Source organism: Peromyscus maniculatus, chromosome 4 (genome assembly GCF_049852395.1).
Source record: "Peromyscus maniculatus bairdii isolate BWxNUB_F1_BW_parent chromosome 4, HU_Pman_BW_mat_3.1, whole genome shotgun sequence".
Taxonomy (NCBI): Eukaryota; Metazoa; Chordata; class Mammalia; order Rodentia; family Cricetidae; genus Peromyscus; species Peromyscus maniculatus.
In genome coordinates this window covers 13956818-14100371 of record NC_134855.1, presented here as the reverse complement: position 1 = coordinate 14100371, position 143554 = coordinate 13956818, and the positions used below count along the sequence as shown (strand labels likewise).

Sequence of the window (143554 nt, the reverse complement as noted above, 5' to 3'; positions counted from 1 at the left end):
TATCAAATTGTAGTTCTTGTCTAATTTTAAGAAACAAGGGGTTGAAGGGTGGAACATCACTAACCCGGGGGCTGCATCTTGGGTTCTGAGATGTGTGTTCAGGCTGCATTGCCTATGGGAACCTGGGGGAGACTTGGGGCTGGGCAAGTGTGGGCTCAGGACTCTGTCTGCCCCAGCTCTCAGGTGTCGGTTCATGAAGGCTAGAGTGACTGAAAGGAACCTGACAGAGCCGAGGAGACCTATGGTAGTGTTCCCTCATAAGAGTGTCGTATCTGGAACAAGGCATTTGGAGATCAGGACCACCATCAAGTGAGTATCCCCCATGTGTCTTTTCAGCTTTCTACCCCCTCCTCTATCCATGTTTGGATACTGATGACAGAAAATCTCCTTCCTCTGAGGGGCCACAGTCTCATCACCCTAAAACTTGGAGGAGTTGATTTAGGATTTCAGGGGACATTGTGCTAAGGCTGATGAACCAGGTGACCTCAGTAGAGCTCAGGCATGTTTCTGAAAGAGGCTGTCTGTTGGTTTTCTGTTTTCCAGGTCTGAGAGTCAGTGCATTAAGGTGGAGTTCATATGCATAGAACAGAGGTGCCTGGTCAACTGGACTGTGAGTCCCTGTCTCAGTTTCTTCTCTTAATGCTGATAAAAACACCCCAGTGAACACTGCTTAAGGGGGAAAGGGTTTGCTCTGGCTCACAGTTCAAGGTACAGTCCACAATGGTGGGGCTTTCCTGGCAGCTGGAGCATGAGGCAGCCGCTCATATTGCACACATAGTCAGGAGAGCAATGAGTGCATTCATGCTGGTGCTCAGATGGCTTCGCCATTTTACAGTCTGGATCTTCTGCCCACAGAATGTTCCTGCTCACAGTTAAGATGACTCTTCCACAATCAATGAACATAATCCTAACAACCACTGTCATGACCAGTGGAACATCTCCCAGGTGATCCTAGATTGTATCAAGTTATTAGTCAACATGGTATCCCTGGCTGCATGTGATTATCTCTTGCCAGGTAAGCTCCTGGGGTTGCAGCCTCCCTGCCTCCACTTACTTTTCAGGAGGGACTACCCAGTTAATTCCCAGGTGACTTTAGAGATCACAGGCTAGTCCACAGAAGAGACCATGCTTCCCTTTAGATAATACTGTCCATTAGCTAATAGGGAGACTGAAGCTTAGATATAGGAAGCAGGGCAGTGTAGCTGCTAGTGGACCAGTCATGCACAGCCTCCATCTTCCCTGACACCTGTGGTCCTGGCTCCATAGCTATGGATGACACCTTTCCAGGAGGAACTTCTGTCTCATGATGGGACCACAGCAAGGTCTGGAGCCATCCGGCTGGGTGCTCATGGGTTATGGCTGAAACTTACTAGACTGTTCCTTAGTGTTGTCTGAATGTTGTCTTTGAAAAAGACACTACACACCCATTTCTCTTTATTTTGCAGTTTTGGGTCAAATATTCTGTTACATCTATGAGCTACCAGTGAAGGACCACTACATCTTATATGCTGAAAACCTTTCATTTGAGAAAAAATTCCAAATGGGGCTCCTCATAGGTGAGGGATTCCAGAGCCCCCACCTCCTGCCCATGCTCTCTATTACCATTAGCTATTTGAATGTGCAGCAGCTACACCCTGGTACTCTGGGTGTCTAGCAACTCTGCAAAAGGTGCTGTGTGGTCAGTGTGCATGCTCTGAAGTGGGTAGTGATGGTCTGTGCAGAACTTCCAGGGACATGAGCAGCTGTGGCCTCAAATACTGACCAATAGGACAGGAGTTCCAGCCAGTGACTTACACATGGCACTTTTAGGGGGTTTCAGGTTTCATAGCAGGCAGGTTTCATTGAAGGGTTGTGTCCTAATAGAGACCTCTTATGGGCTCTTGTGGAATATTAATTTAAGATGTGTTACGTTTTGGTCATGCTGTGGAATATTTGGTTAATGATGCAAAGATGTGTTGCATTCTTTTATGTTGCATTTGTTTCAACTCTGTAAAGTTGTGTTACTTTGCCTGACTAAAACATCTGATTGGTCTAGTAAAAAGCAGAACCATCAATAGCAAGGCAGGAGAAAGAAATAGGTGGGGCTGCCAGGCAGAGAGAACAAAGAGGAGGAGGAGGAGAAAGAAAAGGAAAGGAGCCATAAAGGAGGAGGAGAGGGTGATGCCAGGGGCCACCACCCAGGTACACAACTAGCTATAAAGTAAGAAGGAAAGAAAGGTGTACAGAACACAGAAAGATACACAGCCCAGAGGCAGAAGGTAGGCAGGATAAGTTAAGAAAAACTGGCTAGAAACAAGCCAAGCCAAGGCCAGGCATTCATAAGAAAGAATAAATCTTCCTGTATTTATTTGGGAGCTGGGTGGCAGGCCCATCAAAGAGATAATAATAATAATAATAATAATAATAATAATAATAATAATAATAATAATAAACAACCAACTACAATGGGCAATGCCCCCTACAGATAGGAGGCAGACTAGGACCTTGAAACACAAGGTCCTTCCTGGTTAGAATGTGGCATTATTTGTCTGCTTAGGGTGTCACCTATATGTTCAGTCATACAGTGGCCCTATGTGTCAGTGATACCCACTTCCTGTACACAAGCTAAAAAACCCTGAGATTATATTCCTAAAGCTACCCACCTGGTCTATTCCCTTATTTGGCCATTTTCTCCTCCTGAGGCTGAGTACTAAGGTCCAGCTATCAAAGTATTGAAGTCAAGATATCAAAAGCCCAGGGCTGGAGAGATGGCTCAGAGGTTAAGAGCACTGCTTGTTCTTCCAAAGGTCCTGAGTTCAATTCCTAGCAACCACATGGTAGCTCACAACCATCTGTAATGAGATCTGATGCTCTCTTCTGGCTTGCAGGGATATGTGCAGACAGAACACTGTATACATAATAAATAAATCTTTAAAAAAAAGAAATCAAAAGCCCCTTTTGGCTCACCTAATTAACATATCCCACCTCCACGGACCCTCTGAAATCTCCTCCCCTCTTGCTCCCATCTGCTCCAGGGTGAAGGCCCTAGAGCTGGGCAGTGTTTTTTTCTTTGTGTCACTGGCTCCTGACAGAGCTGTGCAGTCACACCCCATCTGCTTATCTGTCCTCTGCTCACAGGAAAATGTCCAAAAGAAAGTTGGAGGCCCTGGAAGGATTTAAGAAATTCACACAGCACAAAGGACTTCTCCAAGAAAACATCGTTGTGTCTGTGCAGAGGGTGAGAAAATGCTCTGCTCTGCCCCTTGCTGGGTCCCCTCTGTGTCACCCATGATTCTGCAACTGCTGTGTAACCACGTGCCCTTCACCAGCACGGCCCTTCTTGTCACCTTAATCACAGGGCCATCCAAGCTGCAGGTGTAATCTGGGCCTTCACCCTGGACACCTTCTTTAGTTGATGTTTTTCTTGCTGTCACAGAACGCTGTGTTCTCAAACGTGTCAGTGGTAAGTGACACTCGGAAGAAACCCTGAGAGAACCCAGATTCCTCAGTTCCAGGGTTAAAGTTTCTATCTGTTCTTGGCCTTGCTCCCATCCTCTCATTCAGGAGGGGCCTTCCTTAGCCAGGAAGCAGTGGCCACTCCAGGAGTCGTCCTCAAGCATAATTCCCAAGAAATCTGTCCTTTCTTTTCCCAGACCCATACTGTGGTCTCCACTTGGTCTAATTAGAGATTTATAAGGTCAAAGGGTCAGGATTGTTCAGGAGACCATGTATTCTCAGGGGGACCTCCCGGAGGCTTGATGGAAGGAAGGCCTCTGATAGGCACCCACCTCCCAGGTTGCTACTCTCTGCTATTCCCGTGGTAAAGGGAGGAGTCACTTGTGTTCCTCTCTCTGTCACAGCCCACCAGGACCACAGCTGCTGAGCCATCTTCGACACTAGCACATGGCAGTGACCTCTCTGGACTCCTCTCCCCCTGGACCGGAGCTGCCTTCCCCACTGGAGGCCCCACTCCTTCCTTGACTGTGACTCCCAGTGACCCGTTCTCCTGCTGGAGCGGTCAACCCCATCCCTGCCCATCTGAATCCAATAACGAGGTTAGCGTTTACGTCTGGGTTCAGCTTTTATGTGTCAGGCCTTCTCAGTTCACACGATTGAGGAGATATTGGAATTAACAGATACCAGACACCAAGTAGCCTGGCACCCAGCAGTCCTGTAGAGCTATGTGATATCTTGGAAGTTCAAGTGATGTACAGCCAATGCCAAGTAGCTTCAAAAGATGTCTGACATGGGGCAGGAGAATTTGGGTAGTCGCTAGAGGGGGTAGGACTGGGTGATGCCATCAGGGTTGCAAATGTCTGAAGGTCTCTACAGAGATCTTGCTGCACTGGGGAATTTCATGGGATGCTAGCTTTGAATTACCTAGGAGCAGCGGCAGCAGTGGAGGGAGGAAGATTGCAGGACCCTTCTTCATCACCCTCAAGCAAGGCAGACCTGGATGCAGATCTCTGAGTATTTTTACTCATCTTGGCTTTCTGTGATTGGTCAGTATTCAAGGTCTGTGTTGATATTGCCTCAGGGATCACAGTGATGGAGGGCTGGGCCAGTACTTTGAATGATGATGATAAACTCAGAAACTGCCAATCTCAGTGGGACATGGATTCCTGGAGGATGAGTGTGCAGTTTGCCAATTGCTCTCAAATGAGCATCAGCAGTAACCCTCCAGCCCAACTCCTACCCTTACCTGTTTCTTCTCCTTGCCCCTCTCTGCCTGGACCTGGTCATCTGGAAAGGGAGTTGACCCCTCAGTGATGTGGGATGTCCTTCTGTATACTGTGAATATGTGTTGCTTTTATTGGTTGATGAATAAAGCTGATTTGGCCTATGGCAGGGCAGAATATAGGTAGGTGGGAAAGCCAAACTGAATACATACCTACCAATAGTATGTGAGGGTTCCATTTCCCCAAGTTACTTCTTTTCTTAATGATTGACATTATGGACTAGGCCAAGGTGGGATCTCAGTGTGTATTTCCTTGATTGTGAACAATGATGGATACTGTCATATGTTATTACCCAATTATACTTCAGCTTTGAGGACTGTTTCAGTCCCTGAATTATTTATTAGACGGTTTGGATGTTTGTATTTAGTTTTTTGAGCTCTTTATGTATTCTAGATATTAATTCTCTTCCAGAGGTTATCCCGTTCTGTAAGCCAGTTTTCACCCATGCTGTTGCTTGCTTTGGAAAAACTTTTCAATTCTATCCAATCTCATTAAACAATTCTTGGCTGTATTTCTTGATCGATTATGCTCTTTTCCAGATCTCCACTCTATGTCCATCTTTTGAAGAGTCTGTGTTTTAGTTTCGCTATAGATTCCAGATAGCGTCATGTCCTACATTAAGATCTTCGACTCCTTTTGCATGGATTTTTGGCAGGGTGAGGTAAAGACCCAGCTCTATTCTTGGACCTGACCTTCAGGTCTCCATCAGCATCTGTTGAAGAGACTTTTTTTCATCGCATATATAATTGTCAAGAATCAGGTGGTCACAAGATGTAGCTCCATTCCTAAGCCCTCTATGGTCTATGTTTCTATTTGCTGCCAGCAACACAATGCTTTGGTTACTGTATTGTAACTTGGAATCTAGGATGATGACACCTCTGACATAGTTCCTTTTACTCAGGATTGCTTTGGCTATTTGGAGTCTTTTGTGCTTCCATATAAATTTTAGCAATATTTTGTCTTTCTGCGAGGAATGGTATTGGCATTTGATGTGGATTGTGTTGATTCTGTAGACTGTATCTTTTTAAAAATAAATTTATTTATTTATTTTACATCCTGGCCACAGTTTCCCCTCCCTCCTTTCCTCGTATCCCTTCCCCTCCATGTCCCCTCTGTTCCCACCCTGCCCCAATGCACTCCTCCTCTGAGTCTGTTTAGGAAAGGGCAGGTCTCCCATGAATATCAACAAAACATGGCATATCAAGTTGCAGTAAGACTAAGCACCTCCCCATGTATTAATGCTGGGCAAGATGACCCAGTATGAGGAGTCGGGTCTCAAAAGCCAGTAAAAGAGTTGGAGACAGCCCCTGTAGCCTGGGCTCATAGGGGCTCACAGAGACTGAACCAACAGCCAGGGCGCCTGCATGAGGCTGACCTAGGCACTCTGCATATATGACAATTGTGTAGCTTGGTCTTCTTGTGGGATTCGTAACAATGTAGACTGTATTTTATAATGTAGAAACTTCCACAGTATTAATTCTGCACATCTGGGAGCATGGGAGGTGTTTCTGTCTTCTAGTGTCTTCTTCAATTTATTATTTTCAACTGAAAAATTTTGATTTTAAAGTTCTTTCACTTTTTTGGTAGGTTAATTGCAAGACATTAAATTCATTATTTTAAAAACTGTTTAGAGTGGGATTTTTCCCTGATTATGTTATTCATGTGTTCACTACTGTGCATAGTGATACAGTATATAGAAAAGTTACATGTTTTTATCTTGATTTTTTAACCTGACACTTTTTGTGAAAGTGTTAATTAGTTCCTAGAGTTTCCCATGTCTATTATGTAGAGAGTCATATCATCAGCAAATACTGATTTTTTTGACTTCTCCCTTTCCTATTTGTACCCTTTAATCTCTTTTTCCTGTCATATTGACTAGCTAAGATTTAAGCTGCTTATTGAGTTGAGAGTCAAGAATGTGGACACCCTTGTCTCTGCTGGCGTTAGTGATAATGTGTTTCTCCATGCAGGACAATGTTGGCTGTAGTTTAGAACAGAGCGTTCATTATGTGGATTTGCTCCTTCTGTTACTGCTTTCTTCTGGGCAGGTATCATGAAGGGGTGACTGACTTTGTCAGAGTGCTCTTCTGAGTCAGACCTGATCATGACATTTTTGTTACTGTCATTTATTTGCTGTATTGCATTCTTTATTTGCATATGTTGACATCCATGTGTCCCAGGAGTGAAGTCAACTTGATCATAGCAATGATCTTTCTGGTGTGTTGTTAAGTTATTATTGTTATATATTATTAAGTTATATAATAAATAAAATGTTATTTTGACAAGTACTTTATTGAGAATTGCCTCCATGTTTATTGGGAAGATTTGCCTATACCTTTTTTGTGCGTGTGTTTCTAGTATTAGCATCAGAGTACTGCTAGCCTTGTGAGAGTTCTGGTAGCACTCCTTCTCTTCTGTCTTACCGAGTAACTTGAAGGTCACTGGTGCCTGTTCTTACTTAAGAGCTGGTACCATTTTGCAGGGAATCCATGTTGGTCTGAACTTCAATTATTGGGGAGGCTTTTATTACTGCTCCCATCTCATGCTCAATACAGAACTCTTTGAGTTGTTTTTCTCTTGTTGAACTTTGTTAAGCCATGGTTGTTTATAAAGTATCTATTTCATTTATATATCTCAACTTATTTGAATATAAGTTTTAAAGCATGCCTTAATGATCCCTTGAATTTCATTTGGTGTCTGATGAAACATCTTCCTTTTATCTCTAATATATTAGTTTGTGCTTTTCTTTTAATTGGTTTAGCTAATTTCTTCTATCTTTTTCATTTTTTTGAAGTCTCACATTTTGGTTGACTGTCTTGTTCTTTCCTTTACCATCTCCTTAGTTTCTGCTCTAATCTTTATTTTCTTTTTTTTACCCACATATTACTTGAAAACTTCATATGTGATAATATTGGACTTAAGTCCAATAGCCGCTCCTCTCCCTTCCAATGGCCCCTAGAATTATACACCACATCTTCCAAACTTCATGATCATGTCACAGTTTCTCCTCCTTCTCCTCCCACCCTGTCCTTCCCCTGCCCTTCCTCCTTCTCCTTCCACCCCTTCCTTCCCCTGTCCTTCCTCCTTCTCCTCCCACACCTGCCCTTCTTCCTTCTCCTCCCACCCCTTCCTTCCCCTACCCTTCTTCCTTCTCCTCCCACCCTGTCCTTCCCCTGCTCTTCCTCCTTCTCCTCCTTTCCCTTCAGAGATCTAGAGTGCAGACAGTGCTGTGCATGTGTACATGGGTGGAAGGCCATTCAGTTCAGCATGGGAAACCAACCATGGGCAGACTCCTGAAGAAAACTGACCACGAGTCAGCAGCCACCCCCTGACAAAACTCCTTTGATTTTCCAGCCCACAGCTCTAAAGCCTTGCTAATTTCTAAAGGGCTAACACACACACACACTCAGGGTTCTCAAGTAACGACCTCATTTTTAGTACCAATTTCTTGTATTAATCCTCTTCTTATCACTTGGCAAAATGCACAATGGAAACAACACAATGGAGGAAGGATTTATTCTGGCTTGTGATTCAGGAGCTACCATGCATCATGGTAGTGGGGAGCATGGTGCCTGAATCAGCTAAACCATGGCAGTGCAGGAGGAGCTCATGGCTTGTTTGCATCTAAAGTATCAAGAACTGCTTAAGACCCAGAGGTGGATTCTACCAGCATCTCACGTCTTCTCACGAGACTTTAGGGCCAAAGGTTCACATGTTTCCCAGAAAAGTACCTCCATCTAGTGCTGAGGTGTTCAGATACAAGAGTCTGTGGGAAACACCCAGGTAACACACATAGAGACATAAGCACAGAAATGTATGCGCAGATACACATAGATTTGCACACATAGACCCTCACACACGAACAGACACACGCACACACACACACAGATGCACATACAACCACATATACACAAACATACCCTAAAATGCACGGCGACACAGGATCACACACAAGCACATACAAACATGATACAGGTACAGATACGAACACACATACACCGCTATATTGACACACAGAGACAGAGACACATCTAGGCACAACCTGCATGCTCACAGACAGACAATCACATGGAGAGATAGGCATCCACTTGTCCACACAAATAGAAATAGACTTGTGCATCCTTGTGTATAGTTGCCCAAAGACACATGCAAATGCAAACATGCACATAGACACTGGCACACATCTCCACAAAGCAGGACAATGAACTTTTTTGTGCAGTGTAAAAGAGAAGGGAGAAGTGAAGAGTGAGGACGCCTGAGCAGCTGCCGTCCGTGGCCTGACTCCCCACTTATCTTGCAGTGTGGAGAGAGGGAAGGCAGTTGATCTAAAAAAAAAAAAAGCTCAATTGGATTTGGGGACACTGTTGGGGCCCAGCTGCTGGGTGAGGTTGTGGAGGGCAGGAGGGGTCTGTAGGGTCCTCATGAGTCTAATGCACATGGGAAGACAGGGCTCAGGATTCAGGGTGCTAGAGGGAGCAGGCACAGCTCAGTTCTCAGGGGGCTGTGGCTTCAGAACACAATTGTGTGTCCAGCACCACTGTGTGGAGAGGGAATGGTAGTTGTGCTTGGATCTGGGAGTTCTGGGAGGGACTGGGAGGTATGGAGACGCCCTTTGTTTTGGGAGTGGGACCTGTCCATGGAAAGGTGGGGACACAGGAGCCCTGGTTATCTTTCTGGCTCTAGATTCTCAGGCAGGATTTCTGATCCTGATAACGTTCTTTCCCTGACAGACTTCCTCAGAATGAGTGAAGGCACAGCTAGGTGTCGCCTGCAGAGATGACCACCTCCACTCAGAGCTGCTTCCTTTACCCTTTCCAGACTCAGAGAGGCTGGGTGTCAGAGCACTGACGGTGGTCCCCAGGGGTCCCAACCTCTCATTATCCTCACTCCTGTGCCACAAAGCAGGTCCAAAGAAAACAGTGCAATCAGTACACGGCATGGATGGAGCCTTTGTGCAGGGGAGATGGGGGTGTCTGGTACTCAGTATACAATAAATGTGCTTCTCAGAATCCAGGTACACAGAGGCTCCATGGCAACAATGCAGCTGTTTCCTCTGGCCATAGGCCTGACCTGCTCTCCGCGGTGCAGGCAGGCGACATTAGTCATCATGAATGTGCCACGACAGACAAGGTGAGATCTCTGGGTGGACTGGAGGTAGGAACCATATTTTCAGGATCATGATGCTGGACTGGGTGAGAGTCTGGGTTTGTTGATGGCTTCCTGACCCTCCAGTCTGCTTTGAGATACTTGCCAAGCCCCTCCTGTCTCTGCTCTCACTTCAGCTACAGCCTGAAACCCCTTTTCCTGGCTCTCCTCTCCTTCCTGCCCTCCTCTGTGGTGACTTCCCCAGTCTAGCTTTTACAAAACTGGGACATAATTCACTGGGTAGGAAACCTTCCCATCTGGAAGCAAAGCTGAGAGACCCACTACTTCCCTTCACATTGGCCAAAACCAGAATTAGTTTCTTGGAGTTCAGGATGAACATCTCCTGAGTACCTGCCTTCAAGCCATCTGCTTGACTTTTAGCTGCATGGTTTCCTCACCCTCACCCCACACATGCTCTCAACTTCATCTGGGTGAACATGCAATCCTCTTCTCTTGTCTAGACAATGTGTCAGGTGACTTTCTGTAACTGCAGGAAAGATGTTCCCAGGAACACCGAGTTTAGCACAGGAGACCCAGGGTCCCACCTGATGCATTCTGTACTGTTGTATACTGGGAATGATAGGAACTTCCAAGCACAATGCTGCTGGCTCTTGGAGAAACCAGTGTGGACACCACTCACATCTGTGTAGGGAAGGAGTCTCTGGCACTGCAGGATTTCAGTAGGTTCTGAGGTCAATGAGGAGCCTAGGGGATCATGGGCAAATTTGGGATTGTGTCATCTGGCAAAGGCCCTTGGAGAAACATTTGGAGACCAAGGGCATAGCCTGGCCTCTCATGGAAAATGGTCTGAGATGGGTTGGTTGGAACACTGTCCTGGACTCTGGGTAGGGGTTGGTCATTGGCTCTCCACCTATATGTATCTGATGTTTCCATACTAGTGTGGCATGAAGCACACAGCATTTGAACATAGGGTGGGAAGCCTGCAGCTGGTGCTGGCCACTGCATGTGTTGGGGATGGGGTAGGACTGAGCTCTCCTTACTATTGGGCACTGGGCATGGGAGCAGGAAAGGATGGGGCAGATGTGAAGGACAGAACTATGCTTCTGCCCTGTGTCCAGGAAACCCACTGGATGTGTTGAGTTCAAGATGACCATGAATGAAACAAGACCAACCTTGCTACTTTATTCTCTGTAAGTGCTTATAGTTACATTGTTATATTTCACAGATAATTTTTGGGAAATTTGATAGCCACACAGCTTGTTCTTTGTCTGCAGGACCGTGGCACTATGTCAGCCATAGTGTTCCTTGGAGGGGAGAACTTCAGTGTGGCCTTCTTAAATGGCAAAACCAATGATGTATACCAAAAGATGGCAATACTCATGGGTGTGTCCTGTCCTGCCTGAGTTTGTGGGTGTTGGCATGGCTTCCTGGGGCACTAGGTATGGAATCATTTTCTACTTCCTTTTCCCTTAGCTCTAGATCTGGGGTTGTTGCTGTGATTCCTGGCTCTTTGGGAGAAGGATTTGTTATCCATTTCATTCTCAGTCTTCAGATGGCCACTTGTGATGTCTAAGACCATCATCCAAGCTCCATATACCCATCCTCACACCTTCCCTCTCTCTCAGTCAGCCCTTGGTGCAATCCTTCTCTGAGCAGAGATGTAGGTGGGGTCCTTTGTCACTGAGCATATTGAGTCCACTGGAGACCTGTGTTCTTATCATGGTAGCAGGACTGGAGTACCAGCATCCAGTGCCATGAGGCCAGAGCAGTGTTTGGCATCCTGTGGTTCACAAGATGTTCCCCTTTAGCCAGGCAATTCTTAGATCCTGAAGTCCATAGCTCACTGCCAATTTAAAAGTAAAGGAAGGAAGAGACAAATACATGAAGGAGACTCAGTGTTTAGCTTTGGCCAGTGCTGTAGAAAACAAAACTTATAACTTCTCTTTCTTTAATTTAGACAGTTTTCAACATATAGGAAGGAGTAGACAGGATGGGGTGTTGCCTTTGTGGCGAGGAGTACTGTCTCTGCAAGTGCCAGGGCCTGACTTCGAACACCCAGCACAAACATGCAAAGCTGGCCACAGCTGAGCATGCCTATTACCCAAGCACATCCCTAGAGCCCTTGCTGGCCAGCTAGCAGACCTAAAAAGGGGATTCAGATTTAGTTAGAGACTCTCTCTGAAACAGTGACCTACCATTATCCTCTGAACAGTTGATGGGCATGCACACACACACACACACACACACACACACACACACACACACACACGAGGAGTCAGAAATTAAGCATGTATAGATTTAGCTGTGACAGATCAGTCATGTCCTGATAAAGGCAACTCTCATAATTAACGACAGAAACACCAATGATGCCCATTGGCCTCACCTTCACATTGTAACCAAGGACTCCAGGGACTGTGGTGCTGTCCAGACCCTGTTGGTGTCTCTAGCTTCTCACCTACCATTCCTACGTGAGATATCACCCTGGGCAAAGGAGGAGTCAAGGGCCCTCCTCCCAGCATGTATTTTGGAGGCAGAGGATGGACTACTGAGGGCCTTATTGTATGATGGTGTCCTGCTAACAGAACAAAGGCAGAGAGGTAGTTGGTCAGTCAGTGGTGGATACCTCCTCTTCTACCTCATGCTACCCAAGCTGTCAAACTCAACATTTCCCTCTAAGGGGACTGAGGGAAGTGGATTAGAGCACTGAGTTCAGGATGTGCCTGGAGTGGGGAATTCTGCATCTGTCCTCTGCCCTCCATGAAAGGGTGGCTGGGACCCTTTATAAGAAGCCATTGGAGAGGGACCCCCTGGGTCCTCTAGTCTCACAGGAGAACTACATGCTCGGGTGGTACTTGTCTCAAGTAAGATATGAACTTGATTTTCTCCTGATAGCTCCCATATGGCTGACATCCTTCTTGGAGAATTTGGTGTGAAAACACCCTAAAATCTGCCTATGTCACAGAAGATCCTCCAAGGGACTTGTGTGTGACTTGTCTATAGTGAAAGTCCTTCCCAGTACTATTGGTGGAAGTATTAAGGCAACTCTACATAGTTAAAAGGGAGGTTTATTTTGTGGGGTAACTTACAAAAGGCAACTCTACGTAATTAAAAGGGAGGTTTATTCTGTGGGGTAACTTACAAGTAAAGGGATAGTCTACAGAGTCCAGGAAAGGTGTAGCGCAGTCCAGCAGTGTTCTTTGGAGAACTCTGCTTGGTCTACCTCCAGTGTCCAGGATCCAGGAACCAAGAGAGCTGGCACATCCGGATCTCAGGTCTTAAGGGCTCCTGTCTCGGCCCCACCTCGTAAGGTGGGACAGTTACCAGAAGCCTCAGTGGGGGTAGTACTTCCAGGTCAAAGCTGGAACAGCTACCCACTACACAGTACTTCTTGCCATCCTCATCTGTCTGCAGGTTGCCATAATCATATGGCAAACCCAACTTTGCTGATGGATTTTGAGACATCTGTGAACTAACTATCACTGAACAATCAAGCATCATCAACTCTTCTTATGGTGGTAAGCTTTTGCTGATTCTCCTTCTCTTCTATTCATGATTTCTCTGTATGGCAGTGGCCATGTCAACACCCTCCAATTCCCATCTTTTTCTATGTCTGCAAATAGATTCCTGTGAATTGGGCAAAGAATCCTAGTGCACAGATGGATCCCTGCAGAGACTACATGGGAACCTGGCACTGGGACCTTCTTCCTCCTGCAACAGCAGACAGAATTCCAGGTGCCAAGAGAGATAGGGCTTCCCACCCACACCCACACCTCCTCAGACCTCTGCTTTCAATAAAGATGATAGATAGCTCCTGGGTCTATGTGTCCAGAATGATTCATGGGATCCAGATCTCTGGTAATGAGGTGTGGGCAGATGCTCAGACCTGACCTTGATTGTCAGGAAGAAAGGACTTCATGTCCACAGGTCTTCATGTAGGTGGCATGCTATGGCATACAAGGTCACTGGGCTCAGTAGTGGGCAGGTGGAGAGAGGGAGAGAGGCATGAGCCTGCATGAGGATGACAAGAAGTATGTAGTGAAGGGACAAGAGGTTGAGCAGGATCACAGGGATGCAGGTGTGTGTTGGTTAATGTATGTCACTGCAAGAACCCGAGTTCTCAGTACTGTCCTCTGGTTCTGTCTCTGGTGATGGATGGTGGCCCTAGTGTGAGGCCACAGAGGAGGGTGGCTGTGGCCTCTGGGCATGTGGAAGTTGGGGCTTGCTACTGAGGCCGTTATGATCTGAGAATTAGCTTATGTGTATCACCTCCTGCAGGGACAAAGAGCCCCAGAGGCCAGAACATCAAAAATGCAAACCTGAGGCCAAGCCCAGGTAGACAGAAGGGAAAAATTCTCTCCATATCTCCACTAAAGATCCAAAATCAGTATTTTCAAAGTTCAGTATTTTCAAATATAATAACCTTTTCTGCTGATGTTATTCACACACAAAATGCAATTAGATTCTTTATGGACAATCTTCTCAAACTCCGTGGCATCAGGAAGCTTTGATGAAATGACTCGTGAGCTTGGAGTCAGGCTGTGGATTAGCTTCCTGAAGGCTGGGTCATTATGACCTGATGATATATGTGCTGAGAAAAGTCAGTGCATTTGCCCCCAGGCCCTTGTGCAGTGCCAGGCAATGAGTTGTAACCACAGAGGACATGTTCCTTGGAGAAGGGAAGAGAAGAGAGGAACTCAGAGGACCCAACTCCACCCCAAGATGAACATGTCTATGGGCTAGTCTTCAAGTGGAACCTGCTCATGGAGAGCCTGGGAGTCACAGACATGACAAATCTCCTCCTACAACTGTGTTGTCCCCCCCAGATCTCCCTCAGAGTGTGTGGGGCCAAAGGAGACAAGGTGTCCTTGAGCCTCTAATGTGTCTTGTATGAACGTTTCCTACCCAGACATAAACAAATTCTACTCATCTCAGATAAGGCACCCTTTGTCTCACCTAATTGACATTTCTGATTAAATTAAACACCCCATCCTAACATGGGGGGTCCCCCTTTACCTTTCAAAATCATCTTTTGCCTATGGGCTACAGCTGTCTCCTCTCTATTTAGAGATAGTTCTTTGTCTTTCCTAACCCCTCTTGGGACATTTACCCCTTTCCCCTCTCCCTTGTTCCCTTCCCCTTCTCCCTCATCCTCTGTCTTTGTCTCTTATTTCCTGCCCTTTGTTCCTCTGGGGCAAATTTATCTCCTTTGTGGTGAGAACTTGGTTTTGTGGTGTCCTGAGCCAATACTGGTCCCTACAGCAGCAGTGACAGGCCAGTGTAGAATTCCATCGATGTCCAACTTGGTGATCAAGTGAATACTGTGCTTGCTTGCAGTGTGTGGGTAAAGTGGTACTTATAGGGGTGTGGGTTACCTCAAACTAGCTGCATCGCTAAAAAGTCTCACACAAGCTTGACGGCAACTTATGGTGATATTTTATTTGTACTGAATTGTGATTTTATTTGTATGTTAATAAATAAAGTTGCCTGGGAGTCAGAGCTAATGGTAAGCCATAGCAGAGCTGGGCATTCGTGGTGCATGCCTTTAATCCCAGCACTTGGTAGGCAGTAGCTAGGTAGATCTCTGTGTGGTCAAGGATACAGCCAGCATTGGAGACACATGCCTTTAATCTCTATACCAACCATAGAAGACCTGGAGGTCTGTACAGACAGGCAGTGATGAGGCGGTCATGTGGTTGGGTTTACAACCAATGAGAAGGCAGAACAGAAAGTCTATATAAAGACAAACACACAGGAAGTAGGTCTCTCTTGGCTGAAGAGGATCACTGAAGCAGGAAGGGTAAGGTTCTTAGCTCTGACCTCTTGGGCTTTCATCTTTACATTGGCTCTGTGTTTCTTATTTAATAAGATGGTTACTTCTACAGCAACTTCCCTGCAGGGATACAGATAGCTTGTTTCCTTCAGTTAATCTTTAACACTTTATATATTCTAAAGCATCTCCTGAGATGTGAAGACCATGTATAGCCTGGGGAAGAATTTCACACAGTGGGAGGGAGTGGATGGAAACTCAGAAGAAGGTCTCTTGGTGCCACCTCCTCCTTCTGTGAGGATCCCTGGACAGACCTGATCTTGAAGATTTCTTGAGAACCACGTCTGCCTCACACAATATTGGTGGGTGTTATACTTGGGGGACAATGTTCCACAACAGGCCTGTCCAGGAGCTCTGCATTCTCATTTACTATGCAGGAAGGAGATGGTTAGCCCATTTCTTTTGATCCTTGGCATGTGAGAACTACCCAGGGGTTGTGAGCTCCTAGAGGCACATCCACATGGGAGCTGTGCCCCAAAGACTCAAATGCCCTTTGAACCCCACATCTGGGGTGAGACTACTTGTTTGGTTTCTTTGGGCATTGGAACAATGGGCATGGACCTTGATTGGTACCCTCAATATTCCTGCACACTGGACCAGACTGTGAAGCTAGGCTGGCTTTGTTCCATTGAGAGAACACAGACTATGGGATGGAGACATTGGCAGGTCTGTTCATAACAGCCCCTGACAGAAAGGAACAGGCTTGGTCCTCAGAAGGGTTTCACCCAGCCTGGATGCAGACACAGGATTTATGTATATTGAAGAGATTTCGGATTAAGGCTGAGCTCTCTGCTGTGGAAAGTCACTGGAGGTCTTTCCTGGATCAGGGTGTGTTATAAGGAGGAATGCATGTCAAGCCAGCCCCCACAGTGACCTCAGGGAAATGTGAGGCTCCTTGGATTGCAGCCCCAATGTAGAGAGCAGCTTGGGAGGCTGTGTCACAGGGTGGCTTGTCTGTGGGACAGGTGGAAATGAGCTGGTTTATTAGGCTCCATGTGTGTTGATTAAGTTGTGGTGCTTCAGAGCACTGTGTCTCTTATCTTAGTGCAACCAGAGCTGTGTGTCTGGTCCCAGAGTGTGAGAGCAAACCATGGCTGTGGTTGGGAATGGTGCCACCAATCACAGCTGAGAACTCAGGCAGGCAGCCTGGCTAGGAAGGTGCCAAGAACACTTTGAAGTCCACGGGGAAGCCTGCAGGGCATGTAGGGCAGTGCCAGAGACCATGTCTGGGCAGCAGTTTGTGTGGCCATAGAGCTGACAGAGCAATGGGAATCTGAAGGGGAGAAGGCAGCACCCACAGGGTCTCACCCCAGAGAGAACATCCACCTCACATGGGAAAAAACTGGGATCTTGAGGAAGGGGAGGAAGGACCTGAAATCTGCAGTGGAAGCTGGAGAAGGCCACAGAAAGGCAGATGTTGCAGCCTTTGAATCTTCTCCGACTCGTTCCATCTACTGCTCTGTTCTACTTCCCACCACGTGTTCTTCTTGTCTAAGACCATGAGGTGTGTCTCCGCCATGACAACACCCTTTCCTAGTCTCCATTTTAAAAGCAAAAGTGCCACAGTGGCCCCCAATTCATCACTGTTGGTTCTACCCTCTCTCTAACCTGGTCTCTGGCCATCTTCCTCTCCCTGTCCTGCCATCTGCTCCATCTCCCCTGCCCTCCAGCCTGTTCTTGGCACAGCCAGGCTCCCTCTGCCCCTTCCAGCCCCCACTGAGTGTTCCTCCCACTTGGAGTCCTCCTCCACTTCCTCATTCATGGCTCATTCCCATTCACTCCCCTCCGTTGTGGGTTTAAATGTCCCCTTTGTGTAGTTGACTCAGACAATTGAATCTACAACCCCTCATACCCATAGTTGCTGTAATAATATACAATTAAATAATCAGGAGACAGGAGCACACAGTAGATTGAGCAGAGATAGTGAATACAATGAACACTGAACAACAACACAGTGTAAGGAGGGCTAGAGACACTAGCTGAGGGTTACAGGAGATCAGTGGGGAAGGTATTACAGTTGGGAACCTTGTCCAAATCACTTGTCAGTTCTGATTTTGTTTTTAGACTTACTGGATCCAGAGTGTGTTACTGGAAACAGAGAAAAAAGGGACACAGGCACCAAAAGTGGGATCTATGATCACTATGACTGGCACTGTGTTCAAAAACCTGTAAGAGGACCAATTTGGTTGGTCGTTGGCCACTTCAACAATAGACTATCTCTTGTACTGACCCACTTATGCTTCAAACTGAGTTTATGCTATAGGTGAGCACTCAGACTTATGGAAACGTACCTCGTAAATAATTAATGAGGAACTGGAGAGTTATCTCACTGGTTAAGAACTCATATAGCTCTTGTAGATTACCTGGGTTCCATTTACAGTACATATAGTGTAGCTCACAACAGTCTGTAACTCCAGTTCCAGGGTAATCAGACGCCTTTCTCTGACCTCCTCCTTTACCAGGCAACCATGAAGAGCACATACATATATGCAGGAAAAAGACTTATACACATAAAATAAATGAATCTAAAAATGAGTAAGATAATCCCATTTAGGGAAACCATCTCTAGCACATGTAATGTAGGTCATCTCTAGGTATTGATTATTCATATCAGATGATTCCCCAGGAGTTTTAGATGCATCTTGTTCTAGCTGATTTGATGACAACTCAACACAAGCTGGAGTCATTTGGGAAGAGGGAACCTCAACCAGGAAAATACCCCCACCAGACTGGCCTATAGAAAAGCCTGTTGTGTATTTTCTTAATTGGTGGTTGATGTAGGAGTGTACAACTCAATGTGTTCAAGGACAACTGGGCAGGTGGTGGTGCCATAAGAAAGCAGACTGAGCAAGCCACAAGGAACAAGCCAGTAAGCAGCCCTCCTACGTGGCCTCAGCATCATTTTGTACCTCCAGGTTCCTGACTTGAGTTCCTGCCCTGCCCTCTCTGGATGATGGATTATGAATTGTAAACTTAAACAAGCCCTCTCTTGCCCAAGTTGCTTTTGACATGATGTTTTACCACATCCATAGAACCTAACTAAGACACATCTCAGTCCAGCCAGTTCCCCTTCTGCATGGTGCTGTTGGAGGTGCTATCAAAAGCTTTCTGCTAATGCTGGGTAAAGCCCAGACTCTGTCCTTTGCAGGGAGGTTCCTAGGAATTAGCAGGACAGAGAATTTTCAAAGATGAAAATTCAAGGGTAGTAAGGGGCACAACTTGAAGTAATGAAGGCTGGAGCTGTGGAACTGGGGATCCCTGCAGGAACTGCCACCAGAAAGAAAGGGGAGGCCTGAAAAGAGATGCCTTAGGCCATGGGAACAACACAGGCCAGGATACCTCTCCCTTCTGTCCTACCATCTCCTAGGGTCTACCCATGACTGATCACAAACACCTGTTGACTCCTGAGAGCATCGAGCATGAGTAGACCTCAACTTCCTGTCCTGCCTCTTGTCCTCCCAGGATTGCCAACAACCCCTGCCCTTCCACCTCCTGATGGTGTCTTTTATCGCTTTAACTTGACAGATGCCTGTGAGCATAGCTAGAGATCTTGGTAGAATTCAGTCTACTGGGACTAGGTAGGTAGATAGACAATGGAAAGCAACTGTAGAGTGCAGGAGCTGCCTTTCATACTGCACATAAGACTTATGGGGGCAGACATCATCTGTCTATCATCTGCATGTGGCTCTCATGGTTTTTCTTTTTTCTTTTTGGTTTTTCAAGACAGGGTTTCTCTGTGTAGCTTTGTGCCTTTCCTGTAATTCACTTGGTAGTCCAGACTGGCCTTGAACTCACAGAGATCCCCCTGGCTCTGCCTCCCAAGTGCTGGGATTAAAGGCATGTGCCACACCATTCCCATAAGTACCAATATCAGTGATTCAAACAGTGGTGTGGTAGGTATCTATGGTGCAGTCCGCAGGACAAAGTACACACAGTTTTTGGCACCCTGAGTGAAGAGACTCCAGGCTGCTCACTAATCTTTGGTCTTAAAGAGCTCTGGCCCCACCCTCTCACACCCAGAATGTCAGCAGGGTACAGGACTGGATTATGGCAGTTCTTCAGCACAGCCCAGGACTTGTTACAGAGTGCTCATTAGTATTGTTTAGAGAGTCTTGAAGCTGTCCAGGCTTTATCTACAGAGACACAAAGGCACCTTTGTAGGACTAGAACCTTTCTCTAGAGCTCAGGTCAGATGGGACTCAGGACATCAAGATGGAGAGGGACAAAAAAGAGTTCCTGCTGGAGAAGGATCTGGGCTGAGGTCAGAAGATAAGTTGGCCAAGGCAACTCAGTTGTGGGTTCTGGGTTCATGTAGGTCTCTGGCCTCCATTGTTTCTTTTGCTTCCCCATTCAAAGAAAATTGGACTCATGGTCTCCTTGCTGGCTTGTCAGTTGTCAAATTGACAAGGTAGGGAAAACCTTTGGTAGATCAGGGGATCTAGTGTTCTAAGATAATTGTACAACTGTGGGTTCACAACAGGCTTTGATGGATCTCATGGGTTTCACATCAGGCCATAAGGTGTGGAAGGAGCTCAAGTTGTGACAATGAGGCCCAGGAGTTCCATGTCCTATAGGTTCTGAGATGATCAACACAGCAGAAGACCCTAGCACCCTTGCTGGAGATGAAACCCTGAACTACAGCGAGGAAACTTCCCTTTAGTGGGCACAGATTAGAGATTGCTTTATAGCTAGAGCCTCTCTAGCTTCTGAACTAAAGTCTGAAGCACAGAAGGCAAGGCCCTGCTCTTCAAGAGCTTGGGATATAATTGAGTAGACAGATAGGTGATAGTTACAGCTGAGAAAGGAGAGGGATGAGACATGGTGGAGTAAGAAGTGCTGTAAGACAACACAGCTGCCTGGAGTATAGAGGGAAGTCATTCAGATGACTGTGGTCTCTACCGGTCCCATGTGGCCCCTCCCTCTTAGAGCAGTCAAGGTTCAGGAGCTCCTGAACAGTCTGGTAGATCCTGACACATCCAATGTTTCCCTGCTCACCCAGTAGCAGAAGGCAATGGGATGGGCCTAGTGTGCAGCTTGTGCCCAGGGCACTGGCAGGATTGTGTGTGGTAAATAGCTCAGTCCTTTTCTCAGCTTCAGTGGGAGAGAAGCCAGCTTCTAGATAAGATGGCCAAAGAAGCTAGGGATGGCTGGAGAGGGAGTACAGGTGTGGAGAAGGAGTAGGAGGAAGCCAGGTCCCTCCTTTCCTGGCTGCCTCTTCTCTATTCTTGTCCCAGAGTCATTTAAAAACTATAATGGGTTCTGTGTCTGTGGTACCCTTGGATGGTGCCTACATTGCAGGGCATTGTGTCTTTTCTTTGTGTTTGCCACAGAATGATCACCAGATCTCAATAACAATAACAACAGCCTCCATCCCCATGATGGACATGGATTTGGCTAGGAGGGGTGTGGTCAGTGTCATTTGTGGCAATAAAGGCCACTCTCCAAGGAGCCAGCACAGCTTTCACATTTTGTCACCTGTGTGACCTGCCTTGTCTAGAGGACAGAGCCGAAGATGCAGAGCCTGCTCCTGACTGTCACGCTGTTTGTCCTGGTGGCTGTCCTTCAGGCCCAGGATGATCTGCCCTTCCTCTCAGAAGACAAGAACGTGAGAGAGATGGTGGACAGGGGTGGGGGAATGCTTGACTGCTGGCCAGTGCCTGAGGACTGGAGCTAGCACTCATGGGCTATGAAGTCCTCTGAGTCTGGCCTCTGACACTGCACCTTGGCCTGGAGTCTTACCTGCTCTCTACTGCCCTGCTGTCTCTACTGATGTTCCACCTGCAGACAAATGCCCTCTTGGACCACAGAGCTGGAACATGGAAGGGTCCTAGTTTTAGTGACCCCAAGAACCTGAATGTTTCTCAGGGGTGGACCTTCATGCCCTGTCCTAGACCTAAAGACTTTGGGGGATTTGGGAACAGACACTTCCTGTCTAACTGGAACACAGGTTTTCAGGCAAACTTTAAGGAACACAGGACTGGGGAGTGGGCCAAACCATGTCAGGGCCTTCAGCCTGTGCTCTGTAATGTTTCCCAGGCCCCTGCCCATGTGCTGGAGCTAGGAAGAGAACTTGGCTTGGACTGAGGTGTATAGGGTGTACAGGGCTCTGTTTGTTATAGTTCTCAGGGACATGGTACTTGAAGGCCACAGTGAAGGACCTGAACAGCACAGAGTGGAAGAACCCGAAGGAAGAATTCCCTTTTGTAGTGAGAGCCCTGGAGAATGGAAACATGGAGGTCATGGCTGTTTCCATGTGAGTGCTACCACTATGAATCTTCCCAGCTTTCTCTTCCCTTTTCAACTATTCTTTGAGTGTTGATGACAAGCAGGTTCATTCTTTGAGGGGACACCCTCCCAGCAACCACCCAAAACCACAGCTGCTGTTCACATGGGGTTTGGAGGTCGACGATTCACCATGCAAGCCGAGCAGAGCCCAGGTGTGGGCTCCGAAACAGGCTGCTCATGCGCTTCCTGCTTTCCAGGTATAATGGTGAGTGCCTGCAGATTGACATCCTGTTGGAGAAAACAGAGAAGCCTGGCCAGTACAGTGCCTGTGAGTCTGTCTGAATTTCTTCCCCCATTGCAGCGATAAATTCTCTGTCCCAAAGGATTAGGGGAAGGGTGTTTCTTTAAGGTCACTGTTCAATGTACAGTCCATCCTAGTGGAGAATTCAAGGCAGCTGGTACTTGACAGCTAGTTATATTACATCTATAGCCAGAAGAAGGGGATGAGGGATGTATGCATTCAGGTGCTCAGCTGGCTTTCTCTGTTTTACTCCGTCTATAGTCTGATGCCCAGTGGACAGTCCCATCACAATTAAGATGGGTCTTTCCACTTCAATGTTCATAATCAAGATGATGCACATGTGGCACAGCCAAAGGCACATCTCCCAGGAGATTTTTACTTGTCAAGTGGATGTTTAACCTGAACTGTCACAGTCTCCCAGGGTGCATGAGATCTTTCCTCCCAGAAACTAGCTCCTGGTGTTCGAGCATCCCTGACCTGCTTAGCTTCCATGAGAGGCTAGCCAGTTAACTTCTAGGAGACTTTAAAGGTCATAGGCTAGTCCACAGAAGAGACCATGTTTCCCTCTAGACAGTTCTGTGCCTTGGCCCATAGGGAAACAGAGGGTTAGGATCTAGGAAGAAGGGCAGCACAGCTGCTAACAGGTCAAACTCCAGCCTTCATCTTCCCTCCTGCCATTGGTCCAGACTCCATACCTGGGCATGACACCTTTCCAGGAGAGAACTTTGTTCCTGTGTTGAGACCATACCAAGTTCAGGCTCCATATGATTAGGAGTTCATGGGTCATTGCTAACGTCTTCTAGACCAATGGTTCTCAACCCGTGGGTTGTGAACCCTTTGGGGGTAACTATCAGATATCCTGTATATCAGATATTTACATTATGATTCCCAACAATAGTAAAATTACAGTTACAAAGCAGCAATGAAATAATTTTATGGTTGGGGTCACCACAACATGAGGAGCTGTATTAAAGGGTTACAGCATTAGGAAAGTGGAGAACCACTGCTCTAGACAGTTCCTTAGCATAGTCAGAATAATGTATCTGGAGCAAGACACTACAGACCCATTTTCTCTGTTCATCTACAGTTTGGGACACAAATCTCATGTACATCTATGAGCTGCCAGTGATGGACCACTACATCTTCTACAGTGAATGCCAGATCTTTGAGCAGAAAGTCTATGCGGGAGAGCTCATAGGTAGGACCCTGGGCACCTCATTTCCTGTGTGGTTTCCACTACCAGAAGCCATAGGATGTTCAGCAGCTACACCTTGGCACCAGAACGCTTAGCATGGTAGATCTGATGTGCATCTAGGTTCTGGACACCAGGTGCTGCCTGTGCAGATCTGAGAGAGAAGGGGCAACTGGACAGGGTCTTTCAGGAAAGAGGGCAGATATAGCCCTCAGGGCCCTGAATACATAGAATGGGAGTTCCAAGCAGTGAACTGCTAAGTCCCATTTCCTGGGGTCTCACATGTCATGAATGTCCGTTTGAAGGGTTGGGTCCTAACAGAGGCTTTTGGTTGGCAGTGTCCCTATAGACTTGAGAGACAGACTAGTGTCCCTGTGACTGAGGATCCTTCCAGGTCAGGATGTGATCCTGCACAGCCATTCAGGATGTATAACATCCACTTGTACCTGCCTGCAGGCTTTGTCCATCTCTTCCATTCATACCCTACCTCCCTGTCTTCCCTAAGTGCTCCCTTCTCTCCTGCCTGCACTTGGGCCAGGGTGGAGCCCCTAGTGATGGGCAGTGATCCTGTCTTTGTGCTAATGGATCCCTAAAGAGCTGTTCAGTCACAACCCTTGTGCTCCTCTGGCCTCTGTCCCCAGGGAAGGATCCCACAGAAAATCACGAGGCCCTAGAAGAGTTCAAGAAATTCGTACAGCAAAAGGGCTTTCCACCTGAAAATATCATTGTGCCTGAGCAGAGAGGTAAGCAGGTGACTTTGGAGATCACAAGCTAGGCATTGAAGAGACCATGCTTCCCTCTAGTTACATAGACCTGTCCATACCCTCCTCACGTCCTCCTGTGTCAGCCATTGTTCTAAGTGACCTTTGTGTTTATCTATGTCCTTGGTGTCTCTTTGTGTCACCATTTGTTCCTCACAAGGACAACAGGGTCATGCTTCAGGTCTTGGTCATAATGGTATCTAAGCTGCAGGTGTGACAGACTCTGTATCTTCACTAGTGTACTTCTTCAACCCTGGGTTTTTCTTTGTTTCTACAGATACGTGTTTCCCTAAAGATCACTTTGGTAAGTGACCCCTGGAAGAACCTTAGGACAGCTCAGACTCCTCAGTACTGGAGTTTTGTGGCCCATCTTTTGGACCCTTAAACAGATATGAGAGACCCTTCACATCTAGGTGTGAGTGGCCTTTCAAGGATGCGGCGCCAAGCAAAACCCCAGAACACTTGAGAATCTGTCCTTTTTTCATAGCATCCTTCCCATGTCATGGTCTCCATGTGGTCTCATCTCCCACCCAACACACTCCCTACAATCCTTAGCGACCTGCCTGGTAACCGTGGTAGGCTGTGCTTGAGGACCATGAGTGTCTGACAACGTCTCCACAGTATCTATGGCAAGGAAATTATCTGATTGGCATCTGTTTCCTTATTAATCCCACTCTGCTACCCCCAAACAGAAGGAGGGGCCCTCACCCCCTGTTCCTCTTCCTGTCACAGCTGCCCTTCAGAAGTGCAAACCCTAAGCCAATCCTGTACCAATGCATAGTAATGCCTTTCCTGGAGTACCCGTCTCCCTGTACCACATGGCACTGAGACACATCCTTCAAGACCATCTCACTGCCTGTCGGACCACACTCCTGCTAGGACCCTCTGTTTCACCCCAAACCCAAGTAAAGCCTTAAGCAGCCATTCTGGACTCAGTGTGTGCTTTGGAGTCTCCTGTAATCTCCGAGAAGCTCTATGATAAGGTTGAGGAGCTGTGGGACCTAGTAGGTTTCAGACCCCAAGAACCATGATATTCCTTAATCCTGTAGGATATAGGATATCCTAGAAGTTCATTCGATGGGACACCCCCCCACCCCCACACACATGGCTTCAGGAGGTGTTTGACTTTGTGGCAGGAGAATTTTGGGAAGCTACAGGGTTGGGCACAACTGGGGAGATGGGTATCACAGATGCAAATGTGTGCAGGTTCCTACAGGGCTCTTGTTCCAGTGGGGACTTAGGGGAATCATATGAGAGACCCAGTGGTGAGTGACCTGGCAGAAGGGGGAGGGGTTAAGAGTACTCTAAATCCTCCATCATCATCCTGCAAGCAAAACAGTACTATGTAGAGCCCCATTAGTCATTATTACTCACCTTGCCCACCATGCGGTTTATCCAGTGTACAAAGTCTGTGTGGACAGTGCTTCATGGGGATATGAGAGCCAAAGTGGGAGAGGAATGACCCTGTACCTTGACTGATAAATACAGGTCCAGAAACTTTCATCTCAATGGTACATAGATTCCTGGAGAATGAGCATATGGCATCGTCTTTCACTGAGATGCTGTTGCTTGTTCCCAACTCAGCAACTCTTCAGCTCCCACCCTCACATATTGTCCTTCCCTTGTCCCTCTCTGCCTGGATGTGATTATTGCTGAGGATCGTAGGTCATCCTGAAAGAAAGCAACCCCTTTCAAGTGCCTGCTGAAGCCTGAGATTGTTGGACATTGTTGAAGATGAAGGTTAGTCAGCATCGTACAAAACTAGTTATCACAGCACCCCCCTCTGCAGAAAATATGAATGAGTCAAAGGTCTTCATACAGCAGTGTAAGAAAATAACATCTGAACAATGACAATACCCATAGGCATACTTATGTGGAAGGGGCAACTCATGGGGTCCCACCCCTAGACAGAGAACTACAGGCAACTATTGACTGCTGGGAGAGGGAGAGTTAGTCTCTCCCTGGGATGAGTTCCCAATTGTGTTATCCATTACAAAAGCAATCAGCTCCACTGGGTGGTCGCGGCAGCGGCGGCAGGAGGCAGAGGCAGGTGGATTTCTGTGAGTTCAAGGCCAGCCTGGGCTACAGAGTAAGTTCTAGGACAGGCTCCAAAGCTACACAGAGAAACCCTGTCTTGAAAAACAAAACAAAACAAAACAAAACAAAACAAAACAAAACAAAAAGCAATCAGCTCCAAAATCATATACAGCAAAGCAACACCAACTAGACTCAGCAGTTGTATTTTATATATTTATGTAATCTTCACACATGTGTATGTAATGATAATAATCAAATAAAAGGAGCCCATCAGTTTGAGAGGGTATGGGGGTGTGTTGGAGGGGTTAATGGAGGCAAGGGAAAGAGGAACTGATATAATATTTTATTTAATTTAAATATTAAATATTTCATCAATGTCATGAGAGTGAAGAAAGTTATGGAGCACTGAAGCAATGGGACAGAAATCTGAGTTGCAAAGTCCAAATTTGTGAGAAACAGCACACATCTATAGAAATCATTATTAATATTGGTGTTAGTGGTCATATTCTACACTTGAGTTTTTGTTTGGATACTTTTTTTTTTCAAGACAGGGTTCTCTGTGAAACAGTCCTGGCTGTCCTGGAACTCACTCTGTAGACCAGGCTGGCCTCATTCTCACAGAAATCCACCTGCCTGTGCCTCCCGAGTGCTGGGATTAAAGGTGTGCGCCACCACCGCTTGGCTGGATACTTTTCCATATAAATTTTAATGTGCTGTTGACCCAGGTACACACTGAATACATATACAGTTATGTTGGCCAAATCTTTTCTGTGCTGTCCTTTATGGACATGCCCTCCACACTCCTTAAACTACTAAACTTTTCTGCCCGAGTTTGCCTGTTGAGTTTTGAACAGGGTGAGATGAAGACCCAGTGTCCTTCAGTACATGTGGACATTAACTGCCCAGCACCACGTTTTGAAGTGGCTGTCTTTCCTCCAATGCAGGTCTTTGGCATCTTTGTAAAAAGTCACAGGGCTGTCGGTCGTGGTGTGGGTCTGTTTTGCTCTGCCAGCAGCAAGATGTTTTGTTAGTGTGGAATAACATGAAATCAGGATCTGTGGTATAACCTGAAACCCAATCTGGTGATAGCACCAGCATTGTCCGTGTCGGTCAGGATCGCTTTGGCTATTTGGTTTGCACATAAGGTTTAGAATTGCATTTTCTCTTTCTGTGAGGAATGGAATCTGTAGATTGCTTTGATAATACAGCCAGTATCCCAGTATTGATTCTGCCAATTCATACACAAGGAAGCTCTCCACAGTCCATTTCTTCTTCAATTTTCCCCTCTGTGTTTCCAAATATTCATTATTTCAATCTTTACTCCACAGAAAATTTCATTTTTGAGGCCTTTAACTCCTTCCTTGGATTATTCCAAGTTATTTTATTTATCATTTGGAAACTAATGCTAATTGGAGCATTTTCTTGATTTCTTTCTCCATATGACCCCTAATGGTATGTGGGAAAGCTGCTGGTTTTTATAAGTTGGTTTTGTAACCTGATGCTTTTGTGAAAGTGTTTACTAGTTCTTAGACTTTCCTTAGGGAGTCTCTGAAGCCTCTTACGTACATGATCACATCAGCAGCCACTGCTATTATTTTGACTTCTTCCTTTCCTATTTGTATCTCTTTTATTTCTTGCTCTTGTCATATTACCCTAGATAATACTATAAGGTATCATTCAGTAGGATAGAAGAAAGAGGACAGCCCTGTCCCTGCTGACTTCAGTGACATTGCTTTGATGTGTCTCCACTTAGGATGATGCTGGCTGTGTTAATTCACTCCTCCCAGGTACAGTTCCTTCAGAGCTATGATCATGAAGGATGGTTGACCTTTCTCAAAGGGCTTCTCTCCATCTCAGAGAAGTACCAGCATTAAGAAGGCATTCATGATACTCTTTTCGAAAAAATTGATTTTATTTTATTTTTTCTTAATGCTGGTACTTGTACACATGCCATTTCTGTCCCTAAATACTTAAGCATGATGTATCCCATTTATTGCTTTTTATATATTGGACCAGATGGATAGTAGCAAAATATATTGATAGGTTGTTAATGCTTTGTCTAAATGTAACTGACAGTTTTTTGCCTCCATGTTGATCAGGAAGATCAGCCTATAATTTCCTTGCTTGTGTATGTCAGGACAATAGGAGCTTCGCTGAAGAGTTTGGTAGCATTCCCCCTTTTTGCTTTCTGGAGTGGATTCAGGAGCATTATTTTTATTTTTGGGACAATTTGGCAGTGAACACATGTGGCCCAGGCTTGCTCCAGTTAGAACACATTTTATTGCTGTTTAATCTCACTGCTTGTTGTGGAACTCTTCATGTTGTCCGTATTCTCTTGTCAATTTTTAGTGGATCATAGTATAGAACACTATTCATTTCTTTGTACTTTCCAACTTATTTGAGTATAAGTTTTTAAGGTATATCATCAAGACCCTGAGTTTCATGAGTTATCAATATGTCTTCTCTTTCATCTATTGTTTTAATTTTAGTTTTTCTTTTGCTTAATTTTACTAAAGGTTGACATTCATGATACTCTTTTCAATAAAATCAATTTTTATTTTATTTTATTTTATTTAGTTCTGTGGGAACTTGGAGCAGATCTTGTTTGCATCTTGTTGCATCAGGAAGTTGAGTGCTTAGGGCAGACCCAGAGGCGGATTCCACTGACATCCATGTCTTCTAGTGAGGCCATAGCGGCAAAGGTTCCACATCTCCTAAAACAAGAGTCTCCAGAAATGACCAGATCCTATGTGCAACATTTCATATTCCAACCATAACATCCAAGAAACTAACATATAATTTGCACATGTAAACACATAAACACATCCCACAGCTACACAGACACACATGCACATTCAATACACACAGGCACACACAGTTACACCTGTGCACAGCAGCAGGACAATGTATTTGCACAGTGGCATGGCACAGAAAGAAGTGAGAAGTGGGGACCCTCAGGGGACTTTGGACAGGGGCCTGACTCCCAAACACTCATGGAGCCTGGAAAGAGTGAAGGCATATGGAAGGGTGGTTTGGGATTCAGGTGCATTGTAGGCCCAGCTGCTAGCTTGGTAGAGATCAGCTGTGAGGGTCTGGAGAGTCAGGGAGGTGTGCTGCACTCTCATGGGGATGGGGAGCAGGAGGAAAGACAGGACACAGGGGCCATTTTGCTGAAGGGTGACACCATAGCTCAGTTCTCAAGGGGCTGTGGCTGCAGAACACATCCCTGTGTCCAGCACTGCCGTGTGGAAAAAGGTTGGTGACTGCTCTCGGAACTGGAGGTCCTGAGAGGGAAGAGAAAGTGTTGTGACATATTTTGGTCAGAACACAGCCATGCATGGAGATGGTGGGAACACAGGAGCCCTTGTTATCCCCCTGGATCTGGGTTCTCAGGTGTCACTTCCCACTCTGATGACATTCTTGCTCCTGACAAGGCTTCCTGAGAATGAGTGAAAGCACAGGCAGGTGACTAATTACAGAAATTAGCACCCTGTATTCATGAGGTCCAAACAAAACAGTGCAACCAGACTATAGCATGGATGGGGGCTTTGTGCAGGTGGAGTGTCACCCAGGGCAGGATATAAATGCTGCAGGGAGGCCAGGAGCACAGAGGCACCATTGTGACCATGCAGTTGCTCCTGCTGACTGGGGCTCTGACCCTGTCCTTTGCAGAACAGTCATCCCACAGGCATCCTCAATATGTAGCCACTGAAGATGAGGTGAGAGTGCTGAGCAGATTGATTGTGTGAACCAGGTTTGCATGTTTAGGATGAGAGTCTCAGGGCTGCTGCTGAGAGCTGCAGATGGGCATCACTGAGACGCCCTGTGTCATGACGCAGTGTCTGTCTTCCTGCATGGCTTTTCTTGATATCTCACACTGGGGACACACAGGGGCCAAGTGATCGTTTATGGAGGCATCTGTCTCCTCAGTCTGCCACAGAGACCCACTGCTTCCTCTGTCAGCCTGCAGTCTTCCAAAAGCCTTCTAGATATTCCACAGAAATGACTCTTTTCAGAGTTTCTATTTCTCAGTGAAAGCCTCATGCAGGATGATGTGCACAGTGCAGAGCTGCTGTTTGCAGAGAACTGAGCACTGCTGGGTATGGGGAGGTCTGGATGGAGGGACTTCCTAAGATGTTTTAATTGATGATGTGTTTTGAGAAGAGAAGAGACTCTGGAGATGATCAGGCTTCCTCCCATGTCCTGGCACTGATGGATAAGGATGCCATTATGGCTTCCCTGATCTTCCGGGACCTCCTCCTGGAAACTCAGTTGACATGGAGGCAAGCACTCCCCATGGATGAAGCTGGCATCTGGTTACCCTGCCTCTCTCTGACAACTACAGTTCAATCTGGACCAACAGTCCCTCTCAGTTTTAGAATAAAGGGATTGGCCAGCTCCAGATCATGCTCTTGGCTTGGTGCTGTTGGTGATTTTCTCTGTTGTTTATGTGCGACCTATGTGGGAACCCTGGAATCAATCTGTCCCAGGAATGACATCTCCCACTCAAAGTCCCTGTCATAGCCTGCCTGGATCTGCCCACTCATGACAGAGAGGAGCTAACCTTGACCAGGACTCTTCTTGATCTTTCAAAGTACCATGTTCCTCCAGGTGGTACAGGGACTCTCCCCTAGTCTCTCTGCATCTCTTCCCATCTCAGCTCCTGCCTGGAACCCTTTTACTTGGCTTCCCTTTCCATGCCCCCCTCAAGGGAGGCTTCCCTCTCTAGCTTCTAGGCAAGTGGTTCATAACTCACTGGGCAGGAAATCTGGAAAGTCATTATAGGTAATCATTTAAGCCTGGTCTCTGGAAACCTAAACCTTACAAGACTCCTGTATGGCAGGAAGTGTTGTGATGGAGAACACATGTGGATGTTGCCTCTAATGCAGGAGTGAAATCCAACAGGACTGACAGCTGCCTTGGTAGCACAGAGTCGCACAGGAAAGCTGCCTGTTCCAAAGACTTTAGAAATAGTGTAGAATGGCGCAACGATCACCTTGGCCTTTGTCCATCTCACCCCCAGGGTGTGTGATTTTCTCCAATCTGCAGTGGACTCTGCCACACCATGCTGTGTGCCTTGAGTCACTTCCGTGGAGATTGCTGGGTGGAGACCCTTGGGAGGCCAGAGTGAGATCCCAATGAGGTCTTTCGTGTTTCTGTCTGGTTACTGGATTTTCTTCATCTTGTAGTAAGGCATACACTTTCTTTCCTGGTCTGAGAAACACTTTTTTTTTTTTTAAATCAAAGGTAGTTAGTTCAACAAAGGCCCACATTGCCTCAATCACCCCCTTCCCCTTTTCACTGGTTAGCCAATTTTGTAGGATTATGAAGTCATTCTCCCACCAATGGGAAGAGACACAGTCACCACCTGCATTCAGGATAAAAGACAGAGTCTGTCTTAGTTAATTTCTATGGCCATGACAAAAACACCATGACCAAGGCAACTTACTGAGGAAAGCATTTAAAGGGGGCTTACGGTTTCAGAGGATCCATGACCAGCACAGTGTGGAGCCTTGCAGCAGGCAGGCATGCTGCTGCGGCAGTAGTGAGAACTCACATCTTGATCCACAAGCAGGCATCAGAGAAAGACTCAGAGTGTCATGGACTTTTTGAAACCTCGTAGCCCATGTCCAGCGACACACCTCCAACAAGGACATACTTTCTAATCCTCTCCAAACAGTTCCTCCATCTGGGAGCCAAGTCTCAAACATATGAGACTATGGGGGTCATTTTTTTAAACAAAGTTTTTTTTTATTGGTTCTTTGGTAATTTAATATCATGCACCCCAATCTCACTTATTTTCCAGTCTCTCCACATCTGCCCTTCACCCTTGTAGCATCCCCCCGCAAGAAAATTTAGAAAGAAATAAAATAATTAATTAAAAAACAAACAAACAAAACCAGGAAACAAACCAATGATGGGCAAAACAAACAAACAAAAAACCACTTCCTTCCTCTGTCTTTCCTGCTTCTCCTTCACCTCTTCATCCTAGCGCCACAGGGAGCTGAGATGTATCACACAGTATACAAACAGCTTTACTTGCAAATGTTCACTGTGGAATGAGTTTTTGGTCAGGTCTTCCTCTGGCTTCTGGTTAACCATCAACACTGGACCCTCATTGATGTTCCTCTCAGATATCCTGTTGCCCTGAGTCATGGAGATCCTGAGGCTATTGTTCTGCAGGATCTCTCCCTGATATGCTGGCTTGCCCAGCCACTTGAAATAAAGCAAGTGACCCTCAGTACATGTGTGAGTCTTATTCCCTCAGGTAGATAAGAATTATTCCTAAGTCCTGCTACTTTGCAGGCATTCTTTTTATTACCCTGGATGCAGTCCTGGGAGCTGGCCTCACAGGCTGCAATACCTTTATGAACTCCAGCAGGTCCTGGATGGTGAAGATGTTAGGGTGGGCTAACCCTAGGCCTGGATGTGAGTCTGTCATGGTTGAGCTTGTCAGTCCAGGCCACCAGGGCTGCCCCCCTCAGGCAACGCAGAGCCAGCTCCCCTATGCCTATGCCAACAAGGTCAGCTCTCCCCTGCCTGTGGTGAAGGGTGGGGCCATCTCTCCTGAGTGTGCAGTACCAGCTCTCCCATGAGGTTAGGGCCAGCTCTTCTTGCTGCAGCATCCAGTGAGGGGCAGGGCCAGCTATCCCAGGGCCAGTGAAAGGCAGGGCCAGGCCAGCATGGCCCTATGATTCCAACACACATGGTTCCCATGGGCCACAGACATCAACACAGACCACAGCTACAGAAGAGCCGTGGATCCAGACATGGTCCTCAGCAGCAGCCAGGTCCAGATGTCACCATTACCTCAGGTGGCAGTGCAGGCCACCTAGATTGGCATAGCCCTAGTGGCAGCATGACCCCAGACACCAACATGGTCCCAGATCTTGAGCATCCACATGGCTTTTGATGGTAACAGGAACCTCAGATATCAACACAGACCCTAGATGCAGTAGAGCTATGGACTTTGACATGACCCTCAGTTGTAGCTCTGGCCTGGACATCACTATGGCATTGGGTAGCAGTGCAGGCCACTCAGATCTGTATGACCTGGACTATAGCATGGCCTCCAGAATCCAAGAAGGCCACTTAATTCATCTCAGAGCCTGGGCCTCCCCATGGTCCCTGGTGGCCACATGGGCCATAAACTTCAACATAGAACCTGGCTGCAGTAGGACCATGACCCAGACATGGTCAGCAGCAGCAGCTGGGGTCTGGATGTCACTATGGCCTCAGGTGATGGTGCAGACCATTCAGATCAGCATGGCCCCAGCAGTAGCATGGTCTTCAGATATCAACATGGCCCCAGGTGGTGGCACAGACCCCAGGAATCTGCATGGCCCTCATAGCCATGGACATCAACACAGATTCTGGTTGCAATAGGGCCACAGATCAGGACATGACCCTCAGCTGCAGCCCTGGCCCAGATGTCACCATGGCACTGGATAGCAGTATGTGCCACTTAGATCTGTATGGCCCCAGATGCAGCATGACCCCTGGGTACCAACATGGTCCCAAGTGGCCAATCAGACCCCAGGCAGTCACATGGCCCTTGGTTGCAACAGGGTCCATGGATGTCTCAGCTTATTCCTCACTGCCTTCACTTCTGTTCTGCCTCTTTCCACAGCACATAAATCTTTTTACTTCTCTTCCTCTCCCATTTATCCACCACATACTTGATCATCATAATGGGACCCACCCACCCAGCACCACAAGGTGTAGTTTTTTCTTTTATTCTTTGGTGGTCCACCACCCAGCTACCAAATAAATACACTGAGACTTGTTCTTACTTACGAATGCCCGGCCTTGACTTGTTTCTAACCAGCTTTTCTAACTTAAATTACCCTGTTTCTCTTTAACTACATTTCGCCTCTGGGCTTTTTACCTTTCTTTATTCTATATGTCTTTCTTTCCTTCTTACTCCATGCTGGCTGTGTGGCTGGGTGGCTGGCCCCTGGCATCCTTCTCTCCTCCTTTTCTTGCTCCTCGCCCCCTTCTCTTCTCAAGCCTAGATTTCTCCTCCTATTTATTGTGTCTGCCTGCCAGCCCTGCCTATCCCTCTCCTGACTTGCTATTGGCCATTCAACTCTTTATTAGACCAATCAGGTATTTTAGTCAGGCAAAGTGACACAGCTTTACAGAGTTAAACAAATGCAACATAAAAGAATGCAGCATATCTTTGCATCATTAAACAAATATTCCATAGCATAAACAAACGTAACACTTCTTAAACTAATATTCCACAACAGCAAGGTGCTAGGCAGGCTTGTGGATGTCCTCTTGCCAGCCCAGGTCTTGAGGACCTAGGTTGGCCTTTGGGTGGCTTGCACCCACCTGAGGCAGATGACATGAGATGGGCCATGGATGTCTTTCCACCAGCTCAGGTCTAGAGGACCCAGGCTGGCCTTTGGGCCAATCACTTTTCTTATAAGGCCCAGGTCTACCTGCCTAGGGATGACATCATCCAGTAGGCTGTGTTGAGGGACATTTGATCACACTGTGTGAAGATGTGTCTTTGTCTTTTGTTGCCTGCCTAAGGCACCTTCTGGTTGGTTTAATAAAGAGCCAAATGGCCAATAGCTAGGCAGGAGAGGCTAGGTGGGACTTCTGGGGAGAGAGAGGAACTTGAGGGAGAATTTGAGTGGTGGGGGATTTTGACAACCAGACATGTTGGAAGCAGGGCACACGGTACTGAGGGGAGGTAATGGGCCAGGTGGCAGGAAATAGATTAATATAAACAGGTTAATTTAAGTTTTAAGAGCTAGTTGGGAACAAGCCTAAACTAAGGCCAAGCTTTCATACTTAATAGGAAGTCTCTGTGTCATTAATTTGGAGTTGGCAGTCCAAAAAAGATTTGTTACAAGACTGGGTCCTTCCATGTCAATCATCAGTCAAGACATGCCCCTCAGACATGCCCACAGGCCATCTGATAAAGAGGCAACCACAATTGGGGCTCCCTCTTCCTGGATAAGTCTAGGTTTATATGAAGCTGACAAAACTTATTATGATAAATCTCCAAAACTAAAAACTAATTTGGTACCTTTTTTGAATGTCTAGGTTGTGCTGAATTGGGCTTTTAAAGTTTGGTCTCAGGGCTGGAGACATGACTCAGCAGTTAAAATCACTTATTATTCCTGCAGAAGACCTAGGGTTTAGTTCCCAGCACCCACATGGCAGCTTACAACCATCTGTAACTCTGATTCTAGCGGACCTGATGCCCTCTTCTGATCTCTGTGGGCACTGGCTTGTGTGTAGTTCACAGATATAAATGCAAGCAAAACACCCATATACATAAAATGATTAAAAGTTTTTAAAAAAAGATTTATAAAAAAAGTTTAGTTTCACAGCTGATCTACTTTATGAGGCCACACCCTCCCATCCATCTTCTCACTTAAACCCCCTTCTCTCCATCATTCTCCCTTTCTCCTTCATATACCCATGTTCTCCTAGTCCCTTACTCAATAGCTCCCCCTCCCCCAACACATCGCTTTAGCTAGAGTGTTACAGTGGAAAAAGTGAATCAGCCTTTACCCGGACTCCGAGTACACTGCTCTGTCCCTTTGTGCTCATGCTGTTATGAGGGAAGAAGAAGGCTCTTGACAGAAAAAGCTCTCCCCAATTAAATATGACCCCGGAGTTTGTATCTTCAGATACTGTCTAGCACTCACACAGGTGGCGGTGATGTACTTAGGAGGCACCAGAAAAGCAATTCCATTATTATGCAGTGTTGGGGGAAGGGTGAAGGCTGCACTCCAGGGGCCAGAAGAGATGACCATGAGGGCACAGAGAAAGAAGGGACCACTCAACATGGATATAGATTAATAAAAATGGCTGTTGGTTCAAGGGGAACATAGGATTCTGTTGCCCCAAGCAGACCCATGGAAAGTTATTAAGGGATTTCATGACTCATGTCACCTGTAAGAGAAGCATTCGCTACTCTGGTCTTTCATGTCTTTAGGAGAAAAGGATTACAATCTATAATCCCAGAAGTTGTCAGGGCATGCCCCTGCATCTCTGTAGTAACCCAAGAGGTGGGACCAGCCACCATCTGGATCACCCAGCACAAAGAGGCAAACAGTCCCAGAAGACTGGCAATTAGATTTTACGCACTAGCACCCTGTAGAGACTATAATACCCATTGGTGCTTGCTGATGTTTTCTTAGGGTGAACTGAGGCCTATTCTACCTAGACTAAAGACTCAAGAAGTTGTCAAGACCTTTTTGAAAGAAGTTATTCCCTATGATAGACTCCGTAAATCACTCCAAAGTGACAATGGGCTTCCCTTTACCTGCAAAATAACCCAAAAGATCTCACAGACCTTGGGCATAACCTACTATCAGTACACCTTTAGTCTTTGAGAAATATAGACCATGCAAAGTTACCTACTAGGATATCACTGGCCAAAATATGCCCAGAAGCCCTAGAGACGTGGTTATATTAGATTCCTGATGCTTTATTAAAAACTAGAATCAGGGGGCTGGAGGGATGGCTCAGGGGTTAAGAGCATTGGCTGTTCTTCCAGACCTTCTGAGTTCAATTCCTAGCAACCACATGGTGGCAAAAAACTATCTGTAATGAGATCTGGTACCCTCCTCTGGCCTGCAGGCATACATGAAGACAGAACACTGTATACATAATAAATAAATAAATAAATCTTTAAAAAAAAAACAAAACAACAACAAAAACCTAGATTCAGGCTGGACATGGTGGCACAGGTCTTTAATCCCAGCACTTAGGCAGAGGCAGGTGGATCTCTGTGAGTTTGGGGGCAGCCTCCTGGTCTACATAGTAAGTTCCAGGCCAGCTAAGGCTACACAATGAGAACCTGCCCTAAAGAACCACAAAATTCTTAGATTTTGTGGTCATAAAGCTCTCTCAGATCCTGAGAATAAATCTCATGAGCCACAAGGACAGCCAAGAAGCTTTGTGTTACTGAAATTCTGGGGGAGGAATCCCTATCAGATCAGTTCCTTCTGAGATAGAAGGGCACTTCCCAGATCCTCTTGAGTGTAACCATAGAAGTACAGCTACAGGGCCATCCCCCAATGGAGCCAAGCCCTTTTTGGATCTTCACAGTCTCACATCATTCTGAATATTTGTTTCCAAGAACCATTATAGCCCTTAAAATTGCTACAAGACAATGTTTGATTATAAGTCTATCAGTCACAGCCTCACTTTTTGCCCTAAGTGGCAGCTTGGTAGGGTTTCATCCAGGTGCTCTGAGTGCAACTGTGCATTCTCACTGACTTCAACTTCTCATTGTTTTTATGCTACCCCCAGAGTTTATTTTTCAGAATTGTCCCTTGAGTGTGTGTGTGTGTGTGTGTGTGTGTGTGTGTGTGTGTGTGTGTGTGTGTGTGTTCAGGAATACAGGTGTTTGAGGAGTTACAGGCAGTTGTGAACCTGACAAAAATGGTTGCTGGGAGCTGAACTCAGGTCCTCTGGAAGAGCAGTAAGTGCTCTTAGCTGCTGAGCCATCTCCCCAGTCCTGTGCTAGTCAGTTTTTGTCAACTTGACACAAACTAGAGTCACCTGGGAAGACAGAACCTCAGTTGAGGAATTGCCTCCATCAGACTGCAACGTTTTCTTGGTTGCTAATTGATGTGGGAAGGCTCAGCCCACTGTGGGCAGTGCCATCCTTGGGTATGTGGTCCTAGGCTGTATAAGAAGGCAGATGGAGTGAGCCATGGTGAGCAAGTGTTCCTGCCTCCTGGCTCCTGCTTGAATTCCTGCCCTGGCTTCCCTTGATGATGACTCTAACCTGTAAGATGTAATAAACCCTTCTTCCCTAAGCTAGTTTTGTCCCTGTTTTACCACAGCAACAGAAAGCAAACTAGAACAAGCCCAATTCACCTTTAAAAATAATTAAACTTCCTTTGGTTATCCAATACCACCAAATGGTCATCCCTGAAAATATATGTACAAGTAAGTTACATTATAGAGACTGAGCAGGTTGTATTTAGTAATACACACACACACACACACACACACACACACACACACACACACACACACACATATATGTATGTATGTGTGTGTAACAATAATTCATGAAAACAGAGGCCATGAATTTGAAAGAGAGCAAGGAGGGTTATATGGGATGGTTTGGCAAGAGGAAAGAGAAGGGAGAAATGATATAATTATATTATAATACATTATAATAAAAGAAAAATTGTTTATTTGGGATGGAGAGATGGTTCAGAGGTTAAGAGCACTGATTGCTCTTTCAGAGGACCCAGGTTCGATCCCCATCACCCACATGGTGGCTCTCAACTGTCTGTAACTCCAGTTCCAGGGGACCCAATGCCCTCTTCTGGGCTCCAGGGCATGCATGGCATGCAGGTGGTGCACAGACACACATGCAGGTAAAAAATTGACACACATAAAATAATTAAATAAAAAATTTAATTGTTTATTATTTTATGTGTACAGGTGTTTGTCTACATGTATTTCTGTATACCATGTGTATGTCTTATGCCCTCAGGGTCACTGGATGCCCTGGGAGTGGAGTTACAGACAATTGAAAACCACCATGCAGGCACTAGGAATTGAACCTGGGTTCTCTGAAAGAGCAGCCAATGTTCTTAACCACTGAGGCATCACTCCAGCCCCTCACCTTTTTTTTTTTGAGACAGGGTCTCTCCTTGGTCTGAAGCTCACTATTTAGGCTGGGTTGGTTTTCCAGGAAGTCCCAGAGATCTTCTGTCTCTGCTGCCTCAGTCCTGGGGTTACAAGTAAGTGTGTCCCTCCGTGCCAGGCTCTTAAATATGTTCTAGGGGTTGAACTCAGGTTTTTATGCTTGCACAGCCAGCATTTCACTCCCTGCCTTCGCCCTAGAATTCCTTTTGTGTTTAGACACATTCTCAGTATATAACCAAGGGTATGTGTTTGAACATTTTCTTTTCTTTCTCCCCCCCCCCCATTAATTGCAGTAAACCACGTATACCCTGAACTTAACTCCTTTCTAGCCTGGACTCAACAGTATGTTAGCAATGTTAGTAAAAATAACTACTGGACTTGGGGATGACTGCCATTTCTAGTGTCCCTGGTCTCCTGTGTGGTCTCCTCTCTTCAAGGTCACAACTGAATATAACACCTATAACGCACTGAGGAGGAGCAACAAGAATCAGCTATGTGCCAAGCAGCAGTATAGATTCCCTGTCTATATCATCAGTCTGGACACAACAAGGGTTTGTCTTCAGCAGAAGCCAACTACCAAGCACTATACATGGCCCAACACCAATTATGTGACATTCAATAGAGTTTCCTCTGAACTGAAACAGCCTCTCCAGGAGGGAGGGGAAGGCTCCTGCCACCCAGGAGGTAGACAAACATCACATGTCTGGAGAAGTAGAAACTCACAAAATTCTTAAAGGCCCCTCCTCAGCTTTATAAAGGAATAAAGAGCTTCGGGACTGTTGAGCCCCCCGCAAGCTGTGCAGAGAGCACCAGGGTTGCAGCCATTGTCCTCACCGGTGTGGTGGGGTGGACGTTTTGGTGAAACAGCTGCTTTTTTTTGTGGGGTCATCCCTGTTCCTAGAAGTAATCCCTTGTGCATGCTCTGGTTAGTAACCCCAATAAGAACTCATTAGTCTACCAAGTTGGACTTTACTGCAATCATGACATCATTATTAATCATTATGTATTCTCCTGGGGTGAATAGACACACATGTGTTGCATCTTATTAGAAAAAAAAATCTCTCACACAACACGTGACCCTGTTGCTAAACTCCTTAGGGTCTTGACAATCACAGAGGTAAAGAAATGGGGTGGAGGGTAAGGCTCAGTGGTTAAGAGCACTTATTAGTCTTGCAGAGGACCTGAGTTTGTGTCAGGGACCAAACATGGACCATGGAAAAGTACTAGCTAGGCCAGAGAACAAGCCCCTGCCCTAAACCAGATGCCCCCAAAGATAAAGAACAGGTCAGGTAGGTCAGGTAGCATAGCAACAGAACAATGGGCCCTGACCAATGACCTTACCACCTAGCAGCCTCACGACTTGCACATCTCCCTTCACCTGCACGTACGGCACATCGTGCACCTCTTCCCTCCTTCCTGCCCCGTCTCCCTCCCATGCTATATAAGCCTTGCTGAGGAGAATAAAATTTGAAGCTTGATCAGAACCCTGTCTTGCTGTCTTCCTTTCGAGTCTCCCCATCCCTTTCATTCTCTCCCGCAGGTGGGTTGCCCCCATTGACACCCCGCTGGCCGGGGCAAGTTTGGTTCTAACACTCACACATCAGACAGTTCACAGCTGAGTATAACTCCAGGGGATCTGACACCCTCTGTTGGCCTTCATGGGAATTGTTCCCAAGGTCACAAACCCACCTCTCTTTCTCCCTTGGTCTCTTTTTGTCTCTCTTTTACACACACACACACACACACACACACACACACACACACACACACACACACACACCAGAGGGGTATGGAGGCACCACATGGCAATTCACAACTATCTGTAACTTCAGCTCCAGAGGATCTGATGCCCTCTTTTGGTCTCCTCAGGCAATAGGCATACATGTGGTTCACAGACACACATGCTGGCAGAACACTCATATAAAAAACAGACAGACAGACAAATAAAACCCTCAAAACAAAAACAAACAACTAAAAATGAGGTAAAAACAAAAAACAAATCAGAAGAGTTTAAAAAAAATGGGTAGAGGCTGGAGACTTAGCTCAGTGGTAAAGAGCACTTACTTGTTGCTCTTGTAGAGAACCCTGGTTTTATCCCCAGATCCTTCATCGTGGCTCACAATCATCTATATCTTTAGTCACAGGGGCTCTCAAGCCCTCTGTTCTCCTCAAGCGTAAGGCACACATGTGGTACACATACATGCTATTGTGAGGTATCCACCAGAGAAGACTGCTCAGACATGGGTTTGAGCCAACAGAACATCTTTATTAGCCAGCCAGTGACTACACTGGGTGTTCAGGATCCCGGTGTAGCACTGAGGTTTCTCAGGGCGAACTTTTAAGCATAAAAACCATGTTCTGGCCTGGCATGCTTCAGTTAACATGAACAGCTAGCCAGAAGCAAAAACTACAGAAGCCAAAAAGCAAGGTGAGTACATTTAGAGACTTTCCCAGAACCACGGACTTGGATGGATCAGGTCTTTGTTTTGGCAGGCGGTGCCGTCTATGTGCTGAGTTTTATGGCCTCAGTGGTACTCCTCTTGTGGATTCACTTGTGTTAAGGTCTGGGGCCTTGTTACATCTCCCCTGGCCTGAGTGAATGAGTCAAATCTTGGACTCACTTACTCAAAAGAGGTGTAGTTGGTCCTAAGGACCATTAATTTTACTGAACTGATACACAATTGGCATATAGTGTAGGATGCAGGGCCCCACCTTAGATCCAATCAGAATGAGAATTAAAGGCCCAGCCAGTGCTGCTAGAAGAGTTGCTAGCCAGGGGTGCCAGGAGAACAGAGACTGGTACCAATTAGCTGATTAATGTCTTTTCTCGCGGCCCCCCCCCGCCCCCCGACTCCCTCTCTTTGAGTTTTTTTCCCAACCATGGCAAGATTTTTTTTAATTACTCCTGCTCAATTAGCATAAAACAAAAGGTTTTTCCCAAAGCCAGACTTAGTTTCCTGTATCTCATGAGATGTAAGTCTAAGTCTCTCCAGCTTTGTAGGACAATTTCTGCACGGGAATCTAACTACTGTCTTACTACCTCTAGGTCCTGATCAATGTATCTATTTATCTTGGAAGGCATCAGAAGAGGCATTGTTTAGTCAGACCATTAGTACAGGCTCACCAACAGTCTCAGGGACTTGGCAATATTGCTGTTCTCCAGATGGATTATCCCTTAAAGCAGAATAGCAGTCATCAGATTGGTGGTAAGTACGTAGGGTAAAGGTTTTGGCTATTAGACAAGTTTTAGCTACTTGTAAGTCCTCTAACATTAATTTGGGATGTCCCCGTCACAATGAGATTTGTCAGTTAATGGGCTGACAGTCTGGTTAGTTCCTATCCTATGTAGTATGGGAGCTGGGTGTCAAAGCATAACTAGCAATCCTGACCAATTTCTGACTGGGAATGATTACTTCTATATCCAAGGTTCCTTCTTGTGGCCTAGAGTTTTATTCCTCAGGTTTCCCTATTTCCCAAAGGCCAGAATATTTTTCAAGGAACCTCTAGATTTTTATTTTTATGGCCATTGGATTACATTTTCCTATTGTGTATTTCTTGGGAAAGGCTTTCTTTGTGTTTATTCATCCATGTATTTTTAGGAAGCCTGTTTTACAATCCCAATTTTTGCAATAGAAACTCCTTGCTCCTGGCAACCAGGGGCCCCAGATACAGGACATGCATAGAATTGTAAACTCTGTATTTCTATTTCAAAAGATAAATTCCCACATCTTTTCTTTTTTCCCCAATACAACTAGACACTTGAAGTGGGCATCAGTGAGCAAAGGTCAAGATGGAATATAGGTTGCTGGTCTGTCGTCATACTAGCCATCGCGTCCTCTGGGTCTGTCTTCCTCAGTCCCCAGGTGCAGGCCTGAGGGCAGCAGGGGCTGGACCATAACCCTGTATTCACACCAAACACAAGTGTCAGAAGGAGGGGGTAGGACAGGGAGTGGTAGAGCCCAGGGTCTCAGTTAATCCTTAATTGTAATGGGTCCATAGTCCAGAGACTGTCCAGTTGGCAGCCTCCACGGCTTCTGCTTTCTTGAGCTGGGTGTGGTGGATCCATGGTATAATGTCAGCTATCTTCACAGCCATAAGAATAGAGAGAATCATAATGTAGGGTCCTTTCCAAATTGTTTACAGTCACCCTTTGGCTACCTGTTTGTCCCAGAAAATATCACCAATCTCAAACAAATGGAAACTGGTGGTGGACTCAGCGGTCACCTGGGTCTCTGGGATAGCCTGATAAAATAGCCTTTGTGGAGAACTGGAGGGCCTGGAGTGACTTGAGAAAGGGATAGTTGGAGAATTCTGCCAACTCTGCTATCAGGCTGGGAGGTCAACAGTTAGTCTCTGAGCTCTGAAGTAACGAAACATAATCTCATAGTGGGTAAATCCCTTCCAATATGGGATGCAGTGGACCCAAAGCACAGGAAGGAGGTCTTTCCATTCTTTGCTGGAGTCTAATGAGAGTTTTGTTAGTTTTTTTAATGTCCTGTGTATTATTATTTTTTACCTGCCTTGAACTCTGAAGTTTATGTGCACAAAGAAGTTTTCAATCTATGTCTAAAGCTTTAACAAGGTTTTGGCTATGAAAGACAGCTATTGTCGGACCCATTGCTAGGGGGAGGTGAAATTGGTGGACCAGTTCCTGAAGGAGCTTCTTAGCCACTATTTGAGAGGTTTCTGTCTGGGTGGGGAATATTTTTACCCACCCAGAAAAGATATCTATAAAAACTGGCAGGTACTTGTATCCTTCCCTGGCAGGTGGGATTTCAGTGAAGGCAGTTTTTCTAGAGTACACCAAGATGTTGGTCTCTTATTTGGACCCCAACCTGGGTAAGGTCTCTCTCTCTGTTTTGGATTTATACCATGGTCTGAGCAGCTCAGAAAGTTTTGTGGCCCCCATATGAGTAGCCTGGTGAAGGTCAGTTACCAGAATCCTGCCAATTGTTTTTGGGGAATAATCTTTCCCTCTGGTGTCCTCCATCAGCCTGTGGGTTTCTTTACCATGGAGTCTCAGGCAGAACTGGGTCAGGGAATGTCATCAGAATATTAATAGGCTCTACTGGTCTTCGGGCCATTTGCTGTTTGTTGGGCATCCAGGTCAGTGGGCCAGAAGTGGAGAACCAGAAATAGGGGACAACAATTCATGAGGAATTCAAATAGCCTCAAGAAAGAGCAGGAGTTGTTCTTTGTTTTTTTTTTTTTTTTAATTAATTTATTTCTTACAGTGTTCTGTCTGCACATATCCCTGAAGGCCAGAAGAGGGCACCAGATCCCATTAATAGATGGTTGTGAGGCACCATGTGGTTGCTGGGAATTGAACTCAGGACCTCTGGAAGAACAAGCAGTGCTCTTAACCTCTGAGCCATCTCTCCAGCCCCTGCTCTTTGTTTTTAATGTCCCTTTTCCCAGCAGTAAGAAGCCCTGCCAGTTTTTTTTTTTTTTTAAATATCATACTGTGGACAAGCCCAGTTGTAAAAGCACAGTCACTATCCATGTATTTGGTGGTGGACTTTACCTTTTCCCCACGTGAAAGCCTGAGTCAGATCAATCAGTTTTGATTTCTTGGCTGAGGTACCTGACACAGCCACAAATTGTTTCAGTTAAAGTAGCTACTGCAGCTCCAAAGACCTAGTTTCACCTTTCATCTTGTGACAGTCATAGGTGTCTGAGGGTTGTCACCAGGCAGTGGGTAGCAGGATTGATGGTGGTCAGTTTCTCAAACCAGACTTAGGTGGTCTAGGAGTAGGGCCTGATACTTGGTCACACAGTCATTAGACAGCCAGTTTCAACTGTTCCTCTGAGGAGGACTTCAATCGCATCATGGGGTGCTACAGGTACAAGATCCTGATCCATAGTTAACTTTTTTCCCCCTTTAGACTAACAGTAGCCTCCACAGCTCTTAGACAAGTGGGCCATCTGTGGCTACAGGGCCCAGTCATTTGGACAGGTATGTATGTCACAGAGCACTTCCATGGCCCCCAAATTTGGGCTAAAACCTCTATGTTTTATAGACAAACAGATGAGAAGGATTTGAGACATCTGCAAATGCTAGGACTGGAGCTGAAGTCAGAGCTGATTTTGAAACCTCAATTATCTTGTGTTTAGTTGCAGTCCACATTAGGGCTCCTGCCCCACTTTGTGTTGGTGTATGGAGGCCTTGCTAACTCTGGTATCCAGAGGCAGTGATACTTAGCTATACCTAGGAACTCTTGAACCTGCCTCTTAGTTTTGGGAGTTGGGATCTGAAGGCTGATGTCAGTAATCTTACTCTGAGATAGGCTCCTTTTGCCTCCCTTCAGTTGGTAGCCAAGGTAGGAAGCCTCTAATGTATAAAGTTGGACTTTCTTAGCTGACATTTTGTAGCCCAAGGTCTGTAATTCTGGCATCAGTCACTCAGTGACCCTTTTTATAATCTATTTTCCAGAAGACCCTTTTTACAATCTCTCACAGAAGAAAGGAGGTCAGCATTTAGTATCTCATCAAACAGGGTTGGAGAATTTTTGAATCTTTGGGGCAACCTTTTCCACGTAAATTGCCTGCTATAACCTCCCTCTGGGCCTGTTCATTTAAAAGCAAAGATGGGTTGGTTTGCCCCTGCCAATGGGAGGCTGAGGAATGCATCTTTCCGGTCCAAGAGAGTATACACCTGTTTCTCTAGAAGAATTGGACTCATGAGAATCAGAGATTACAGGTTTCTTAAAAGGCAGGAGAGATGTTTCCCAAGGTGACTAGGAGGGCACCAGGATGCCTGTCTCTTCAAGCTAGGCAATATGGACTGTAATTTCCCCTTTCATTTTCAGGGTCATTGGTTATTGTTAATCTGGATGGAGATAGATGAACTGGTTGGTTGAACATTACAGAAGGTTGGTGTTGGGCCTGACCTGGGGGCCTTGGTTTCTGCCCATACCCCTGGGAATCTTTGTGGTCATTCTGAGAGACAGTCTGACTGTGTCTTTTGATTGGAGGCAGAACTTTCAGCTAGGAAATGCTCTTCTGACAGAAGGTAAGATACCAAAATTTTGCTAGATATCTGGTAAGTCTAATGGTGTTTCATTATCAGAAAAGGTGACAGTAACTTTCAGTTTATGCAATGAATAGTCAGTGCTCTGGTATTCAACACCTTTACCTTTCAAGATACCTCCAGCAACAGGGACCTACTTACACCTTTACATATTTCAAACTTTTTGTAACCTTTTTCTGATATCTGGGTTGACCAGGTGACAAAGGAAATCTTTTTAGCAGCTGTCTTTTCAGTGGGTCCTTCTGAAAAGGATCTTGTGAAAAATGCCTCCTTGGTAAGTATTGACAGAAAGGAAAACTCATTCTATCCAGTGATCTCCCCATCCCAGGAGTGATTTTTCTACTTTTTTTTTCAGGGAGTGGGTTGGCTTTGAGTTTTCTAATTGTATGGATCAGTGGTTGAAGAGATAACATAAATCATGAAAGACAAAGGAGTGGAACTTCCTTCGGGCTCAGCCCAGGGGATCACAGTGGACAGGCCCTGTAGAAATGCTGTGGGGTATTCACCAGAGAAGACTGCATCTTCCACTTTACTGGGAGTGTAGGAAGCAACTGCAACACTGAAGGAGATTCAGTACTGATGTGGATACAGTACTGAATAGATACAGTACTGAGTAATTACAGTACTGAGTAAATGCAGTACAGAGTAGGTACAGTACTGAGATACATCACTGAAGTGGACACAGTATTGAGTAGTTACAGTACTGAGGTGTATACAGGACTTGACTACTTTCAAGACCTCCTGGCCTTAGCCCTGCTGCTGGAGGGATGCATTTATGGGCATCATGCACACCTCTGAACTATAGAGTTCCTGGGCTCTATAGTAGTGAAGACCAGGCAGATAGCTCCAGAACTGATCCCCATGCTGGCCTTGGGCTCAGAGCTGTCTAAGCCTAGGTGGATGCTCAGGTGATGAGATCTGTCCCTGGCCCCTGTTGTGGGATAATCTCTGCCTATGCACTTCCCATCTTGAGCCTAGCTTCCTGCTGTATATAACCCTTGGCTTGCCAGAGTCTAACCTTGTTTTCCACAACTGAGGCTCCTAACCTGGTGTTCCTGGAATCAGACCCTGGGGTAGCTCAATTTTTTCCACTCAAGATGACACCTAGCCATGGTTTTCTAAGTCAGAGTGACAAAGTGGTATTTTCCTCCACCACTGACCTGAAAACGGAAGGAGTCACTGTCTCACCAAAACCCCAAACTGGATTTGAGGCTTGTGAAGACTGGAGGCCTCTCCTGAGGGCAGGACTCCTGACCCTCCCCTGGCTTGCCTTTTGGAAGTCATTTCTGTTTCCTCTCTCCCTGTCAGCATGCTGCATGGCTGAGGTGTCTCTTTTAGTACATCTCCCTCTGCCCTCCAATGCCTGGCTTTGTCCTGTATCCTTTCATGAGTTTCCACAGCTCCTTATCTTGTTCCTCGGGATAAAGACTGTTTCTCTTATTCTGACTCCCTCATTTACTAGCCCACACAGAGGAAGCCTGCAGCCTGTCATCTTACATGGAAGTCTTCACTTTCTCCATTTTCCTCAGTGTGGGACCCCAGGCCATGAAATGCTAGATTGGGGACAATGTTGTTTATCTATCTATCTATCTATCTATCTATCTATCTATCTATCTATCTATCTATCTATCTATCTATCATCTATCTATCTATGCATCTTACATCCCAACTGCAGTTTCCACTCCCTCTTATCCCTCATTCCCTCTCCCCCACCCTCTAATCCATTCCTCTTCTGTTTCTATTCAGAAAGGGACAGGCCTCCAATGGGTATCAACAAAGCATGGTATATCAAGTTACCGTAGGACTAAGCACCTCCCCTTGTGTTTAGGCTGGGCAAGGCAATCCAGTATGAGGAATAGGTTTCCAAGAGCCAGCCAGAACATTAGCGACAGCCTCTGTTCCTATTGTTAGGAGTCCCACAGACAGACCAAGCTACACAACTGTCACATATATGTAGAAGGCTTAAGTCAGTCCCATGCAGGCTCCCTAACAGTTGATTCAGACTCTGAGTTCCTATGAGCCAGGTTAGTTGTTTCTGTGGGTTTTCTTATGATGTTCTTGACCCCTCTGACTCCTACAATCTTTTCTCCCTTTTTTCAGCATGATTCCCCAAGATAGGTCTGATGTTTGGCTGTGGGTTTCTGCATCTGTTTCTATCAGTTACTGGATGAAGACTCTCTGATGACAATTGGGGTAGTCACCGATCTGATCACAGGAGATGGCCAGTTTAGGCTACATATTGCTATAAGTCTTAGCTGGGGTCATCCTTGTAGATTCATGGGAGTTTCCCTTGCATTGGGTTTCTATCTGACCCCCAAAAGCAATCCCCTCCCAGTCATCACTTTCAGTATTTTTCCACTCCACTCACCCCCTAACCCAATCTTTCAAGTTCCTATTCCTACCTGCTCTAGTCCACCCAGGAGATCGCTTCTATTTCCCCTTCCCAGGGAGACCCACCTCAGGTCCTCCTTATTACCTAGCCTCTCTGGGGCTGTGGATTGTAGCATGGGATGATTTTTTTTTCTGGTTCTATCCATTTGCCTTCAAATTTCCTGATGTCACTGTTTTTAACAGCTGAGTAATACTCTATTGTATATTTATATACAATATGTACCACATTTTCTTTATCCATTCCTCAATTGAGGGACATCCAGGTTGTTTCCAGGTTCTGGATATTATAAAGCAGCTATGAATATAGTTGAGCAAGTTTCCTTGTGGTATGATTAAGCATCCTTTGGGTATATGCCCAAGAGTGCTATCACTGGGTCTTGAGGTAGATCGATTCCCAATTTTCTGAGAAACCGCCATACTGCTTTCCAAAGTGGTTGTACAAGTTTGCATTCCTACCAACAGTGGAGGAGTGTTCCCTTTGCTCTGCATCCTCTCCAACATAAACTGTCATTAGTGTTTTTGATCTTAGCCATTCTGACAGGTGTAAAATAGAATCTTAGAGTCATAATTTAGATTTGAATTTCCTTGATGGCTAAGGATATTGAACTTTTATTTAAGTACTTCTAAGCCATTTGAGATTCTTCTATTGAGAATTCTCTGTTTAGGTCTCTACCCCATTTTTTAATTGGATTATTTTCTGGTTTCTCAAGTTCTTTATATATTTTTGAGATCAACCCTTTATCTGATGTGGGGTTGGTGAAGATCTTTTCCCACTCTGTAGGTTGTTATTTTGTTTTATTTACATGTCCTTTGCCTTACAGAAGCTTCTCAGTTTCAGGAGGTCCCATTTATTAATTGTTGCATTCAGTTTCTGAACTACTGGTGTTATATTTAGGAAGTGGTCTCCTATGCCAATACATTCAAGGCTACTTCCTACTTTCTCTTCTATCAGGTTCAGTGTGTCTAGTTTTATGTTGAGGTCTTTGATCCACTTAGACTTGAGTATTGTGCAGAGTTATAGATATGGATCTATCTATTTGCATATAAAGATATATGGACAAGAGTATTTAATGCATGACTCTCTATGTCACACTACAGCTTCCATGATGGGGTTTCCTCCCTTTTTTCTCTTAAATTTTATTTGTGCAAGGGCAGAGGGCAGATATATGGCTAGATATATTTGCATTCTTCTACATGCTGACATCCGGTTAGACTAGCACCTTTTGATGAAGATGCTTTCTTTTTTTCCATTATATATTTCTGGCTTCTTTATCAAAAAACAAGCGACCATAGTTGTGTGAATTTTTGTCTGGGTCTTCAGTTCAATTCCGTTGATCAACATGTCTGTTTTTATGCCAATACTATGCTGTTTTTATTACTATAGCTCTGTAGTAGAGCTTGAAATCAGAGATGGTGATACCTCCCGAAGTTCTTTTATTAAACAGTTGTGTTTTATCCTGGGTTTTTGTTTTTCCATATAAATTTGAGTATTGTTCTTTCAATGTCTGTAAAGAATTGTGTCGGAATTTTGGTGGGGATTGTGTTGAATTTGTAGATTGCTTTTGATAAGATGGGCATTTTTTAAACTTTATTTTTATTTAATCTTTATGTCTTTCACATCTGGCATCTCAATCCCATTCATTCCTCATCCATGTGTATCAGCCCCCCCTCCACAAATAAAATTTAAGAGAAAAAAGAAAAAGAGAAAAGGGGGTAAATTTCATCATTGAAGCTATAGTGTAATATAGTGAGTCACGTATTAAATCCTTTTATCCATATATTTTTACTTGCAAGCATTCATTGCAAAGAGTCATTGATCTGATTCAAGGCCTCTGCTACACTATGGATGCTGGGCCCTCACTGGAACTCTTTTTGGTTATCCTACTGTTGCTCTGTGTTGTGGAAATCCTGCAGCTTTGGGTCTGCAAGGACTGGTCCTTTCACATGCTCCAGTAGATCACAGATGGGTAGATATTGGGGTGATCCTACACATAACCCTGGTTCTGGACCTGGGTGGTTGCAGACTTGGTCAGTCACATCAGTTCTCCCTTGTCCTCCCCACCAGGGTGAGCGCTCTTGCATTACCTTGGAGAGTTCGTTCACCCTTTGCGGCGAGTGTGTGTGTGTGTGTGTGTGTGTGTGTGTGTGTGTGTGTGTGTGTGTGTGGTGGGGGCAGTTCTCTTGCTTTCATGCTACACTTGCTTGCTTCTTAGGTCCATTTGATTGGAAAATCATTACTCTGAGGTAATGTTTATTTTTGATGTTGAGGTGTGTTTCTTGTATGTAGCAAAAGGATGGATCCTGTTTTCATATCTATTCTGTTAGCCTGTGTCTTATATTGGCAAATTGAGTCCATTGATATTGAGATATTAATGACCAGTGATTGTTAATTCATGTTATTTTTGTTGTTGGTAGTGGTATTGGTTGTGTGTGTGTGTGTGTGTGTGTGTGTGTGTGTGTGTGTGTGTGTGTGTATGTGTTTCCCTTCTTTGGGTTTTGCTGGTATGGAGTTATCTATTATTGCCTGTGTTTTGTGGGTATAGCTAACTTCCTTAGGTTTAGAGTTTTCTTTCTAGCACCTTCTGTAGAGCTGGTAGAGATATTGATTAAATTTGACTTTGTCATGAAATTTCTTGTTTTCTCCATCTATGGTGATTGAGAATTTTGCTGGGTGTAGTAGTCTTGACTGGCATCCACTAGAGTCTGCAAGAGGTCTGCCCAGGCTCTTCTGACTTTTAGAGTCTCCATTGAGAAATTGGGTGTAATTCTGATAGGTCTGATGTTATAAGTTACTTGGCCTTTTTCCTTTGCAGCTTTTAATATTATTTCTTTATTCTGTATGTTTAGTGTTTTGATTATTATGTGGCAAGGGACTTTCTTTTGGTCCGGTCTATTTGCTGTTATGTAAGTTTCTTGTACCTTTATAGGCATATCCTTCTTGAGGTTAGGGAACTGGTAGCATGAATCTTAAAAGGTCTTATTAATAATAAAAAAAAAAAAAACTTGGGGCCAGGTATTGGGGTGAATGCTGAAAGATCAGAGAAGCAGAACAAGCCACAACTAAACTCACCTTGTCAATTCTCAACCGATCCTGTTTCCTCAAACTGAAAGCCTCTGTGTCTTCATCTGAATGGATCTCAGCTGAACTGCTGCTAAAGGCCTAAAAGCTTAACCAGCTCTAGTTCCTGGTCCTCATGCCTCATATACCTTTCTGCTTTCTGCCATTACTTCCTGGGATTAAAGGCGTGTGTCACCATGCCTGGCTGTTTCCAGTGTGGCTTTGAACTCACAGAGATCCAGATGGATCTCTGCCTCTGGAATGTTAGGATTAAAGGAGTGTGCTACCACTGCCTAACCTCTATGTTTAATATTATGGCTGTTCTGTTCTCTGACCCCCAGATAAGTTTATTGCGGTGCACAACATATCAACCACAGGAACTTTTTTGAGGTTTCTTCTATGATTTTGTTGAATATTTTTTCTGGACCTTTGAATACAGATTCTTCTCCTTCTATTCCTATTATTCTTAGGGGGCTGATCACACTGCATCCACAGTCTGGAAACACAAAGAGATGTGTGCTGGTGTTCAGCTCACTTATATCTTTGTATTCTGTCCAAAATCCAACCTATGGGATGGTGGTGCCCACATGAAGAGTGTGGGTCTTCTTTCCTCTGTTAAGTTCTTGTGGTAACATCTTCATGGATACACCTAGAGGTTTCTTTCCATTGTGATTCTAAAGTCAGGCAAGTTGACAATGAGGAGAAACCATCATGGTGCCCAACCGGGTTTATTGTAGAAAGGCAAGTGTGTTAGTCACTCTCCTCACTGCTGTGGTAAGATACCCAAGGAAACACTTTAAGGACACCCATGTACTCATTGTAGGGAATTAACCAGAGATGTGAGTGGAATGAGGGTCCATGGAGGCACCTGCCATACAAGAGCTTTGGAGATGTGGTAGACATGGAAGAGATAGGTGGAGAGTGGCCTTTCAGGTATAGCTGAATGGGACTTTGGTGACCATTGTGGTCTTGCATTCTCCTTTAAGCAGCCAGAGAAGTTCTGTTTGTCATGTTCTGGACACATTTGGAGTCCGTCTCCCTCTGTCAGTCTCCAAGGCTTTGCTCTGGGAGACATGGGGGGGGGGAGAAGGTCTTGTGTTTCTGAGTGTGTTTAGAGCACCCCACAGCCCCAAACCTGTGCAGATGTGCTGTGGAGGTTGAGGATGGTGCTCTCTAAATCCCAGGGCAAATCGGAGGCTGATGGAAGATGGGCAGGGAAGGCATGGTGGCAGGATCCCGAGGTAGCCTGGTCACACTGCATCCACAGTCAGGAAGCAGAGAGAGGAGAACGCTGCTGGTGCTCATACCTCAGTCCAGGGAGAGTGCCACCCACACCCAGGGTAGGTCTTCCCTCCTGAGTCGAAGCTCCCGGAAATGCCCAGAGGTTTGTTTCCCAGTTTTAACATTGAGGGGACATCAGGGGGCAGCACAGGGACCTGTCTTTCTTCCTCATTGAGTATTCCACCACCCTGGTCACAGCCCAAAGATTAACAACACTTTTACCCTTGAGGAGCTGGGCTGAGTGAGAGTGGAGACTGGAGAGAAGAGAGTGCCTTGGTGAGCTGTCTGGACAGAGGGGCCACTGACCAGGGCTTCTGACTCCTAGTGGCCCGACCTGTACCTTCTCCTCTGTCAGGTGGAAGCCTGCATTGGAAATACAAATTGGGGGACAGTGAGAAGATGCTGCCTCACTCTGAGTTGCCCAGTGACCCAGTCCTGAATGGAGGCCACAGCTAGAAGTGCCTGCACCAGCTGAGCTCAGAGGACATGCTCTTTCTTCTGAAGACCTGGGACATTGTTATGAATTTACACAAGTGGGGAGCCCCCTGCTGGCCAGACTGGGGTATCCCACCTGTAAGGGAAAACATGCTGGGCAGATGCAGTGGGGGCAGTGGTGCGTGGAAAGTCATTCACACCCAGGTGCTGCATCCACATGGAGAGTGTATTACAATAGAGAGATGGAGAGAAAGATAGGAAAGAGGGAGACAAGGAAGAAAGAGAAGGGAGAGAAAGTGGAGGTGTATTTATTGCGTAAAGCTATGAAGTTGAAGATGGGATTGCCTTGGAGAAACCAAAATGTTAGAGTTGCCAGAGTTTTGGGATACCTGCAGAGAAGAGCTGCTAACAGGGAGTGGAAACAGTTCAAGTGAAAAAAGTATGTTGCAATCAACAAAGCTGAAAGGAGTTGGAGATATGAAGAACATTTGATATCAGACACGGAGATGCAGAGTTTGGAGTTTGCCCAGCTGCTTTTCAGTCTTGCTTTGGCCTGGTATTTTCTTGCTATACTCCCTTCCCTATGTTTTGGGGTGGTAGTGTGTATCTTGTGCCATTATATATTCAAAGTACACGAGATGGCTCAGCAGTTAAGAGTGCTTGCTCCATAGATCTTTTCAGAGAACATGTGGGAACCTGATCTTTGGATGAGAGGTCTGTTCCTGGCCAGAAAAAGGAAGTGGCTCCAGGAGTAACCCTCCAATTGTTTGTTACACCCATTTTGTTAGCTATAATCGCTGGCCTAAAGTCATCCTCTGCTGAGTGGGTCATTAAGGCCCACAATAAGCACTGCCAGGAACAATGTAACACCAGCTTATCTATTGCCTTCATCCCATCCATGACTGCTGACAAGGAGACAGATGAGAATAGGTATAAAGTGAAGGGATGGAAAGGGAGAGGAAATGCTTGTGGCAGCGCCCAAGCCTACACTGGCAGCCCCTCTCTCTGCTCCCCACCTTGCCTCAAGCAGCTAGTCCCCACTGCAGTATCCACAGAGTGATTTGCTTGGATGTCTGCCTGCTAGGCCAGCTGCTCTGCATACCTCCCAGCCTATTCCACCGATGGTGCTGCATATGCCCACCATGGCATTGCCAGTTAATGTGGGTCCTGATGTGGCCAACCAGCCATGGATACCTACCCCTCTTGCAGACCTGTCTTTGGTCCGTAAGGCTGCTAATGAACTCACCATATTTTGAGCAAGTCCTACTGCAATGGGCAATGCATTCACAGACTTATTATCACTGGCACCATTTGATGAAGCCTGTGTTGGATCCTGTGGTCTTCCTTAAGTGGCAAGTTGCCTATGATGACCAGGCCAAGGCTCAGGCTCATTTTAATATACAGTACAACATAGCTGTTTCTCTTGAGATGCTCACAGGCTGAGGACCATATGTTAGCCCTGTCACACAAGCCCAAATTGGACAACACACTTATTTACTTTCCTCGAGAGACACCATTGCCCTTGGTGCATTGGAGGGATCTCATCACCCTTCAGTGGCAACACTCTGCTCCCCTATTAACCCAGGGGTGAGGGTATGCTTACGTTTTTCCCAGAATACCACCATGCAGATATGGATACCCTCCAGAGATATGTGTCCAGCAACAGACCAAGAGATTCTGGCCAAGGAAAACTTCAAAGGGGTAATGTATGATTTGCTCCACTACTGCGGCATCAGTAAAGGTCATGTCAGTCACTGGCATGAGAGCCTAGATATAAAGCAATTGTCTCACCCCCTACAAGGTCACTAATGCATCATCAGAAAGACTTGGATTGGCACATTTAACATAAATATGACTAGGGCCCCACCCATGTCCTTGAGATTGAATTTTTGACTAATCCTTCTCTTGTTCAAATATCTTCTGCAACAGGTTCAGCAATAGAAGGCGGCCAAAAAGGTGACACTACAGGTTTTATTGGCTCTTAGATTCCTAGATCAAAGTCCTCCTGGATAGATAATACACATATGGCTCACTGAGATACAGAAGGCTACTGCCTAAAGCCCACCACCAGGGCAGCTCTCCAGGAATGATGCTTTTCCAGGGCTGGTAGTCAATGATGGATATGAATTGTTCGGCAAGCCAATCTAAGACAGGCACAGTCCATTATGCTGAGCTCTCCTGAAGTAGAGTCAACAAGGTAAGGGCAATGCACCCTAGCTCCCACTGAGCATGTCCTATAAAATAATAAAAAGGGGTAGATATGTGGGATGACTCATCCCTAACAGGCTTGAGGGCCAGCCAGGCCAAAAAAGTAAAAAAAGATACTTTCTGAGAGCCAACCTGGGTCTACCTAAGGACCTTAGCAACAGCAGCTGAAACATGATCTGGACCATTGAGAGGCAGCCATGTCACACCAGCAGATGCATATTCATCAGACCTCCCTCCAGGATGGGGTGGAGGGTATATAAGGCTTGCCTCTTCCTGAATAAACTGAGGTTGTTGTCTTTACATTCTCCCAGAGTCTGTGTCATTGACTCTGCACCTACTTGGCCCCCTCCCCCACAGGGAACAACAACACAGGACCCTGACACAGATCTGCTTTTTTATTTTAATTCTATAGGGAATTAGAGTTAAGAGATTGCATGAATATGGGAGTATGTTTTGAAGTTAAGACTTTTAAATAAGGTTGAGATTGTTATAGACTATGGGGATTTTTGAAGTTAGAGTGAATGAATTTTTGCATTATGATATTAGGGTGGAGTCTGAGCTGAAACAACCCAAGCAGGCACAGAAGTCCACACAAAGCAAGGTCTTTATTGAACTGGGTAGCAAAAACTGACCATTCAGGGACAACAGTACAGACTTGGGAGCTGATTGAGTCCCCTAATGTTCCTTTTCAGCAAATATTTAAGCAGAAAACCCCATAAATATCTGTGCCAAGTTACAGTAATATTTTTCATCAATCAGGATTCAGGGACAGGGACTTTCCTGGGAACACTGTTCTGTGGTACACTTACCTTGTTCTCATTGGTGGATTTACTCAAGGGTGTGGTGTGGTGGCTTGCCCCCATTCATGTCTCACTTTGTCAACCAGGATGTCAGTTATCCATGGAGGTTTGGGGAGGTCTTTGGAACTTAAACCTTTTTTGAATCTTATTTTAAAATGGAAGTTTTATTAAAAATGGCTTCAGTTTGTTTCCTTCTTACAATATGACTGCAAGCCTTTAGTGCAAGGCCAGGAGTAGAATGTGGATTTGAAGAAAACAGGCCCAAAGGGAGTGGCATGTTAGGAGGCGTGGCCTTATCAGAGTAGTGTGGCTTTGTTGGAGGAAGTGTGTCACTGTAGGGGTGGGCTTGAGATTCTCCTTTGCTCAAGCTGCATCTAATGAGATAGTTCATTTCCTGTTGTTCATTCCTTCATTCTTCACTCCACAGAAAATTTCATTGGCCTTTAACTCCTTCCTTGAGTTTATTCCAGGGTATTCTATTGATCATTTGAAAGCCAATGCTAACTGGAGCATATTCTTGATTTCTCTTTCCATATGACCCCTATTGACATGTGGCAAAGCTAATGATTTTTATAAGCTGATTTTGTAACCTCCTGCTTTTGTGAAAGTGTTTTTTAGTCCTTAGACTTTCCTTGTGGAGTCTCTGGACTCTCTTATGTACAGGATCATATCATCAGCCAATAATGATATTTTGACTTCTTTCTTTTCTATTTGTATCCCTTTTATTTCTTCTTCTTGTCTTATTGTCGAAGGTACTTGGAAGGTTTAGCTTCTTTGGGGGAAACTTTGGTTCACATTAGGTTTTTAAAAAATCAAGTTGACAGGATTATCCAGCACTTAGGAGGTAGAGACAGGAAGATCTTGGTGAGTTTAAGGCCAGCATGGTCTACACAGTGAAGTCCAAGGCCACCCAGGGACACACAGTGAGACCCTGTCTCAAAACAAACAAACAAAACAACCAACAATGGTCAACACCAACAACAAATGCTGAAATCAAAACCAAAGCAAACTAGAAAGAACGTCATAGTTTATTGTCAGTATTTAGGCCACTTGATCATCCTGAGTTAGGTTATGTGTGAAGTTAGGGTGACACAAAGGATTCCTCATTTGACTTCTGCTGCTGTAGCATGATCCTGAATAGAGACTACAACAGAGCCCATGCTCTTTCTCCTGAGAACCTGGGTCACAGCAGCCTGTCTTGATACCTCATTTGCCAACACCTTCAGAAGCCCAGTGTGTCAGAAGTACCTAGGGCCAGGAGTTTTTCATCCAGACTTAATTGAAAGGTGTGGAAAGTATCGCTGACCTGTGGGTTGTTTAGTGGATGTGCATTCAAGGTGCTCAGTGTGAGGAAATGATGCCATGTTGGAGTCAGGAGAAGGAGGGCTGGGGACTTGGGTTCCAGCTCCATTGCTGGATAAACTTGGGGTGGTGCTGCATGCCTGTGATCACAGCATTTGGGAAGTGGAAGCAGATGAGGTTCAAGGCTGTCCTGCAGAGTGTGTTCAGGCCAGCCTGGGATACAGGACACCCTGCCCAGAGATAAAAAGATAGAGATAAAAAATGAAGGAGATGGCCGGGCGGTGGTGGCGCACGCCTTTAATCCCAGCACTCGGGAGGCAGAGCCAGGTGGATCTCTGTGAGTTCGAGGCCAGCCTGGGCTACCAAGTGAGTCCCGGGAAAGGCGCAAAGCTACACAGAGAAACCCTGTCTCAAAAAACCAAAAAAAAAAAAAAAAATGAAGGAGATGAAAGAGAGGAGGGAGAGAGATGAGAGGAAGAGGAAGTAGAGGAAGACATGAGAGGGAGAGGAAGGAAAAATGAAAGAGATGGGAGAGAGAGAGAGAGAGAGAGAGAGAGAGAGAGAGAGAAGAGAAGGAAGGGAGGAAGAAAAAGGGAGAGATGAGAGAAAAGGGAGAAAGAGAAAGGAGAGAGAAAGATGAGAGAGAGAATATTCTAAAACAAAATAGTCAGGTGAGGAGAGCTTGGGGAAGGCTTGGTAGAGTAGGAAGGAACCTAAGTTGAAGAAAATAGTGGGGACAGATTTGAGGAACTATAAGAGGCAGGCATCCACAACCCCTAGGGTCTGAGGTGTGGGTGAGAGACTGCCTGTGTCCATGGGAATGCCTGGCTGAGGACACCTGGTTCCTGTACACACACCTGGACAAATCAGAAGTCTGCCAGAGTTCTTCTCTACACATAGGTGTTCAGGACTGGGTTTTGTCTCTCTTGAGGGTTGGTCCTGCTGTGTGCCTGAGGTCTCAGCTGTGCCCAAAGACTTGCTGCCCAGAAACTGAACCATCCAGGGCCCTGCCATGGACATCAGAGGTGAGCTGAGGGGTGAGGAAGGGACATGTGGGGACTCTGCATTGATTACTCACTATCTGGTTAGAGCTTTATTGCTGCTGGGGCCAAGGGCTCAGAGGCAACAGGACCAGGCTGCTGGGCTGGCCAGAACCCTGGAGTCCCTGGATCTGTGTGTTTGTGCATGTGTACTGGTGAGGAGTGGGTAAGTGGGGCAGAGGATTGGGTCATAGAGGAAAGTCCTGACCTGTCTAGGCAAGATGGCTCTGGAAGGACATTGAATGCAAATGACCTGCCTGTTCCTCTATTGGGCATCCTCTTATCCACCTGTGTAGGTATTCTACAACAGGTGGTCAGTGGCTGTCTTTGTTAGGGTTTATATTGTTGCAATGAGATGCCATGACCATGGCAAATCTTACAAAGGAAAACATTTAGCTGGGGCTGGCTTACAGTTCAAAGTTTTAGTCTATTATCATCATGACTGGAAATGGCAGCATGCAAGCAGACATGGTGCTGGGGAGGTAGCTGAGAGTTCTACATCAGGATCCACAGGCAGCAGGAAGAGGCTGTGAGCCACACTGGGCCTGGCTTGAGCGTCTGAAATCTCAAAGCCTCTCCCTCAGTGTCACACTTCCTCCAAAAGTGCCACATTTACTCCAGCGAGGCCACACCTCCTAATAGTGCCACTCCCTGTGAGCCCATGGGGACCATTTTCTTTTAAACCACCCCAGTGTCCTTGAAGTTGGCATTCCAGGAGCTCAGAGGAGTTCAGGCCACCTGTGAGGAGAAGGGGAGGAAGGAGGCCAAGGGGAGAGTCTCCAGGTGGCTGAGTGACCAGTAACCCTGCAGGACGGGAGGTGGCTGGAGGGGAGGTGTGACGGGAGGGAGGGTGGGCTGGCTCCTGACCCCTCACCTGGTCAAGCCCAAATCATTTTGATAGAAAAGGACATTCTTGGTGTTGCACAAAGAAACACACGAACAAAGGAAAATTGATCCAGGAAGGGAATTTCTTTTTGCAAAAAGGGTGTGCTATGTGTAATTAAGAAAGTAGGAGCACAAAGCACACAGTTGTTTTTTTAATAGTGCGAGTGTTGACTATGTCTCACCTCATTGAGGGGAGCATGACTTACAACAAGATGCCATTGGCTAATGTGTAATCAGCACAAAGGACAAGGGTGTGATAGAATCAACAGACATGCACACCAGAGTTTTATAAGATGGAGAGGCTATGGAGTATTGTCCCTTGATGGGCTAACCACCTTAAATAGGAAAACTAATTTCATATACTCCCTTTTTTCTCCCTGTGGTAAAATACGTATTACCATCTAACCATTTTTTAGCTCATAACAAAGAAGACAGAGTTTTCTTGTTTATTTCTGCATGTGATGTGTACACGTGGGCGTGTGTGTGGAGTCAGAGGACAGCTCTGTGGAGATACTTCTCTTCTACCTCCTGGGTTCCAGAGCTCAGACTTGGGTTGTCAAGCTTATGCAGAAGGGCTCTGGCTACTGAGCATTGTACTGGCCAATCTTAGCAATTTTAAGTGCAAAGCTCATTGTCTTTAAACACCTTCACACTAAGTTCAGCAAGGTGAGTTTAGGGGTATGGAGCAAGCTGCCTCCTATCCCCCAGCGAGGGGCACTGAGTCCTCACAAGTGCCCTGTGCATTCAGGTGCTGCAGGTCACTGATACTTTTCTGGCATGGTTCAGGATTCAGTTTCTGAGATTCAATATGGGATGAGGGTGAAGCTGGGTGAGAAAACAAGTTGGGCTTGAAGCTGCAGCTGGGGGGGGGGGTTGGGGGTGAAGGGTGTGGGGGGGGCAGTGCCCCAGGAGAGTACTAGAGGTGCTGTGGGGACAGGGGAGCAAAGATGATGCAAAGGGGTGACCAGAGCAGCAGAACCAAGAGTGTGTGGAGGGCTGGAGGCCCAAGGGAGCTAGTTTGTCCTCCACTGGGTCAGCCATGGTTGGTGGGGAAACTCAGAGAAAGAACCAGGTTAGGGCTGCCCAGGTGGCAGGGAAGCAGGGTTAGAGGCAGGGAGGGGGGATGAGCAGATGGGAGAAAGGCTGGGGCTCCTGACCTGGGCAGATTTTTCAAGTTGTTCTATAAAGACAAGGCCACTTGTGGATTGGGGTGGAGTCAGGTGGGTGTTGGAGGAAATGTCACCATTTGTTGTCACACAGCTTAGTTGGCTTCCTGTAGTACTTGACATCCCCTTCGGCTCTGCCATCTCTTATTGGTCTGGGTCCCCACACACCACTGTCTAGTGCTTTTATGTACCTAAATGCCTGCACTTCTATGTATTCTATGCATCTTGGTGCAGGCAAAGCCAAAATGAGCACAGCCGAGATGTAAAAGGGAAAGACTTATTGCCCATAGCAGCAAGGGGAGAATGGAACCATTTACAAAGCAATGCTCTCCCTGAATAAACTTTCAGTAAGGGTGCCTGTTGCATGAATCCTAAATGGTCTTAATAAAGACCTGGAGCCAGATATTGGGGTAAATACTGAAAGATTAGAGAGACAAAGAAACAAACCACAGCCTCTTCTCACCTCATCAACTCCTTGGATCCCCTGAATGAATGACCCTGAATCCTCAGCCAAAAGACCTCAGTTCCTGTCTCTTCCTGCCTTATAAGCCTTTCTCCCCCAGCCTTATCATTTCCTGTCTCAACCTTCCTAGTTCTGGGATTAATGGTGCATGTGCTTCCCAAATACTGGGAGCAAAGGCATGAGATCTCAAGTGCTGGGATTAAAGGTGTGTGCCATCACTACCTGGCTCTGTTTCTTTTAGACTATATTAATCTGAAGTCCAGAGTGGCTTTGAACTCAGAGAAGTCTAGATGGATCTCTGCCTCCAGAGTGCTAGGATTAAAGGGGTGTGCCACCACTACCTGATCTCTGTATTTAATCTAGTAGCTGGCTCTGTCCTCTGAGCTTAGGAAAATTTTATTAGAGCACAACAAAATATCGCCACAGGTGCCTGCCCACAGTCATGTATGGACTGGCCAATCCCTGAGCATAAGTACACCTGCTGGTTGTTAGAATTCTGAACCCACCCTTGGGGCTGCCCTGCATCTTGATGTAAAAGCCTTCTTTAGCAGGATGGTGTTGGTGCATGCCTTTAATCCCAGCACTCAGGAGGCAGAGGCAGGCAGATCTCTGTGAGTTCAAGGCCAGCCTGGTCTACAGAGTGAGTTCCAGGAAAGGCTCCAAAACTACACAGAGAAACCCTGTCTTGAAAAACCAGAAATAAAAAGCCTCCCTTCCCCCCCCTCCTCCTCCTCTTTCCCTATCTTTCTCTCTGTCTTTCTGTTATAATAAACTCCACGTGGATGCAGTGCCTGGGGTGTGAGTGACTTTCCATGCATGCCACTGGCTGCGGCATCTGCATGGCATGTCCCCCTCACCTGTGGGACACCTTGGCCTGGTCAGCCAGGGCATCCCCAGTACCATATCATTACAGTGGTACTGACCATTACTTATTTGGTGTTATGTTTTGTTATGGTGTAGAAAACCAGGAGCCAACACTAAGATGTTGCAAGGCAAAATTTTTATTTTTTGCAACTGGGTCCAAACTTAGTCTCCTCAAGATTAGAAGAGCAAGCAGCCTTGACCAAACGTAAAGGGGGGCTTTGTGTAACAAATGAGCGAATGATTACAAAAGTGGAATTTTTGCAGTTATTTTTATGATTATGAGAAAAGCAACATGTTGTATGTTTATGATCAGCCATAGTGGAAACAATTTATGATGTATGAATCACAAGGTTATAGAGGAAGAATGAATTAAAAGAAGTTGGCCTCAAGATTAACCTTCATCTTGGGACATAATTAAAATAGACACTATAGAGAATAATACAGAAGTAAATCAAAATTTGACTAAAGGAAAAAATGGAGTCAGTTGTTCTATAATAGTTTCAATGGGTAGCATTTGAGTTGTATTTTAGTGATAATCTCCACACAGTTACCATCTCCAATCTATACAGATGGTCTTGCAATAAGCCCAAATCCTAAGAGTGGGGGATTGGGCTTACCCACCCATAGCCCACTTCATAGTCCTATTGGAATGAATCACTGTGTAATAAGAGTGATTAAATTGCATTATGAGTTCCTGTCCTAACACCCAGTTTTCTCCATTCCCAATTCTCTGTTTAGTCCCAAATCTATCACCTCTCCTTTAGCTATGCTTTTTTTTTTTTTAACAAGAATATATGGTAACACACTCAGACCATCTTAAAATCTTACCTGTGCGGTCACATGACCTATGATTAGCACAAGGTCTATTTGGAGTATAAATGATACTGATAAGGATCCCAGGCTTGGATTCCCAAGCTGTTATCAATTTTAGCATAGCCTTTGGATCATTCTTGGGTACCCAAGACAGCCAGGTCTGTAATCCTGGGTAATAAGAAAAGAGTTTAATAACAGCAACACATAATGGGTGGAGGGGGACTATGAAACCAATACAGTTGCAAGGAAATCCATTTGTGGGCACTGTGGCAATAAAGGTCCAAGCAGGTATGCAGTATTATCTAAAATAATAATGGGGGCATCAAATCAAGTGACAGGATGAATGAGAGTATGCTTAGGAATATGTCCCTAATAAGTCTTTCCATAAGCAGAGCCCACTGAGGTCTGATGATGAAGACCCTTGTAGCAAGTCATTCTCTGTCCTGGCAGCCAGCTCTCAAATCATGACATAGAGACTTACTATAAATTATGAAAGCTTGTAGGCTTGTTTCTAACTAGCTCTTATAACAAATTAACCCATTTTTATTAATTTATATGCTGCCATGTGACTTCATGGCTTATTACATCATTTCCTGCATGTCATGTGTCCTCTGCATCTGGCTGGTGACTCAGCCTTCTTCTGCCCAGCATTCTCTCTGCCTCCCAAATCCTGCCTGGCTATTGGCCATTTAGTTTTTTATTAAGCCAATCACAGTGACATGTCTTCACACAGTGTAAAGAAATAATCCACAACAATTCCCCCTTTTTAATTAATTAAAGGTTTTAATTCTGACATAACAAAACTATAAACAATAAGAACAATTATCAGGTAAGAATTATATTTACCAGCCTCCAAAACTGCTATGACTAAATCTTTCCAGTCTTGAGGGATAATTCTATTACAAGTTGACCATGAGTTTAACATCTGCTTCACAAAAGGTGAATGCATGCCATATGAGACTGTCACTTCCTTGAATCTCATCAAATCTAACATTTGCACAGAAGTCCATTCAGCTCTTACACAGCCTTGGGGATATCTATCATTTGGCAGTTCCTGTAAGGTTACTGGATACATTAAGATTGACTGTTTGAAAGCCTTGGGCTGTTTCTCTGTAACCTTATAACACAATGCTGAGATTGGTTCTCCTTTAAATTCCTCTGTCTGGGTCTGAATATCTCTATGATCTGTTTTAACAAGTTTTTCTAAAACTTTTATCTTGGCACTTATATTGACCAACTTTTTTTAAATGATAAAACAGAAGTGATCAAACAAAAATATTTATAAATGACATTACACAAATTCCATCTAAATTAATTATCCTCTCATTTAATTGCTCAATTTTCAAACTGTCTAATGTGTTATCAAACAGAGACCTAACTCCCTCCATTGTAAACACGTTTCCCATTTTTTAATATGGGAAAAGACTCTCTCTCCGTATTTTTTTAAAAACTATTTCCCGCTTTTAAGAAATCCCAAATGACTCAATGAATCTGCTGACCGTGATGATTCAAATGACAGTGAAGCAAGGCAGCTAGTGTGGCAGTAGCCTGAGGAGGGGTCCAGGGAAAGCCACAGGGAAGAAGCTAAAGAGCCAGCTGTCTGCACAGGGGAAGGTGTGGAAGTGGCTAACTGCTGCGGCTGTTGGGGCACAAGAGCTTGTGAAGTCTACTGCACAGAGGTTACAGCAGAAAAGAATCTCAGACTACATCAGGGGGCTTGGGGAAGAAAAGGAAAATCCATCAGGAGGGGTAGTGACTCCTGCAGTGTGTAGCTCCAGCCTGTGCCAGTGACGGCAAAGGCACAGGCAAGTGGCTTTTTTTTTTTTTTTTTTTTTTTTTTGTTAATTCGTGCCCCAAAAGTTGGACACCAGATGTTGCATGGGTCCTAATTGTTCCTATTAATAAAAACTGGGCGTCAGATATCAGGGAGAAAGCTGAAATATCAGGGAAGCAGAGCAGCCAGCCACTAGTTTTTACCTCTAAACAGTCCTCAGCCTGAAAGAGCATGAGTGTGGGAGCCCATAGTGACAGCCTATAATGACTCAGTTTGAATCTGGAGTCCATTCTGATTTACTAGTCAAAAGAGTTCAAGCTTGTTTGCTCCAGTCTCTTGGGAGCTATGAGAATATTCTGATTAAGTTCATGGGAAAGAATGGGAGCTGTGAGAATGTCTCAATTAGCCTATGAAAAAGAATATATTATTTATCTAAGTGCACAAATTCTAGGCAGGATGCTGGCACTTGCAGGAGGCATATGATGAGATAACAGAATTGCCTGTTCTTTGATTCAAGGACAGAATAGGGATATGGTTCTTTCTTAAGATAATGTCTGATTGCCTACGTTGTGCATTGTTCTGCTTCTGCCTTTAGTTTGTATATAAGCAGGTTCAGAAATAAACTTGGGACGGTAGTTTCACTGACGGTCTTCCTGACTCTGTTCTGTCTCCTCTGTCTTTCCTTCATCTGCACTTCTCCGCCCTCTACTCAGTAGACCTGTTGGCTGGCTCCAACATGTGGTGCCCAATGTGCTTCTACTTTTTGACTATAAAAGTTGCCTACTCTGTCTCCATCCTCCATTTTGATTGGTCTTGGTTCCCCCTGAGGTGAAAACAAAGAGTTCTGAGATACTAAAATAAAGAAGTCATAAAGACATACCAAATCCACACAGCCTTTTGTGGCAGACATTCCTGTGAAAACATGATGTGTTGGCTATTTTTGGTTGCCAACTTGACTACATTTGGAACTAAAACCCCATGATGGAGGGCACATCTGTCAGGAAGTTTTGCTTAATTTAAAGTAGGAAGATCCGCTTCTAATCTGGATCTTGAGGTGGGAAGACACATTTTTAATCCAGACCATTTGAGCTGGGAAAAGACAAACCTTTAATGAAGATCTAATCTGGCTCATGCCTTCTGCTGAAAGCCTATATGAGGACATAAGTGTAGGAAGCTTTTGGTCTTTGCCTGTTTGTCCTCACATTGCTAGCAAGTCCATTCCTCCAGTGGCATTAGAATCTTCTTTTTTGGGATTTCAGCATGTATTGAAGAGCAGCTGAGACATCCAGCTCATGGACTGAGCAACTATGGGATTCTTGGACTTTCCATCCACAGCCAGCCATTGTTGGATTAGCTGAACCACAGCCTATAATTCATTCTACTAAATCCCTTTTCTATAGAGAAAGATTCATTATATAAATCCATTTACTCTAGACTAACAGATTTTAGTACCAGTGGTTCTAGAGCAACAAAAGTACAAGGATGGATCCTCTAAGTATCTGGCATAGGCTTTCCTTTTTTTTTCTTCTTTTTTCTTTTTTTGGTTTTTCGAGACAGGGTTTCTCTGTGTAGCTTTGCGCCTTTCCTGGAACTCGCTTTGGAGACCAGGCTGGCCTCGAACTCACAGAGATCCGCCTGCCTCTGCCTCCCGAGTACTGGGATTAAAGGCGTGCGCCACCACCGCCCGGCATGGCATAGGCTTTTCAATTCTCCAACACCTACAGTTATCCAAGCCTCTTCAATTACTGTAGCCTCTCCTGGGATCTCTAGGGGTACTGAAAGCCCATGGTGTGAATGATATTACAAATTTAAGGAGACAAATGCATTTGATTATCTTGATTCACAGCAACGGATTTGATGACCCTGTATTTGTAACTTTTGAAAGTTTGGGGGAAAATAATGAATTCTTTATGTACTTTGGATCATAGTCCTTCATCAGACAATGTCTTTTGCAATTAGTTTATGGCTTGTCTTTCCTTTGCTCCTTTGTTAGAGCAGAAAAATGTGATTTTAGGGAAGGGTAGTGCTCATGATCTCTGTTTCCTCTTGAGCTGTCCTGTAGCTATCCTCTAGGATTCATTTAAGTCTGTGAGCTGTACTGGATTACCTTTTATGAAGGCTAGGCAGTGTCTTGCTTGTTTGGTTTGCATGTGGGTGTTCAGCTTATCAGCACTGTCCTTTCTCCTCTGTACTGGCCTTACTCCTTGCAAAAGATCAGTGGACTGATATCTGTGGGTCTATTTCTGGGCTCTCTGTTCTGCTGCACTCATCTATTTGTCTAGTCTTTCAAATACCATGCTGCCTCAAGGTAGTGTGAGTCCTCTGGCTTTATCCCTCATCATTATGTCAGCTTTCCTGCGGGCTTTTGCTTCCCCACATAAATTTTAAAATTAGTCTTTTTTCTCCAGACAGAGTCTCTTATCTCAGGCTGGTGTTAGATTCACTACGTGGCCAAGGGTGACCTTGAAATCTTGATTCTCCTGCCTCCACCTGAAAAGTGCTGGGACCAAATGCTGGCTTTGTGTATGCTAGGAAAGCCCCTCTACCAACTGAGACAAATTCCCAACTCTAAATCATCCTGTCCTTACTTACAAAATGGCTTGCTAAGATTCTGATAGTGCTCTATTGACTATCACAGGCTGAGAAGAGCAGCTTTGAGTCCTCCAGTACATAAGCTTGGGTCTCTCTCCCAGTGAGGAGGAAGGGAGAATGAAGTCTTGGGATTGGCTGGTTTCCAGTTCCTTGTTGAGCAGGCTGACTAACTCTCCAGCAGGTAGTGGAAGCCCGAGAAGGAGTGGCGGGGAGAGGAGTGAAGGTGGGTGGTGAGCTATGCTGTGGCTCTAAGGCTCCAGGTTTCTTGACCACATTGTACTTCTATACAGTGCAAGGTTGGGGCCCTGGGGCCCAGACCCAACAGGAGTGAGAGGCTGAAGGCAGTTGACTGACAGCGATTAGATGATAGATGAGTAAGAAACATAAATTCAAAACTTAATCAAGGTGTGGGGCACCAAACTCCGTCGGCTCCACTCTGTTGCCTCTGGGTGATTCTGTGTTCTTACCTGCTAAAAGTGGGTCACAAGAACGCCACTGAGAAGCAGAACAACTGTGAAGAAGTCTGTAACCAGGCAGGAAAGCGCCAACTGGAATAGGGTCCCTACCTGCGCTGGGTTCCTTGTGCACCTACCCCTTCTCCCCCAGGATTTGATGTCCCTGCCATGCCCTAGGGACTGTCAGCTAGAGAACATATCTGATGTCTCTCTAGGGACCTTGGGGTTGGAGCTGCAGAGGTGTGCAGCTGCATTCTGAGAACTAGAATTGCAGGGTGTAGTTGACCATGAGTGTTAGGGAGCCAAGGGTCCCTAGGCAGGAACTGCTCAGGATGGGGTGGGATCAATGGGTAGGGCATGGGAAGGTTCTTAGACTGAGGCTAGGAGTGATGGAGCTTTGCAACACCAGCTAGGGCCTCTGAGACAGCTACCTTGGGTTCTGTCTGCAGAACTGGGGTCTTAGTAAGCAAGGGCATTGGAGGGACTGGGTCCCCAGGTGTGTCCCTTCCAGCCATCATCCACCCCAACCCCTCTCAAGATAGATGGTGTCTGTACTGGATACATCATTCTCAGGTCAGGAACATCACAAGGAATCATGACCTGGCTACAGAAAAAAGGACAGGCACCAAGGCCTGTGAAGATCCACTAATGTAAGGCTGAATTGGGTTGTAGACTAACATCGTTGTTTTGTTTGACTATGTTCCCTCCTGCTCTTTCATGGCATGTATGCCTAGATCCCCCTTTAAGAGCAGATGCAAATTTGCCACAAATGTCTCCCAGCTCCCAGCCTTCACCTCCCAGGTGAAGTTGTTTGGTTTGCACGTGCTGACAGTTTGCACCTTTGCTTGTCTATTTGTCAGATGCATCAATCCCTGATAGTATGTGTCTTGGCATCCCTGTTCCCTGGATATATATTTATGATGGTCCAGTAGGGAGAAAACACATGTATGCATAGACCCAGGCCCTTCCATTCTGCGTGTGCAGGGAAAAACATGCAATTCTTCCTTTATACTCCTCATAAGAAGCATAGGGTTAGAAACAGCAGGAACCACCCTTGGCACCATCCTGGTACAGCAATGGCTCACATTCACTTAAAAAACCTAAGACCCCAGATGCCCCAGAATCTTTCTGTAGTAGAAAAAATTTTTATTGTCAAGCTAGAGGAACTGATGGGTTTATTAGTTAAGGTGGGTTTACAGCATGGGAGAGTGTTTGACCTGCTGTATTTAGCATAAGGAGGTCACTGACTTTAGGGGAAAGTTGTTTCTATGGAAGCATTTGGAAACATTAGAGACAACTTGGTGTGCTCCAGAAGAAAGGGAGAAGACCCTGAAAGGAAAGAAAAAACAAAAACAAAAAACAAGTGGTTCCCATTCTCATTCTCAGGCCTTCCCTGGCTAGTAACAGTGTAGTCAGCCATTGGAGGGCCTATAGTTCTCCTGTGCTTCCTGATTATGGATGGCTCCTGCATCATCAATGCCTTAACCAGATATATAAATTCCCATTTAGTAGCTGTTAAGCGGATGGTCACTAATTCCCGACATGAACAGGTTCCCAGCACAGAGGCAAGAATTTTACTCAGGGTGTGACTCAGTGAGGAATGTGATGACTAATGTCATGTTTAAAGTGTCTGTGCTGGAGAGAACTTTAAAACAGAATTGGACTTCTAAATGTCAAGGGCTGTTGAGGGTTAATTTTTATAATTACCTGGTCTTGTACAATTTTAACAAAACTCTTCATTATGCAAGGTAATGGGTTTTAAGGTCAACTTAAAACCTCTGTTTCTGCTTCAGGAGACAAAAACTTGTTTTGCAGGAGAGAGGAGGAAGAGAAGAGAAAGTGAAGGGAGGGAGAGAAAGGGAGAAAGGGGGAGAGAGAAAAATGAGAGAGAATATTCTAGAACAAACAGTCAGGAGGGGAGAGCTTGGGGAAGGGTTAATAGAGTAGGAAGGAACCTAAGCCAAAGAAGACAGAGGGGCAGATTCGGGGGACCACAGCAAAGGGAGACCAGAGTAGAAAGAAGGGGAAACATCCACAGTCCCTGGGATCTGAGAGGTGGGTGAGAGACTGCCTGTGTCCATGGGAATTCCTGGCTGAGGACACCTGGCTCCTGTAGACACATCTGGGCAAATCAGAAGTCTGCCAGAGTTTGTCCCCGCCCACAGGTGTTCAGGACTGGGTTTTCTATCCTGGGGGTTGGTCCTGCTGTGTGTCTGAGGTCTGGGCTGTGCCTAAGGACTTGCTGCCCAGAAACTGAGCCATCCAGGGCCCTGTCATGGATCTCAGAGGTGAGCTGAGGGGTGAGAGGGGCTGTGGGTTCCCTGTATTGATTGTCACCATCTGGTTGGGGTGACATTGCTGCTGGGGCCACAGGCTCAGAGGCAGCAGGACCAGGCCTGCTCTGCTGGCCAGAAGCCTGAGTGTTAAAAAAGATAAGCAGCGCCAGTTACCATGCGGAATGGTCACGAGGCACAAGCCATGACAAAACCCATTATCAGAGCTTTATTGGGGGGCGGGGGGACGAAAAAAGAACCAGGCCTGGGAAAGGAGCAGATGCAGAGAGGAGACAGGAGTGAAGAGGAGAGGAGAGGAGAGGAGAGGAGAGGAGAGGAGAGGAGAGGAGAGGAGAGGAGAGGAGAGGAGAGGAGAGGAGAGGAGAGGAGAGGAGAGAGGCTCCTGAACTGCACATGTTCAGTTATGCAGCTGGAGTGGGGGCAGAATCCTAACACTGAGGGTTCTTAGATTTGTTTGTGCATGTGTACTGGTGAGGAGCGGGTAATGGGGCAGAGGTCTGGGTCATAGTGAAAGTCCTGATCTGTCTAGGCGAGACTGCTCTGGAAGGACATTGAACGCAAATGACCTGTTCCCTCGACTGGACATCTTCTTCTCAACCTGCCTAGACATTCCAGGAGTGCAGAGGAGTCCATGTCTCCTGTGAGGGAAAGGGGAGGAAGGAGACCATGGGGATGAGTCTCTCAGTGACTGGTGGTGGGATGGTGAGGAGATGTGATGGGAGAGAGTGTGGGTTTGACTCCCCAGGCTTCACCTGCTCAAACCAGGATCATTTTGATAAAAAAGAATACTCTTGGTGTTACACACACACACACACACACACACACACACACACACACACACACACACACACACACACAAAACCCCACATAAACAAAGAAAAATTAATCCAGGAAGGAAATTTGTTTTTGCAAAAAGGTTGTGTGTTACCTGTAAAATGAGAGCATAGAATACACTTTTTCCCCCTAGAGTGAGTGGCAACTGTGTCTCAGCCCATTGGTGGGAGCTGGACCTTGCAGTCTGATGCCATTGTCTCATTACTGTATAGCACCAAGGATAAGGGTGTGATAGAACCAACAGGCATGTACACCAGAGTTTTACAAGAAGAGGGAGATACAGAGTATTGGCCCCTGACAGGCTAACAACCTTAGATAGGAAAAACTAATTTCATATACTCCCTGTTTTCTCCCTGTGTATACATATAACAAAATTACTATCTTAACTGTTCTTCCAACCCCCATATCAAAGAAGATAGTTTATTTATGTGTGATGTGTACACATGAGTATGTGTGGAGGTCAGAAGACCACTCTGTGGAGATGCTTCTCTTCTGTGTCATGGGTTGAGTTCAGACTCAGGTTGTTAAGCTTATGCAGAAAGGCGCTACCTACTGAGCCGTCTTACTGACCAATCTTAGCAATTTTAAGTGCAAAGCTTGTTTTCTTTAAAGACATTCACACTAAGGTCAGGGAGGAAGCTCAGCGCTGCCTGCCAGCTCCCAGCGAGGGGCTCTGAGTCCTGACAAGCCCCCTGTGCATTCAGGTGCTGCAGGTCTGCCGTACTTTCACGGAGGGCCCAGAAGGGCTCAGTTTCTGGAATGCAATAAGGGATGAGGTTGATGCTGGATGAGAAAACAAGTTGTGCTTGAAGCTGCAGCTTCAGTGGGGAGGTGGGAGTCGAGGGGTGGGGGGTGCCCCTGGAGCACACTGGAGGTGCTGTGGGGGCCGGGGAGCAAAGATGATGCAAAGGGGTGACCAGAGCAGTAAAGCCAGGGGTGTGTGGAGGGCTGGAGGCCCAAGGGAGCCAGTTTGTCCTCCACTGGGTCAGCCATGGTTGGTGGGGAAACTCTAGGAGGACAGAAGAGAGAACCAGGTCAGGGCTGCCCAGGTGCCAGGGAAGCAGGGTTAGAGGCAGGGAGGGGGGATGAGCAGATGGGAGAAAGGCTGGGGCTCCTGACCTGGGCAGATTTTTCAAGTTTTTCTACAAAGGCAAAGCCAGATATGGAATGGGGTGGGGTCAGGTGGGTGTTGGAGGAAATGTCACCATTTGTTGTCACACAGCTTAGTTGGCTTCCTAATAGTACTCTATTTCCTCTTTAGCTCTGACCTCTCTTATTGTTCTGGGTCCCCACCCAACACTGCCTAGTGCTTTTATGTACAGAAGTGCCTGCACTTTCATCTATTCTATGCATCTTGGTGCAGGCAAAGCCAAAATAAGCCCAGCCAAGATGTAAAAGGGAAAGACTTATTGTCTACATCACCAAGGGGAGAATGGGAGCCATTTGCAAAGCAATGCTCTCCCTGAATAAACTAAGCTTTCAGTAAGGGTGCCTGCGCAGTCACTGAGGAGCTCCCAATTCCAGAGCATAAGCACACATGCTGATACAGACCATGATTTATTTGGTGTTATGTTTAAATGGGTAGCATTTGAGTTGTATTTTAGTGATAATTGCTACACTGTTACCATCCCAGCCTCCAGAGATGGTCCTGCAACAGGATCAAATCCCATCCTAAGAGTGGATGATGGGGCTAGCCCACCTGTAGCCCACTTCACAGTGTTATTGGAATGATTCACTGTGTGATAAGAGTGATTCAAGTGTATTGTGAGTTCCTGTCCCAACACCCAGTTTTCTCCCTTCCCAGTTCTCTGTCTGCTCCCCAATCTATCACCTCCCTTTCAGCTATGTTTTTATTACAAAGATGTTTAGTAGTGCGCTCAGACCATCTTAAAAGCTCACCTGTGGGGTCCCATTACCTATGATCAGAACAAGAAAGTCTATTTGGAGTATAAATGACCGTGGTGAGAATCTCAGTCTCAGATGCCCAAGCTGTTATAAATTTTAGCATGGCCTTTGGATCTTTCTTGGTACCCAAGCCAGCCAGGTAATCATGGGTGATAACAAAAGAATTTAATAACAGCAACACATAGTGAGTGGAGGGGGAACATGAAACCAATATGGTCATAAGGAAATCTATCCGCGGGCACTGTGTCAGTAAGGGTCCAGGCAGGTATGCGTACTATTTAAAATAATAGTGGGGAGCATCAAACCAAGTGACAGGATGAAGGACAGTGTGCTTAGGAATAAGTGCCCAATAAGTCTGCCTATAAGCAGAGCCTACTGAGGTCTAATGATGAGAAGATTTGCAGGGGACAAGTCTGGCCCAGATCTCTTAATCCCTGCACCCCTTTATCAGATCTCTTTTCCTTGCCTCCAGGCCAGGAGCAGAGTACTCGGGCAAGGATATTTTACAGCCTCTGTGGGAGGCTCTGCTGGACCAGGTTTGGATATTTTTTTTCCTGGACTGTAAAGACATTTATATTCAGGCATACCTCATACCTCAAGTAAGAAGGTCTTGAGTGGTTTTTATATGTGTCTGCCTGTGGATACTGCCAGAAAACCTACAGGTAATGTATGAGTAGAAAATCTTGCACAGCGCCTTTACAGAAGAATACCCATTATCACCTATAGAAAAAAAATTGAAGATTTTAATGGATTATTCTGAAGTTGTAGTTTTAATAGTTTGTTAGCCAGCTCAATAATAGTTTGTCTTGCAGGATTGCCAGGAATGTCAATTTTGTGCAGAATACCTGGAAAGGAACAAAAGTTTGGAAAGCTTATGAAGTATATATAGGTTTGTTATTTGTTTTGATCATGTGATACTGCAGGCCATAGGAATATGTAGTAGGAATCCAACTGGCTATGACAAAAGCTAATACCTGGAATAAGCCAAGGGCCTTCCAGAGGGAAAGCCAATGTTTAAGGAGTCTTAGTGATATTTGACTTTTGAATATTAGTTGTTCCTGCTATGAATTTCATGGAAGCTCTCATAGCTTCCTCAAGAATTTCTAACAGTGTGGATTGATCATTCCTTGGGCATATACATTTAAGTTACTTGGAAATAGTCATGCAGGCAAGGCTCCCTACTTCCAGGCTTTCTGCCCCCCTTTTAGCATTTGAATTAGATGTCTGCCTTCTGCAATTATCCACTTTAGCAGGCTTTCAAAGCCAGGGCCAGCTCCAGACAAAGCATCCAAGGGTAAGTGGCAGACAGAGCATCTGGTCAGACCACCCGTTGTCTCCTGAAATAAGTTAAACTCCCATAGGCAGATACCACCTAGGCCAGGTGGACTTAGGTACATAGCTTTGCTTCTTGTGCAAATTAAACTTAAACCTCCTTTTGTCTCACAGCCAAAGTGAACAAAAGGGTTTTTTCATACCAGGTGCTTCAAGCTGTGACGCAAGTTACCTAACTATAGAGTACTTTCCCCCCACCCTGCCGGAAACCAGTGACACAGAAAAATGAAGACAGTTTTATTTAGTGACTCATAGACTCTTTTACCTAACCACCTGTGAGATTGGAGTTTGAGCACAATTATGATAAACTCGTAATGTCTCATCCAACCACTTATAAGAATATATTTTGAGCACATAAATTCCCTTTCTGACTTATTGGAGGCCTTATTTGGCTCTGCCTCCTTTATTCTCTCCCCCTTTGGGTTGCAAATGAAGCTGACTGTCACTGCTCTTGTGAGGACTTCAAAGCTTTGCCTTGTATTGGAAAAAGAGTTGTTACTGCTTGTAAGGTTTTAGACAGGTTCCCAGAGAGGAACAAAGATGAAGATGAGGACGAGATAGAAAGAACTTAGAACTATAAGAGGACAGGAGGAGAAGGGACAGAGAGGAACTAAGAATGAGAACAGAATTGAAGCATGTAGATAGAATTTTGTCTCAGAGGAATAAAGTGAATGCACTGAAGAAGCTTGGTGTACTTAGATTCATTCCCTCAGATTACTCTTGCCATTGGTAGCATCTCTTCTGGACCCCTGGGACGAAGGCTATTAGAGGCTGGACCCCAATAGCTTTCCATCATGTGAGAAACTCCTAGGACAGCAAACACAGCATAACAGAGTGAACCGGCATTAGCTGAGCTGAATCCCAGGTAAATGAAAAGCGTGAGGGCACCAGGCAGAGGGTAGGAGGAAGGAAGCACAGGAACAACAAAAGAGGTGTGCTGTGGGAACTGTAGAATCCCATCACTGGGGTAAGGATGTAAGCTCTGTCCCATGGAAGAGGATAATTGTGTGAGTTATGGGAGACCAAAAGCGTAAGAAGAAGTAACTCGGGAGGCATCAAGAAGGACAATAGAATTGGGTTTCAGAATTTAGAATTCAGAATACTGAATTGTGTTGTGGTAGCGCCTGTGCTACTACAACCCGTTCACCATGTCCAAGTGAGGGGCTGTGGATTAAAAAATAGAGACAAGAAACAGCGAGTCATTTGCCACAGCAGAATGCCAGATGCCGTTTATTGAAAGAGGGAGCAGGGAATCAGCATAGGGAGGACATCTGGTCAAGGACGGCAAGCTTCTCAAATTGGGGGGGGGGCAGGGCCCTACAGGTCCCCCCTTTTTATTAAAAAATGAGCCTCTGACTTTGATTGCTTGGGACATCAGCAGGTCATCTTACCCGTCATGGAGACACCTGCCCAGGCCACACAGGCACTCTGCCTTAGGTTGGTAACCACCCCCCAAGCATTACCCATCTCTGAATACTCATTATCATTCAGACTCAACCACATGAGCTGTAGAATTAACTACTGCCAAAGATCTCAAAGTGACACTGGGCTTGCAATCTGTGCAACACAGAAAAGACCAACAGAAGTCCTAACCCACCCATAAGCCAGTAGGCTAAAGGCAATTGAGCCATTCCCTTCCTTAACAAGCCTTACTGTAAATTGGAGTCCTCGTAAGATGGTATCCCAAAAGCAAGTGGAACTTGAGTTTATAAATTTACAACTTTCAAAGCCAATCAAAATGTATATAACTGTTGAATTAAATTTATCATGCCCAATAGAATGAAAGATTAATTGACTGTGGTAGCTACTTTTGCTGCCAGGGTCTCCATTGTGCTAGCTGTAGTAACCAATTAAGAAATAGTAATCCCAGAAACAGTAGCAACAGTGGCCACCACTGCTATAACAATAACAACAACGGCAGCAATGATGTCAGATTCTCTTCTGGAGCGTGTGAGCATCATCTGTGTCTAACTGCCATGGTCCACTGGAATGGACACAGCTCCAGGAACACGAACCACCAAGACCATTTTTCGTGATCCCAGCATGATTTAAGCTGGCAGCTCTGCAAAAGAACAACTAAGAACCATAAAGGAAAAAAACAAAAAACAAAAAACAAAACAACAACAACAACAACAACAAAAAAAAGAGAGCAAAAGGAGCAGAACTAATGGTCTCATAATGGCTACATTCAGGTTCACAAATGTTAAGGTATCTTCAAAAGAGGCTAGATGAATTTCAGGAGGCCAATAAAAGTTGCACAGAGCCACTCCTGAAAAGTAGGTACTACACCAGCTTGAAGAGGGTTGCAAAATGTGAAAAGGCTTAGCTGACATGCTACTGTTAACAAATGGAGGTCAGTGACCTTCAGAGTTATTCTTAATCTCCAAGGTGTCTGGGTGACATGTTCTCAAACATACTTGAAAAAGCAGTTACCGTACATTACCTTCTGAAGAGTCCAACTATATGGCTACAGTTCCTAGGCTCACGTTAATGCTTGCCAAGGCTGGCCGTATTGGGCTCTCAATCCCCATTGGCATCAGAAGGGGAGAGTTTTTTACAAGGCCCAGTAGGTCTCTGCCATGTTGGGATTCAGCAGCAGCCACAGGGCACACACAGCACTCAGGAGCCCAAAGAGGAACCTCATTGTCCTGTGGAAAGACATAAACAGATCCCCGGTCCCACACCAACACCAGATCGGGTCTCCTCCAAGTGCCAGTAGAAAGATCCTTCCATTGCTCCAGAGTGTGATTTGCAATAGGAGCCCTCCAGTGCTTATCTGCAGCGGATACTCCAGCAGAATCCACCGATAAAAAATTTAAAATATATAAAATAAGGGAAAGAATAGAATGTAGAGAGGAGAGATGAGCCCCTAGCTCCCCACTTTTTACTTTAGCGAAATATGTTTTTAAGGTATGATGGCAGCATATGATGGCAGCATTCTACTATAGCCTGTCCTTGAGGAGTATAAGGAATACCAGTCTTATTAACGATAGAAAAGTCTTGGCAGAATTTTGAAAATCCCGTACTGCTGTAGGCAGGACCATTATCAGTCTTTATGCATTTTGGCACTCCCATATAAGCAAACGCATGAAGACAATGATTCTTTATATCTTTAATCTTTTCCCCTGAATGGGCAGAGGCAAAAATTAGAGAAGAATATGTATCAATAGACACATGGACATATTGTAATTTTCCAAAGGAAGGCCATCTGCCACACATGATTAGGTAAAAGTCCTCAAGGATTAACTCCCAAAGGAGGAACAGGTAAAAATTCAACACGAATAGGACATGACTTAACTATCTGGATTGCTTGTTCCCAGGTTATGCCTGTGTGATGACCAAGAGATTCAGCATTAAGATGATAATGTTGATGCAAATGAGTAGCCTTTTCAAAGGCGGAACAAATTAATATGACAGCCATATGAGTAATGGCATCAAGCCTTCTGATTACCATCGCTTAGAGGTACAGGCAATTGGGTATGAGCTCTAATATGGCCCGCATAAAGGTTATATGAGTGAGTCCTTGCACTTGCAATCATGAATGGGAGAAATAGATGGTATGTAGGCTGTTGTCTCCAAAGGCATAATGGCATGTGCCACATATTGGCTATCAGTATAAATATTTACACTCTCATCAGAAAACACCTGTAAAGCAAGCAATAGTGCCTGTACCTCTGCCATCTGGGCGGAAGTGCCCTGGACTTTCATTCTCTTTACTATGTTACCAGAAATTACCACAGCAAAACCACGTGAAGTGCCATCAGTAAATACCACATGGGCCTGAAAAATTGGAGTCATCTGTACTATCTTGGGAAATATAACAGGATGCAATTTAAAAAATTGACACATGTCATTGGAGGGGTAGTGAGTATCAAACTGACCTTGCATGGAGCATGTCAATATGGCCTAAACATTATCATTAGCTTGCAACCATGCTATTTGAGACTGGGTATATGGGGTCACCACAATATCTGACTCCTTACCAAAAGTTTGAACACTGATCCTGATTCCCTTAAATATAATCTGAGCAACAGCCTGAGGATAAGGAGTAATGGTTTTTGCTGGAGAAGCTGGGCAATGTACCCATAGAATAAGACCTGTTTGCCAAAACACTCCAGTAGGTGAATGAGAAAAAACTAAAATATTCATGACCTAAATAATGATAGGGAAAAAATAGCTGTACCTTTTCTGGGGCTATTTGTAAATTAGCAGACTAAGAACCTCTTGTAACTTAGAAAAGGCATCAAAAACAATTTTTTTTTAATCTTTAGCAGCCAATAAAATATAAGTCAATCACAATTAAATGTCAATGTTTAGGAATTGCCACAGGGGCAGGCAAACCAGGCTGTGTTGCTTCTATGGGAAGCATGGTTTTATTTACAGCTCTAATATCTTGTAGTAGTCTCCATTTTCCTGACTTCTAGTAGAGGCCAGTTGGGATCTCAGGATTCTTGTGAAATTATAGATATATCCAGCACCAGAATCCAATAATCTTTCAATCTCAGTCCCATATAGTTTTATTTTTAATTTAAACTGTTTATCATTGATAACTGTTTGTCAAAACACCTTTTCTCCTGTGCTTCCAAAGCCTCCAGTTCTAGATATAGACTCCATTTTGCATTTAAAATGTGAAAGCAATAGTAATTGAGCAATTCTATCACCGGCTTCTATTTCTATGGTCCTTTTTACATATGCCAATTATAAAAGCATTAAAAACAATCTCTATAGGATTTGAAGAGGTAACTTTAGGTAATACTCTTGAGTATTTTTATAAAATCTTAAAAAAAAGGAGGGAATACCGGGTGCTGTAGGCTTTAAAAGAAAAAAAAAAAAGGATCATTTTTTAATAGATTCCAAGTAACACATTAGCACAAATAGCCAATTATTAACAATGTGGACTAAACATTTACCTGCATTTTATTTACTGGAAAAATAATTTTGTAACCTCTTTATCTTTATCTTTTATGGGTTTATCTTAGCAACAACATTATTTAATAAGCTAACAACCCAATGCATTTCAGGTGTTATATTAGAAAACAACTTAAAGAGCGGAGTCATATTTTCAGTAATGATCAACAGACAAGAGCACAACTAATATATAGTTCAAAATTATGAATTCTGTTCCTTTAGTTTATCTACCATGAAAATACAAACATTTATTAAGACAATCAAAAGAACAGAACATCCTTTATTCAAACAGCATTGACTTAACATTCCATGTCCTGACTGAAACCATTTTTCACCAGAAGTTGGGCCCGTTTAAACTTTTAATGCCTGTCCCTCCCTGGGCCTCTGCTCGCTTGCCAGCCCTCAAGTCCATTCCCCTCGTTGGCCTCGCAGCTCTGCCTCCCACCTGCGTGTACCTGTCGGCCTGCCACTCTGGGCCATCTCGTGTACACTGAATGCTGCGGTCTTTGTCCGCCACCACGCTGGGCACGCCCCCAGCACTCATGTTTAAACTTCCTACTCCCATGAAGGGACTACCTAATAATGAGTTATTCCCACCATAAGGGAAAAACAGAAAAACATTTCCCACGAAGGGATCCTAAATATTGAATTATTCCCACTCTGAGGGAAAAATAAAAAAAACATTTAAACCAAAATTAAGCAAAGAGCAAAACTTTAAGCTCTGGGCTCGCTTGCTGTTCAGCCAGCAGTAGTCCCACCTGCCGACTCTTCATAATTCAGATGCTGCCACTCTATGCTAGCAGGCAGAAAGAACTCAGTTTCAGCTATCCTGAAAATTCTAAAATTGGAAAGATCCTTTTCTTCCTCCATTACACTGAGGAGAGACTTCTCTCTTCCCTTCATCCTTCCTCTACAAGGCCCCAAAATCTTTAGGCCTAGTTTCAAAATTTTCCCCCTTTTTACTGGGAAAATCCTTTTTTACTTGATTAAATCTTTTCTCCCTTTTCTAACAAGAAATTTCCTTTCCTTCCCTCTTCTCTATTGGGAAAATTTCCTTTTATATTTTCATGAAATCTTTAGCTGTCTTGCCCTATCTTAACTTCAGTGCCCTTCTTGCTTCAACAGTCCAATTAACTGACTGTGAGCTAGCTGCACCCATTTCAATTCAATTCACCCTTACCTTTTCTTTTTTCTTTAAAATGCTGGCCAGCCTTCCTCAGGTGTCCATCAGTGACGTCCCTTCTTTCTTGGATTTCGGTAGAAGCTCCATTTGTTGTGGTAGAGCCCGTGCTACTACTACCTGTTCACCATGTCAGAGCAAGGGGCTGTGGATTAAAAAATAGAGACAAGAAACAGCTAGTCATTTGCCACAGCAGAATGCCAGATGCTGTTTATTGAAAGAGGGAGGAAACCTTAAATGCAGGCTTACAGCACAGTGGAGGAACCCTGGAGGGCAGAAGTTTGCCACCCAATGTTCTACATTCTTGCATCTAAGCTGTTTACACCAAATGCAGGATACACGAACAAAGAACCTCCGGTGAGCGGTCAGGAAGAAGGAAACCCGCAGGGAATCAGCATAGGGTCTGGTCAAGGACCAGGCAGGCAGCAGCTTCTCAAATTGGGGGGGGGGAGGGTCCTACAGAATTGGTCATTTTCATTCCTTTTTAATGAGGTTTGAAATTAAGTTAATATAAGTGGGTAACAGACCTTGGGGGTTGAAATGCCAAATTTGTCCATTTTATGATGCTAAGGGCAAGAGTCAATTGTGCCAGAATACCTATAGGTAGTGAATGAAAATGAAGACATGACTATACTTAGGTATGGTTGAGGTGAAAGTTCTTATTGCAGATATGAGGAAGAGTTCAGCCAGAGGCATCTGGAAGAGTCCAGACTGAACATGGCCAGTAGAATAGACCAGGTCATGAGAAGAGAGAGTGATGGGGAGAGTGAGAGAGGAAGAGAAGAGAGACAGAAGATGAGAGAGGGAAAAATGGACACAGAGAGATCTGAAGTGTAGCCAAGAGAGAAGAACCCAGAAAGTTCATAGCCAAAATTGTTGAGTTATATGGGAAAGAGAAGCTGGGGGTGGGGGGAAGTGAAGCTCAGGGATGGAGAGGTTTAGGGTAGGGGGTGGAGGTGAGAAGTGCTGAGAGCAGCCAGACTCTCCAATAGCTGCTTGCAATGCTGAGGGACTGGTGGCTAGAGTCTGCTTTGATATGTTAATAAGCACCTCAGTTAGCCATTGCCCACCTTATCCACAAGACCTACTATGGTAACATTTTGTGGATGATTGGGACAGCATAATCTCTTCTAGAAATGCTTCTGAGCTGAAATTGGGGCATCCTTGTGGTGGGGCAGGAAGGCTGGAATGATGGTCAAAGGACAGGAAAGAAAGGCTTGCAGACTGGGATGAAACCTGTTAAGCTTGCTGCCCAGGTCCTGAGGCCACCTGGGGCTAGTGAAGAGCAGGCAGCCCTGGAGCAGTCTGCTGCAGTGGCTTATGCTGGTTGGGAATTCCTTCAGAAGAACCTAGGGCTGTCTCATTTGGAACAGTTTTCAGTCTTCACTTGATTGGAAATCTGCTTGGACAGATACGGACTAGGGAGAGAAGGTGGAACTTTTATTTATTATTTATTTATTTATTTATTTATTTATTTATTTATTTATTTATTTATTTATTTATTTATTTTAGTGTGACTGTATATTTGAAATTTTCAGGAGGACATCCTGGTAAGGGGGAGATCCCACCTTTAGGAATAGGCAGGTGGAGCTGTTGATTGACAGTAGTAGTTATCTGGAGTCCATGTGACCTGTGAGAGGAGGATCCTGAAGCTTCAGGTGACTCTTGTAAGCTTACATGAATTTTTAAAGTTTACAAAAAGAGGTAAAATTTTAGACACATGAGCATTACCACTGTTTGTAATGTATACTGAAATCTACATTGAAGAATAAACTGTAGACTTATACCTTTGAGTCTTAGTAAAAGCCTCGGGACCCAAAGAAATGATTCTGAGTTAAATGCATTAACACTCTCTTCTCTGTGCAGGGAAATGAATTTATACATTGGACAGAGATGTTTTCAGCATGAGGAGAAGCACTTTCAAGTCTATACTTAGGAGACAGCCAAAGGAATTTTAAATTTTTGAGCTTGTGACTATGATAATAGCAGTCAGTGCTTTACCAGAATTAGATTAATCGCTTATCAGAACTCCACCGATTAATGTTAAAACTCTGTACATTTGAAGTTTAATATAAGAGTACTATAGAAAGAAGGCAAGGAATCTGAAATATTTTTCACTTACTTTAAATCACTCTAGACCTTTACAACTTGCATTTACACACTTTAAATCACCTTCTTAGACCCTCATAACTTACTTAAGCGTTTACATCCTCAGACCTTTACATGTTGCATTTACAAACCTTAAAACATTTTCTTAGACCATCAAAATGCACATAAACTTGTAACCTTTTCCTTCTATTCAATCATTTACAAAAGACACAGGTAGTTGAGTACTGAGAACAGTCATTATAAAGCAAGTTCTTTTAGATAAAGTGTAAACATTACATTGAAACTCATTTTTGATTTTATCTTTTTTAGAGTGAATTCTGTCAGCAGGTAAACTGTCTTTTTCAACTGGAGACCTAGTAGCTCTAGAGAGAATGAGGCCGGATTTTACATATGAAATGAACAGACAAGGCAGCTGCAGCCTTGGGGAAGGAGCTGTTTCCTTGCTGCTGCCAAGCTAACAAAGCTACAGTTAACCTTCAATACCATCAGAGATCCTAGAAAAATATATTATAGCAGGAAGTATAATCCAACTGCATTATGTATCAATTAAAATGACAGAAATTTACAGCTACCTGGGTTGCCCTAGGTTCCCACTGAAGGGATCTGTATTGGCTCAGGACCCCTAAAACCAAGTTCTCAGCACAAAGGAGATTTCTTTACCCCTGAGGGACAAATGGCAGGGAATAAGAGACAACAACAGGAGGTAGATGAGGAAGGAGAAGGGGGAAGGGGCAAGGGAGAGAGAGAAGGGGTATTTGTCCTAGAGGAACAAAGCACTGACTGCCTCTGGATAGAGGAGACAAATGTGGCCCATAGGCAAGAGGTGGCTTAGAAAGGTAAAAGGGGAAGCTCTGTGTGAGGATGAGGTGTTTAATTTTAATTGGGCATGTTAATTAGTTGAGCCAAAAGGGGCTTTTGATAGCTGGACTAAAATATTTTGATAACTGTACCTTGGTAGTCAGCCTCAGGAGGAGGAAGTGGCCAAATAAGGGAACAGACCTTGGGGGCCAGCTACAGGAATGTAATCTAATGGTTTTTATCAAGGCAGAATGGAGAGAAGGGCAAGGTGTGCTAGTGATGTTTTTTTGTGGCGCTCTTGCCCCAGGGAAAAGTCAGGACACCTGACAGAATCTACTACCAGAGTTTTATCAAGACAAAGAGAAAGGGATAGAGGTGATCAGGCCTGTGGAAGGACATGTGCAAAAGAGGGCAGGGGAACATGGGACCCGCCTTATAAAGGCCAGGACACACCTGTGCACACAGGCCCCTGTGGCTGTTCTACTCATGCGCATAGGTCACGTGGTCCGTGCAACTACGTGACCATGTAACTATGGGTCATGGGTCATGCAGGACTTATGCCCTGGAAATGACTAGGCAGATCTGACTAAGTGTCCTGCCAGATGTGCATGACCATGGGGCATGGTTGGAATTTCTATCAGCTAGAGCCATGCTTGCCATGCTCAGGCTGGCTAGAATCCCTTATTCCCACCTATTTTTTTCAAGACAGGGTTTCTCTATGTCATTTTGGTGCTTGTCCTAGATCTCAATCTGTAGACCTCGAACTCACAGAGATCCCCCTGCCTCTGCCTCCCGAGTACTGGGATTAAAGGCATGCACCACCACTGCCTGGCTCATTTCCAACTATCTGTTTTATTATTGGGTTGCTGGGTGTTGGGTAAGTGGGCATCATTCTCTCTACCTACTTCCTGCTGATATTTGTGCACTGTTGAGGGGACCCAAGGAAGCTGAGTTGTTGGTCAAGGCCAGGAAGAGAAGGCTGTGTAAGTCAATATCCAGGTTATGTGGGACCATCTGAGGCTAGGAAAGTGAAGTCTGTGAGGCTACATCAGGATGTAGATTTTGAGGAAACATCTGTACCTGGCATTGGAGTTGCTAGAGTGGTCTGTAGTTGATTTGAAGTCTGTTGGTACAGATAAACTAGGAACAGAGGTAAGGTTAAGGAATTTAGAAAAAAGTTATCTTGGATATACATTTGAAATTTTTAGGTTCATGGGCCTTGTAGTGGGATGGGGAGTGCCAAGACTAGACAAATGGGGAGAGATTCCACCCTTAGGAAGAGACAATAGGCAGGAAAACAGGATGTTGGTTGACAGTACTTATCTGATGTCTGTTTGAGAATTCTTGAGAGGAGCCGGGAGAATCTAGATTGGCCATATAAAATTAATTGGGGAGCAACTGTTCTCTGAAAGTGGGGTCTGGTTGTGTTGGGGAGCACATACTTTGAGAGGCTTTTGTTGCATCAGAATAGTCTTTCTTGGGGTGTTTAGGTGGGTTCTGAAATTGAAATATTTTAGGAACATAGATCATTTGGGGGGCCTTTGACAAATGGTGAAAGGGACAGTCTGTGACAGGGTTTTGGGGTTGGTGTGGAAAGGTTGAGAGAACTTGGCTTTGGTTCCCAAAGGGGGACTTGGATTGTCAAGGGACAAGCAGTTAGTGGGGTGGGGCTGGGGTATCTGCAGGAGAGGGACTGTGACTGATGGAGGACATTGAAGAGAGGACAAAGAAAGCAGTGGGAGGCACTGAAGGAGGGGTTAGTGAAGTTGAGGAGTTTGTTGGTGACCTTGACCTAAGTGAGAGTTTGGCAGCCTGGAGACATGGCTCAGAGGTTAAGAGCATTGGCTATTCTTCCAGAGGTCCTGAGTTCAATTCCCAGCAACCACATGGTGGCTCACAGCCATCTGTAATGAGATCTGGTGCCCTCTTCTGGTATACAGAGAGTTTGGGGAGAGAGAGAGAGAGAGAGAGAGAGAGAGAGAGAGAGAGAGAGAGAGAGAGAGAGAGAGAGAGAAGAGAGAAGGCTTGGGTTATGTCTTGTAATTGTGAGTATAGGATTTATGTAGAGTGTTTGATGTTTGAGAATGTCTGGATAGTTGATGAATTTAGGGGAGTCAATTGGCAGTGGATGTTTGGCAATTATTTGGGCAGATGAAAAGTAGAAATGTGAAAAGAGATAAGATTTGTGGGGAATGGGTGAACTTGAGAGAACAGGCACCATTAGTGAAAATAAATATGCAAAGTGGGAGGTGGGGGGCATTAAGAGGGCATCTGGTGTTGAAGGAGGCTTGGGTGTGTTGTTACCTGGGTTATGTAGTAGGGTGGTCTGGAGTGAAATGGGATGAGTCATAAAAGTGTGACGAGTCGTAAACGTGGGGTGAAAGGGCAGCTTGGCAGGCTGTCATGTCAGCACAGTTAGAGTCTTTCCTGGAGATAGAGGAGTCAGTCTGATGTGGCCATCTGACAGGAGGGAGCTGTCGTCATATAAAAAGTGTGGAAAGAAGTAGCTAGAGGACCCTATGTGTGTGAGAGGGCTGGGGGAGGAGGCCTCATGGGAGGGGAGAGAAGACATTGGTTCCTTTGGGTTGTTGGTTGTTAAGGAGTGTTGGAGAGTTAGAGGGGGGCCACTTGTGTGTAGACTCCTCCCCCCAGGTCACGTTGGACTGGGCCTTGCAGAGTGGGCAGGGCCAACCAGGGAGTGAGTGTGCTGGGCTGCAGAGGGGCAGGAGAAGGAGGGGGGCTGTTGGATCTTTACCAGAGCTCAGGTGGGCTGAAAGGAAGGGGGGGCTTTGGGAGCTATGGGCAGCGGAGACTGTAACAGCGGCCTCCATAAATCGGTCCTGAGGTGCATGGACTGTGGCATCCGTGCCTATGCTGAAGCTGAAGGCTCAGGTGGGCTCCACAGCAGCAGGGGCTGCAGGGCAGGGGGCAGGGCTGGCTGCATGGGCAGCAGCTGGCGGGCACAGAGTGGCTGGCAGTCAGTGTTCCTGCAGTGTGGAGGGGTAAATAGGACATGACATGGAGTAAAGGCTTACAGAAGAGTTTGGAAAATTTCAGAGAGTCTACGAGCCGCACAGAGGGCTCGTAGCAGACAGAAGGGAAAGCGGAGATACCTTCAGGCTCCAGAGTTATTGTTGGATGCTAAAGTGTACCACTAATAATGAGTTTTTTTGTGTGTGTGGGGAGAAAGAACTTCCATCCTCAGTGAAGGCTGGTGAGCCAAAAATCAAGAGATAGAGTGTCCTCATGTCTCTCAAAAGGTGAAGAACAGAGATCTCTGATAGGGTGGGTGTAAGTGTTACAGCTCTGTGGGGAAATGTGTCTTGACAGTTGAGAGCCAAATGATACCACAAAGTCACACTGCACAACAAACCTCACATAAGAGATTTATTGGTGTGGAAGAACCCAGGAGGGTGGCTGCCTCTGCTCGGGCAAGAAGGAACAGAGAACTGAGGAGAGGGCAGGGTTTATATAGCATTTCTTGGAGGGCAGAGCTTTTGAAGGTGGAGATTTCCAGGGTGGGGATTGGTGGGATTTCAACTCCAGAGCTTGGGCTTTTTATTCTGTAAGGTGGGGGCTGGGTCTGGCTGTTAGGGCAGTTAAAGTGTTTTCTGGGCGGAACTTGACTGTTGGAGGTCCTCAGGGGAGGGGCCTGGCCACTCTTGTCCCTTGAGGGGCTTATATAGGGGGTCATCACCCAGACTCTGTCTCCAAGAGAGTGACCACAATGTGTCTGAGCAAGAATATTGGCTCTATCCATGGGTTATCAGAGGGGGAAAGGCTCTGGAGTTTGGCAGTGAAACCACCAAAAGGGAAGGAGAGCGTGCCAACCACACCAAACTGAACAGAATGTGCTTTTGGGTAGTGTGGGAATGTAAGGAGTTTAGGGGAAAACTCACCAACTAGACATTGTTGGAAGGAGAAGGCCGGTGGCTGAAGGTCTGAATGTGCAGGTCTAAGGGGGGCAGGATTCCTGTAGGCTGATACCCAAGTCACAGCACCATGTGAAGGGATCTGTATAAATTCAGAACCCCAAGACCAAGTTCTCAGCACAAAGGAAATTTATTTGTCTCAGAGGGACAGAGGGCAGGGAATAAGAGACAAAGACAGGAGACAGAGGATGAGGGAGAAGGGGAAGGGAACAAGGAAGAGGGGGCAGGGGTATTTGTCCTGGGGGTGGGGAGAACTGCCTCTAGATGGAGAGGAGACACACATGACCCTTGGCAAATGGTGACTCATAAAGATAAAAATGGAAATCCCATGTTAGGATGAGTTGTTTAAATTGGACAAGCTAACTGTAGGGTGAAAAGGGCCAAGGAAAAATACCCTGACTTGACCCTAGGACAAGGGCTTGAAATCACAACAATCCTTGAGCTCTCTTCAGAGTCAGGCTGCAAAATCCCACCAGTCCCTGAGGTCCTTGAGCATGAAATGCCACCAATCCCTGAGTTTGCCCCAGAATCAGACCACTAAAATCCACCATTCTCAATCCACCCTGGAAAGCTCTGCCTCCCAAGAAATCCTATATAAGGTCTGTACCCTGTTCAGTTTGCTGCTGTTTCGCATCTGAGGCAGCCACCCTGTTGGGATCTTTCTTCCTGATAAATCCCTTGAGTGAGGTTTGTTGTGTGGTGTGACGTTTTTGCTGGAGCCCAAGTGTAACAACTTTCCCCAGAGCAGAGTGAAACCAAGCAGAACTGGAAGACTTTCACAGGAGAAACTTCCCTAGCCGAGCAGAGTTGTTGCTGGGACAGAGCTGTAACACTTGCGTTGGGGAACCTCTCCCTGGAGCAGGATGTAAGCTGCTAGCTTATGGTGACTTTGTGGTATTCCTGACTGCCAGGATACCATTCCTTCTGTACTGCAATGCTTACGCGAACTAGATGAGCCAAAGGGGGCTTTTGATTGTTGGGTTTCAATACTTTGATAGCTGGACCTTGGTAGTCAGCATCAGGAAGAGGAAGTAGCCAAATAAGGGAATAGACCTTGGTGGCTAGCTTTAGGAATGTAATGTAACAGTTTTTTTTTTTTTGTTTTTGTTTTTGTTTTTGTTTTTGTTTTTTAATCAAGACATAGGGAATGGGGGAGAAGGCCAGGCCTGCCAGAGCCCTGTTTGCCATGCTCAGGCTGGGCAGAGTTCCTTCATCCATAGTCTCACTGGCCTTGTTGGGGGACGGAGGTCATAGGTCTTGGACTATCACACAGGACAATGTTGCCTCTGTAGCTGCTGCACAGGATAGCATGTGTCTTCAGCTACCAGACTCAGGAGGTCTTAGAAATTTTCCTGTAGATGAGGACATAGGAACACTGACATATTTTGGTGAGGCAGAGTAGAGAAGTCAACTAGTGTCCACAGTTTGGGCAGGGCCCTGGTGGTGGGCCAGGAACTGGGGCATTTCTTTGCCTACTGGTTAGGGTAACCATAATATAGGTGGAGTTGTATGTGCCCCACGTTTTCTTTGGCAATCCTGGAATAGTCTCTAGGAGCGGGTATTTCTGTCTACACTGAAAGGTTTTTTTCATTAAATACTTTAAATGCCATATTCAGCAGACCTCTGAAGAGTTTGAGAACCATGTATTAATTATGCCTGATTTTAAACAAACTTTACTCATTTTTAGTTACTTGTTTTAGGCTCAACCTTGAAAACATATACAGGAAGCTAAATCAAGCTTGTAAATGACTTACATTTGTACTTAGCACGACTGGGAACATGATTCTGAGGGTAAAAGAATTTGGTCATTTATAAAGGATACTGAGCATTAACTTGCATGTCTTAGTTATCTTTAACAGCTTACAAGTTAGTGGCTTTTTAAAAGTTTTACAGCTTTATCCCTGTACGTTTGGTTATAATATGCCCATAAGACCCTATAGTCTCAACTGACACCCATAACCTCATAGGGTGACTCCCTTTTTGTTTCCAGGAATAAGTCATCTATCATTCTATGCTGGATAGATGATGCAACCTCTTAGGGCAAAGCATAGGATGAAATAAAAAACCTGATTTATATAATATGGAGTGACTCAGAGCAGGACACACCTGATTCTGACAACCACAGTGTTAGTATTGATTCAGTCTTTGGATTGGGAGAGAGTTAGTTGCTCTTTTTTTTTTTTTTTTCCCAAGGAAAGACAGGTTTGGAGAGACATGGGAAGGGTGAATGGAGTTGGGGTGATTTAACTGCAACCCCTGCTTCTGTTATTGGGAATGCTTTCCTGGGATGTTCTCTGTCCTTTTTTATCCCCCTACCACTGTCCTTCTGGTGTTATCTTTTCCTTCCCAGCAAATGTTAACAGTTATTATATAGTAAAACACACAGTGTATACAATTTGATGACTTTTGGCCCCTGTGACACAGTCTCTAGTCAAGATAATGAGCAGGCCAGTTCCAAGTTCCTTCTGCCCTTGGGCTGCACTGCTGTTCTCAGGTCAGAGACTCATCATTTCACTCATTCTGGACCCTCAGAGGACCTGGAACTCTTCAGTGGGTGTCCATACCCTTGAGGCCCCAGTTCAAGATCTGGTCCATGCCTGGACCTGAGACAGATGTCTTAAAGATTAAAATGTTCAGGGTTTTTGAGGAACTTGACAAATTAGTGCCTGTTCTTAGGCTAACTACATTATTAAGTCTCTATTCATCCACCCAGTGAAATTTGTTGAACACTAGTCGGTATTATCAAGCCAGGTACCAGGAAGTATGCCTGTCACAGTGAGCAGGATTAAGAGGTAGGCTTGGAGATAGGAGACTCCATATAGTTAACTTAGAGGCCTAGTGTGTGCAAATCCGGGAACCAGTGTGTCATGAGAAGAGCTAGTGCAGGGGAGGTCCAGCCCCAGAAACTGATGCAGAGTGCTGGAGGTAGAGAGGGCTCCCACCAAACAACATAAGCCTGGAGATTAGACACAGTGGTGGCTGGTGAGCTTGCTGGCATGGCTGCTGTGTGGAACTGCTTCTTAGAAAGTGCTGGCTCCTAGAGATCTGACCAACCAGGAGTTCTGGCAAGTGCCTACATGCTGTGTCTTCCTCTGTGCCATGGGTCTCCCCAGTGCTTCATAAGATGGTTTATTGAACATCTTGGCAATGATCATGCCCTGAGGTGACTTGCTTATCCAGAACATGGCTGAATGTGCTTACCACCTCTTCATTCCATGTAGAAAAAGTGATCCATGCTTTTCGTTATAGATCAACAAGGGACAGACAGGGTAATCCTTTGCCTCGGGCTTCAGGAAACTCCCAGAAGGGCCTCAGGCAGGCCCTCACAGTAAATCCAGTTCAAACCTTTCCTGCAGTTGTAGAGGAAATCCCTACTCAAAGCAACTAAATAACCAAATGCCCATTGGAATAAATCATGTTGGTTGGGATGATGAAACAGAAAGAATAGGAAATTCAGGAAAAAAACATAAAGAAAATTTTTTGGCAAAAAATGAACAAAGACCAAAACTAACAATAAAAATAAATGGTGTTTTGTTGTCTGGTCTGGTAGACACAGGTGCGGACATTACCATAATTGCACCAGAATTCTGGCATCCAACTTGGCCTCTTCAGGAGGTAAATGTTCAACTGTTAGGAATTGGGATATTATCTCGAGTGAAACAGAGTGCAAGATGGCTGGAATGTATAGGTCCAGAAGGACAGAGAGGAAAATTAAAACCATATGTGGCTGACATAGCTATGAACCTGTGGGGTCGAGACCTGTTGCAACAATGGAATACTCAGATTAACATCCCTCCAACTTCAGAAACAAATTATAAACTAGCACATGTTTCTGAGAGAAATATTAGAAGGTATTATTCTAATGAGTGCTCACCAGCCATCCATGTCATACAAGAATAGTGCTGCCTAAACAAAACAACACAACTTCATGGCCCTGGCTAGTCTGCAACTCACAGTAACCCAGCTGTTCCTGTGGTTTTGGTTTGTGCTTCCCTCAGAGCAAGCATTGCTGAGCAGCATGTGTTTCTTTGGTAAAATGCCTGATAGTCTTTTTTTTTTTTCCTTTTAAAGAAGTTAAGGTATTACTGTTGATTACTGTTGGTGCTTTTTTAGTTTTGACAGTTCTCCACACACACACACACACACACACACACACACACACACACACACACACACACACAATTTGAGATAGGGCCTCTCTGTGTAGTCCTAGCTTTTCTGGGACTTGCTAAGTAGACCAGGATGACCCTTAACTCTTAGAGATCTACAGGCTTCTAACTCCTGAATTTTGGGATTAATGGCCTGGACTACCATGCCCAGCTCTTCATATATTTTAAATACACATAAGGTGTGTATGAAAGCAGATATATTACTTAGGTATCCTTCCTGTCCACCTACAGTATATTTTGTTGCTGGAGTCTGAACATTCCAAGTCCTTGTTGATTGCAATTATCTTCCCCCTTTCTGATGATGCATCTGGGGTCACAGGGGCATCTTGGCTTCAATCAGTGTTATAGAGATGCAGACTCATGTTTTCTTCTGAGCATTTTCTATTTGTGTTGATGCTATTCTTTCATTTTGGTTTTAGACGTTAGTCAGTATCCTATCAGCTAAAGTTTTCCTGATTTTATTAGTTTTTTTTAAAGAATTAAGCTTTGGTGTGTTTTACTTTATCTTTGTTTCTTTCTGGTTTGCTGAGTTCTGCTCTAATCTTTACTGGCTGCTTCCTTCCACTTATTGCAGGGTGTCCACCAAAGAAGACTGCTCGGAAATGGGTTTAAGCCAATGGAAGTTCTTTATTAGCCAGCAGGCAACTACTCTGGGTGTCTGAGATTCTAGTATAGTACCGATCCTATGCCAGGCTGAGCTTTTATGCACAAAAAACATGTTCTGGACTGACATCCTTCAGTTAACAAGAACAGATAGGCCGTTGTGGAACTACAGAAGTCAAAGTGAAAGGCTAGTACATTTAGAGACTTTCCCAGAACTACGGACTTTGATGGATTAGGTCTTTGTTTTGGGTTTGGCAGATGGTGTTGTGTATGTGCTGAGTTTTATGACTTGAATGGTTCTTCCATCATAGAGTCAGTTGTGCTAAGGTCTGGGGACCTGTTATGCTACTCATCTGGGACTTAATTTTCTTCTGTTTCTGTTTGTAGTGGCATCAGACTGGAGCTTATATGTTCTTTGGAGACTTTTTTGTCTTCTTGATCCTAAGTCTTTGTCCCTCTTGGACTGTTAACTGGGCTGTAGCCATCCACATCCATTTTTCTTTTGTCTGCATCCATTTCCACTTTCTTTGTTAATTTCATCATAAATATTTACCTGTGGTCTCAGTGTCATGAATGTTCATATATATATATTGCACTGTGTTATTACTGCTTTTCAAATCTATTTCTTTTAAATTCAATACAACAAATTAGGAAAAGCATATCCCTTGAGTCTTAACCTGTGAACCCACTGTTTGCTTGCTTGGGTTTCTTCTCTTCAGGCTCCTGACTGTTCCTTCCCTTCTCTGTGGTGTGGCCTCAGTTTCCCCTGATCCTTTGTACTTCTGTATTCCTGTCTCATTTCTTTACATGTTATAGGCTCAGCAATGAAGTCAGCTGAACAAGGTTTCAGGAACCAAAGGCAATGTCTAAATTGGTTATATTACTAAAATATGTTTAAAAATACATTAAATATCAAAATAAAACACACTGTTTTCAGTACCATCTGAAAACATGAAGTACTTAGCTACAAATTTATCCAATTTGCACTAAAGCCCATACAGTTAAATATTGCTTACAGAAATGAAGACATAGATACCACATGAATGGATGGGCAGACAAGCTGCTAAGCTGTCCTCTGCCTAGGCTGGTGGTTGAAGTGTACATGATGCCAAGTAAAACTCCAGAAGAATTTTTATAGAAATCAACAAACTGATTAAAAAATTTCAATGGAAATCCAAAGGTCACAGAATAGCTAGAACAGTTTTGAAAAATAAAAACACAACTTGAGGACTTGTACTCTCAAGGTGTGTTACACAGCACAGTTGTCAGTGTGGGCTGGAGTTAGGGTAGACCCACAGCTGCAGGACTGGATGTAGAGTCCAGAAATGGATTCACATGTGTAGCTCTGTGTGTGTGTGTGTGTGTGTGTGTGTGTGTGTGTGTGTGTGTTTAAAAACGATTTCATTTTTACTATTTTAAAATACCTGAATATGTATGGGTGTGTGCACAGGTTCCTGGGGAGGCCAGTGGGATAAGCAGGCCCTCTTAGAGCTAGAATTATAGGAGGTTGTGAGCTGCCCAATGGGGGTGTTAGAAATTGAACTCTCTACCTCTGAATGGATGAGCCATCTCTCCACCTTGATTAAAAGTATTTTTTCCTTTTTTTAGATTTACTGTTTATTATTTAAGAATTTCAAACCCTGTCTTGAAAAACCAAAAGCAAAAAAAAAAAAAAAAAAAAAAAAAAAGCTGGCGCATGCCTTTAATCCCAGCACTCGGGAGGCAGAGCCAGGCGGATCTCTGTGAGTTCGAGGCCAGCCTGAGCTACCAAGTGAGTTCCAGGAAAGACGCACAGCTACACAGAGAAACCCTGTCTCGAAAAACCAAAAAAAAAAAAAAAAAAAAGAATTTCATACATGCATAGATTTGTTTTGATCAAATCTACCCTATATCCCTCTCCTCTATCTCCTCCTCTATTCCTCCACACATTTCCCTCATGACTTCTTGTGATTTTTTTTTAACCCACTGATTGCACTTAATGCCACCTGCATGTGATTGGGTGTGGGGCATCTACTGGAGCATGAGTAGCTTCTGAGAGGCTGCATTCCTGAAGAAAACGGACTCTTCCCTCCCCAGCAGCTGGGAGTTACCAACAGCTCCTTAGATAGAAGGGGGGCCTCATGAGTCCCCACTATCCAGGCTGGGACTTTGAGCCAGTGTTTGTAAACACACACATACACACACACACACACACACACACACACACACACATACACACACACACACACACGAACACCCAGGAGTGTGAGTACAGAGGCCAGAAGAAGGCACCAGGCAGGCATTCTCCTTTATCACTCTACCTGTTCCTTTGAGGTAAGGTCTCTCTCTGAAGCTGAGGCTCAGTTTCCTCAGTCAGGCTGGAAGTCAGCAAGCCTCTTTGATCCACCACCACCACCACCACCACCACGACGCTCACTCAAGAGTCCTGGTCACAGACTTTCATTCCTGGAATGCCTGTTGTGTTACATGGATACTAGGATCCCAACTCAGGTCCTTGTGATTGTGCAGCAAGTGTGCTTAACTCCTGAGCAGTCTTTCCAGCTCCCACCACGTAATTCCTGATGAATGCTAGAATGATGTGACAGGAAGATGTATTTTCTTAAATGGCTGAAACTATTGGGGCATTTAAAAAAAAGCAATAAAAAATAAAATTCACTCATGACCCTGTGGTGACTCTTGACAGAATCGTGTTATATAAACAGCCAGGCTGAGGGCACAAGTGTCTCCTGGCTCCTATGTAGATGAGGAGGGGAATGTGGGGGTATATACAGCAAGGGGGGTTCCTTGTTCAAACATTATCAAGCAATATCTAAAATGGACATATTTTAGTAGATATAAATTATGCCTCAGAATAAGTTTTTAGGGTTGTTGGTGGCGCATGCCCTTAATCCCAGCACTCAGGAGGCAGAGGCAGGTAGATCTCTAAGTTTGAGGCCAGCCTGGTCTGTAGAGCAATTCTAGGACAGCCAAGACCACACAGAGAAACACTGTCTCAAAAAAACCAAGAAAAAAACTAAGATAAACACATACAATTAATTAATTAAATAAATAAACAGAGTACCGCATCAAGTGGTCCAGAGGGGAAAGTAACGGACTGGGGCAGGGAGAGGTAAGCCTTTCTGGATATAAACCTTTAGGAGCACAGCGTGTGAGTGTGGGTGTGCATGTGAGGTCAGAGGACAACCGTGGTGTCAGTCCTTGCCTTTCACCTTGTTTGAGACAGGGTCTCTCTGTTGATCCTCACCGTGTGCAGGCTAGCTGGCCCGAGAGCTTCCAGGGACCCCCCCATTACCCCCTCCCCTCTCCTCACAGGAGTGCTGGGAATTCACATGTCTGGATTTACATGGGTTCTGGGATCTGAACTGAGGACCTCATGCTTGTGTGGCTGTGACAAAACCTTACCCACTGAGCTCTTTCTCCAGAGCCCACACATGAGTCTGTTTACATACGTGTCTTTAGGACTATTTGAACTTGATTATGAGAACACATAACTTCTAGAGACATGAAAATCAGCTGAGGCATTAGGGGCATAGTCCAGTGGTGGAGCACTTACCTAACACTCACCAGCCATGGGTTTCAACCCCAGCATGAGAAAATGTCACTAGAACAGACCAATTGCTGTCCCTGTGGTGTGAGCATACAGGGGCCAGAGGGAGCAGTGACCCTGAAGTATTTGCTTTGGTTCATTTCAGTTTACCACAGGAAGGGGTGCTCAGTGGCCTGAGGACTTGGGGGCCCAAGGGACCTTGAGGGCCAAGGGAGCAGCTGGAGTCCTGAGCAGGAAGTGAACAACCTTCTTTACCCTCTGAGTGCTCAGCGGGGCTGGCGCTCCAGCTGGGATTGGGGCTGCCTGAGATAGGGCACAGTGGTGGCTGTGGTGCTCAGGATGACCTCTGAGTCTCAGGAGAGGCCTGGAGGGGAGTCTGGTCCAGGAAGGGGGTGAGTAACTGGATCCTGTGCTGCTGTTTTTCAGGAAGACCAAAATGCAACTCACTTCACCTCGGAATCCTTCCCCTTACAGTGCTTGCCTTGGTCTTCTTTGGGTAAGAATCCAGGCTGGTGAGGAACAGCTCCTGAGACCCTGATGGGGACCCTGAGCTGTGGGCATCCCCACTACCACGGCAGTGACGAGGGTGCTCTTGGCCATTCACACAGGCGCATGTCCAGCTTTTGCTTGTCCCCATAGGGCAGGCTCGGTTGCAGGACAGATGTCCCTCTCTGATTCCACAAATGGGGCTGGATGCCCAGTCATATGGCCCTAGCTGTGAAGGTGGACCTGGAGAAGGAGAGGAAGGCAGGCCTGGGGTCTGGACTGCAGCCCTCTCTAGATGCAGACGGTCTGTGAACACTCACAGAGTAAAGATACTGCCATGTCTACCGAGGCTTCTGCATACACAGCCAGGCAGTAGTCCCTGATGCGGTCTTGGGGCTGTCTGCAGCTGCTTCAGGTGTCCAGATGCAGGCCTTGTCCCCAGGGCCCTTCTTGCCACCTCTTCTTCCAGCAGGGTGAGCTTGCTTAGTCCTGTCACCTGGCCTTGCATCCCCATGGGAACGTCTGTGCTCACTGGGTACAGTGGTGCATTTTAGAGGGAGGTGGAGCCAGCCAGTCTCAAGTCTGTGTACATCCTTTCCACAGCTATGGGTTCCTGAGCCACAGAAGCCAGATATTGGGAGACCCAGGACCTGTGACAAGGTGAGTGGATGTTTTGTGTGTGTGTGTGATGTTTGTATGTGTGAATGTGTCAAATGTGTGTATATCTGTGCATGGGGGATATTACTGGTTGGATGAACATTCTGTTTCATGATGCCTTGTGGCCTCTGCCTGTACCTCTACATGGGTGGGTCTTGTCCTACCCTAGGTTACACAGGAAACCTCAGCTGCTGCCTGTTGTCTCTAAAGGGTCTGTGTTGTCCAGGAACACTATTGTTTTCTCTGGCTTCAGCCTCATCCTCCCTTCTGTACCTGCCTGGGTAGCCCCAAGAACAGTTCCTGTTCCCCACCCACCTCCCCAGCAGCCTACTGAGTGCTAGGTTTTTTGTCTTCTACTCGGAGATCAAGTTGGAGGTCCCTCCATCCCCACAGTCCCAGATCCTGTCAGTCTGCCTTTTGGGAAGGCATCTCTTGGCTTTGCTCTGGTTCCTGGACCTGCTGTGGCCTTGCATCAGCCACACGCCTGTTCATCTGTCTCAGCCCTGTTTTCCTTACAGTAGCTAATGATCCTTCAGCACAGAAGGTAGTGGGCTTTCTGAAATCAGATCCTGCCAGCTGACCCTCCCCAGCAGCCTGCTCCTCCGCATTCCTGCACAGCCATGCATGCCCTTGAGTGGGACTGGCCTTGATCTTTGTCTATGCTGTGCTTCCCACTAGACTACACTGCCCCCACCTGCTCTTCTTTCCCACAGGTTCCCCCTTGTGTCAGTTTTCCACTGCTGCAGAGCACTCTGTCCCCCACTCATTGTGTTGGGAGGCAGTCACACCTTTGATGACTCTCCAGAGATCCCTGGGGTTACTGTGCAGAGCTCGGTGGGTCTTCCTTGAGGTCTCTCACATTTCTGGTGGTTGAGGGTGGCCCTCAGCTGAAGTGCCCGTCCCTGGAGCCTCCCTGTGTAGACTGAGCTTCCTCTACGCCTGGCTGGAAGGCTCTAGACCAGTGACCATATTGCACGTTAGTTCAACCTGTCAGAAGCCAGGTTTAAATTCATCCAGGCACTGCTGCCTCAGTTTATCTCTTCAAGGACAGGAATAGGCTCCACTTCTTGATGGGAGGGGCTGGGAATCTTCTGTGTTCTGAACTCCTTTCCTGCTCAGGCTCCACTAGGGAGTGGCTGGTCAGTGTGGGGCAGTGAACCTTGACCCCAGTGTTTGACTTTTGAATCTGGGGTATGGCAATGCATGATTACATGTTGTTGGCATAGTGCATGGGGTGATCACCATGGGGCTGTTCTGTAACCGTAACAGACCTTACTGTACGCTCAGGCACCACTCCCCTTCCTCCGGGCTCTGTGTACCTGACCCCTAACCCCCGCTGGCATAAACCTGTCTCCTGTGTTTCCTTCTACAGCATGACTGTCGGAGAGCTGGATGACCGGGAAGTTGTAACCCTGTCAAGGTATCCTGTCCTCACATGGTGCTCTACAGATCTGGGCTGAAGGGCATGGATGGAGGGCTCTGTGTGTGTGTGTGTGTGTGTGTGTGTGTGTGTGTGTGTGTGTGTGAGCATGGGCACCTGGGAAGTCCCTTCCTGCACCCGGAGTGGAGAACATAGCCCCACTCTTTGTGTTGACTAACTGCATGTCATTAGGCTTTTAAAGAGCCAGCCTGGCTCATCTGGTACAGAGCTGAGTTTGCAGCTGTGCACCCCATTTCCATGGCAACATGCAAAACACATGAGTTTACCATCCTCACCATTTCAACAGCTCAGTGCAGTTGGTACATCATGCTGTGGTGCAGCCTCACCACCACCCATCTCCAGAACATTCCATCTTGTAAATTGAGTCCATCAAACATCGACCTCCCATTGCCCAGCCTTTTTTGTGGGTCCTGGCACCCATCTTGCCTGCTCTGTGTTGTTCTTCTGAGTGTGGCCACTTTGTAGTAGTGCCCCCCAGGGATGGGGACCTGTAGTTTTTTTTTTTTTTTTTTTTTAATGCTCATTTACTGCATTAAAAAAAAAAAATAACCGTGCGGTGGTGGCGCACGCCTTTAATCCCAGCACTTGGGAGGCAGAGCCAGGTGGATCTCTGTGTGTTCCAGGCCAGCCTGGTCTCCAAAGGGATTTCCAGGAAAGGCGCAAAGCTACAGAGAGATACCCTGTCTCAAAAAAAACAAACAAACAAAAACATGTATTTTTTTATGTGTATGAGTGTTTTGCCTGCATGTATGTCTGTGTACCACATTCATGCCTGTGCCCAGAGAGTCCAGAAAAGGCCCTCAGGTCCCCTGGAACTGGAGTTCCAGACAGTTGTGGGTCTCCATGCGGGTGCTGGAAACGGAATCCCGTTGCTCTGCAAGAGTAGCCAGTGCTCTGGCCGCTGAGCGTCTCTCCAGCCTTGCTCTCTGCTCCCCAGGCCGTCTTAGAACGCAGCTTATAACAGAAGTGGCTCTTGTCCCTTGGGGCCTGACCTTTTGGGGGAACTTCACACTGATGTTGGGGCTGGTCACTGAAAGAGACAGAGAGCCAGGACTCTGTGTGCCACCAGCTAAGGAGAAAACCAAGGCAGGCTGCAGGCCCAGGTCAGATGGTCGCCATCTACCAGGGACAGACATGTTCATTCTCATCCAGCTTGTGCATTAAAGTAGTCCTTAGATTTCCCAGCGTTAAGTAAGGGGAGGGATGTCATGATTTCCTCTCCCTACCTTATGTCAAGTGAGACTGTGATCTCCTGCTTCGGCCCATCCTCTGCTCCCAGGGTCATGGACGTACACAGTGGCTTGGTTGCCACTGCTGGTGTGGGTCTGTTTGCCTGCTGCAGATCTGCCAGTGACATGCATTCCAGGGACCTTCCTGTCACCTTGAGTTCTGGTGTTGTCTTTTTGCAGGATGGCCTATGCCCAGCCACAGGTGCTAACACCCAGGTGAGTAGATTTGGTCAGTGCATGGGAAGTGCCGTAAAGGCACTAAAGGAGGATTTGCTTGCAGTGGGGACAGTTCAGCAGCATACCTGAGAGCTGGGCCGGTCTCCAGCACTGGAGAAACCAAACCCAGAAAAAACCAAAGACCTGATTATGATTCTCGTTGCCCTCACTTCACAACCCTGTCAGAGTCCGAGGGTTGTCTGACTCAGGTCTGGAGCCCGGAGCATCTCCTGTCTGTCATTTCCCGTCTGGGATCTGCTCCTTGTTTCCTGTCTCTGTCATCAGTTTGCAGAGATGTGGTGGCTGCAGTGGCTGTAATAACTCAGTTGTTTTAATGCTTGGTGGAGTGGGGTGGCCGTAGTCAGTGAGAGCTGCTGCTGATTGGCCAGGCCCCACTGGGGAGGGTGGGCAGCCCTAGGGCAGCTGAGGGTGTGGAATCTGAGAAGGGTTCCTGCAGGCATGTTTGGTCATGTGTTGTCTGTGGCTTTGTCCCCATGTAGTAGGAAAGATGTTCTTGTCCTGACCCCTTGGCTGGCTCCCATCATCTGGGAGGGGACCTTCAACATCGACATACTGAATGAGCAGTTCAGGCTTCGCAACACCACAATTGGACTGACGGTGTTTGCCATCAAAAAGTAAGCAGTGGGTGCTGGAGAGACGGCTAGTGGGTAAAGCACTTGCTTCAGAGGACCTGAGTTTGATCCCTAACACCCATGTGAAGGCTGTGCATGGTGGCATGCCCCTGTCATCCCAGCACTGTGGGTGGAGGGGAGACACAAGTGGACCAGGCAGCTTTCTGGGCAGCATAGCCAAACAGTGAGCTTCAGAGTCAGAGAAGGGATCCTGTCCAAAGAACAAATAGGAATGATAGAAGAAGAAAACTGAAGTCAACTTCTGGCCTCCACACAGGCATACAGACAAGTAAACATGGATATGTACAATAGGCATGCACACACATGCACTTATGTCTTGTATAATATAAAGGACCAGCCTTAATAATATACTTCCCAGGGACTCAGAAGGGAAACTATGAGTGGCGAAAACTATTTTCGGGAAATGAATCTAAGTACACCAAGCTCTTTGTCCGTCTACTTTATTCTTCTATACAGCTACAGTTCTGTACTCAAACCTAGTTCCTTTCTGTTTAATTATCTCTGTATTTATCTACTGTCCCCTCTAAGTTCTATCTTAATTCTCTCATCTTAGTTCTGCCCCATCTAGGTTCTCATCCATCTAGTTCTTTCCTGTCTTAGCTCCTCTCCCATCTCCTTCTTCCTCATCTTGTTCTTCTTCATCTGGCTCTTCCTCATCTTCCATCTTGTTCCTCTAGTACTCTCTTTTAGCCCTTAAATTTAGTTCTTTCCATCTAGTCCATTCCTCTCCAGTTCTTACTCATCTAGTTCTTCTGTTCTCTTTTTTCCTCTCTCTCTCCTCCTCTTCATCTCCTTATTCTCTCAATTCTCTCTAAGTCTCTCAGGAATCCAGTTATAAACCCAAGCAGTAGCAATCCTCTCACAGAGCAAGGTCACCAGGCTTGAATTCTTATGGGGTCATAAAGGCAGATAAGAATTTTGCTCATGCAGTGACCACCAGGCTTTCTTTTACAGCCCAAAAGGGGAGTGGTCAATAGAGAGCTAATGATCGGTTAGTATATCAAGAAGGGAATTTATGTGCATCTAAATCTACATTCCTAGAAGTGTTTAGGCAAGAAATTAGGAATCTGTTAGTAAGGCTGTAAGGAAAGAGGGTCTCACCCTAAATTGCAAGAGAAATAAATCTATCCTCCTGACCTAGGAGACAGGTGTTTCATTTGGCCTTGGATGCTTGATAGGCATTTTAGATAAATACACTGTTAGGAGTTCTTGGAAGCACGCATAGCATTACAAGAAAATCACTGTAGGAACCAGCTAATATACATACAAAAGCTAAAATATCACCAAGACTTCTTAAGCCACGGCCTGACTTTGGAGAAGTAACTTTTGTGATAGCAGCTGAATTCCATTACGTTTTCCTGCGGCTTGCAGCACATGTGCACACATACAATGGTCAAGCTGGAGGCCAGGCACAACCGCTCCATGCTTGTATCTAGGATGCAGCAGGGGTGGGGTTGGTCCACTTTGCTGCCTTCCTGATATCTGCTGGGCTCACAGGTGAATGAAACCAGCTCTGCCACCTGCCAGAGCCCCAGACAAGCTGCCGTTCCCTCTGGGCTCCTAGCCACGTGCCACTTGCATCCCTCAGCACACACACTCTTCAGGTGTGTATACTCATCCCCAGGGCTGCTAGTAAGGGTCAGAATGCCAACAGAGCCACTGATGTGTGTCCCAGGCTTTCTCTTTTGGACTACCAACTGTTATGCCCAGATCACGTGAACCCCCAAAAGACCACCACGGAGACCAAATCCCACATGTAAAAGCAAAGAGCCTTTATTTCAAGCTCCAGAGCTTGGTCCCTCTGTCTGTCCGACACCGTGGTGAGAGCAGAGAGCCCTGAGCTCAGGTGGGGCAGAGTTTTTATCATAGGAGAAGTTGGGGTGAGGAGATTTCCAGGGTCCAGGACCCTGATTGGCTGATAATTGTTTGGGGTATCTATAAAACAAAAAAATAGGTGTGTGCTAGACTCAAGGACATCTGGCCACCTTATCTAATGGTTGGAATGTGTGGGATGTCAGGTACTTCCTCACCCCTGGGTAGATCCCTGGGTGGTATCAGCTTAAGGCTTTTACTGGATCTGGGTGTTCCCTGCCAGTAAGCGTGTCACAGAAGCTGTGTCTAGGCTCCTAAGCCTGTCATGGCTGCTGTGTGGTCAAGCTATTTTGGGTCCCCTTCACACCAACCAGCTCTCAAATCATGACACAGAGACTTATTATTAGTTTTGAATAATGTTCAACCTTAGTTTACCTCTTATTTTAATCTGTTTGTCTTTATCTACATTTTTGCCATGGAGCATTTTTAACCTTTCTTTCTGTATATCTTACTGTCCTGTTGCCTGGCTCCTGGCTCTGGGCATGCCCCTCTCTTTCTTCCTAGTTCTCTCTTCCTCCTATTATTCTCTCCTATTTATTCTCTCTGCCCATCAGCCCCACTTATCCTTCTTCTGCCTCGCTATTGGCTGCTCAGCTTTTTATTAGACCAATCTGTGCCTTAGGCAGGCAAGGTAACACATGTAACAAATCTTACATAATTCAACAAAGGCATCATAAACAAATGTAGCAGATATTTGCATCGTTAGAGTGATATTCCACAACAGATGTGTCTTCAGATGGAGGACAAGGTGGACAGCAAGGGTTGGGTCAAATCTTTAACCTCAGCCCTGGGGCAGGGAGTAGCAGACCCATGAAGCCTTGAGACTCTGGCTCAGGCTGACTCTAGGCCACAGACCAGAAACTTGCCCTGTGGAAGCCTGTGGGGAGCAGAACAGGGAAGCATTACAGTGTGGAAGGCTGTGGGGGGCTGAGAGATTTGTGCTGCCTGCCTATGAGAAGTGTGGGGGGGGTGTCCTTCCCTGCAGCTCTGGGTGAGATCCAAGGATAGCTCTGAGGCCTTTGTACCAATCAGACTTGAAAGGGGTTTGGGGCTCAGCTGGAGGGATCTTAGGCATCTTGAGAATGCCTGGAACTCCTGTGGACAAAGGACTTCACAGTAACAAAACACAAACACTACCTTGTCTGGGTGCTGCTGGGTACATGAACAAGAGCCCTGCCAGGTGTGGGTAGGTGCTCTGCCTGTGGGAAGAAGGCCTCTGAAGGAACTAGCTGGGAGCCCCATGGGAAAACAGCCTGTTTCTGACATTGAAGTGGGGAGGCTTGACACATGTGCCATGTGATGGGGATCCCTGCTCCCATGATGGGGGCACATAGTGGCCAGGAATGGAGGAGCAGCCCTGAAGTAGGTGAAAACTTCTTGGGCTTTGAGATGACATAGAAGCTGGGGTGGTTTGAAAGAAAATGGTCCCTAAAGTGAGTGGCACTATTAGCAGCTGTGGCTTTGTTGGAGTAGGTGTGGCCTTGTTGGAGGAAGTGTGTCACTGTGATAGTAGGCTTTGAGGTCTCCTATGCTTGGGACACCACCAAGTGGCTCAGTTGACTTTCTGTTACCTGCAAGATGTAGGACTCTCGGTTCCAGCACCAGGTCTGCCTGCCATGCTCCCCACCATGATGCTAATGGACAGAACCTCTGAAACTGGAAGCTGCCACCTCAATTAACCATTTTCCTTTATGAGTCGCTATGGTCATGGTGTCTCTTCACAGCAGTAAAAACCATAACTAGGACAAACATTGGTGGGAGGGACTGGGGTATTGCTGTGATAGGCCTGACCATGCTTCAGCTTGGAGTAACATGGACTTGGGGAGTTTGGGTTAGGAGAGCAGTGGAATGCTTTAACTGCTGCTTAGTGAGCCACACTATTAGGAGCATGGAAGACCATGGTGCTGAATGTGATTTGATGAACTGTGGGGATCAAGATGTTCAGAGGAGACGAATGTGAGTATGTGGCCTAGAGGCTGTTTTTGTGATATTTTGGTGAAGCAGCTGCCTTTTGCCCTTGTCCAAGAGTCTGCCTGAGGCTAAAGTAAAGAATTTTGGATTAATTCCATTGGCAGAGGAAATCTCAAAACAGCTTAGTATAGACTCTATTGTATTGTTGTTGGTGTTAACTATAATGAAGATATATAATGAAAAGGCGCAAGCTGAGAAAGCAAAAGTACAAAATGTACAATTTGAGGAGAAAAGGAGCACCAGGAAGTGGAATGGAGCTAAGCTTCTTGTTCAAGGAGGTAAACAGATTAAGAAATGTAGAAAAGGGAGTGGTAACCTCAGGACAAGGTCCCACTCAGCTAAGTTTCCAACTTGTGGAAAGAAACTAAAGAAAAGCTTAGAGCCAGGTGTGGTGGTGCATGCTCTTAATCTTAGCACTGGGGAGGCAGAGGCTGTCAGATCTCTGAGTTTGGGGCCAGCCTGGTCTAGAGATCTAGTTTCAGGACAGCCAAGTTTAGGCAGTAAAGGACAGAAAGCTGGTGAAGTTGTAGTTGAATGAGGGGGCCATGTTCCAGCCCCAGTAGTCAGCAGAACTTGGCAGCTTTGGCCGTGTGATTCTGGCTTTAGAGCTAAGGATAGAAAAAACAGATTATGGAATTTGCCTCTTCACCTAAAGAAAGCCCCTGAGGCCAGGCATGTGCCAAGGGTGTCCCTGAATGAAGGCCTAGTAGGGAGGCCATTTTGTGAAGCTGTGAAGTTGAAGCCTGGATTGTCTTGGAGAACACAAGATGTTCGAGATGCCAGAGTAGTATGATACCTGCTGAGGAGAGCTGCTAAAATGGAGTGGAAGCAGTCCAGAAGAAAGAAGTTGAACAAAGCTGAACTGAATTGGAGATCTGAAGAGCATTTTGACATCAGACATGAAGCTATAGAGTTTAGAGTTTGCCTAGCTGCTTTTCAGTCTTGCTTTGGTCTGGTATTTCCTCACTAGTCTCTCTTCTCTATGGTTTGGAATGGTAATATATAAACTGTGCCATTATATGTTAGAAATATGTGATCTGTTTTTTTTTTTTTAATTTTGATTTTATAGGAGACGACAGTTAAGAGACTGTTGTGAATCTCAGAAGAGACTTTGGACTTTGAAACAAGTTTGAGATTGTGATAGGTCAGGAAGTGGAATGTGGTGGTTTGAAAAACAATAACCCCTAAAGTGAGTGGCACTGTTAGCGGGTATGGCTAGTGGCTATGGTCTTGTTGGAAGAAGTGTGTCACTGTGGGGTGGGCTCTGAAGCTTCCTATGCCCAGAATACCTCTCAGTGTCTCAGTTGACTCCCTGTTGTAGGACTCTCAGCTCCGGTACCAAGTCTGCCTGCCATGCTCCTCACTATGATGATAATGGACTGAACCTCTGAGACTGTAAGCTGCCACCTCAGTTAAACATTTTCCCTTATAAGAGTTGCCATGGGCATGGTGTCTCTTCACAACAATAAAAACTCTAAGATAGAAGCTTTTTGCCCCTGGACCAGAGGGGTTGGCTTAGGCTTGGCTTTCTTTCTAGGGTTCTTGTCTCCCGTTCCCTGCCTGCTCTGTGAGACTGATTCTTGCTCTGGTGGAGTACATGGGGGAAGACTCTTAGAGACATGATTGAGTTACTGAGTGGTTGTCCACAGCACCTTCAAGCTTCTGATGAGGAAGGTCTGGGATATAGAGACCCCTTCCTTTCCTGAGACAAGGCCCTGGAAAGTGCCACAAAGGAGGGGTGCAGATCCCAGGCCCTTACAGATCCATCCAGTTCCACCAGGGTTTAGCAAGTGGGGCCCTGTGAGCACAGGCTCTGCCCAGGACAATTCAAGGGTGTGAGGTGTGGAATGTCTTGGGATGGAGCTGTCATTATTGGGGGGGTGGGGAGGATGACAGACTCATGGAGAGGTGGCCTGCTGAGGGGTTGCCAAGACAAGAGATACCTGCAGGGCATCTGGCTGGAACTCCAGGCCTGAAGTCATCCCCGCTGCCTGGCTGAAACCTTCCAGGCCTCTACCTCAGCGTTCCTTGCTAAGATGTGGTGCTGATGTTGCTCCCTTCTGCAGCAAAGGAGGGTGAGGTGAGGTACAGCCTGCAGACTGGTCAGCACAGCCGTGCAGTGGGGATGCTGCCGCTTCAAGCCTCCAGGTAGCCATGGATTCTGCAGCCTGGGCCTGCCCTGGCAAGTCTTGACCTAGCTGCACTAAGGCTCTCCATACCCCTTTGTCCTCCCTCACAGGTATGTAGTGTTCCTGAAGCTGTTCCTGGAGACGGCAGAGCAGCACTTCATGGTGGGGCACAAGGTCACCTACTATGTCTTCACTGACCGTCCAGCTGACGTGCCGCTGGTGCCCCTGGGTACAGGACGGAAGCTGGTGGTTCTAACTGTGCGCAACTACACCCGCTGGCAGGATGTGTCCATGCACAGGATGGAGATGATCAGCCACTTCTCAGAGCGACGCTTTCTGCATGAGGTGGATTACCTGGTGTGTGCAGATGTGGACATGAAGTTCAGTGACCATGTGGGTGTGGAGATTCTCTCAGCACTCTTTGGTACCCTGCATCCTGGCTTCTACAGTAGCAGCCGAGAGGCCTTTACCTATGAGCGGAGACCACAGTCCCAGGCCTACATCCCCCGGGATGAGGGTGACTTTTACTATGCAGGGGGCTTCTTTGGGGGGTCAGTGTTGGAGGTGCACCATCTCACCAAGGCCTGTCATGAGGCTATGGTGCAGGACAAGGCCAATGGCATAGAGGCTGTGTGGCATGATGAGAGCCATCTGAACAAGTACCTGCTATACCACAAGCCTACAAAGGTGCTGTCCCCAGAGTATGTGTGGGACCAGAAGATGGGCTGGCCGTCCATCATGAAGAAGCTGAGATATGTGGCTGTACCCAAGAACCATCAGGCAATCAGGAACCGATAGCTGAATTCCTGTTGGGGAGGCCAGACCTATTCCAGGGGCACTCCATTTCTGAAGTGTCACCCTGTATCCCACTCCGAGTCCAGCACCCAGTATCACTTGGCTCACCACACACTGAGCCCCTGGAGTGGCAGCCGCCTTCATCTCCCACTGTGTCCCTAATCTCCTCTTCAGGGAAATGGTAGCCAGAGCCTCCAGAACATGGGGAAACTCTGTCATGCAGTTACCTGAGGGCCTGAGCAAACTCACACAGGCATGTGCCTTCCTCTGCTGGGAGGCATGACAGATGGCCAGTGCCCTTAGGAATAGGCAGGAGGGCAGGGAGAGTCACAGCCTGCAGGCCTCAGAGGTGCTTAGCTCCTCCTGTTCAGCCCAAGTTGGCAGACCAGCACCTTTGCTCATTTTTGGTTCATTTGTAAATAGCTAGTTATCCATTCTGGGAATAAATGTATTTCTAGATGATATAGGAGGTTTTTCATTTTCCTTTTCTTTTTTGAGGTACTTAGGATTGAACCCAGGGCCTCATGGGTGCTAGTCAGACATGCTGCCACTGAAGTCCGGGCTCTCTCCTAGAGACACATGACTGAACTTGCTGAGTGTTAGGTCCACTACATTGTCATTATACTCTAGTTTCCATTTGAAATTTCCAATATAAAGGTTGTTTGGCAGGTCACTCAATTTCTGCTTTAACACCTGCAGAAATTGAGTCTAATTATATTCTCTCTTCGGACATGACAGAGTTAAGGATCCAGTCAATTTTTGCCAGGTGTGATGCTGCAGGCATCTCAGTATTTGGAAGCTGGAAGCAGGAGGACCAGGAGTACAGGCAAGCCTGAGGTACATGGGACCTTGTCACATAAAAGCATTTGTCCAGGTACATTCTGGAGGCAGAGGCAGGCGGATCTCTGTGAGTTCGAGGCCAGCCTGGTCTACAGAACAAGATCCAGGACAGGTACCAAAAACTACACAGAGAAACCCTGTCATGAAAAACTCCTGCAAATTGTCCTCTGCTCCTCCCACCCCCATCCCCCCACAGACGGAGAGAAGAAAATGGTCTGGTTTACACAGGTGAACTAGAAGAACAGACTGAAGCACCAAGGGCTGACATGTAAATGCCGTCTTCTGAATAAAGAATCTACCTACAGTCCTTCATTCATCTGACTCCAGCCTCATACACCCATGTCAAAGAGCCAATAACCATGAATCATGGCAATAGGCATGGGAAGTTGTTCTGAGGAGCTTATGCTTTTTTAAATCCCATTTTAGCAATATAAAGTGGATACTACTTTCATCCCCATTTTACTGCTAATGAGTCAGAGCCAGGAGTAGAATCACACCACTCCAGCCCAGACAGCCTGACTCTCGTATTTACATTAACTACCAATACTCTATAGCTGCTTGTCTATCAATCTGATAACTTATCATTTTCTCCAGTATCAGAAACATGACTCCACCTCACTTTACAAAAGACCAAATATTTGTCCTTAATGTTAATGATGATAGAGACTACTTAAAATGTTCCACATACATGTAGCTCAATGGGACAGTATCCATGTAGTATGCACAAGGCCCTGAGTTCTAAACACAGCATCTCAGAATCCTTACCTGGCATTTGTTTCTTACATCGTCCCTTCCCACAATATGCAGGGGAAAGGATACTAGAGAGATGATAGTATATGACTCCTAAAGCTAAATCACAAACCCAGGAGGACATTGAGTAAGCCTTGTGGAAAAGGGCCTATGAGGAGGAGTTGAGTCATCCCTCTAACAGCCTGCACCAAGCTGTCAGCTATATGGGGGATCCATGGAGGATCCACCAGCCTTGGTTAAGCTTTCAGATCACTACAACACCACCTAACATTCTGCAATCTCTTTCAAGATCCTGAACACTCAGGCAAGCTGCTCCCACATGCCTGACTCACAGAAGCTAACAGACATGGTAAATGTTTGCTACCTTAAAAAAATAAATAAATAAAAGGTGGTTACTTTTTTTTTCTTTTGCAACTTTGGAATCAAACTCAGTTCCCAGCCTCAAATTTTATGGTTTTTTTTTTTTTTTAGGGATGGTGCTGGTGAATATTTTTTTTTTAATTGAGGCTGAATCTTTAGTAGCTCTTTAGTAGCTCCAGCTGGTTTTTCAGCCTTCTTATGTGGCCAAGGATAGCCTTCCACTCCTGATCCTCCTGCCTCTACCTTCAGAGTGCTGGGATTATAAGCATGTCACTACACCTAGCTCTGAGGATCTTAATTGTTTTAAAACCCATTTATCTTGCTCCAAAATTTTTTCTTGCCCCAAAAAGACTGGGCCCTGAAGTCTTTTGTGTCTGTGGCTGGTTTTCCATTTCTCACATTGTGAGAATTTTGTTTTTTCTGTGACAGGATCCCTATGTATCCTGTTGGTCTGAAATTTGCTACTAGACCAGAATGGCCTAGAACTCATAGAGATCTGCCTCCCTCTGACTGTCGCCACACTTGGCAAGATTTTTTTTTTCCTCTATCAAAGATAAATAAACCACCAATGTCCAATAGTCCATTAACCTCCCCCATTTGACACTCCTTGTATATGCTCTCTGCCAAGCCCTGGTCACTCCTGAGACTTGACTTCCTATCATAGCCTTCCCTTTTTCAGCAATTATAAATTAGCCAATCACAACAGATTCTGAGGTCTAGCTCCCATCACGGGATAGGGCCTAGTAATGACATGTGTTAAAAACAAGTGAACATCCTGTCTGGTGTGCTTGCTCACTCACTATATGGTGGAGCACCTTTTTGCAATAAGAAATTGTCTTTAGAGGTTGATTTTGATTCTTTGTGTGTTTGTGAGGCACTGAAAGCATTCTCCAACAACATGCAAAGTAGAGTATGGTGTATTACCTTCTCTTTTGTGGTTGGAAAATTTCCTGAATTCTGGGCACTTTGTGAAGCATCTCCAAAATGATAAGATATAGAGTGTAGACAGAGTTCCTTGACAAGAGAATCATTTAACTTCAGAGACTATGGCAGTTAAAAAAGGGTGTGTGTGTGGGTATTTCTTGGGGGAGTGGTTGAGACAATGCTGGAGACTCGGAGGGGCCCCACAACCTCCTCGGAGCTTGTGCATGTCCTCTTCAACACACCTCTGTCTTCATTCTCACTCAGGGTTGGTCTCTGGCTATGTGATGCTGGAAGCTGAGAGTTGGGAGTCTTTAAGGGAATGGTTAAAGTAAGGTACAGATCCGAATATTAAGATGGAAAAAGGAGAATGCTCCTTTCTGTTAGGGGTTTTCTAGGTGCCCTCCTTTTGCCTGTTCCTCCAAACTCCATACAAGTTCCCAGCTCCATTTGAGAAGAACCAAAATGTCTCCACATGGATGCTATCAGTGGGGACATGACCAAGGTCCCTTGTCAACTCCACTATCCTGTTCCTGAGACTCCTGGCTTTTTGTGGTGTCCTGCCTCCTTCCCTCAAGCCTGTGCTCATAGGACCACGTGTGTGTGTGTGTGTGTGTGTGTGTGTGTGTGTGTGTGTGTGTGTGTGTGTGAGAGAGAGAGAGAGAGAGAGAGAGAGAGAGAGAGAGAGAACAATATACAAACAAACAACCTTAAAATGTTGTCAAGATAGATCTAGAGCACACAAACCTGTAATCACAGCACCTAGGGGGTGGGAGGCAGGAGAATCAGTAGCTCAAGATCACCCTCAGCTTCTTACCAAGTTTAAGGACACTCTAAGCTACATGTGACCTGGTCTCAAAATATATAAAAAATAATAGAATAAAAAAATGAAAGCCAAGTAACAGAGTCCAGGGAAATTGAATTCCTGATATAGAGAAGGGTGTCATACAAGCTTACCCCATCTTCCTTCATTGGTCACCCCTACCTGACTGTACTATGATGGCAGAGCCAGGAAGCTGTGCTGAGGCAACATGCATGTTCCATCTGCCTTCCCGCCTAAGACCCTGTGAGTACAGCAGTACAGATCCAGTTGACAGGATGGTCCCTGGGGTTTGAACTGAATCCCCATCCCATCTGCTCTGACCAGTTGCTCTGGTTGCTGACACACATTCTATGCATGGAGGTGGCAGTCCATCTAATCTGGTGATTCCCTTACTGAAGGGCATTTCGATTCTCCCCGGTTAGAGATGATGGCAGAAATGAGCATTTGTGTGAAGTCTCCTCATGGATCTACAACTTCAGTTCTTGCCTTGAGTGAGATGGGTGGGTTGGGGAGGGGGTGGTTAAGAGTGTTCTGTTTTGTGAGATGCTGCCATCATTTCCCTTGGTGACTGCAGCATTTTGCACTCCCTCAAGGGTGAAGGTTACTCCCTTCCTTGCCAGAATTGATGATGTGGGTGTTCAGGGATTTGTCCATTTTAACTCAAGCATTTCCTATTGTTTCATTTTGGTGTGTATGTGTGCGCGTGTGTGCTTGTGCTTGTGCTTGTGTGCTTGTGCTTGTGCTTGTGTGCGTGTGCGTGTGCGTGTGTGTGTGTGTGTGTGTGTTTGTGTGAAAGAGAGAGACAGAGAGAGACAGAGAAAGGCAGACAAACATAGACAGATAGACAGAGAGAGAGAGAGAGAGAGAGAGAGAGAGAGAGAGAGAGAGAGAGAGAGAGAGAGAGAGAAACTGTTCATGTACCATGCTTTACAGGTAGAAGTCAGGGGACAACCTTTGGAAACTGGTTCTTTTGCTCTACAATGTGGATTCCTGGGATCAAACCTCAGGCTTGGTGGCAAGCACCTCTGCCCACTGAGCTTTCTTGCCAGCCTGTGTGTTAATTTTCAGTCCCCTGATGACATTTGGTATGAAGCATCGTTTTGTGTTGATTTTTACCCGTGTCTCTACAATTTGAGCCCATTTTCCAACTGGGTTGTTTGTTATCCTATTGTTGAGTGATAAGGGCTTTTTGATTTTTGTATTCTGGTTCTTTATCAGAGATGTGCTTTGCAAATGTTTTCCTCTAGTTGGTAGGTTGCCTTTTCATCCTCTTCACAACATCTTTTTTTCTTCCTTTGAGACTGGCTGTTATTGTCTCAGGCTGGATTTGAACTAGTTTTGTAGCCAAGGATGACCTTGAATTTCTGATCTTCCTGTTTCTACTTCCCTAGTGTTCAGGTTGCAGGTGTGTGCCACCACACACTGCCAATGCAATGCTGAGGACTGGTCCCAGGGCTTTGCGAATGCTGGGCAAGCACTGTATCAGCTGAGTGACATCACCTGCTCACAGCATCCTTTACAGAGCAGAAGTTTTTCATTCCAATGGCGTCATCACACCAGTTGTCTTTCATGGCTTGTGTTTTTGAGGTGCCATTGCCACAGTCACCTGGACTTCCTTCCAGGCATTGTCTAGGTGTTGTGTGGTTTTTCACTTCATACTTAAGCTTAAAACCTGCCATTTATTTATTTATTTATTCATTCATTCATTCATTCATTCATTCATTCATTCATTCATTTTATTCTTCTCTCATATATTACATCCTGTTTCCCCTCCCCCATTTCCCCCAGTTTCTATCCCCACCTCCCCTTTCCACTAGACCCACCTCCACCCCCTCCCCTCCCCTCATAAAAGAACACACTTACCAGAGACGTGAACTAAACACAGCATAACAATATACAGAAAGACCAGGCACATACCATCACATCAAGGCTGGGTGAGGCAACCCTGTTGGAGGAAAAGGGTCTCACAAGTAGGCAAAAGAGTCAGAGATAGCCCCCACTTGAGTGTTAGGAATCCCACAAGATCACCAAGCTACTCAGGTATAACATATGCAGAGGACCAAGTCAGACCTCTACAGGCTCTCTGACTTCTGGGAGCCCCCATGAGTCCCAGTCAGTTAATTCTGTGGGCTGTGTTCTCGTGATGTCCCTGACCCCTCTGGTTCCTCTGATTTCTGCCCCCCCCCCCAGGATTCTCTGAACTCTGCCTAATGTTAGGCTGTGCGACTCTGCATCTACTCCCATCAGTTGCTGGATGAAGTCTCTCTGATCTCTTTGATGACAATTCTGCTAGGCTCCAGTCCTAGAACATTTTGCAGGTAGGACAAACTATAGGTCAAAGGTTTTGTGGCTAGGTTAGTGTCCCAGGCCCTCCACTTGAGGCCTTGCCTCCTTACAGAGAATGGCCAGTTCAGGCTTCGTGTCCCCCATTACTAGGAGTTTTTGCTATGGTTACTCCTGAAGATTTCATGGAGTTTCCATTGCACTAAGTTTCCGCCTGGCACCCAAAGGCCCCTCAATTCCAATCATTTCTCTAAGTATTCCCCCAATACCTCCTGTTTCAACCCCACCTGCCCCTAGTCTATCCAGGAAATCTATTCTATTTCCTCTTCCCAGGAAGATCCTTGCATCCCCCCTTAAATCCTCCTTGTTACTTAGCCTCTCTGGGTCTGTGGACCGTAGCATATTTTACTTTGCAGCTAATATTCACTTATAAGTGAGTATATACTATGTTTGTCTTTCTGGGTCTGGGTTACCTCACTTGGGATTTTTTTTTCTTTCTAGTTCCATCCATTTGCCTGCAAATTTCATGATGTCTTTTTTTCCCCCCACGGCTGAATAGTACTCCATTGTGTAAATGTACCACATTTTCTTTATCCACTCTTTAGTTGAGGAACATCTAGGTTGTTTCCAGTTTCTGGATATTACAAATAAAGCTGCTATGAACATAGTTAACATGAACATCTTTGTGGCAGGATGAAGTGTCTTTTCGGTATATGCTCAGGAGTGATATAGCTTGGTCTTCAGGTAGATCTACTCCCAATTTTCGAAGAAACCACCATATTGATTTCCAAAGTGGCTCTACAAGTTTCCACTCCCACCAACAGTGGAAGAGTGTTCCCCTTGCTCCACATCCTCTCCAGCATGAACTGTCACTAGTGTTTTTTATTTTAGCCATTCTGACAGGTGTAAGATGGAATTTCACTGTTGTTTTGATTTGCATTTCCCTGATGGCTAAGGATGTTGAACATTTCTTCAAATGCTTCTTGGCCATTTGAGATTCCTCTGTTGAGAATTCTATGTGTAGATCTGTACTCCATTTTTAATTGGATTATTTAGTTTATTGACATCTAGTTTAGTTATTGACATCTAGTTTCTTTAGTTTGTATATTTTGGATAGTAGCCCTCTGTCAGATGTGGAGTCAGTGAAAAATCTTTTCCCATTCTGTGTGCTGTCTTTTGTCCTTTTGACAGTGTCCTTTGCCTTCCAGAAGTCTTTCAGTTTGTTGATCTTAGTGTCTGCACTCTTGGTGTTCTGTCAGGAAGTGGTCTCCTGGGCCAATATTTAACACGATTCCCCACTTTCTCTTCTATCAGGTCCAGAGTATCTTTTTAAAAAAACATTCTTTTTATTTATTCTTTGTGTCTTTCACATCATGCATCTGGATCCCATTCGTCTCCCCATCCTTTAATAGCCGCCCTTTTAACCTCCCTCCCCCCCAAAAAATAAAATAAAAATTTAAGAGAGAAAAAGAAAAAAAGAAAAATCTCACCCTGGGGTTACTCAGTTTACCCTTTTATCCACATATCTTTACTTGTAAGTGTTCATTGCAAAGAGTCACTGGTTTGGTTTGAGGCCTCTGGTTTCTGCTACACTATCAACACTGGGTCTTCACTGGAACTCCTCTTGGACATCCTGTTGTTGCCCTGTGCTGTGGAGATCCTGCAGCTTTGGGTCTGCAAGACGGACCACTTCATGTGCTCCAGCAGATTATAGATGGGGTTGATGTTGGGGCGGACCAACTCATAGCCATAGTTATGGGCCTGGGTAGTTGCAGGGTTGTTCAGCCTGCCAGCTGTTGCCCATCCTCACAAGCAGGGTGAGCTTTCTAGCATTGCCCCGGCTAGTTCACCCCTTTCAGCCATGAGCAAGGGGCAGGACCGGTTCTCCTGTTTTCTTGCACTCAGGGATGGCTCTTCCAGACCTACACCAGCAGGCCAGGTCTATTGTGTTGCCCAGGCGAGTTGTAGGGACCACCATCCCAAGTGCTGCAGCTGATGAGGGACAGGGACAGCTCTCTTGCTCTTATGATCTCTTATGACAAGGGGTGGGGCTAGATCTCCCAAGCTCACGTTCTTGGGGCATTTCACCCGTACTCTGTCAATAGGGTCAGCTCTACTGTGCTGCCCAGGCAAGGTGCAGGGCCCACTTTCCAGAGTGTTGAAGCTGGTATGGGGGAAGGTCAGCTCCCTTCTCAGCCACAGGTAGCAGGGGCCAGGGGGAAGGGCAGCATTACCTCACACTCACCACCACATAGAAGATGAGGGGGCATGTTCAGCTATCCCACTCTCATGCCCTCAGGGCTGGCTCACTTGTGCCTCTGCCAACAGGGTCAACTCTACTGTGTTGCCCAAGTGAGGAGCAGGACTCACTTTTCTGAGTGCCAGCAGCTGGTAAGGGGGAGGGTCAGCCCCACTGTCTGCTACAGGTGGTGAGGAGAGAGAGGTAAGGGGAGGCATCTCTCACTCGCCCATGTGGCCACATGACAGATGAGTAGGGTGGCCAACTCTCCCATGCTCACAACTACGGGGCTAGCTCACCCATACCCCAGCCTCTAACAGGGTCAGCTCTACTGTGCTGTGAAGGTGAGGAGCAGGACCTGCTCTCCTGAGTGCCGCAGCTGGTGAGGAGCAGGAGTAGCTCTCCCACTCTTAGGCTCCCAGGGCCAGCTCCCCCAGCTGCCATAGGCAGTGGAGGGTTGGAGGGAGGACGCCTCTCCCACACCTGTGCCACCTCAGGGCAGATGAAGGGTGGGGCCAGATCTCCCAGGCTCATGTTCTCAGGGCTGGCTCACCTGAACCCCACCATCCCACCCCCCACCTCTCAGCTCCACTGTACAGCCCAGATGAGGTGCAGGGCCTCCTTTCTCAAGTGCTGGAGCTGATAAACAGGAGGGGCAGCTCCCTCCCCAGTTGGAGGAGGTAGGGGAGGGGCTGGAGGGCATCTTTCCCCTGCCCCCACCACGGTGCTGTAGACAAGGGAGATGAAATCAGCTACCCACCTTTCATGCCCTCAGGGCTGCCTCATCCTTGCCCCTGTCTACAGGGTCAGCTCTGCTGCAGCTGGCGAGGGGTTGGGTCAGCTACCCTGCCTGCCACATGTGGCAAGGAGCGAGGGGGAAGGAGGGCAGCTTTCCCTCACCCATGCTACCACATGGCAGATGAGAGGGGTGTGATCCTGCTCTCCCATTCTCATTCCCTCCGGGCCAGCTCACCTGTGCCCCTGCGAACAGGGTCAGCTCTATTGTGCTGCCCAGGTGGGCTGTAGGATGCTTTCTCCTGACTGCTTCAGCCAGTGAGGGGCAGGATCAGTTCTCCCTAGTGTTGCAGTCAGTGGGGAGAGGGGGGCGGGGGCGGGGGGGGGGGGGAGCGGGGCCAACTCTGTACAGCCCTATCCTCTTGGCCTTCAGTGGTATCAGGAGCCACACAATTAACACAGACTGCAGCTGCAACAGGGCCATGGGCCCAGACATGGGCCACAGCAGCAGTGCAGGCCCAGACATTACCATGGCCCTGGGTAGCAATCAAGCCACCTACCTCAGTCCATTCCTCACAGCTTTTACCTCTTCAGATATGCCTCTGCCCACAGGAAATGAACCATCTGTTTCTTTCTCATACCACTCAATACATTGCCCACCATAATAGTGCCCAGTTGCCTGGCACTACAAGGGTGGACCCATCATTTTTCTCCTCAGAGCCTGGGGTGGTTCACTCAGGGCATGCATGTTGGTCTTCTTATCTCTCAGTCTGTCATGGTGATGGGTAGGATACTTTCTGAGAGCCAGCCTTGGTCTGCCTAAGGGTCTTAGCAACAGCAGCTGAAACATGATCTGGAGATGATCTGGACCAATGAGAGGCAGCCATGTCACACCAGCTGATGCATATTCATCAGACCTTCCCCCAGGGTGGGGTGGAGGGTATATTAAGGCTTGCCTCTTCTGAATAAACTGAGCCTGTTGTTTCAACATTCTCTCGGAGTCTGTGTGGTTTGACTCTGCGCCTACTTGGCCTCCGCCCCCAAAGGGAACAACAGCAAGGACCCCGCTACAGTTAAGAATCCCAAAGACAACACAATCCAGATTCTCTGTGTAATATCCATCTTTATGTGGCTTATTTTTTATACTACCTTTACTGTCTCTTTAAAGACTTTATTTTTAAAAACTATGTATTTTTATATAACTATATATATTTTCTCTCTCTTTCAAGCTTACATACATTTTTACATGCATTGTAAACTATTGTATCTGAATCTGACATATTGTGACCCTATTGATTTAAGCTGCAGCATTTCTAAGACTGAAACCACATCTGTGGCTGATGGCTCCGCCCTCATCAGCTTCCCAACATGGCGGTGGTACAGTTTACCACCAGCTCTGGGAGCCATTAACTCTCAGAAACAGTGGGTTTATGCTTTTATCAAAGTAGCGTGTAGCCCAGAAACCTCTTTTCCTTTTTCTTTTTGTACTAGCAAAGACTAAATCTGCCACACAGTGTAATGTGCCACTTGTAGACGCTTCATTCCCGCCATACTGCCGGTCAAATGCGCACGCCAGGAACCCACCAACTTGAGAGGGACAACTAGGAAGCTGTTTTTAGCTCCATTTTAGAAACTTTTTTTTTTTTTTTTTTTTTTTTAGGTTTTAGGTGGAAACTCTTGCCCCATGTTGGGTGCCATTTGTGGCTAGAGTTTTTCTCTCTGGGTCCCGACAAGCCCCAGCAGTACCTTAGCTCACTTATAAAATAAACATACAGATGCTTATATTATTTAAACTGCTCAGCCATTAGCTCAAGCCTACCATTGTCTAGCTCTTACTCTTATACTCAGCCCATTTCTGTTAATCTATATGTCACCACATGTTCTGTGGCTTTACCTGTTGCCTCTACATGATGCTCCCTGGATGGCAGGCTGGTGTCTCCTCTTCTCCACCTTCCTGTTCTCTGCATTCTCCTCTCTGCTAATCCCGCCTATACTTCCTGCCTGGCTACTGGCCAGTCAGTGTTTTATTTATCAATCAATCATCCACAGCATGGAGTCATCATTGTGGATTCCTAGGGACCTCCCTATCACTCTGCTTCTTCCTATTCCCATGGTGTCTTCATTTATCATGGTATCTCTTTTCTTGTTTTCCCACTCTGTTCCTGATCAAGCTAGAACCTCCTGCTGCCCTAAGCTCTCTTTCCCCTGACTCTTGCCCTCCATTAACCCCTCTCACCCCTAGTTTGCTCATGTAGATCTTATCCATTTCTCTGTTGCTAGGCAGTCCCTGTGTCTTTCCTTGGGTCCTCCTTACTAGCTAGCCTCCTGGAGCTGTGGGTTGCTGTCTGGTTATCCTTTGCTTTACATCTAGTATCCACTTATGAGTGAGTACATAGCATGTTTGTCTTTCTGAGTCTGGGTTACCTCACTCAGGATGATATTTTCTAGTTCTATCCATTTGCCTGCAAACCTGATGATATCATTGTTTTTCTCTGCTGAGTAGTACTCCATTGTGTCTATGTGCCACATTTCCTTTATCCATTCTTTGGTTGAGGGGAATGTAGGTTGTTTCCAGGTTCTGGCTATTAGGAATAATGCTGCTATGAACATAGTTGACATATGTCCTTGTAGTATGATTGAGTGTTCCTTGGGTATATGCCCAAAAGTGGTATAGCTGGGTTGAGGGATATTGATTCCCAATTTTCTGAGAAAGTGCCATACTGATTTCCAAAGTGGCTGTATAAGCTTGCATTCCCACCAACAGTGTAGGAGTGTTCCCCTTGCTCCACATCCTCTCCAACATAAGCTGTCTTCAGTGTTTTTGATCTTAGTCATTCTGACAGGTGTAAGGTGGTATCTCAGAGTCGTTTTGATTTGTATTTCCCTGATAACTAAGGATTTTGAGCAATTCCTTAATTGTTTTTCAGCCATTTGACATTCTTCTGTTGAGAATTCTCTGTTTAGCTCTATAGCCCATTTTTAAATTGGACTGTTAGGTATTTTGATGTCTAGTTTCTTGAGTTCTTTATATATTCTGGAGATCAGCCTTCTGTCAGATGTGGGGTTGGTGAAGATCTTTTCCCATTCTGTAGGTTGTTGTTTTGTCTTATTGACCATGTTCTTTGCCTTACATACCAGTACTCTTAAAGACTAACTGTATAGTGTCTTAACATCAGGAAGCATTTCCAAGTCTGTAAAATACTCATGTTCAGGTGTTGGAGCCAGGAACTCTGAAAGTCTGGTCTTCTCCAAATCACAGTGAAAGGATAAACTCTCTGAAGTGACAGTTTTTTCTAGCTCTACCCTCGGTGTTCAGTGGAGCAAAGGGAGTCAAGACAAGAGCATCTAGGTGATTGTGTGTTCTAGCCACCACCCAAAGGGACATCATCTCTAACATCCCAGAGCTGTATGACCAACATCCCAGCTGGGAGCTCTCCCTCAGGATTCACATGATGCTGGCTGGATGCAGTTTGCCTGAGCCTTTGCTGGCTGGGGACACAGCTCAGACCTGAGTTAATGTACCCCCTCTGGGATCTGACCCATGGGAGACATTGGTTGTTAAAGAGGAAAAACAGGAGGAAAAGTGACAGCAAAAAAACTAAGGATGAGAGAGAACTGAAGGGACACCAGCCCGCTGGAGCACGTGGCTCTGGCAGGCCTTGCCCTTCACCCCAGTTCCCTCTGCCTTGCTAAAAACCATTAGATCACATTCCTGTAGCTAGCCACCAAGGTCTTTCCCCTTATTTGGTCACTTCCTCCTCCTGAGGCTGACTACCAAGGTCCAGCTCTCGAAGTATTGAAGTCCAGCAGTCAAAAGTCCCCTTTGGTTCACACAATTAACATGCCCAATTAAAATTAAACACCTCATCCTAACACAGGGTTTCCCTCTTTAGCTTTATAAACTGCCATTTACCTATGTGCCATGCCTGTCTCTCTTCTATCCAGAGGCAGTCCTTTGTCCCTCTGGGACAAATACCACTTCCTTATCCCTTTCCTCTTCTCCCTTATCTCCTATCTCCTTTACCATCAAATCCTGGCCCATTCTAACAGAGACCTCCCCTTCTCCTTTTAAAAATTCCACCTGCAAGGTCATTTGTTGCTGTTTTTCAGAAAGCAGAGGCTTTAACTTTTCTTCCCTGCTTAATAAAGGATCTTTTGTGAAAACAGGTGTTTTGGTGTGGTTTGTGCCTAATCTGGGGTCTGGAGGGAGCCCCTGGTGTGTGGGCGTCCCTTTCAAGAATGGTGTCTGCTTTACTAGGGAGGCAGTTAACCAAATTGAGAAAGAGATCATTTCAGCAGGGATATCAGGACCTGGATAGAGCTGTAGTAGTTTTGATGAAAGTCACAATGCTGGCTATAAGGGAGATACTTTTACCAGTGGAATCCACAACAGGGTCCTCTGGTGAGATCCATGCAGAATGACTAGAAGTCTCATGGTTAATTAGTGATTAATAGGTCTTTATTAATGTGAGAAGTAGTTGGTCATGGGTAATGTGGGAGCCATGTGTAGCTGGAAGTTTCTGTCCTGACAGCAAGCCCCAAATACGCAGCGGCTGCTTCGCAAATTACCACACAGAAGCTTATATTAATTATAAGTGCTTGGCTGGTAGCTCAGCCTTGTTACTAACTAGCTCTTATACTTAAATGAATCCATAATTCCTATCTCTGTTTAGCCATGTGGCTTGGTACCTTTTCTCAGTACAACGTTCTCATCTTGCTTCCTCTGCAGCTGGCTGGGGACTCCTGACTCCACCCTTCCTCTTCCCAGCATTCTGTCCATACTTCCTGCCTGTCTACTGGCTAGTCAGCATTTTATTAAACCATTTCGAGTGACAAATCTTTACAATGTACTAGAGGATTATTCCACAGCAGCCACGTGCAGTGGATTCTGGTGCCACTCATATCATAGGCAATGAGCTTCTTTCTTCCCATGGAGATGGAGAAACAGTGGTTACACCTAAAAATGATGAAGTATGATTGAGGGGAGGCAAATTTCTTCCCTGAATATGTCCTGTGCCTTTCTCTCCTGGGGGTGAAATTCATTTGCCCAGTCAGGGGTCCTTTCAGCAGCTAGGTATGGCTGATGGAGATGGATCTGGTGGCTGGATCTGCATGTAATGACAGTTGGAAATCTCTGAAGTCCAAACAGGTGGGCTTCTGGTATTTGGTAGGCACAGCAAACTGTACTCTTTTGGCCTTAGGCATGGCAAAGCAACTTGACCTGGCTTCACTGAGTTCATCAAGCAAGGGGAGACACACAAAGTCCCCAAGGGAACAACCCCAGGATAAAGAAGTGGGACAGCTTGGGAAGAATGAGTGTGAATACAGAGAACTAATCGGGGTGCTCCTATCCACGCTGCTGTAGCCAACACTGATCTGAGGAAGTAACTGAGACAGCTGATGGGATCTTTCTAAGCTGTGTTAGATCTTGCTAACACGTGACTATAGTATCCACTTAGTTGCTGAATACTGGTTGGAATGGATTGCAATGGATTTTCAGAGTGCTTGTCAGAGATTATCCTCACAGCCCCACTACTTGTCCTGGATGGTGGCCCAGGGCCTTGCTTTCTTACTCTGCTCATCCTCTGTAAAAAGTTTTCACTATGTGGATGATATCATGCTAACACTGAGTATTTAACAGATTTGGAAACTCATCTGAGAGACATGCAATCGTCCCTGGATGTGCAAGAGTGGGAAACAGAAACCTTGAGGAGGGGAGGGAACAGGATGAAAGCGGATGGCTGAACCACACAGTGTTCACTCCCTACTCTTACAGGAGAATAGCTGTCTGCCACACAAGGCCTTAGGGGTCAAGGGTTTCATTCCCAGAGTCCTTCAGAGGTATCAGGTTGGCCTCAGCTTTTGGGGATCCCCCTAGTAAATTTCTGCTTTGGAGACCTACAGAAACTGACTTTGCAGAATGATCAGCAGGGGGCGCAAGACACTAGGAGAAGGCTGAGCAGACTCTGCATACAGTGAAATCCCTTTATTGGCATTGCACATCCTTAAGACTTCCCATCACTTGGCTTCCATTTCTTCATCCTGCCCTCTTAGACTGACATCTGAGTGAATCTCACACATGCAGTGCCTATCAGTGTGACATTTCACCTGAGTGACCCACCCCCACCTTGTGATTTCTCACCTATTATCTTCCTCTCATGTGATCTGCGGCTGTCTGTGTCACATCTGTGTGATTCCCCAGCTCTGTGGCTCCTGTCGGTGCATATCACTACTATATACTTCATATCTGTGTGGCTTCATCTGTGTGAGTCTGTCTGTGAGACTCACATCCACATGTCTCCCACCTGGATGACAGGACAGTGTCTAATCACAGAAGTGGATGCCTGGGCAGTCACTGACCCTGACCATGACCCTGTGGTTTCCTTTGTTCCCCCAAATTCTGAAACTGAAGCTTTCCTGCTTAGGCCATGTGACAGGGCACATTGTGCTGGTTGGAATGTCTCCAGGGACAGAAAGCCTTCTGAGGAGTACTTGTATAGGGTGATGGTTAGTGTGCACAGCCATGACCTCAAACAGTATCTGCAGGTCAGGCAGCCCAAATTCCCTCTCTTGGGTTCAGGGTGGTTTGAGAGGGTAGCCAATAGGAGGTGTGGCACAGAATTCTGGATGATGTGTGACTCGGATGGTTTAACTGCTGACTGTCCACGACATGCATAGAAGCCAGGTTTGCCTTGGAGCTGTCCTGACATAGAACCTGTAGGGCACACACTGTGGCTGTACCCAGGGAGGGATCATGTGGCCATGCAGTGCTCCTCATAGGGCATCTGTTGTCCAGGATCTCAGACCAATGGTGGGAGATGAGCTCTGACCTAAGATTAAAGATGAGCCTAGCAATGCACAGTGAGTGTGGAGTCTGTCTACACTGTGTGCATGCACACAAATCATCCTTATTAGCTTCAGGACAGTGAGGTCTAGTTGGTATATTGTAGGGTAGCTTTTGATCTGGAAACTGTTCTTTCTGACTATATAATACATCCACCATTTTCATAAGACCGGCTGTGTCTGCTTGCTAAAGAGCCTCATCTGAACTCAGAGAATGCGTCGGTCATAGCTCTGAATCTATCTTTCTCTTTCTCTCTCCTGCTGGTGGACATGGGACACACTGGAAGTGGGCAAAGGTTCACAACATGGTGTATTCTGGGGCTGTAGATGCTGTTTTATACATCAGGAGGAAGGTTAAGCATAGGCTCACACTACTATGTCAAGCATTGTGGATGGGAACAGGGAAGGATCTGCCAGATTTTGGCGGTACCTATAAATGTCACAGCCAACAGAGCAATGATCTTCCTGAGCCAAGAAGGAAATCTGGCTCAATATTACTTCATTAGCAGATGTCCATTCAAATTTCTAGAGTCTGACCCCAGGCAGTTTATTTTAGACATATTTAAGTACAGAACAATTTTGGAAAAAGTTTCCTGGTAACAATGATCCTAATCCCATGTGTAAATAGAGCTTAAGGTGTGACTACATTGAAACTCTTCTGCAAAGTACATGTGACCTTGTCCATGAAGGTGGGATCTATAGCTTAAGGGCCTAGGATCTGGTGTGGTCTCCTTACATAGATAGCATAGTGTTTACCAGGCTCTAAACTACATCTGACATCTCCCTATGGGTAGATTTTATTGACTGAGAAATACAGCTAAAGAAAGATAAAGGTCTAGGGAGGAATAGACTGGGAGATTCAGGTGAGGCCTGGCCCTACAGATCCACTCCCAGCCTTCTGGTGGAAAACAGGTTATACATCTCTTTCTTTGAAGAGACAATCCTGTGTGTTTAACATTCCTGTTTTCTCTAGTGCATCTGTGAGCACAAGGACCTCATGCCCTCTAGAGCAGGTATCTGGGATACAACCCATGCCCGTAAGTACTCAGGTAAAGGGTCTTCCTTTTACTGAGCCTTCAGAGAAACAAAGTTGTGGGATGTTCTGTATGTCCTGTGGGAGCTCGTTCTCAGTTTCCTCGTGGCTTTACCCAGCAGGTCTGCATAGAGGATGATTAGGACCACGGGCCTGAGTGCAGGTGTCTGAGATGGTCTGCACTTGGCTGTGCTGGGGGATGGTCTGTATGTCAAGTTGTTCTGATTGGTCAATAAATAAAACCTGATTGGCCGTGGCTAGATAGGAAGTATAGGCGGGACTAACAGAGAGGAGAAAGAAAAGAACAGGAAGGCAGGGGGCTGGAGAGGTGGCTCAGTGGTTAAGAGCACTGGCTGCTCTTCCAGAGGACCTGGATTCAATTCCCAGCATCCATATGGCAGCTAACAACTGTCTCTGCCTCCAAGATCTGACATACATGCAGGCAAAGCATCAATGCAAATAAAATAAATAAATTATTTAAAAAAAAACAGGAAGGCAGAAGGAGACTGCCTGCAGCAGCCGCCAGGACAAGGAAGATGTAAAGTACTGGTAAGCCATGAGCCACGTGGCAAGGTATAGATTTATGGAAATGAACTAATTTAAGATATAAGAACAGTTAGCAAGAAGCCTGCCACGGCCATACAGCTTGTAAGAAAAATAAGTCTCTGTGTTTACTTGGTTGGATCTGAGTGGCTGTGGGACTGGCGAGTGACAAAGATTTGTCCTGACTGTGGGCAAGGCAGGAAAACTCTAGCTACACAAAGGACAATCATTTGGCTCAGTTTTTGTCATTGTCTGCAGGGCTGAAATGCTTCATCACCATCAGGTTCCTGTTGCAGGAGGACATCTCTATCGATTCCTCCATGATCAGGATGGACAGGACCACCTTTGGGATGCTGCTGCTCATGGGTGTGTCCTGCTCTGCCTGAGTTTGTGGGAGCTGGGCATGAAGTTCTTGGGCAGTGGGTACAGAGTGAGTTACTATTTCCTGCTCCCCTTGCTCTAGTTCCCACCCTGGATCCATGCCTAAGATTCCTGGGCTCTATGGAAGAGGGATCTGTAAGCTCTCTGGAGTCCTCAACCATGGTATGACCAATCCTGAAGCCTGAGGCTCACAACCACTCCCGACTCATCCAACCCCAGCCCCTCCCTTCCTTTCCTACTCACCCTTTGTCATGGTTCTGCTCTGAGTAGACATCTGGTTAGGAACATCTAGAGACCTGTGCTGCTGCCATGTAGTAGGTAGGGGTGGGATCCTGGTAGCCAGAGTGTGGAGGCCAGAGCACTACAACATACTGTCAAGGATAAGATGTTCCTCTCTGACCAGACAGGTCTGAGGCCCACAATTTACCATCCTATCAAAAGAAAATGGCAAGGTTGTGGAGACGGCTCAGTCAGATGAGCTTGTTCCTCTAGCATGAGGGCCTGCATTCAGTAAAAAGTGAGCTGCACTAGTGCACCTGTGATCTGGTCACTGGGGAGTCAGGAGCAGGAGGATCCTGGGAGGTGTGGCGCACTGGGCAGCTAGCCTAGCTGAATCGAGCTCCAGGCTTAATGAGAGACTAACACGTAAGAGCAATTGAGAAACTCATGTGATCTCGGCCTCTTGACTCCACATGAACAAACACACCCATACACGATCATGTCACATACAATATGTACATCCACACCAACACACACATATCCAGCATACATACAGACACATAGGAAGTAATGAAAAGTAATTTAAAAGAGAAAGAACTAGTGAGATGGCTCTGAGAACCAGGTGTGCATCCTGAGCCCTGTAGCTCTCGATACACTTCTCACCTCTGCCTGCGTTCTCCAGCAGCTCTGCTCCCATCTGTAACAAGACACTTCAGACCCATTGTCTCTGTCTATCTACATTTAGGGAAAGAATGTCATATACCCTGATGAGCTACTGGTGAAGGACCACTACATCATCTACAGTGAATGGAGTTTGAGAGCCAAATCTGTGTGAGAGAACTCATAAGTGAGGGTTCCAGGGAACCAACTTCCTGCATGTTCTCCATTACCAGACACTATTGGAATGTCCAGCTCCTACAGTCCTGAACCGGGGACTAGAAGTTTCTTCTTCTGATCTCCTGGTGCTGGGCACAGAGTGCTGCCCTGTGCAGTGTGCAAGATCTGATGCCAGAAGGGATCAGTTGGACGTGTATGATTGGTGGTGAGGGCTGATGTGACCCTAGAGCCTTGATCACTTAGGCTGGAGTTTCCAGCCAAAACAAATCATGAAATGCTATTTCCTGGGTTCTCATGTTGCATGACAGAACAGTTTGAAGGGTGACATACTACCAGATACCTTTGGTGGGTAAGATCCCTCCAGGGTCAGGAGAGAGACAAGTATACAAAGGGCACAGGATTTTTTAGGTTATATCACCCTGCATGGCTGCATAGAAGGTGTCATATCCTGGTGATCACACAGTGGTCCCATGTGACCAGCCAGCTGGGACATGTCCATTCCTCCATTTATATCCCACTTCCATGCTCACTCTGAGGTCTTGCCTCTCCTCCTCCTCCTGCCTGCTGCAGGGTGAAGCCCTTAGTGCTGGGCAGTGTTCCTGTCCTGTGTCACTGGCTCCCTGCAGAGCTAGGTAGTCATGGCCCCTCTGCTCATCTGACCTCTGCCCACAGGAAAGTATCTGAAAAAAAAACAAAAACAAAACCTGGAGGCCCTTGCAAGAATGTTAAAAATCCACACAGTGCAAAGGATTTCTGCAAAAAAAAAAACATTGTCCCTGAGCAGAGGGGGGAGAGGATGCTCTGCTGTGCCCCACCCGCATGTCTCATCTGTGTCAGCCTGGAAACTCTGTGACCCTTGAGGTTCTCTGTGTCCCATCATGTCACCATGAGCCCTCCTTTCCCCTCACAAGGACAGGAGGTCCCCAATTCAGGTCTTGGTCACGGGAGCAGCTAAGATGCAAGTTTGATGGACCTAGGTCTTCATCCTGTGATCCTCCTCAGCTCTGGGTTCTCTCTCTCTCTCTCTCTCTCTCTCTCTCTCTCTCTCTCTCTCTCCTCTCTCTCTCTTTTCTTTTTTTTCAGAAATTGTGTCCCAGAAATTCAAAATGGTAAGTGATCCCTTTGAAGAACATTAGTTCAGCTCAGATTCCTCAGCTCCTGAGATCTGAGGTCCGTCTGCTTGGGCCCTGCTCCTGAGACAGGAAAGACCCAATGTAGTCAGGGAGGAATGTCCACCCTAGGAGGTGGCCCCAAGTTTAATTCCCAGGGCCCTTGGGAAGTCTGTCCTTCTTTTCTCTAGAATTCTTTCTGTACTCTGGTCTCCATGTGGCATCATCTCCTACCCAACACACCCACTGATGATGCTTAGTGACTGCCTGGTCAAGTTAACCTAGGATTGTGCTTAGGAAATGCCCTGGCTAGTTATTATATCAATTTGGTGTAAGCTAAGGTAAAGCGATTACTTTTATAGTTCTATTATTAAATAAAACTCAGGAGTCAGATATTGGGGTATAAACCTGACAGATCCACAGAGTGACAGAGAAACGATCTGCTGACCCTGCCTCTCCTCACTTCCCAGATCAAAAAGTCCCTTGAATCTTTTAAAGCCCCTCCCTATTCCTTCCTGTCTCCCTCTATCCTAATCCGGTCTGCCAAAAATTCTGTCAGAATGTTGACTCCACTCTCTGATTCAAGGTTTAACTTTATTGCTAGCCTTTGGAGTGTCAGAATGCCATCAAAATGCCCCACAATATTTTAGTCATCTGAAAGGAGAGTATCTCAAATGAGAAAAGACCTCTACAAGATCAGGCTGAAGGCTAGGCATTTTCTTAGTGATTAATGTGGGAGGATTCAGTTCATTAGAGTGGGGTCATCCCTATGCTTGTGGTCCAGATGTAGAAGAAAGCAGGCTGAGCAAGGCACAGGAGCAGCCAGTAAAGAGTATCATACATGGCCTGTGCATCAGGTCCTGCTTTCAGGTTCCTGCCTTGCTTGACTTCCTGTCCTGACACCTTTTAGTGCTGAACAGTGATGTAGGAGTGTAAGTCACAAGTTGCTTTTGATCATGGTGCTTGCTTCTTGCTTTTTCTTTTTGGAGACAGGGTTTCTCTGTGTAGCCCTGGCTGTCCTAGCACTAGCTCTGTGGACCTGGCTGGCCTCTGACTCACAGTGATCTGCCTGCCTCTGCCTCCTGCATGCTAGGATTATAGGCATTTGCTACCACCACTTGTCAATCATGGTGTTTATCACAGCCATAGAAACACTAACTAAGATAGGGACTGTGATTGCCCAGCCTTGACTTCACAGTGACTGTGGGAAGGAAATTCTGTGATTGGCATTTGTCTTCCACATGGCTACTCTCCAGCTGCTACTCTCATTGTAGAAGGAGGGCCCCTCATCTCTGTTCCTCTTCTGGTCACAGCTGCCTTCCAGAGCTGCAATCATGACCCAGCTCTGCCATTAACACATGAGAGTACCCTCCTTGGACTGCTCTTCTCTCTGGATCACACTTTGCCAAGATGCACCCTTCCAGACCCTCTTCTTCTAGATCCTCACTACTCACTGGACCACACTCCTAGAGTCCTCTTCCCCATCCCAACTCCCACCTGAATCCAAGTGAAGCACTGAGCTGAATTTCTAGACTCAACAAGTGGGTGTGAAGTCTCCTGTTACCTGCCAGGAGCTGTAGCACAGGGTTGAGAAGCTGTGGGACTCAGCAGGTTCTGGGCTGAAGATCATGGAAACCCTCAGATCTGTAGAAGTTCATTTGAGCCACCACCCCACATAGCTTCAGAAGATGTTTGACAAGGGGGCAGGGGAATTTGGGAAGCTACTGGGTTGAGCAGGACTGGGAGATGGTGTCACAGCTTCAAATGTGTGCAGGTTCCCACAGGGATCTTGTTCAAATAGAGATTTGTGGGATCCTGTGAGGGACCCAGCAGCATGTGACCTGGAGGCTGGGGCAGGAGTGAAGGGAAGAGGATTGCTAATTCCTCCATCAGCCTCCTTCAAGCAAGACAGAAGTGGATGCAATTTCTCCGGGTAGTTCTATTCACCTTTGTCCTCCCTTAGCTTATATAGGGTTCAAGGTCTGTGCTGACACTGCCTCATAGGGACATTGGGGCTACCACGAAGGAGGAGTGGCCCTGTACAGTGAATGACAAAGACAGATCTAGAAACTGATGGTCTCAGTGGGACCTGGATTCCTGGATCATGAGTCTGCAGCATCATTCTTCTCCGAGAATATGTGGGTTGATTCCAAATGAGCATCAGCATTAACTCTTCAGCCCAACTCCCATCCTTACCTGCTTTCCTCTCCTTGCCCCACTCTGCCTGGACCTGGTTCTTGTTGTAGACAATAGGTCATCCTGAAAAGGAGCCACCCCTTCAGGTGTCTGGAGGATCCTGAGGTGGTCTGGACATATTGGAGTGGATGGGTAGCCAGAGCCTTACAAAGCTGTTGAGCACAGAGTGTGTCCCTATTCTATACACCCCAAAAAATTATGCATTGGTCAAAGACCTCCATGAATTGTATAAGAAGAGGTTGAAATATTTCCTATAAATGTCATAATTTTATTCCTCTCTGTGGCCAAATGGAATACTGTTGTGCATGAACACCACATCTTTATTCATCCAGCTTCTGACAGATACCTGGGCTGGTTGTGTAACTGGTGAACAAGGTTTTAAAAAACACAGATGTGTAAATATTTCTGTGGTTGTCTACCTAGACTCCTTCAGGTAAACATATTGAGAGGTGGTATGTCTGGGTCACATGATATCTATACTTCAAATTTTTATTCAAAAATTTATGTTCCTACTAACAATTTTAAAGAAGTCTCCCTTACATCATCACTAGGGTTTGTTGGTAGTGATTTCTTAATGATAACCATTGTGATCAGATTAAGACAGAATCTCAGTATAATTTAAATTGCATTTCTCTGATGGCTAAAGATGTTAGATGTAGCAAATATTCTTTTTTTTACATTTTATTTCTGGAGGGTTTGGCATATGAATTCTTTTAAGAAAGAGAGGAAAAAGAAGTTGGGCTGATAGAGAATAGGAACAGTAGAATAATAGTTTAATTCATAACATGAATTAAAAAAATCATGTCTAATGTATTTTAAAGCATTTTAAATGGGGTAAGTTGTTCTTCAACTCAGCGAGGACATAATTCCTTATGTGACCTTCTCTTGGAAGGCAGAAGTAAAGATCCACCCACAATAACATTGCATCAAGCAAACAAATTAGCAAATAGTAAAATGGCACCAAGAGACTGCAGTTTGATGAGTCAATGAGTTTATTGCAGTTATCTCCAGAAATTTGGCCGAATTAAGGGAGCTGCATTTCTAAAAAGCACACCTCAACAAGAGTGACAGTTCACAAAAGCTATATTCCCAGAGCCCCAGGCCTCAAATTCAGCCATCTCTACCCAGGAGTCTTCTCTCACCAGTGGTCACTTTCTAGTCTGTAAGTAAATATGTGTGTGTATTGGGGGTGGGAGGGGACAAGGCGTGTAGAGAATTTATGAGTGTCCTAGAACTTGTATGCTTCTGAACCTTCTTGAGTCTGAGGAGTAACTCTTACCCATACAGCTGGGCATGATTCAGTTCAGAAGACATAGATATGTAAGAGCTCATTGTACAAAAGTATATGTTCTTGTACTTTCCATGTGAGCAACAACCATGAAGACAGACTGAGTAGGTTCAGACATCTTTCCATTGTTTCTGGATCTTCAGTAGATGTCATAATTTGGATAATTTGGTCAATTCTGTGGCTGTTCCCACATATACGACACACTCTCACAGGGACCCAGACAACAAGCACACCACTACCACCACAAAAGCAAAAGCAGCTCTACTCTCTTTCCTCTCTTCATCCCCCTCTCCTCCTCTCCCTCCCTCTCTCCTTCTCTTCTTCCCTGCCTTTCTCTCCTTTTCTTAGGCACACACATGAATATACACATACTTATACACTAAAAATATTTTAAACAGAAGATAAAAAAAGTCTTAAAATGGCCTGCGGAATGAGAATACCACCTGCACAATGACATGTTTATCTCTTAATGAAGTAACCAAAGATATATTTAAGAAAATAATTGCAGACCTATATAAAATAAGTACTATCTAGTATTTACACTTTTACTAAGAAACCCATAATTTCTTTCTTTTTTATTATTAAGAAATTATTTATTCATTTTACATACCAACCACAGATCTCCCTCTCTTCCCTCCTCTCACTCCCTCAAAATTCCCCCCAACCCACTCCTCATTCCCTCCTCCTACAAGGTAAGGCTTCCCATGGGGAGTCAGCAGAGTCTGATATATTCAGTTGAGGCAAGTCCAAACCCCTTCCCCTGTATCAAGGCTGTGCAAGGTGTCTTACCATAGGTAGTAGGCTCCAAAAAGCCAGCTCATGTGCCGGGGATGGATCCTAAGCCTACTTGGGCAGATCAAGCTGCACAACTGTCTCAATTATGCAGAGGGCCTAGTTCAGTCCCATGGAAGGTCCACAGCTGTTGGTATCAAGTTCATGAGTTTGCACTAGTTTGGTTTGGGTTGACTCTGTAGGTTTCCCTATCATAATCTTGATGCCCCTTGCTCATAGAATCCCTCTTCTTTCTCTTCAACTGGATTCCTGAAGGTTGGCCTGATGCTTAGCTGTGGATTTCTGCACCTGCTTCCATCAGTTACTGGATGAAGGCTCTATGATGACAATTAAGGTATTTACTGATCTGATTACTGGGGTAAGCCAGTTCAGGTACCCTCTCCTGTAGATATAACTGTCTTATTAAATAAGAAACACAGAGACAATTGCAGAGTTAAAAGCCCAAGAGTTCAGAGCAGTAGCTAAGAGCTAAAAACCCTTTTTTACCCTACTGCCACTTCTGTTCTTCTTCTCAGCAAGAGGCCTACTTCCTGTGTGTCTATCCTTTTATTGACTTTCTGTTCTGCCTTCTCTGCTGTGGATATCGTTCTATATAAATAAAACACTGATGGCCAGTGACCAGGCAGGACGTAGGTGGCCAGGCAGGAAGTAGGTGGGACAAGGAGAGAGGAGAATTCTGGGAAGCAGAAGGCTGAGGAGAGAGACACTGCAGCCACCACCAGGAGAAGCAGCATGTAAAGACGCCGGTAAGCCACCAGCCATGTGGCAAGGTATAGATTTATAGAAATGGGTTAATTTAAGATATAAGAACAGTTAGCAAGAAGCCTGCCATGGCCATACAGTTTATAAGTATTATAAGCGTCTGAGTGATTATTTTATAAGTGGATTGTGGGACTGCGGGGCTTGGTGGAACCTGGAGAGAAGCCCTCCAGCAACACTTCTCATTGGTTGTAAACCCAACCACGTGACCGCCTCATCACTGCCTGTCTGTACAGACCTCCAAGTCTTCTATGGTTGGTATTGAGATTAAAGGCATGTGTCTCCATGCGGGCTGTATTCTTGAACACACAGAGATCCTCCTAGCTCTGCCTTCCAAGTGCTGGGATTAAAGGCGTGCGCCACCACTGCCCAGCTTCTGCTATGGCTTGCTATTAGCACTGACCCCCAGGCAACTTTATTTATTAACATACAAATAAAATTACATTTCAGAAGAAGTAAAATATCACCATACTCTCCACTATTGCTAGTGGTCTAAACTGGGGTCATCCTTGTGGATTCCTGGAACTTCCCTAGCACCCGGCTTCTTCCTATCCCTATGATGTCTCCCTCTATTATAATATCTCTCACTCTGTCCCTGTTCCAGCTCAACCATTCTGTTCCCTTATGTTCTCATCCCCCATCCCCTATCCTCCATTGCCTCCCTCCTCATCCCCAGTTTGCTTGTGGAGATCTCATTTATTTCCCCTTCTTTTTTTTTTTTGTGATATATATTTTTTATTTTACAATACCATTCAGTTCTACATATCAGCCATGGGTTCCCCTATTCTCCTCCCTCCCACGCCCTCCCCTTACCCCCAGCCCACCCTCCATTCCCACCTCCTCCAGGACAAGTCCTCCCCCGAGGACTGTGATCAACTTGGTAGACTCAGTCCAGGGAGGTCCAGTCCCTTCCTCCCAGACTAAGCCAAGTGTCCCTGCATAAGTTCCTGGTTTCAAACAGCCAACTCATGGAATGAGCACAGGACTTGGTCCCACTGCCTAGATGCCTCCCAAACTGATCAAGCCAATCAACTGTCTCACCTATTCAGAGGGCCTGATCCAGCTGGGAGCCCCTCAGCCTTTGGTTCATAGTTCATGTGTTTCCATTCATTTGGCTATTTTTTTTAAATAATTGAGTAAAACTGAAATTGATTATATGCCACAGTCATCCTAGGGACCTCCATGCTATATATATAGCTCTATGGTTCTATGGGTTGTGGTCTGATTGTTCTTTATTTTATATCTAGAATCCACCAATGAGTGAGTACATACCATAACTGTCTTTCTGGGTTTGGGTTACCTCACTCAGGATGATTTTTTCTAGTTCCATCCATTTGCCTGCAAATTTCATGCTTTCATTGTTTTTCTCTGCTGAGTAGTACTCCATTGTGTATATGTACCACATTTTTTTCATCCATTCTTCCGTTGATGGGCATCTAGGTTGTTTCCAGGTTCTGGCTATTACAAATAGTGCTGCTATGAACATAGCTGAGCATGTATCTTTATGGTTATTTCCCCTTCTAAGGGTGATCCATGTATCCCTCTTAGGGTCCTTCTTGTTAGTTAGCTTCTCTGGAGCTGTGGGTTTTTATTAATGAGACTAATTAGGTTCATGCTTCAGATTTCTAAAAACCTTCTTTTAATTCTACAGAAATGGCTCTGTTCAGAGTTTTTGTTTCTCAATGAAAGCTTCATACAGGATAATATGAAAAATGCAGGGCTGCTGTTCTCAGATGGCTGAGCACTGCTGAGTAGGGGGAGGTCTAGAGGGAGGGACTTCCTAAGATATTTTGATGTTTAGATTGATGATGTGCTTTGAGAAAATAATTCTGACTCTCAGTATGATGAAAGAGGAGTGTTACTTATGGAAACTGCTGAATTTATCCTTGATGAGTCAGAATTAACTTCATTATTTAGTCAGTTACAAGAAATAATCAGGAATAGGAATCATCCCTTATATATAACTCATATCTGATCCCATATAGGTCTGCCAGGCCCTCTAGCACTAGGTAATGACTAGATTGATAAACTATTAATAGGAAATGTGCTGGAGGCCTCAGAATTTCATAAAAACATCATAGCAATAGTAAGGATTTAAAAAAGGATTTTTCTATTACCTGGTAACAAGCCAAGGAAATGTCCTACTTGTTCTTTATACAATCAAACTCCACTATCAGCAGGATGTAACCTAAAGGGTACTCAGAGGAATTAAATCTGGCAGGTGGATGTGTTTCATTTTGTAGAATTTGGAAAATTGAAATATGTACACACACCATTGATAGCTGTTAAGGATTTGCTTAATGCTCTGAGTTCTGAAAAGGCTGATTATGTAATCACACATTTGCTAGATGTTATGGCCATCATGGGTATATCTGTACAAATTAAAACTGACAATGCTCCAGCATATGTCTCTATTAAAATGAAACAGTTTTTTGCTTATTACAATATAGAGCATATTATAGGTATATCACACAATCTTCCAGGTCAAGCAGTCATAGAAAAATCAAATCAAACTCTAAGGATATACTAAATAAACAGAAAGGGGTAACAAAATCCCCAGAAATTGATTACATAATGTTTTATTAATTTTGAATTTTTCAAATGCTAATGAGAAAAGAACAATGGCTGGGGAGAGACATTGGCTAATAGAAAAAAACCACAGAATTAAATCAGCCTTTAAAGATGTGCTGAGCTCAGAATGGAAATCAGGATATGTGTTACATTGGGGATGAGGTTTTGCTTTTGTTTCCACAGGAGAAGAAAAGCTATGGATACCATCAAAATTGATAAAGATTTGATTTGAACAAGAGAGACCTCTTAATTAGAGGAGGTGATAGTTCATCAACCAGCATGACCATTTACCTTAAACTAACTTATACAACTAACAAATGGTTTTCATTTAATCAGATATAACTTGTCAAAAGGGAACCTCCCCAAAGTTAGGGGTGGGGAAGGGTTTTGTTTTTGTCTTTCAGGAGAATGAAGGCTAAGGAATCTGAAGAACACTGGATAAATGAAACATCTGAAGAAAAAAGGACAAATCATCCAGAAAAAAATGTCCCAAGAAAAAGAATAAATTGGTTTATTGGTATATTACATATCTAACAGTATAAAATTTCATAAGTCTTTCTAAATATTTGTTTCTTCTGTTCTCTACAGACATATAACACAAACAGTCTTTATGTAGTCCAAGTTCAATTAAAAATTAAAGCTGGCTTTGGAGTTGGATTGTGGCTCTCATCTTCTCTAAACCCAAGCATGCTTGTTAAAAGAAAATGCAAAATCTCTGTTTAATGTCAGAAGAGCCACCTGATATGGGACAGAAGAAAATCCAAAATTAAGGGACTATTCTATTGCCACTAATCTCATATTTCTTTGGTTTTAATTTGACTCTTTAAAAGTTTTCTTAAGGTATGAATTTATATCAACATTTATAAGATATATATATTAAACTTTTGTCATGATATTAATGATCATATAGAGTACTAACTGCTTCTAGAAAAAGGCTTCATCTAGCTTCCTGTACATGATTTCAGGTTTGAGTATCTATCAGTTTTCTGTAGGGAACCATAACTGTACCTAACAGTGACTTTGAAATCTTCAAAAAGATAATGGGTCCCCACAATGTCAACTCCATTTGGATGATGATAATACCACTAAGCTGACAAACACCACCCAGAGATTGACTTTGGACTACAAACTGCTCTGGACAACTTCAAGATGCCTAGCTGAGATGATCCAGCCTCACAGACTACCCGAGCAAAGACTTGAGACAAGCCCTGCACTTTGCCATTATGCAGAGACTGGACAATAAATGATATAGCTACCTCTCCCAGGACTTGACAATTAACCCAAAATTTTCTTTTCAAGATCCCCTAAAGATGCCTTCATTGCTAATTAGCAGGAAGTAATTTTAAAAACACAACACTCACATACCCAAGAGGTAGGATGGGTGGTTTTTTGGGTCATTCAATGGGTTATGGATAATTGTCATTGTTTAGGGTGTTTGATTACAAAGGAGATCTGATTCAGGGTTCTTATTTTGAAAGGAAAAAGAAAAAAGAGGATATAGATAAGAGGTAGATTATTGATTCTACTCTGAAATAAAAGAGATACAAGAATGATGGATAAAGGGTAGATTATTGAATCTACTCTGAAAAGAAAGAAAAGAGAGGATATATATGTGATAAGATAAAAAAGGCAGATTATTGAATCTACTTTTAAAAGGTGACTACTAGGTTTGGCATTCCTGGCGATGAAGTGGATGCCAGGCTAGGAGACGGCGCCAAGACATTTGAATTAGCTTTAGCAGAAGAGAGATGGAGGAGCCGTAGAATATTAAGGATGAATTCAGGAAGGCTTGAGGCCATGGAAAACTTGCCTGCACTCTATACTATTTTTCAAGTAGAGGTTGCTATGGTGACAGACTATGGAGCCTTTATCAAAATCCCAGGCTGTTGGAAGCAAGGTCTGGTCCATTGAACTCACATGTCATCCTGTCGAGTGGACAAGCCTTCTGAAATAGTAGATGTTGGAGACAAAGTGTGGGTGAAGCTTATTGGCCGAGAGGCAAGAAGAGAGGCGGAGGCGCTCCTTCCAGGATTACACTGGGCAGAAGATCATCCTCGAGGCTGTCCTGAACACCATCTGCAAGAAGTGTGGCTGCAAAGGCCACTTTGCAAATGACTGTTTCATGCAGCCAGGTGGAACCAAGTATTCTCTGATCCCTGAGGAGGAAGAGGAAAAAGAAGAAGCAAAGGAAGAAGGACTTGAGAAGCCTGATCCCACAAAGAATTCTTCCAGAAAAGGAAAAAAGGAAAAGAAGAAAAAGAAACACAGAGACAGGAAGTCGTCTGACTGCGACAGCTCCGATTCGGAGAGTGACATGGGCAAGAAGGCCAGGCACGCATCAAAGGACAGCAAGGCTCCAAAGAAGAAGGAGAAGGAGAAGGAGAAGGAGAAGGAGAAGGAGAAGGAGAAGGAGAAGGAGAAGGAGAAGGAGAAGGAGAAGGAGAAGGAGAAGGAGAAGCACAAAGAATGAGGGTGGGATGGCTGTGGCAGCCCTGGCTCCTGGAAAGACTCAGTAGTGAGACTATGGCCTCCCACCCCGCTGACTTTGTCCCTGTGGGCTCAGATGGCTTCTCCTCGTGTAGCCAGCAGCTTGAGAAGCTAGAGGACAGCTCCCAAAATGGTTTTTCCTTATTGCTTCTGATCCCTTTGCAAGTGACCCCCACAGCCATTGCATTCATGTACACAATTTCCTTATTCGGCAGAAGGTTCTAGTACCATCCCCAGCTGCCACTGCCAGAGCTGGATCCCTTTGCAGGAGTCCAGGCTAGAGCCACAGGTGCTACTGTGGAGGTGAGCCTGACTGTGGTGGGAGAGCAAAGTGAGCAGCCTCCACCTGCCTGCTGTCTGGGACCAGTTGTGGGTAGACTCTGCAGCCTCTATTGGAGGCAGGAGGGAGAAGTATTGTTCATTCCCTCAACCTGGGCCTGTGCTCAGACAGTGTTTGCAGTGACTGCTGAGCCAGAGATCTGAAGCCAAGGTCATTGCTCTGCCTTCTGTATCACTATGTGAGTGACTGGTTCCATTGCAGGTCTCTGCTTAAATTCCTGGCATAAATGGGGAAAAAAAAGGTGACTACTAGTTTTAAATATTTTACATTGGATTGGATTTTTGAATATTGTATACAAATTATATATATTGATACAAATGTGAGAGTGGTTTTTGTTAGAAAATATTGTACATATATTTATAATCTTGTTCAAGTTATTGTACCTATACAGTTCATTTAACAATGTAATGCAAATTGCTAGTCCTTGAAAGTTATTATTACCAACTAATTAAGATATAAAGAAATAAAAGTCAGTAGTTAGTCATTACAATCAAACTTGTGGTTATGTTAGGTATGTTTTCAAGATCAACAAACAGAGATACATATTAGATATACAGGTCATCTTCAAACACTTCAGATATCTACAGAATATGGCATTTAAGATATTTTAATAACAATTCTTTTCTTTTCTTTTTTTAAATGACAATGAGACATGTCTGCTCCTGGCAGCACCAATCTACTTCAGAAAAGATGATGGGTATTGAAGAAACTCCTTATGAAGTTTACTTTCATTGAGGCGAAAGTTAGCCATTGGGCAAGAAAGTGCTCTTGTCTTGACTGCTGACAGTAGGTCCAGTCCCCTCCTCCCAGACTGAGCCAAGCATCCCTGCATAAGCTCCAGGTTTCAAACAGTCAACTCATGCAATGAACACAGGACTTGGTCCCACTGCCTAGTTGCCTCCCAAACTGATTGGACATTGTTAATGTAACTCTTGATTGCATATATTGTATATACTTATTGTGTATAGTTTTTCTTATATTAGTTATAACCTTTTATTATTTTAGATGGAAAAGGAGAAATATGATGATATATTGTCACAGAATATGGGTGTCATTCTTATTCCAATTATCTCAGAGGCCATCTTGGCCCTGCACGCTTGCTGGCTGGTTTTGGGTTCTGTCTCACCCTTTTGACAAAAAGAAGTTGGTTTGCCGAGTTGCTTTCACTTTGCCTGTGAGTTCCTTTATGACACAAGCTTATTCTTTTCCCACACTTGAGTTGAGGCCACAGACAGTTCCCTTACAGTTACAAATTCCCTCTCATGTACACTTCTGCTCTGTGTTGAATAGTCTCCCTCACTTTCCTGTCTTGGTGATTGTGTGCTTCAGATCATTTGCTTCAACTCCACTTGACCTTGGACATGTGCTATATCTATACTTACCTAATTCTGGTATCTTTTCTTTTTGGTTTATCTAGACAGGGTTTCTCTGTGAAGCCCTGGCTGTCCTGCTACTCTCCCTGTGGACCAGGCTGGCCTCAAACTCAGAGAGATCCACCTGCCTCTGCCTCTTAAGTGCTGGGGTTAAAGTTATATGGCCCTTCCACCTGTCTTTGTTATCTTTTTCTAAAGGAAGGTGGCCATACCAATGTTCTTTCCCGAGATTCTATTGCCATGTGATGGACTTGGTATATTTCCTTTACTGGATTGAGTGATGTCTTAGTTTCTTTTGTTGTTGCTATGATAACAAACCCTGGCAAAAGCAACTTAGTGTTTATTTTGCCTCACGGTTGTAGGGTACAGTCTATATTGGTGGAGAAGTCTGGGATCCAGGAACCTGAGGCAGTTGGTCACATGGCATCAGTAGTTAGAAGCAGAGAACAAGGACTGCTCCTGACCAGCTAGCTTCCTCCTTTTTGTGCGGTCTAAGACCCAACCCTAGTGTATAGTTCTGCTTTAGAGTGGGTCTTCCTGTGGGGATCCACAGAGGTTTCCTAGTGAGACCTGAGCTTGCTTTGCCCATCAGGGCTGCATTAGGGAATGGCTTGACCACATGTGTAGTTAGCAGGTATTTGGAAGGGTCTGTACTTCGCTGTGCTAGGGGGAGGTCTTTTGTCCTGCCCTTTGGCATTCCTATAAAAAGCAATTTTGAACAGGCAGAAGGGGCCAGTGGATATTGAGCCAGGTCCTCCCAAAGCTATCCTGTGTTTCTGTCTGTCTTTTCCACACTATCTTTCTATTTAAATATTTCTTATCCCTCTCTCCTCAAGAGTACAATTGTCTGTAACACGAATTTCAGAGGATCTGGTGCCTTGTTCTGGTATCCTCAGGTAATAGGCATGCATGTGGCTCACAGACACCCCCCAACAAAAACAGACAGACAACCCCTCAAAACAAAAACAAACAACTAAAAATGAGATAAAAACAAAAAAGAAATAGGAAGGATTTTTAAAAATGGCTAGGGGCTGCAGAGTTGGCTCAGTGGTAAAGAACACCTACTTGCAGCTCTTGTAGAAAACCTGGTTTTATTCCCAGATCCTACATGGTGACTTGCAACCATCTATAACCTTAGTCACAGGGGATCTGAAGCCTTCTGACCTCCTCAGGCATTAGGCATGCATGTACACACATACACACTGTTGTGAAGTATCCACCAGAGAAGACTGCTCAGACATGGGTTTAAGCCAATAGAAAGTCTTATTAGCCAGCCAATCATTGACTACATTGTGTGTTCAGGATCCCATTGTAGCACTGAACCTTTTTCAGGGTGAGCTTTTAAGCAAAAAAATAAAAAAATAAAAAAAAACCCAAATGAACAAAACAAAACAAAAATGTTCTGGGCTGACACACTTCACTTAGCAAGAACAGTTAGCCAGAAGCAGAACTAGCAAAGCCAAAAGGCAAGACTAGTACATTTAGAGATTTTCCCACAGCTATGAACTTTGATGAATTAGGTCTGGTGGGTTTTTTTTTTTTGGTGGGTGATGCTCTTTAAGTGCTGAGCTTTATGGCCTGAATGATTTTTCCATCATGGAGTCAGTTGTGCTGAGGTATGGGGCCCTGTGACATTTATTACTGGTCTTAGTGAATGAATCAAATGGTGGGCTCATCTTGCTCTAAAGAGGTGTAGTTGGTCTTAAGGACCACTAATTTTATTGAACTGATACACAATTGGCATATAGTATAAGATGCAGGGCCCCACCTTAGATCCAATCAGAATGAGAATTAAAGGCCCAGCCAGTGCTGTTAGCAGAGTTGTTAGCCAGGGCCACCAAGAGAACAGAGACTGGTACTAATTAGCTGAATAACATCTATGTTTTCTCTCTCTTTTTGAGTTTTTTGCCCCAACCGTTTTAGCCCCTTGTAAGTCCTCTAACATTAATTTGGGATGCCTCCATTCACAATGAATTTTGTCAGTTAATGGGCTAACAGTCTGGTTAGTCCGTATCCTATGTAGTATGGGGGCTGGGTGTCTAAGCATAACCAGCAATCTTGGCCAATTTCTGGCTGGGAATGATTTATTCTATCCTTAGGGTTCCTTCCTGTGGCAAAGAGTCTGATTCTTCACATCTTCCCAATTCCCAAAGGCCAGAATATTTTTCAGGGTATTTCCAAAGTTTTAGTTTTATGGCCATTGGATTATGTTTTCCTATTGTGCATATTTTGGGAAGAACTTTGTACATAGTCATCATGTGTTTTTAGGAAGCCTTTGTTTTACAATTCCAATATTTGCAAAGGAAATTCTCTTGTTCCTGACAATTAGTAGGCCCAGCTTCAGGGCATGCATAAGATTGTAAACTCTATATTCCTATCTCAAAGGATGAATTTTCTTTTTTTTAGTACAACCAGATACTTCAAGTGGGTATCAGCAACCAAAGGTCAGGATGTAATAAGGTTGCTGGTCTATAGCCATATTAACTATCACCTCTCTGTATCTGTCTTCCTCAGTTTCCAAGTCCAGGCCTGAGAATGGTGGGGGCTGGACCATGACCCTGTATTCATACCAAACACAACTGTCAGGAGAAGGTAGTGGGTCAGGGAGTTGAAGGATCCAGGGTGTCAGTGGAACCTTAATTTTAATGTGTCCATAGTCCATGAGAGTCCATTTGGCAGCATCCATAGCTTCTACTTTCTTGACCTGGGTATGGTGGATCCTTGGTGTAATGTTAGCTACCCTCATAGCCATAGGAGTGGAGAGAGTCACCATGTAGAGTCCTTTCCAAGTTGGCTGCAATGTCTGTTTTGCTACCTGTTTGTCCCAGACAATATCATCAGATTCAAATGAATTGAAACTAGTGGTGGACTCGGAGGTCAGTTGGGTCTCTCAGATAGTCTGACAAATAGTTATGGAGAACTAGAGGGCCTGTAGTGACTTCAAAAAGGAATGGTTAGTGAGTTCTGCCAACTCTAATCTCCAGTTGGGAGATCAACAGGTGGTCTCCAAGCTAGGAAGCTGTAGTGGAGGTCTTCCAAGCATAACCTCATAGTGGGTAAATCCCTTCCTAAATGGGGTACAGTGGACCCACAGCATAGGAAGGAAGTCTATCCATCCTTTGCAAGACTAATGAGAATTTTGTTAGAGTTTCTTTCAAAGTCTTGTTTATTACTATCATTTTTTTTTTACCTGCCCAGAACTCTGAAGTCCATATAGACAATGAAGTTTTCAATCTATGTTTAAAGCATGGCAAAGTTTTGACTACAATAGTTACCTATTGTCTGAGCCCATTGCTAGGGGGAGGCCAAATTTGTAGATCAGTTCCTGGAACAGCTTTTTAGCTACTATTTGAGCAGTTTCTGTCTGTGTGGGGAATGTTTTTACCCACCTAGAAAAGGTATCTGTAAAAACTGGCAGGTACTTGTATCCTTCCCTGGAAGGCTGGATCTTGGTAAAGTCAGTCTTTCCAGAGACTTCTGGGATGTTGGTCACTTATTTGGGCATTATCCTGGGTTAGAGCTGTCTGTTTTGGATTTACTTAAGCACAACCCTGGATCAGGCTGAGATATCCCATGCTAAGCTGTCCCATTTAGGTATAATATACCATGTCTGAGTAACTCAGAAAGTTTGTGAACCCCAGATGAGTATCCAGGTGAAGGTCAGTTACCAGAATACTGCCAATCGTTTTTGGTTGAATAATCTTTCCCTCTGGTGTCCTCCATCAACCTGTGGGCTTCTTTACCATGGAGTCTCAGGCAGAACTGGGTCAGGAAATGTCATCAGAATATTAATAGGCTCCACTGGTCTTAGGGCCAATGTTGTTTGTTGGACATCCAGGTCAGTGGGCCAGCAGTGGAGGATAGCAATTCACAGGGGATGCCAAACAGCCTCAAGGAGGGCCAAGACTTTATCTTTTCCTTTAATGTCCCTTTTCTCAGCAGTGAGAATGCCTGTCTTTTTTTTTTTTTAAATTGATCATGCTGAGGACAGGCCAGTAGAAAAAGCACATTGACTGTCCATGTACATGATGGTAAGCTGGGCGATGGTGGCGCACGCCTTTAATCCCAGCACTTGGGAGGCAGAGCCAGGTGGATCTCTGTGAGTTCGAGGCCAGCCTGGGCTACCAAGTGAGTTCCAGGAAAGGCACAAAGCTACACAGAGAAACCCTGTCTCGAAAAACCAAAAACAAAACAAAACAAAACAAAAAAACAACAAAAAAAAAAAACCCAACCAACCAACCAACCAAACAAACAAACAAACAAAAACCCAAAAAAAAACAAAAAAACATGATGGTAGACTTTACTTTCCCCTTCTGAGGGCCTGGGTAAGTTCTATCAGTTCTACTCTCTTGACTGAGGTACCTGGCTTGGGCCCAAAATGCTGGAGTTCAAGTAACTTCTAACTCCAAAGTACTGTTTTCATCTCTCATTTTGTGATGGTCACAGATGAGCACCTGAGGTTTGTCACCAGGAAAGGGGGTAGCAGGATTGGTGGCAGTCGGTTTCTCAAACCAGACTCAAGGTTGGTCTAGGAGTAGGGCCTGGTACCGGGTCACACAGTCATTAGACAGCCAGTGTTCTAGTGTTCCTCTGAGGAGGGCCCCAACCCTGTCATGGGGTGCTATGGGTAAAGATCCTGATCCAGAGTTAACTTGTTTGATTTTCTAACAAAAGTAGCCACCATAGCTCTTAGACAGGTGGGCCATCCTGCGGCTATAGGGTACAGTCATTTGGACAGGTATGTATGTCACAGGGTGTTTCCATGGCCCCAAAGTTTGGGCTAAAACCCCTTTTGCAATGTCTTTTGTTTTGTGGACAGATAAGAAGGTTTTGAGACATCTGGAAGTATTAGGACTGGAGCTGAAATAGAGCTGATTTTGAAACCTCGAATATCTTGTGTTTAGTCTCTGTCCACATTAGGGCTCAGTGCCTCACTTTGTGTTGGTGTATGGAGGCCTTGCTAACTCTGGTATCCACAGGCAGTGATACTTAGCTGTACCTAGGAACTCTTAAACATGTCAGTAATCCTACTCTGAGATGGGCTCTTTTTGCCTCCCCTCAGCTGGTAGCCAAGATAGAAAGCCTCTGATGTCCAAAGTTGGGCTTCCTTAGTTGACATATTGTAGCCCAAGGTCTGTAACTCTGGCAGCAGTCCCTCAGTGGCCCTTTTTATAATCTATTTTCTAGGGAAACCTCTCACAGAAGAGCAGGATGTCAGCATTTAGTGTCTCATCAAAAAAGGTTAGGGAATTTAAAATATTTGTGGCAACCTTTTCCATGTAAGTTGCCTGCTTTAGCCTCCCTCTGTGTCTGTTCATTTAAAAGCAAAGATGGGTTGGTCTGCCCCTGCCAATGGGAGGCTGAGGAATGCATCTTTAAGGTCCAAGAGAGTATACACTTGTTTCT

The 143554-nt window shown here is 45.4% G+C and overlaps 2 protein-coding genes and 1 pseudogene across 6 annotated transcripts; all 3 read left to right on the top strand.

Moving 5' to 3' along the window:
* Nucleotides 1-3469, top strand: part of LOC143272592 (vomeronasal secretory protein 2-like) — a 4328-nt pseudogene extending 859 nt beyond the window's left edge.
* Nucleotides 3470-21122: 17653 nt separating this feature from the next.
* LOC107401684 (vomeronasal secretory protein 2-like) lies at nt 21123-25053 on the top strand. Its single transcript, XM_042277125.2, has 7 exons — nt 21123-21256; nt 21771-21904; nt 22134-22204; nt 23265-23375; nt 24011-24112; nt 24408-24434; nt 24863-25053. The coding sequence occupies exons 1-7, from the start codon at nt 21164-21166 to the stop codon at nt 24886-24888; spliced, it is 564 nt and encodes a 187-aa protein (XP_042133059.1). The 5' UTR covers nt 21123-21163; the 3' UTR covers nt 24889-25053.
* Nucleotides 25054-41090: 16037 nt separating this feature from the next.
* On the top strand, nt 41091-107578 carry LOC102924132 (histo-blood group ABO system transferase 1). 5 transcript variants are annotated; one of them, XM_076569171.1, is made up of 13 exons: nt 41091-41237; nt 41856-42015; nt 45619-45821; nt 52925-53560; nt 54619-54705; nt 54934-54960; nt 55106-55201; nt 95404-95473; nt 96067-96123; nt 97493-97540; nt 98971-99006; nt 99507-99641; nt 105742-107578. In XM_076569171.1, the coding sequence occupies exons 10-13, from the start codon at nt 97494-97496 to the stop codon at nt 106427-106429; spliced, it is 906 nt and encodes a 301-aa protein (XP_076425286.1). In that variant the 5' UTR covers nt 41091-41237; nt 41856-42015; nt 45619-45821; nt 52925-53560; nt 54619-54705; nt 54934-54960; nt 55106-55201; nt 95404-95473; nt 96067-96123; nt 97493; the 3' UTR covers nt 106430-107578. The 5 variants fall into 5 exon arrangements, with proteins under 5 accessions (XP_076425286.1, XP_076425287.1, XP_076425285.1 ...); XM_076569172.1 differs by lacking the exons at nt 41091-41237; nt 41856-42015; nt 45619-45821; nt 52925-53560 and having other exon boundaries at nt 53869-54705; nt 54934-55201; XM_076569170.1 differs by lacking the exons at nt 41091-41237; nt 41856-42015; nt 45619-45821; ... (2 more) ...; nt 54934-54960; nt 55106-55201 and adding an exon at nt 69507-69654.
* The last annotated feature ends 35976 nt before the right edge of the window (nt 107579-143554 follow it).

What these genes read in the sequence shown, in the direction of transcription:
- LOC107401684 (XM_042277125.2), top strand. Translation starts at nt 21,164, where the DNA reads ATGCAGAGCCTGCTCCTGACTGTCACGCTGTTTGTCCTGGTGGCTGTC. An exon ending in GCCTGGCCAGTACAGTGCCT is followed by an intron (nt 22,205 to 23,264) that starts GTGAGTCTGTCT and finishes GTTCATCTACAG; the next exon opens with TTTGGGACACAAATCTCATG. An exon ending in CTATGCGGGAGAGCTCATAG is followed by an intron (nt 23,376 to 24,010) that starts GTAGGACCCTGG and finishes CTCTGTCCCCAG; the next exon opens with GGAAGGATCCCACAGAAAAT.
- LOC102924132 (XM_042275084.2), top strand. Translation starts at nt 85,525, where the DNA reads ATGGGCAGCGGAGACTGTAACAGCGGCCTCCATAAATCGGTCCTGAGG. An exon ending in TGCTGAAGCTGAAGGCTCAG is followed by an intron (nt 85,619 to 95,403) that starts GTGGGCTCCACA and finishes GCTGTTTTTCAG; the next exon opens with GAAGACCAAAATGCAACTCA. An exon ending in CTTGCCTTGGTCTTCTTTGG is followed by an intron (nt 95,474 to 96,066) that starts GTAAGAATCCAG and finishes TCCTTTCCACAG; the next exon opens with CTATGGGTTCCTGAGCCACA.